Raw genomic sequence first — 143,453 nt, 5'->3', positions numbered from 1 at the left:
TCTGAACATTTGTGCTCCGTTCTATTCTCTTTATTAGTTGCTCCACATAATCCCATCAGTGTGCAGCATGTCTCTGCTGAGGGCTGTGGCCTTTGGAAGGGTCTTCATCCAGACCAGAAAATAGAAAGCAGCAGTGCACTTTAGAGGTCCTAAAACGAAAACACATTTCTGCTGCCTCGTATTATCACTCCTACGATTAAAGATAATCGCTACTTGTTTTATTAACAGTTTTTTGGTATACTGTATGACACGATACAAACCAGTCAATGTGAACAGACCAGACATATAGATGGGTTTTTATACCATTTGCTTCCATTGCCCGTACCTCTGTTTCTATAGAGCACCATGTCCCTCCACATGTTTTTGTTATCAAACTATAAATATTCCCTTTCAACTTTATATTGAAGTCTCGTGATCCGACAGCTATTGTCTCCCCAGCACTCATCCCTCATCCTCCCATCCATCCATCCCCTCATCCATCTACCCACCCCTTCCCTTCCATCCCACCCAGCTTTACACACCACTGGTTAAGATCACTGTGCCAGAGGGTCATAGCTTTATGAAGCCATTGGTGGGCAGGATCAGTACTTGGCGGGAGGAGGGCTTGTCTTGTGCCTTGGGGACACCTGGCCTTTTCTCTCGGGTCACTCAGTCATGGCCTGGCCCTGTCCCTCTTGCCAGAATCAGGATGCAGGATATTGGTTGTATCCCATTGATTTCCTGTTTCCTGAGTCTCCTCAGACCATGGAGTGTAAAATTGTAATATCCACCCAAGCTTTTGGTGTAGCTGGTCATCCAATGGATGAAAGCAGTGTGTCCAGCTTATAGTCACTTCCTGTGGGTGAATTTCAAAATATTTTCTTTGATTCCTCACGTTCTCTCTCGTTGCTTCCTCAAATCCTTGGAGGGAAGCATTGGTGATGTTCTCATCCAATGCTTTCCTCACTTCCCTCTCTCTTTCCTCGCTTCCCTCTCTCTTTCCTCAATTCACTCTCTCTTTCCTCACTTCCCTCTCTCTTTCCTCAATTCACTCTCTCTTTCCTCACTTCCCTCTCTCTTTCCTCAATTCACTCTCTCTTTCCTCAATGTCCTCTCTCTTTCCTCGCTTCCCTCTCTCTTTCCTCACTTCCCTCTCTCTTTCCTCGCTTCCCTCTCGCTTCCCTCTCTCTTTCCTCACTTCCCTCTCTCTTTCCTCACTTCCCTCTCTCTTTCCTCACTTCCCTCTCTCTTTCCTCACTTCCCTCTCTCTTTCCTCACTTCCCCTCTCTTTCCTCAATCCCCTCTCTTTCCTCAATTCCCTCTCTCTTTCCTCGCTTCCCTCTCTCTTTCCTCACTTCCCTCTCTCTTTCCTCGCTTCCCTCTCTCTTTCCTCAATTCCCTCTCTCTTTCCTCACGTCCCTCTCTCTTTCCTCACGTCCCTCTCTCTTTCCTCACGTCCCTCTCTCTTTCCTCACGTCCCCTCTCTTTCCTCAATACCCTCTCTCTTTCCTCACTTCCCTCTCTCTTTCCTCACTTCCCTCTCTCTTTCCTCACTTCCCTCTCTCTTTCCTCACTTCCCTATCTCTTTCCTCACTTCCCTCTCTCTTTCCTCGCTTCCCTCTCTCTTTCCTCGCTTCCCTCTCTCTTTCTTCAATTCTCTCTCTTTCCTCACATCCCTCTCTCTTTCCTCACTTCCCTCTCTCTTTCCTCACGTCCCTCTCTCTTTCCTCCCTTCCCTCTCTCTTTCCTCCCTTCCCTCGCTTCCCTCTGTCATTTTGAGACGGAGGCAAGGAGAGAGGAAGTAAGAATTCAAGGAAAATACTTTTGAGATTCACCCCCAGTTCATCCTGGTGGATCAGGGTAAGTGGCACCAGCAGTCTTCAGACGTCAGCACAGTGCACATATTGGGACATACATGCTACCTCAGACATCACACAAAGATGACATGCTAGATGTATGGTGTACATATTAGGACATACGCGTGTTCTTTCATCTGGAGGACCTCAGAGGAGGAGTGATGTTGTTCCAATGCTCGTCACTGTCTGGCATGGTGCTCTTTTGGTCACCTCTCTCTGACTGTCTCTCTGACTGTCTCTCTCTATCTCTCTCACACAAAACACTACAGTAAGACATCACTGCTGCAAGCCTGACAGACACACACACACACACACCGGCCTAAAAAAATGAGAAAGCGCTTGTTCAGTCAACAGCCCTCCTAGTCTGATACCATAAAATCCTCCATAAATCAAATTCAAAGGAGGCCTTTCTCTCTTCCCTCCTGTCTTCTCTCTCTACATCTCATGGTCTTTGTCTCAGTGTGTTGTTAGATGTGTTTTCCATCGTAGGGGGGAGCGATTGAAGTGGTCTCAGAACAAGCAGTACTTTTGTTTTATGTACAAAAAGGTAAGAGCACAGGCGGCTCTTTTGAAGGCCTTCGCAAATTTATCGTTGTTTTTCCAGGGGAGACGTTTTTTAAATTACAGCTCGTTGAGATTGGATCTGCTCTGTTGCTGTTCTTGGAGGGGGTTTACATTTTGAGTCTGGACATGAGTGGCTAAGCACTCGGAGAAGGAGAGAGTGTTAGAGCAGGATGGAGTACCTTGCATGCAACCTAATGTAAGGTCAAAACCTCACTTCAACTCTGTCTCTCTTTCTCTCTCTCTCTCTTCCACTCCACCCCCCCCTCTCTCTTCCTCTCCACCCCCCCTCTCTCTCTCAGAGAAAAGTAATTCACGTCAACAGTTCCAGAATAACAAGCCATAGTGTTGCCAGCCAGTCATGTTACACTCTGCTTTTTAAGTCTCAACACTTTAACGCTTAAAAGTTCAACACTTTTTTTAAACACTTTTAAGTGTTTTATGACATCAGCCGGCGTGTATTCACAGTTGCTGGTCCTCCTTATACAGGACAAGGCCAAGCAGCAGCTGTGTACTGTATGCTACAGGCAGTGTGCCTCCCAGGCCAGCTCCAGTTGTGATATCTCTGTGATGTGAGAGTGTTGCGCCCTGCTTTCTGAGCCACGTGTGTAATAACCACCTTCTTCTCCTCCAGGCCAACCTGTTTCCAGCAGCTCTGCTTTATTTCCACTCTGATGTCAAGACAGGTTGGTAAATCACCTCGCTCTATTCCCTCTTTGTTTTATTCGATTTCCTGCCAAGGAGGGAGACCAAAAGAGGCTTGAATTGCCTCTCCCTTCCTCCCTCCCCATGAGAAAGAAAGTTTGCCCTTAAATCGGCTACCCTGCTGCTCTTCCTATTGACCCTAGCTTGGGTTTCACTACTGCTCCTTTCCTCTGTTGCGTTGGCTTGATTTGAACGGGGCAGTATAACAGGTGCACTTTCATGTCTGGAGGTGAATGTTAGGAGCTTGTCAATCTGTCCCATCCTACACAGCTCAATTCAAAGTGTGTTTATTGATGTATTTTATGTTTGAAGAGAGATACTATAAAAGAGTACTTATTGTGTATTTTATGGGTTTTAGTTTATTTACCATGCATAAATGAAGGGTTTGGATGACCCTATATCTCCTACATAATATATAAATACTATATCCCTTTCTATATATTCTATAATCTATATCTCCTATAATCTATATCTTCTCTCATCTATATCTTCTATAAACTATATCTCCTATAATCTATATCTTCTATAAGCTATATCTCCTATAATCTATATCTTCTAGAATCTATATCTTCTATAATAGATATCTCCTATTATCGATATCTCCTATAATCAATATCTCCTATAATCAGTATTTCCTATAATCTGTATCTCCTATAATCTGTATCTCCTATAATCAATCTCCTATTTTCAATATCTCCTATATTCAATATCTCCTATAATCTATCTCCTATATTCAATATCTCCCATATTCAATATCTCCTATAATCTATCTCCTATATTCAATATCTCCCATATTCAATATCTCCTATAATCTTTCTCCTATATTCAATATCTCCTATAATCTATTTCCTATATTCAATATCTCCTATAATCTATCTCTTATAATCTATATGTCCTATAAATTACACCGAGTGTACAAACATTACAGAACACCTTCCTAATATTGAGTTGCACCCCCTTTCCCCTCAAAATAGCCTCAATTCATTGGGGCATGGACTCTACAAGGTGCCGAAAGCATTCCACAAGGATGCTGGCCCATGTTGACTCCACTGCTTCCCACAGTTGTGTGAAGGTGGCTGGATGTCCTTTGGGTGGTGGACAATTCTTGAAATACACAGGAAACTGTTGAGCGTGAAAAACCCAGCAGCTTTGCAGTTCTTGACCTGTGCGCCTGGCACCTACTACCATACCCCACTCAATGGCACTTAAATCTTTGGTCTTGCCCATTCACCCTCTCAGCGGCACACATACACAATCCATGTCTCAAGGCTTAAACATCCTTCTTTAACCCGTCTCTTCCCCTTCATCTACACTGATTGATGTGGATTTAACAAGTCACATCAATAAGGGATCATAGCTTTCACCTGGTCAGTCTATGTCATGGAAAGAGCAGGTGTTCCTAATGTTTTGAACACTCATTGTATCTCTCCTATAATCGGTATCGCCTATCTCCCAGTGATATACCATGATTATGCTCCCGAGTGGCTCAGCGGCCTAAGGCACTGCATCTCAGTGCAAGATGCGTCACTACAGTCCCTAGTTCGATTCGTCCGGGTTTGGCCGGGGTAGACCGTCATTGTAAATAAGAATTTGTTCTTAACTGACTTGCCTATTTAAATAAAGGTTAAATAATATATATTTGAATTATACTGTAGCAGTACAACTATGTGGTTAGGTTTTGGTAATCGTAATAGGCACACGGGTACATCACATCTGGCTGTTGTCATTCATGTGATGTGTTTCTGTTTCACCCAGCCTGGTACCTCAAATTGTGTCTGTCCAGGGTCTCTGTCCTACAGGCAAAAGAGGCCATCACTGGGTGGGTCAATGTTATGGGATTTTTATGAATAATGACTAAATTATGTATACATTTAACTTAGAACTATAACTAAACAGAATAATACTATGTTACTGTATGGATGTATGAATCTTATTATAATCATAATACTGAATATAATGTGTGTAGTTCTAGTCAAGAATTAGAACAAGGACTTTCTGTTCCTTGTTAGAAACGAATGGAGCTATCGTCAGACAGGCTGGAATGCTGTGTTCCTTACAGGACATTCTGTCTCTACCCAGGGAGGGGAGAGACCTTGGGGTTGTAGTAGATTGTTTAACAGGTGGCAGACAATGAGGGAAGGCTTGTGAACTATACTGCCATTGTATCTGAGAGGAGGAGAGACATTTATGACGAAATATGAGGTATATAAACTAGTGTACATGATATTTTGGGAGGAGCTCTCCGAAAATAAACGCTACTGATTAATTTTGAGACTGATCTCTGTCTATTTTATGCAAATAAGTATCTTACAAGTTCTTAGAAACGGACAGAGTGTTTTAATTGAATTGGTTAATGAACATATAGGAGTAAAATTCCTCTAACAGTCAATCAATCAATCAAACTGATTTATAAAGCCATGTTTACATCAGCAGTTGTCACAGCTTTTACAGTACATGTCATCCTGGGTCCCTCACACCATACACACACCTCTACCAATTGTCCTACGTCACCCCACTCCTTCACACCCTCCACTGGGTCTCAGTTGAAGCTCGCATCCAGTTCAAGACCCTGGTGCTTGCCTATGGAGCAGCAAGGGGAACCACCTCTCCCTACCTTCAGTCTATGGTCAAACCCTACACCCCAACCCGAGCACTTTGTTCTGCCACCTCTGGCCCTTCCACCCAATGCTTCATTTGAACAGGATCCGTCACCTCTCAGTTCTGGACTGTTTCGTTCTGGAACCCATTTGCCAGGATCCGGCACCTCTCGTGGCATGAACAATAATTGTCAGTTTGCAATTAAAAAATTATAATAAAAGCAATTTTCACTGTGAAAATCTGCCTGATATTCTAAGAATTGATAAGTGTTGGGCCGGCCCGGATTTACGGTTTGCGCAACATTGTAGCCTATAGACATAGACCAATGTGTGGCCATTGCTGTGGTGAGAGAGAGAAGTGCGCCTGTATCTCTCACAGAACTAGAATGAGATTCACCTTCTATGATCTCTCTCCCTCTCCCTGCTCTGATAGACATGAGCCTGCAACTCTCATCTCTCCAGTGTTGCACTTCGTCATTCATTTCCTTAAAGAATCATAGCCGCGGGAAAGGTGTCGCAGCACCCCTGATAAATTGAAATACATTTTCCAAAGTTACAGAATTACTGCTGTCTGTTCAGAAATAACTGCTACCATTCTGAATACTACACCAGGTGTAGGCCTATAAATTAGTTACAGAGGATAAATAGCTTAATAAAAAAATAAAAAAATGCCTGGCTGTGGATTGTGTGTAGCCCAATCGAAAGGCATGCCTACATTTGTGAACGCGCTGAAAATCTGTCAGTGAAAAGCATGCAGCCAAAACAGGCCTTTCGCAATATTTCAAATAGAATCAAGGAAAATGCAGTTTGGAAAGAAAATGGATCCTGATGATAAGAGAAGAACAATCTGTCTGTAGACTACTAAGTTATCAACTTCCAAATAGACCTGTTGAGAAACAGCTTTGTTTGACAAAGTAAAACAAGAGAGATAATCTTTTGGCATGAGCACATCCGCCATCCCCGGTGAGTGAGCTGCTGCATTATTGGGTGAGGAAGTGAAACGGAAAGCTTTTTTAAAACTATAATTTCCTCCACACACCCAGGACTAGGCTGTTGATGGATTCAAGACGAGGTCGTTTTTTATTGATCTCAGATTCTCAGTTCGTCAGTGTCAAAGTAGACTGACTGTCATTTAGATCATTTGTGAAGTATTAAAAAAGATTCTGCTTAAAGTCTCCAGTCATCTAAAATGATGTAGAATCACATGAAATGCATTTATAAAAAGGCAAACATTTTCCTGGACCCTAGACTACAGAAAAGGATCCCCATGTGTGCAACTTCTGCAAGTGCCTCTACTGCTCTATGCTCCTTAAGCAAAAGCAATGATAATTCATGCTATTAATTATTATAAAGGGGATTTTTTTAAATTCATGCGTTCTGGTAACTCAGAGCCCCCCAGGTCTCTCCCCTCTCCTGCTAACTTCTTGTTCAGGCACCTCCCAATTTACAAATGAAGCACTGCTTCCACCCCAACGAGGGGCTCAGCTCCCACTCATTCCAGTCAAAGCTCCTCTCTGTCCCCAATGGTGGAACAAACACCCTCCTGACAGAGCCCCTCTTCCAGATACATCTGAACATCTCTCTTTAAAGTGCAGCTTGGTTGAACCCCTAGCAACCAGTGGCCATGCAAAAGCTTTATAAAAGCATTCAAAACCCAATATTCAGCTGTGCATAGTGTTAAACGGGGCCAATTACAACCATTTCTTCTAGTGCTAGAGACTCCGGGCTGGGATGATACAGTGTTTCCCCTAGGTACAGATCTAGGATCAGCTTCCCCTCCCCTAATCCTAACCATTAGTGGGAGAAATGCAAAACTGACCCAAGGTCAGCGTTTAGGGGCAACTTCACCATTGCTCCCGAGTGGCGCAGCGGCCGTGATTGGGAGTCCTATAGGGCGGCACACAATTGGCCCAGCATCGTCCGGGTTTGGCCGGGGTAGGCCGTCATTGTAAATAAGAATTTGTTCTTAACTGACTTGCCTAGTCAAATAAAGGTTAAATAAAAATAAAGCAATACACATGGTGATACATACAGGGGATGATCGTGCAGTGTGTTCACGCATTAAAGGTAGACTCAGCGATATGACGTAGATGCAGAAAGTAAACAACATAGAGGGTCATTTTCTGCAACAACTGAGAGCGTTGAAGTGTGAGACTCAACTTCTCCACTGTTTTGGTGCCCTGGCTACCACACTGTGAACAGTGTGAGGCGAACCCGTGCACATGCGCAGATACTGTGTGTGACTGTGCTAGAGCGAAGTCTTGCGTCTCGCTCATCTCAATATCTGCAGTGCTGCTCGTGTCAACGTCATTTCGCTGAGACTACCGTTAATGCAAACATTCACAATATTAATTGCTCTCAGGCATCTGCAATGTTCACCCTGAAACCCTGAACCCTGATATAGAGCTGGCATGTTACTCTAGTCAGGCATCCTGATCTCAGAGCATTTCGTAGCATTATTATTATTAGTTTACTATGTGACGTCTAGTCTATGAGACCAGGCTGAGTCGGGGGGGAAACCTTGATTTGAAGAAATACTGTAAAAGCCTGAAAGCACGGCATGACATTTTCCAATACTGATAGACATCTGTCAGTCAGCTTCAAGCCTCTGAAACGAAAAGAGTGAGATATGACTGTTGTTTTGAACCATTCTTCTGGACACTGTAGCTTGTTAGGGTGAAAGTCTGACTTATCAGAAAGTCTGACTTCACTCAGATGCTCATGTCAAATGGTAAAATCTCCTAAATATAAAAAGGAGCCGGTGTCACGGCTGTCGAAAGGAGAGGACCGAGGTGCAGCTTGGTGAGCGTACATTTTCTTTATTAATCAAAAATGACGCCGAACAAAACAATAAACAATACCAAAAACAAACCGTGAAGCTCAAAGGCTATGTGCCCTAAACAAAGTCAACTTCCCACAAACACAGGTGGAAAAAAGAGCTACCTAAGTATGGTTCTCAATCAGAGACAATGATAGACAGCTGTCCCTGATTGAGAACCATACCCGGCCAAAACCTAGAAATAGAAAATCATAGAAACACAAAACATAGAATGCCCACCCCAACTCACGCCCTGACCAAACCAAAATAGAGACATAAAAAGGATCTCTAAGGTCAGGGCGTGACAGCCGGGTTGTTTTGCATATCCTTTTCTTTAAAGCACCGTGTCTGTGCTGACATGCAAATCGTCACCCAATGCTGAGACATTTGTTTCTGTCAGGATATGTTACGTATATGGGAAAGAACCTGACCACATCTACACAATACATCAAGTGAGGTCCTAACTTTTTTATCAGGCCTATATCTGCATGTCTGATAGTTTGGTTGTTCAGGAGGATCCGAAGGTGCAGATAGACATCCAGTCTGGAATGGGAAAACCAGGAACAAACATGTTGCGTAATCGCATCAGATGCTCAATTACATTCTGGGAGGAGAGGTTGAGAGAAACATACTTATGCAACTAGCAAAGTCCGGACCCACCTAAACGGAAACTAACAGCCACGGCTTATCCCCCCACCCCCTTCCAAAAACAACGTTCTGCTTGAAATCATTCTTTGAAAGCCCCTCCCCAACTTTAAGAACCACCTTCACCCAATCATGATTGGTCCAAATGAACCAGTGATGGAAAATGTTTCTCAGAACGTGTTCTCCCTACTGACCACTACCCTGGTCCTGGTGTCTCTGACAGGCGGAGTGCTCAGACTAGGGTTCATATTCACAAGACATCTCAGTGTAGGAGTGCTGATCTAGGATCAGTTTGGCCTTTTATATCATAATGAATAAGATCATAGATATCCAGCAGAAGAGGACTGGCCACCCCTCAGAGCCTGGTTCCTCTCTAGGTTTCTTCCTAGGTTCCTGCCTTTCTAGGGAGTCTTTCCTAGCCACTGTGCTTCCTCATCTGCATTGCTAGCTGTTTGGGGTTTTAGTCTGGGTTTCTGTATAGCACTTTGTGACATCGTCTAATGTAAAAAGGGCTTTATAAATACATTTGATTAAATTTAATTGATTACATAGACGCTCGTTCTGTTCCTTCTTTGAACACACGACACAGTGGGATTACTGCAATGCGTTTGTAGAACTCGCCACACAGGAAACGCTGAATGACACCACCACGACACAGTGGGATTACTGCAGTGTGTTTGTAGAACTCACCACACAGGAAACGCTGAATGACACCATCACAACACTGTGGCGTGACCTTTGACCCTAAACCCCTGCTCTCTGACCTCTCCTGCAATCTCACATTAGCCCTCCTTGTCCACATGAAAGCTGTCCTAATGACTCACCACCAGGGCTAATCTAGAGTTCCGGTGCCCCCCTTCACCTCTCCACCCCCTTCATCCCCCCGTCAGCTCTCCACTTCGCCACCCCATCACCTCTCCAACCCCTCATCTCTCCACACCCTTATCTCCCCCTCACCTCTCCACCCCCCTCATCTCCCCCTGACCTCTCACCCCTCACCTCCCCCTCATCTCTCCACACCCTTATCTCCCCCTCAGTTCCCCACCGCCCTCATCTCTCCACCTCTCCACCCCCCCATCTCTCCACCTCTCCCCCCTCATCTCTCCATCTCATCCCCCCTTACCTCTCCATCCCCTCGTCTCTCCACTCCCTCATCTCCCCCTCATCTCTCCACCCCTTCACCTCTCCATCCCCTCACCCCCCCTCATCTCTCCACCTCTCCAACCTCTCATCCCCCCTTTTCTCTCCACCCCCTCGTCCCCCCTCAATTCTCCATCTCTCCACCACTGTGGAGGAGACAGTAAAGAACAGATTCTGAACCTCTTGTGTTGTTGGACAGATCATTTCACTCAGGTTGGTTTGGCGCATTACGAATTCTGTTAATATACGTATCTTAGTCCAGCAGATTGGTGATAACTTTGTGAAGTGTATGATACAAAATGAATGAATTCTGTCTGTGGGCTTGTCTGCCTCATGTGAATTGGGCCGGACAACTTCTTACGATCTTGAAAAGTAACTGAAGAGTGAAAATTCTCAAATGTATTTACCTATTTAAAGTTGTGTTGAGCCCTAGTCTCTGTTGCCACTGCTAGCCAAAGATGACCATACTATCAGGTCTATGGAAGGCCTTTACACTGTAGCTGCACCATCCCACATTATTTGGACAGTAGATCCCTAATATGTTACCGTAGTAGTAGTCCTTAGACTAGTCCTTCCACTTACTGGTCCAGTGAACAGCAGCCACGCGCAGGGGGATAACCATGACACCTGTGGATGCCAATCCTCTCCGCAGCCTAACCAAAGGCCAAACATCACACTGTGTCCGCCCCGCTGGCAGCTAAAGACATTTCGGTCATTACTTGCTCCTTTCCAAATATCATCAAACGTTTCCCCTGCTCATTTTCCCAGCCCGCTGTAAGCCTGATAGACAGGTACGCTACCCAGAGGGCCCGTGCAGCACTATTTTTATTTCAGGCCCTTTGATCGTTCCTAAAAATAGGTTTGATCTGCTGACCTCTGGTCCCGCAGGGCCAATCAGCTCGTTTGGAGTACGACTTGATCCCCTCCACACCCCTTTTGACGTCATTTTAGACAAAGCAGCACTTTATTATTAGAGGGAGGCTTCCCGACATTAATTGAATGGTCTGCTCCCATTCAGTTTGTGCACTATGTGTGTTATGTAAGTGGATTTACTCTTGTTATCGTCTAACTGTACCCTGGCCATGCAGGCCACAGTACTGTGTGTGTGTGTGTGTGTGTGTGTGTGTAGTGTCTACGACAGAATCCATGGCTCCCAAAATAGCCCCAGTCCTCCACCTAATTGTACATCCCTCCTCCTTCTGCTCCCCTCTTTCCCTCCTCTGCTGCATGCCAAGGTCGCTGACCCCATCATCTACCTCACTGGTTCCGGAAGAGTCCTTTCCGCCCCCTGCGTCGTCCAAAACCCCAGCCAATTGGCAGGGCACAGCAGCAGCCCATCCCCGGCCCAGGCCTAACAGCAAAGCGCCAAAACCAGTTAGGAGTGATCCCAGGCCGGCCCAGCCCAAGTAGCTCAAACTGCCAGGTATGTTCTAATCAGAACCACCCAGCGGGCCCAGTGGCTCCCTAACGAAGCCTGGCCTCGGGATGAGGGCCCTTCAGAGAGGCTCCGTCCGGGGCCCCTGGAACCCCCCCACTGCGTTTCTGTCATGGCCGTGGAAACAGCAGGCAGAGCACACCGTCTGTGTATTTACATTCAGTGCACACACGCTAGGGTTAGGGTACACCCTCTCTCCTCAACACTAGGGTTAGGGTACACCCTCTCTCCTCAACACTAGTTGTTAGGGTACACCCTCTCTCCTCAACACTAGGGTTAGGGTACACCCTGTCTCCTCAACACTAGGGTTAGGGTACACCCTCTCTCCTCAACACAAGGGTTAGGGTACGCCCTCTCTCCTCAACACTAGGGTTAGGGTACACCCTCTCTCCTCAACACTAGGGTTAGGGTACACCCTCTCTCCTCAATACTAGGGTTAGGGTACACCCTCTCTCCTCAACACTAGGGTTAGGGTACACCCTCTCTCCTCAACGCTAGGGTTAGGGTACACCCTCTCTCCTCAACACTAGGGTTAGGGTACACCCTCTCTCCTCAACACTAAGGTTAGGGTACACCCTCTCTCCTCAACACTAGGGTTAGGGTACACCCTCTCTCCTCAACACTAGGGTTAGGGTACACCCTCTCTCCTCAACACTAGGGTTAGGGTACACCCTCTCTCCTCAACACTAAGGTTAGGGTACACCCTCTCTCCTCAACACTAGGGTTAGGGTACACCCTCTCTCCTCAACACTAGGGTTAGGGTACACCCTCTCTCCTCAACACTAGGGTTAGGGTACACCCTCTCTCCTCAACGCTAGGGTTAGGGTACACCCTCTCTCCTCAACGCTAGGGTTAGGGTACACCCTCTCTCCTCAACGCTAGGGTTAGGGTACACCCTCTCTCCTCAACACTAAGGTTAGGGTACACCCTCTCTCCTCAACACTAAGGTTAGGGTACACCCTCTATCCTCAACAGTAGGGTTAGGGTACACCCTCTCTCCTCAACACTAGGGTTAGGGTACACCCTCTCTCCTCAACACTAGGGTTAGGGTACACCCTCTCTCCTCAACACTAGGGTTAGGGTACACCCTCTCTCCTCAACACTAGGGTTAGGGTACACCCTCTCTCCTCGAGACATACACGCTAGGGCATGTTAGGGCCATACACAAACATACACACACACGTCCATGCGACTGTGTACAGTATGTATGAAGTGTACACATGTGTTTGTTATACAGTGTTGTTAATGTTTGTGAGTATATGTGTTTGTAAGTCTTCATGATTTGTGATTGACTGTTAGCATGTATTGCTAGTGTTTATGAAAATCCTACACAAAATCCTACACACTATGAAATGACCTATCAGATACTGACAATATTTTGAAATGGTAAAATACTCCATGTTTTATGTGCCTCCTGTGCTGTTCTCTTAAAGTGGTACTTGTATGTGGTACGTCCAGTGGTTTAGCTACAGTACTGCTACAGCAGGCCAAACAGTCTGAGAGAATCCTACTGGGTGTATCACTGTAGTTCAACCTTATAGTCTGGGCCTGAGAAGAAAATAGTTGGAGGGAAGACAGAATATTGGGAGGCTGAGTCATCGTGGGCTCAAACAGAACGATGGAAACCAGGGGGGGGGGTAAAAGCTGACATGATCCTGACCTATCCTCGTAGGGACAATAAAGATTGATGCTGAAGTCCAGACTCACTCCACCCTAAAAAAGCGACATCAGCCAAGGCCCAACTCAATCACCCACTGTCACCACCACTATAATCACCAACGAGACCTGTCGTTGATAATCTTAGATTTGTGCATGCTGGCATAGGGTGTTGCCATTATTCTCTCAGTGTGTTTTTATTTTTCTGTTGTTAACAGAAGATGAGTGTTATTATCAAATTGTGTGTGTGTGTCTGTGTCTGTGTGTGTGTGTGTGTGTGTGTGTGTGTGTGTGTGTGTGTGTGTGTGTGTGTGTGTGTGTGTGTGTGTGTGTGTGTGTGTGTGTGTGTGTTTCAAGCCATGGTTACAGTGAAGATTCTGTTTTGTTTGTTTCCTTTCAGGTAAGACGAGAGAAGACTAGCAGTCCAAGCATCAGAGCACATCAGGATGAATATGAAGGAGACCATCTTAACTCAGAACCAGAACATACAGCATCACACATCAGAAGAACTTTCCAAGTTTCTCATTACTGACCTCAAGCATTTTAACACAGTCAGAATGATATCAATCCTACCTTAATGATACAAAGGACAACATATTGTAGTGACCTAAACCCTTGTAATTTCTGACTCTGTTGAAACAATATCAGTCCTACCTTACTGAATGACATCAACCCTACCTTACTGAATGACATACACACTACCTTACTGAATGACATCAACAGTACCTTAATGAATGACATCAACAGTACCTTACTGAATGACATCAGCCCTTTCTTAATGAATGACATCAACCCTACCTTACTGAATGACATCAACAGTACCTTACTGAATGACATCAAACCTTCCTTAATGAATGACATCAACCCTACCTTACTGAATGACATCAACCCTTCCTTAATGAATGACACTGCATCTCAGTGCAAGAGGTGTCACTGCAGTACCTGACTTGAATTCAGGCTGCATCACATCCGACCATGATTGGGAGTCACATAAGGTGGTGCACAATTGGCCCAGCGTCGTCCGGGTTCGGCCGGGGTAGGCCGTCATTGTAAATAAGAATTTGTTCTTAACTAACTTGCCTAGTTAAATAAAGGTTAAATAAAATTATTTAAAAATACCTTAAATGACATCAACCCTACCTTAATGATACAAAGGACAACATATTGTAGCGACCTTAACCCAATGTCTAACAACCTCATCAAGAGGTTCGGATATCTTGGCGTGACAGCTAAGGTGTTGAGTTGACAGTTGCTGAACCTGGGTTTGTATCTTGGTCGGGCTACCCCCACATTTGCTATAATATTTATTTTATTATTATCATAGATATTGGATTTTGAGTACGTTATTCTGGAAAAAGCTTATTGAAATGGCTGTCTTTAAAGGCCTTTCTTGGGCCGGAGAAGAGGCCCTCAAACATAGCAGTCTGACGTTCTCTCACTTAATATATATCTCTCTCTCTGTCTCTTTCTCTTTCGCTACTTGTTTCTGTAGAGAACAGAGCTCGAGGAGAGGCCAGGCATGGCTACTGCTGCTTCCATAATGTCAGTACAGATCATGACGGCCACCGTCACACTAATAGCCACGAGCAGGGCCTCATCCCACGTGTGTCCAAGACCAGTCATCGGGATTGGAGACGGATCAGTGTGTGTCTCCTGGTAAAAGCCTCCTTGCTCCGGAGCTTCTCCAATGCGTCTGGAATGGGCTGTGTCTCAAATGGCACCACCTTAATCCCTACGTAGTGCACTACTTTTGACCAGGGCCCAGTAGTGCACTGTGGAGAAAAGGGTGCCATTTGGGATACAGACATGGGCTGTCGACACTCCCTAGCCTTTAAAGTACGATCTAGAAAACCTTAAACTCATTACTCTCTTCGACGATCCTCCCCAGTCTCGTCCTAACTGCTTTCATATGTTTAGTAACGCTGCCTTCAGATGCCATTAGTTCCACTAAGATGCAGAAGGAGAAAAGTGGTGGGGTAGCGCCACTACTTCACTACCATTACAGAGATCTTCCAAGAGCACTTCAGTGAAGATTTGCAATAGTACTCAGTATTGGAGGTTGACTACAGTTAATGTTTATGCATCTCAAATATCTCCGGACAGTAGGCACAATCATTATATCAAAGGGAACTGTAAGGTTAACTGTCTCTGTGGAATCATTTACATTTACATTTAAGTCATTTAGCAGACGCTCTTATCCAGAGCGACTTACAAATCATGTCTTCTCATATAATACACACATTGTGAATTGACATCTTTATGATTAGTTACAGTATCTTTGTGGCAATTGTAATGCAATACTTTGAAATGGTTCAGTTACTTACACATTAGGAAACTAAATCAATAGTTTTACATATGCAGTGCATTGGGAAAGTATTCAGATCCCTTGACTTTTCCCACATTTTGTTACGTTACAGCCTTATTCCGAGTCGCTATAGAGTTACTCCAAGCGTCTGCCGACGTAACTCCATCCGTTGTGAAGGCCGGACGTCGGAGCAGACGCTTCTACTAGCCCCGGCCCTGCTAACTTTGAACGCCGTGTCTCCCGCTTGCTAGCGTAGCAACGACTACCCAACGGCTTCCCTGTTTCATCTATTGCTGTTCAGTGGACCCTATGATCACTTGGCTACTTAGCTGATGCCTGCTGGACTGCTCATTAATCACGGTACTCCATTTTGTTTATGTTTTGTTTATCTGTTGGCCCCAGCCTCGAACTCAGGCCCTGTGTGTAGTTAACTGACCCTCTCTGCCCATTCATCGCCATTTTACCTGTTGTTGTCTTAGCTGATTAGCTGTTGTTGTCTTACCCGTTGTCTTAGCTAGCTCTCCCAATCAACACCTGTGATTGCCTTATGCCTCGCTTCATGTCTCTCTCAAATGTCAATATACCTTGTATACTGTTGTTTAAGATAGTTATCATTGTTTTAGTTTACTGCGGAGCCCCTAGTCCCACTCAACATGCCCCAGATACCTCCTTTGTCCCACCTCCCACACATGCTGTGACCTCACCCAGCATAACTAGTGCGTCCAAAGATGCAATCTCTCTTATCGTCACTCAATGCCTGGGCTTACCTCCACTGTACCCACACCCTACCATACCCCTGTCTGTACATTATGCCCTGAATCTATCCTACCACGCCCAGAAATCTACTCTTTATTCTCTGTCCCCAATGCACTAGATGACCAGTTTTGATAATCTTTAGCCGTACCCTCATCCTACTCCTCCTCTGTTCCTCGGGTGATGTGGAGGTTAACCCAGGCACTGCGTGTCCCCATGCACTCTCATTTGTTCTGTAACCAAAAAAGCCTTGGTTTCATGCATGTTAACATCAGAAGCCTCTTCCCTAAGATTGTTTTACTCACTGCTTTAGCACACTCCGCCAACCCTGATGTCCTTGCCGTGTCTGAATCCTGGCTTAGGAAGGCCACCAAAAATTCTGAGATTTCCATCCCCAACTACAACATTTTCCGTCAAGATAGAACTGCCAAAGGGGGAGGAGTTGCAATCTACTGCAGAGATAGCCTGCAAAGTTCTGTCATACTTTCCAGGTCTATGCCCAAACAGTTCGAGCTTCTAATTTAAAAAATGTATCTCTCCTGAAATAAGTCTCTCACTGTTGCGGTGACCCTAACCCTAACCCTAACCCTAGATCCCCCTCAGCTCCCAGCTGTGCCCTGGACACCATATGTGAATTGATAGATGGGGGGCTATCTTCAGAGTTCGTTCTGTTAGGGTGACCTAAACTGGGATATGCTTAACACCCCGGCAGTCCTACAATCTAAGCTAGATGCCCTCAATCTCACACAAATTATCAAGGCACCCACCAAGGCACCCACCAGGTACAACCCTAAATCCATAAACATGGGCACCCTCATAGATATTATCCTGACCAACTTGCCTTCCAAATACACCTTCGCTGTTTTCAATCAGGATCTCAGCGATCACTGCCTCATTGCCTGCATCTGCTATGGGTCCGCGGTCAAACGACCACCCCTCATCACTGTCAAACGCTCCCTAAAACACTTCTGCGAGCAGGCCTTTCTAATCGACCTGGCACGGGTATCCTGGAAGGATATTGACCTCATCCCGTCAGTCGAGGATGCCTGGTCGTTCTTTAAAAGTAATTTCCTTACCATCTTAAATAAGCATGCCCCTTTCAAAAAATGTAGAACTAAGAACAGATATAGCCCTTGGTTCACTCCAGACCTGACTTCCCTCGACCAGCACATAAACATCCTGCGGCGGACTGCACTAGCATCGAATAGTCACCGCGATATGCACCTTTTCAGGGAAGTTAGGAACCAATACACGCAGTCAGTCAGGAAAGCAAAGGCGAGCTTTTTCAAACAGAAATTTGCAACCTGTAGCTCTAACTCCAAAAAGTTTTGGGACACTGTAAAGTCCATGGAGAATAAGAGCACCTCCTCCCAGCTGCCCACTGCACTGAGGCTAGGAAACACTGTCACCACCAATAAATCCACGATAATCGAGAATATCAATAAGCATTTCTCTACGGCTGGCCATGCTTTCCTCCTGAACACCCCAACCAAGGCCAACAGCTCCGCACCCCCCGCAGCTACTTGCCCAAGCCTCCCCAGCTTTTCACCCAAATCCAGATAGCAGATGTTCTGAAAGAGCTACAAAACCTGGACCCGTACAAATCAGCTGGGCTAGACAATCTGGACCCTCTCTTTCTAAAATGATCTGCCGCCATTGTTACAACCACTATTACCAGTCTGTTTAACCTCTCTTTCGTATCGTCTGAGATCCCTAAAGATTGGAAAGCTGCCGCGGTCAGCTCCCTCTTCAAAGGGGGTGACACTCTAGACCCAAACTGTTACAGAACTATATCCATCCTGCCCTGCCTTTCTAAAGTCTTCGAAAGCCAAGTTAATAAACAGATCACTGACCATTTCAAATCCCACCGTACCTTCTCCGCTGTGCAATCCGGATTCCGAGCTGGTCACGGGTGCACCTCAGCCACGCTCAAGGTACTAAACGATATCATAACTGCCATCGATAAAAGACAGTACTGTGCAGCCGTCTTCATCAACCTGGCCAAGGCTTTCGACTCTGTCAATCACCGCATTCTTATCGGCAGACTCAACAGCCTTGGTTTCTAAAATGACTGCCTCGCCTGGTTCACCAGCTACTTCTCAGACAGAGTTCAATGTGTAAAATCGGAGGGCCTGTTGTCCAGACCTCTGGCAGTCTCTATGGGGGTACCACAGGGTTCAATTCTCGGGCCGACTCTTTTCTCTGTATATATCAACGATGTCGCTCTTGCTGTGGGTGATTCCCTGATCCACCTCTACGCAGACGACACCATTCTGTATACATCTGGCCCTTCTTCGGACACTGTGTTAAAAACTTCTTCGGGATAGGGGGCAGTATTCGGAAGTTCGGATGACTGAGGTGCCCAAAGTAAACTGCCTGTTACTCAGGCCCAGAAGCTAGGATATGCATATAATGGTAGTATTGGATAGAAACCACTCTGAAGTTTCTAAAACTGTTAAAATAATGTATGTGAGTATAACAGAACTGATATGGCAGGCAAAAACCCAAGGAGAATCCATCCGGAATCTTTTTATTTTTAGCTGTCTGCCCATTCAAATGCTTGTTTATGGGAAAATCAAAGGAATACCTCCCAGATTGCAGTTCCTAGGGCTTCCACTAGATGTCAACAGTCTTTAGAAAGAGTTTCAGGCTTGTTTTTTGAAAAATGAGCTAGAATTTGTCGTTTTTCTAGGTGGCTCTCATTTTGACTGTAGTCTTGTGGCGGGCCTGGATGAGGGCGCGCACTTCGTTATTTATCTCCAGTAATGAACATACTATTCTCCGTCTTAAATTGTATTGTTTATTTACATAATAGGGTACCTGAGGATTGATTAGAACGTTGTTTGACTTGTTTGGACAAAGTTTATTGGTAACTTTTGGTATTTATATGCATTTTGAATGAGGGGAACAAGTGGATTACTGAATCAAGCGCACTAACTTACTTTTTTGGGATATAAAGAAGGACTTTATCGAACAAAACGACCATTTGTTATGTAGCTGGGTCCATTGGGATTGCAAACAGAAGATCTTCAAAGGTAAGTGCTTTATTTTATCGCTATTTCTGACTTTTGTGACGCCTCTGCTTGTTTGGAAAATGTTTTTAATGCTTTTGTACGCGGGGCGCTGTCCTCAGATAATCGCATGGTGTGCTGTCACCGGAAAGCCTTTTTGAAATCTGACAAAGCGGCTGGATTAACAAGAAGTTAAGCTTTTAAACAATGTAAGACACTGGTAGTTTCATGAATGTTTAATATTACGAGTTTTGTATTTAAAAAATTTTGCGCTCTGCAATTTCACCGGATGTTGTCGAGATGGTGCGCTAGCGCCCTACCTATCCCAAAGAGGTTTTAACAAACATCCAAATGAGCTTCAATGCCATACAACACTCCTTCCGTGGCCTCCAACTGCTCTTAAACACTAGTGAAACTCAATGCATGCTCTTCAACCGACCGCTGACTGCACCCGCATCACTACTCTGGACGGTTCTGACTTAGAATATGTGGACAACTACAAATACCTAGGTGTCTGGCTAGACTGTATACTCTCCTTCCAGACTCATATTAAACATCTCCAATCCAAAATTAAATCTAGAATCGTCTTCCTATTTCGCAACAAAGCCTCCTTCACTCACGCCGCCAAACATACCCTCTAAAACTGACTATCCTACCGATCCTCGACTTCGGCGATGTCATTTACAAAATAGCCTCCAACACTCTACTCAGCAAACTGGATGCAGTCTATCACAGTGCCCTCCGTTTTGTCACCAAAACCCCATATACCACCCACCACTGCGACCTGTATGCTCTCGTCGGCTGGCCCTCGCTACATATTCGTTGCCAGACCCACTGGCTCCAGGTCATCTATAAGTCTTTGCTAGGTAAAGCTCCGCCTTATCTCAGCTCACTGATCATGATAACAACACCCACCCGTAGCATGCGCTCCAGCAGGTATATCTCACTGGTCATCCCCAAAGCCAACACCTCTTTGGCCGCCTTTCCTTCCAGTTCTCTGCTGCCAATGAATGGAACGAATTGCAAAAATCGCTGAAGCTGGAGACTTATATTTCCCTCACTAACTTTAAACATCAGCTATCTGAGCAGCTAACCGACCGATTTTTTCCTTTGACTAATGAATCAGGTACAAGGAAGGAGTGAAAACCAACAGACACCGCCTTCCATGGAATGAGTTGGACACCTGCACTTTAGGAGAATTGTCACCTATACCTACCAAAATGTGTGTGGCTGACCCTTTTCATAGTTTAGTTTAGTCTCTGCTGTGTGGTGCACTGCAGACATACGCTCAATAAACACATCACTTTTAGGTTGCTGAGTAAAAATGGTTCCATAAATGTGCAGTGCTGGACATGGGATTGTCTAGATCTAATTTTCTACCTAAAAAGGGCTGGGTCATGTTATGTTCTGTTAATTACTGATGCCCCCTTTAAGAATGGAGCACCCTTGGTCATGCACAGTGTTGTTCTATGTTATTCTGGTACTAACTTGTTTTAGTAAATGTGAAGCTCCAGTTCAACTCCTGGTATTCAGAGTCTTTCTTATTATATAACTAAGTAATAAGAGCTAAGACACTACAGGTCAAATGCCAGGTGTTGTATCCTTGAGCACCCAGCAGGGCTCGCTATGACTCAAATCCCCCCCACGTTACTTCCAGCTGTATATGTTAGCAGCAGTTGTAAGCCCAGTGAGTCATTCATCAGCTCCACAAATAAAGTGTGAGGTGCTGTACAGCTATGCTGACTCACAGTGAAACCATGCTGGCTAGGGCCTGTCCCAAATGGCACCCTATTCCCTACATGGTGCACTACTTTCGACCAGGGCCCAAGACCATGCCAGCTAGAAAGCTCTCTCAGGTTAGAATAACCCACAGTCATCAGGCTCTCTCAGGTTAGAATAACCCACAGTCATCAGGCTCTCTCAGGTTAGAATAACCCACAGTCATCAGGCTCTCAGGTTAGAATAACCCACAGTCATCAGGCTCTCTCAGGTTAGAATAACCCACAGTCATCAGGCTCTCAGGTTAGAATAACCCAGTCATCAGGCTCTCTCAGGTTAGAATAACCCACAGTCATCAGGCTCAGGTTAGAATAACCCACAGTCATCAGGCTCTCTCAGGGTAAAATAACCCAGTCCCCCCCCACATGCCTAATTTATTTACCATCACAATTACACCCTGCTCTTCCCCTGTGGGCCATGTTCCAATTCCTTCTGTTTTGCTTCTTTTCAAATGGAAGATCTATGCGTGTGGTCTCTGCAATGGTTTGGCTGACACACACACACAGAGACAAAAACACACACTCATGCACACACACTCCATTCAACTTTCCCCTGGCCTGTACCTCGAAGTCCCATTCCTCCCCTCCTAACTAAACATCGCAGGACAGCAGAAGGGAACTTCAAAGTGTCCGGAGGGGGTACTTCTTTTTTCCTGCCACTTGTCATCATCCAAGGGCCTGGCTGCTCCCCTTATTACTCTAATTGCTTCCAACTGCTCCAGGAGCCTTTGATGGGGGGGGGGGGGCAAAGCCAGCCAGAGAGAGAGCATGCTGCAAGCACCTGTTGTTGCAGAGCCAGACACAGGTGGGCTGTAGTGTGGCGGTGCTGTATAAAAGAGTGAGGACTGCACTACTGGGGTGTATTCATTTATGCAAAACTTTCTGGGGTGAAGGTTCCCAAAAACATAAAGATCATCTTTAGAGCTAAGATCATCTGAAGTCAATTAATAGGCAATGTACAAACAATGACCTTAATAATGCATAAGACAATCATATTTGTTCCACACAATGTCTATCTAAATGTTCTGTAATGTTTCTTAGTCCTGAACATGGCCCCTGGTTTCTGTTTCTATTGTATTAAATACATATAAACATATTCAGTGCCCTCTAATTACTAGGACACATTTTGTTGTTGTTTTGGCTTTGTACTCCAGCACTCAATTTGAAATGATACAATGACTATGAGGTTATAGTACAGACTGTCAGCTTTAATTTTAGGGTATTTTCCACATTAATGTGGACGATACCATGATTACAGATAGTCCTGAATAAATCATGAATATTGATGAGTGAGAAAGCTGCACAAATATCATAACCACCAAAAAATGCTAACCTGCCATTATTGTAACGGTGTCGTATTATTATTGTTAGCATTTCTTAGGGGTTATGATATTTGTGCATCTAACTTTCTCACCAATCATTATTCACAATTAATTCAGGACTATCCGTAATCATGGTATCCTCCACATTAATGTGGAAAATACCCTCAAATTAAATCTGACAGTCGGCACTTTGACCTCATCATTTCTCACGATTCATTCAGGACCATCCATAATCATGGTCGCATCCATATTAATGTAGAAGTGTTTAGAAACATATTCTACTCTTATCTACAATAAAAGTGAATCCAAGTTGACACAATACATTATTTACCATTCACTTCTATTGGGCAGAAAATGAATCTGAAACAACCAATACGAACAGCAAATGCATCCTACAAGTTTGTTGAGTCACAAGCTTGATGTAATCATTGCGTGCTAGGAATATAGGACAAAATACTAAACTTTTGACTACTTTAATACACAACTGAATTTGTCCCAATACTTTTGGTCCCCAACAAAGGGGGAACTATGTACAAAAAAAACATTAATTTCAAAGCGTTTCACCTGATATGAATTTAAAAACTCTCAAATGAAAGCGACCCGTCTGCACCTTAACATAGTCATTGTATCATTTCAAATCCAAAGTGCTGTCCCAATAAGGTCACTGTATATGTTTTATTGTCAAACACCAGATCCTCCCCCAGTACTGCTGGAGTACTAGATGTCAAGTCCTATCACACAACTGATTAGAATAAAGCACTTTTAGGTTTTCAATACATGTCTCCCCAAGAAAATAGGTGTCACAGACTGATGTCAAAAACATTTACAGCATGCAACAACTTTTATGAGTTAGCAATGGTTTCAAATAATTTCAAACAACAAACTGAGGCAAAATGTACAGAGTTCATTAGAGACCGTGTGCAATGTAACTCAAATAATTACAATATAATATCCTAAATGGGCTGCATGGAGGACTGGGGGAAGGGAGCACTGCCCCTACCTCTCTCCAACCAAGGTGCATGAATTAAGAAGTAGAGGAGATTCAACCACTCTTGGAGGACAATGGAAGTAAATAAAAGTGCTTCTTTACTTTTACAAACAAAACAGAAGCCTTTTTCTTTACTTCCATTGTCCCCCAAGAGTTGGTCAATCTCTCAAATTATGAATTGAGGACTGGATAGCTCTCTGGCTCCATCTTCTGGCCTGAAGTCATACTAGAAATCCAACAGCTGAGGAAGAAATGAAATATGTTATGACTGTTGATTCTTATACTGTCATTCCATTACAATAATAGGAGAGGATATTTCATAGAATACAGGGGTATATTTACACACCAGTTGAGGCAGGATCTTCTCAAAGTGTTCTATGTCCAATCTGTCACAGTCCTCTGCCTCAGCCTGTTTTATCGTTCTTTGTGCAGCTTCTGAGCAACAAAGAGTCAGGGTCTGTATTCCTAAAGCAACTCGGGGTAAAGACTGCTGATCTAGGCACAGTTTTGCATTCAGTATTTTAGATCATAATGAATACGATTATATGGATAGGGGGACAAATCTGATCCTAGATCAGTGATTGATTTCCATGTACATTACAGCCACAATCAATCGTTTGAACTTACCTTGAACAAACACATGTAGCATCTCTGCCATAAGGATGACAGCATCGGCACCGACTTGAGAAAAACAAAGAAACAAAGGTCAAATGGCGATGACTTAGCTAACAGCCTACAACTGTTGCTTCATTTGACTAAACATGATCAGGTCCAAATCTTTTCCAGGATAGCTACATTAAACAACTCGCCTTTCGTTTTCTCCTCCTTGAAGAAGCTTGACAGGAGTTTGCTTACCGTCTCCTAAAAAGAAAGAGAAAATCCATGATTCTGAATAACACTATGCTCGACAACAGTACGTTAGTTAATGTAGTGAATTGCTTCCAAAAACAACTGCCATTGTTGTCAAAAGTATCCAGTAGACTGATCATTTAGCTAGCTACCCCGCTGAATTTGCTCCATACAGTCCGCTCAGTCTAACTTGAAAATGAGGGTTGTGATCTTGCTTTAGTTACAAAATGAGGGTTGTGATCTTGCTTTAGTCGAAATGATGTGACTCACAACATAGAACAATTAATAGTATTTTGGCTACTTTCTCTTACATTTTTGAATGTGATTTCCGCGCTGCTTTCCGCCATTTTCAGTTCTGTCGATCAACGCTCTCTCAGCAGTGATTGGCTGCATCGAGTCCGTGATTCTTTACGTAAAACGCATCGCGCAACGCAAGAGGGAGTGAATCACTTCTATTCCAAAGCAAAAATAGTACCAAATAGAAAAGTAGAAAATAGTAAATGTCTTAAGAAAATGTGTGTGCTTGCTAGTTTAAAGTGCATTTACAGTTTTAACAGATGGAACTATCCAAGCAGAAGAGAAATCTCCTTCAACCAAACTCAATTCAATATCACGTTTGAAATACAATAAATAGCCTAGCCTATTTTTTAAATGTATTTATTTTTTAATAAATAGCCTATTAACTTTTCGACAAGTTAACAAATGACATGTTGGATTAACGTCTCCAACTCAACAACAATAAAAGTTAAAGAATGCTATTAAGCTAGTGGCTCAGATGGAACTATCCAAGCAGTAGACACATCTCCTTTATATGTTGATATGTGGTTGCCTTGTCAACCAAACACAATTCAATAATACTTTTGTAATACAGTAAAGAGCCTAAAGTTAAGGCTATCTTCCAAACTAATGTAACAATAAACCTTAAATGAGTAACACACCCATAGTTAATGTAACTATACATTTCTTCTTATGTAATCATATAAAGCGTGCAGGTTGATAGCGATAGGTTGTTGAAGGTTTGTGGAGATCTTCACAAATGTGAAAATAATCTGAAAATTTCAAATGGCATTTTGCACTTTTAATGTAATTTCAACTGCAATCCAGGTCATTTGGTTCTGCTATTAAATGAAGCACAGTGATAACACATGAATCTGTTGTATAAACAAAATATCATTGTTTTCCCATTTGAACTTTGCTGTGGTTTTAAATGGTTGAAAGCGCAGTGATAGATATTTGGGTGACAACTAAACCAAAAATCAGACATTGTTTTTCCATTGGAATTTTGTTGTGCTTTTAGATGGTTGTAAGCATAGTGATACAACATTGGAAATTCAACCAACTTTTAGCTGTCTTTTTGAGTGGGTAATCTCATTGATTAACGTCTCAACCCAATATTACCCAATTATCCACATTGAAAATATGTGGTGTGCCCAGTGGGATACAGAGGTGAGTGTATTTCAGTGTGTGTGTGTGTGTGTGTGTGTGTGTGTGTGTGTGTGTGTGTGTGTGTGTGTGTGTGTGTGTGTGTGTGTGTGTGTGTGTGTGTGTCACAGCAGCGGTTTTACCAGGTAGGTGTGACAGGGTTTGAATTTTATGTGTTTGCCCTCGACACCTCTTCTGACAGGTGAACCTTGTAGTGAAAGATCTTCATGTCCACCTTCAGAGACACAGAAAAGTCACAGGGTTAGAGGAGAGAGAAAGAGAAGATGAGAGAGGGAGAGTGAGCGAGAGAAAAGAGGTGAGGGATGGTTGAGTTTCATTTTACAGCCAGTAGGGGGTAAAACAGCTCTACTCCTGTAAAGTCCTAAGATTATCCACAAGACGGCTTTCCCAAGGAAAACCAGTCAGATAAACATGCTGTATTAGAGGTAGAGAATTACACTGGTCAAAGAGATCACAGCAATCACAGCCACCAATTATCATTCACCATCTAACCGCTCACTTCCTCAGGCAACAGTTCAGACCACCAGACTGAGGATTCATATTTTCCATACACAGAAAATTGCAAGTCTTTCCCAGGCATCCCAAGATTTCCGTTCATATGGGAAATGCTATTTAAAAGTATATAACACCAGATCAAAAAAAAGAGACATAAATCGGACATAATTATACCACTGTAAATTGAGAAATATACACAGGAATCTAATTGTTTCTGGTTGTATTTGTTGCAAATTCATCAACTCAAAGTTCTCTCAAAGTCCAAACTATTTTTTGTATGTAGCCTAGTTTTAATGTAGGCCCATGAACCACTGTTGGCCGACTGGTAAGATATTATGAGGTTATTATAGCCTAGTGCAAATGGCATTTATTAGCTAATAACCCGCTAATTGTGTTGACTGGTGAATATCCCATGCATGCTGCGCTAAACAACCAGACAAGCAAATGACTACTATAGTGGAGTTTCAGCACCATGGACAGAGGTCAATCAATTCCCGGCTAATCTGACTACAGTTAGATCTGTGCTCTCGCTTTTATTAGTAAATGTCTATTTCCTATTGTAGAGGAGAGTGGGGTAAGTCGAGCAACGTTTTTTACATTCAGCATCACCCCATCAAGGGAAACATAGTATTCTTTCTAACAAATATATTTGCATATATTTCAGGATCATGTGTATCCCTGGAAATAATCAGAATTCATGTAAATATTACAGTTTTGAAAACATAGCTTGTTGAAAAAAGTTATTGTGGAACAATATACACCTTACCCAGGGTAAATTAAGCTGCTGGACAGGGTAAATTAAGCTGCTTACTTGGTGTAAATCTGTTTTTAGGACACAATGTAAAAACAGAGAGCGGGAGCTCGTCTGAGCGGTTGGGTTCTGTTTGATGTCATATTGATATGTTAAACAAATGTGTACATTTAACATTTACATTTAAGTCATTTAGCAGACGCTCTTATCCAGAGCGACTTACAAATTGGTGCATTCACCTTATGATATCCAGTGGAACAACCACTTTACAATAGTGCATCTAACTCTTTTAAGGGGGGGGGGGGGCTGCTCTTTTAAGGGGGGGGGGGGGGGTTAGAAGGATTACTTTATCCTATCCTAGGTATTCCTTAAAGAGGTGGGGTTTCAGGTGTCTCCGGAAGGTGGTGATTGACTCCGCTGACCTGGCGTCGTGAGGGAGTTTGCTTCCACCATTGGGGTGCCAGAGCAGCGAACAGTTTTGACTGGGCTGAGCGGGAACTGTACTTCCTCAGAGGTAGGGAGGCGAGCAGGCCAGAGGTGGATGAACGCAGTGCCCTTGTTTGGGTGTAGGGCCTGATCAGAGCCTGAAGGTACGGAGGTGCCGTTCCCCTCACAGATCTGTAGGCAAGCACCATGGTCTTGTAGCGGATGCGAGCTTCAACTGGAAGCCAGTGGAGAGAGCGGAGGAGCGGGGTGACGTGAGAGAACTTGGGAAGGTTGAACACCAGACGGGCTGCGGCGTTCTGGATGAGTTGTAGGGGTTTAATGGCACAGGCAGGGAGCCCAGCCAACAGCGAGTTGCAGTAATCCAGACGGGAGATGACAAGTGCCTGGATAAGGACCTGCGCCGCTTCCTGTGTGAGGCAGGGTCGTACTCTGCGAATGTTGTAGAGCATGAACCTACAGGAACGGGTCACCGCCTTGATGTTAGTTGAGAACGACAGGGTGAAAGAGGTCAAAGCACAGGGTAGGGCAGTGTGAGCAGAACCAGCGGTGTCGTTTGACTTAGCAAACGAGGATCGGATGTCGTCGACCTTCTTTTCAAAATGGTTGACGAAGTCATCCGCAGAGAGGGAGGAGGGGGGGGGGGGGGAGGAGGATTCAGGAGGGAGGAGAAGGTGGCAAAGAGCTTCCTAGGGTTAGAGGCAGATGCTTGGAATTTAGAGTGGTAGAAAGTGGCTTTAGCAGCAGAGACAGAAGAGGAGAATGTAGAGAGGAGGGAGTGAAAGGATGCCAGGTCCGCAGGGAGGCGAGTTTTCCTCCAATAAGTCTATAACAGTTTACACGTTGTATTTCTCCTTCACCATTAGTATAAAACCTGAATCATTCAAGCTTCTCTCTTTTTAGCCTGGTTAAAGTGAAGGAGAACACAGCTAATATACAATAAACAAAACAAATGAAAAACAGGTTCATGTGCAGGTTAGTGATTCCCTCGAACCTGCACATGAACCTGTTTTTCATTTGTTTTGTTTATTGTATATTAGCTGTGTTCTCCTTCACTTTAACCAGGCTAAAAAGAGAGAAGCTTGAATGATTCAGGTTTTATACTAATGGTGGAGGAGAAATACAACGTGTAAACTGTTATAGACTTATTTATTTTGCCACTCAACCCAAACTTTAACAACCCGTATGTGTGTTAGGCAGAGCGCCCCATGCTCTTGTATAAACCTGGGGTGGCCTAGTGTGGCAGTTTGACTTATGCATTTGGTGTTCTTTCAAATGAGCTAACAGTGGCATTTTCTGATGCTTTCAAATCAAATCAAATCAAATTTATTTATATAGCCCTTCGTACATCAGCTGATTTCGCAAAGTGCTGTACAGAAACCCAGAAACCCAACGTGATTCAACGTGATTCTTCTTTGCTTTCACCACAAATGGGAAGAGAATAAAGACATCTCTGCATGAACCAGAGAGCGTACATCGCTCCAAAACATCTGTCTCTGCACAAGTACACACAGGTGTGAAGAATTACATGTTAAGCTGTATCAGCCCTTACCCAGAATCACCAACCCACATTTTTAATGATCATGGTCACAGTATGGATAAGGTCCACATGGTGCAAAATACATTGATCCTTAGTGGTTTTGGAACACTCAGCATTTCATTAAAACAAACAACTAGCAACATCTGAGAGCTAATATGCCCTTTTAACCAAAGCAGTAGAGCAGAGCTTCATATTTCACTACCTAACCAGTTTGTCCAGAACCCATAGCCTATGAAAACCCTATTAGTACCATGAGCATACCACTGTGCATCCCGCTGCTGGCTTGCCTATGAAGCCAAGCAGGGTCATTCCTGGTCAGTCCCTGGATGCTGCTGAAAGTGGTGTTGGAGGGCCAGTAGGGGGCACTCTTCCTTCTAGTCTTAAGATCAAAATCCCAATGCCCCAGGGGAAGTGATGGGGACATTTCCCTGCGTAGGATGCTGTCTTTCGGATGAGACGTTAACGTGTGACCTTACTCTCTGTCACTAAATATCCCATGGCACTTATCGTAAGAGTAGGAGTGTTAACTCTGGTGTCCTGGCTAAATCCGGGCGGCAGGTAGCCTAGCGGTTAAGAACGTTGGGCCATTAACTGAAAGGATGCTGGTTTGAATCCCTGAGCTGACTAGGTGATATCTGTTGATGTGCCCTTGAGCAAGGCACTTAACCCTATTTGCCTCTGTTCTGGATAAGAGCATCTGCTAACATGTACATTTCCATCATGGCACACATAACCTTCCCCTCATTTCTAATTGGCATGTATCACTCCTCACCTCTCCAGCTGTGGTGAGCGTTCTGGCACAAATGATTGTCATCATCTGGAAAGGCACTATATAAATGTTGGGCCCTATAAAATATGTATTTTTTTGTGCCTGATTCCGATTAGTCTTTTTCCAAATTCCGTTTCCTCCATTTCGTTTAAGGTTTCTTTTCCCCGCTTTTTTCCCTTCATTTTATCAAGAAAAAAACCCAACGATTTAATAGAAGACAACTAAATTGGACATGGTCCAAGCACACCAAGAGAGTTGTGAACAGGGCACGACAAAACCTATTCCCCCTCAGGAGACTGAAAAGATTTGGCATGGGTCCTGAGATCCTCAAATGGTTCCACAGCTGCACCATCGAGAGCATCCTGACTGGTTGCATTACTGCCTGGTATGGCAACTGCTCAGCCTCCCATAGGCGGAAATCCCAGGGGGGACGGGGGGGACACGACCCCCCCATCCTGGGAAAAATATGATTTGTCCCCCCCAATCTATCACTGTAAACATAACTATGTAATTTCAATAATATTAATAATACGCAATGAAAGCACTTCTGCTGATTATAGACACTTAATAGCGCGTTTTTAAGTTTCAAAAGATTGCGACCCCCCCGCCCTTTTCCTCACAATGGTTTGATCCACTGCCAGTTTTTTAGCTGGCAAGGTAAGAGAGGGTTCGTATTTACTGTCCGAAAGGCACTCAATGCACGTAATTAACGTGAGGTTAATCCAGTCAATCGCACCATAGCGATGTTTTATGTTGGCAGGATTCACACACACTATAGCTGAATTTGCAGAGCTAGCGCGCAAACTAAAGCAAACATTAACTATCAAGCTAGCTAGTACCTATTCCATTTATGTGGCGTCGTCAAAGATGGAATCTTTGCTATCGTCAGTTTATTCCAAGATCAGCATGCAGCTGTAGTGCTTCAAAGTCCCTGTGATAAGGTTAGCGATAAACTGAAGTCCAAACTGAACACTATATTTAATGGTCTCATTTCAAAAGCTAAATTGTCGCTAGTGAACTTTTTAAAATTTTATTTTACCTTTATTTAACCAGGTAGCAAAGATTATAGCAAACACCACAGAAACGGAATTTGTGCTCGCTAGTTTTACAAATTCAGCTATTGTTGGAAGCCAGCCAATATGAAACAAACTATATTAAAAGTACAAAAGGTTGCAGCATATGTTGTGTAAATGTGTGTGTGTGCTGCTAATCGAGCACTTCAGCAAAGGCAAGGCTGTGCTGGGCCTCACACTTGCCTCTGCTGTTCTTGGAGAGCTTGAATGTCTAAACATTTCACTGCAGAAGAAAACTCAGACCGTCTCTGGTATGCAGGCTGCAGTCGAGTGTGTGCGGTCATCTCTTAGGGGCAAGAGAAATGACGAAAGCTACCTTGCACTGTATGAGAAAGCAACAACATTGATTGACTCCATTGAATCCATTGAGTCACACTCAAGACAATTTGCTGGCAAAGCAGTGGATCACTATAGGGCAGAATTCATTTAAGTGTTGGATGGTGTAGAGGTTCAGTTTGGCGACCGTTTTGACCAGGACAGTCTAAACGTCCTGCACAAGTTGGAAAGAGCGCTTCTCACGGGGGAGTTGGATGAGTCTCTAGATCAGTACCCAGAGGTGAACATAGATTCTCTTTCAGTGCAGATCCCTCTCTTTCACAACAAATACCCCTGTAGCAGCAGTGGAGAGGCAGCAGAGGTCCCCAGGAGGCTTCCAGTGGAGGTGCAGGGGTTGGTTGACCAAGTTGAGGTGCTGATCAGAATTTTGTTTGTGGTGCCAGTGTCTTCATGTGAGGCTGAGAGGAGTTTCAATGCACTCCGCAGGTTAAAGACTTGGCTACGGGCTAGCATGGGCCAAGAGAGACTGAACTGCGTAGTTGTCTGTAATGTACATAAAGACAGGCTGGACAGTCTCAAGAGGGAAAATATCTGCCAGCAATTTGTTGGATCCATTGAAACCCGCAAACATATGTTCGGTTCTTTTGTTCAGTAGTGTGTATAGCAGTGGTTCTCAACCTTTTTGGGTACTGGAACCCCTGCATATTTTGAGGCAAGGCAGGCAGGCAAGGTTTTGAGTGGTCCTCAGGGACCTCCACTCTATATTATATGTAAACTTACTGGAAACCCAATTAGTCCATGGACCCCTGTTTGAGAACCCCTGGTGTAATTGGTATTTGTTCTTTTGTTTAGTAGTTTTCAGTTTTTAGTACATGACAGTACACTTACAAATTATTTATTTCCTGTTATTTTATTTAAAATTGCATACTTTGTGCGACATACTTGTCCATAGCTGCTGTTTGAAGAGTTGAGACACTGACTGAAGGATATTTTGTTTGATTTATTTGGGGTTTTCATTGAAGTAGTTATTTTGCTTTTAGAACTGTACTTATTTTAAGCTTTTTGTTATTGTAAAGCTATTGTAGTAGACTCAGGCCAGTGGCAGATATTTAATGACTATATAAATGTATCAGAGAAAGTCTAATTAAAAGGTCAATTCAATACGGAGACCAACTTTGTGATGGTTCTCAATGGAGATTCTTTTAGATGTGATCGCACCATGTTCATTGTATTTATGAAAACTACACCCATACAGTGTACAGTACCATTGTCACCTACTGGCCTTTCTTGATAATGCTGGTTGTAAGTACAAATACCTGCATACATACTGGACTGGTAAGGAGCACTGCTATAACTATTATTAGTAGTAGTATTATAATGATTTAAACATTTGAACAAGTTGGGAAAACCCTTCAGTTAACTACTGTACCTATCATTTATCCAGTAGTAGTGATTATGGTTCCTCAATATACATGTAACATATAACAACGTAGGCTATGTGTTACAGCACTACTTTTGATGTCCCCCTCAGGAATTGCTCTTGAGAAAATTTAATGTAATTGTCCCCTCCAAGGTTGATATCAGATTTTCGCCCCTGCAGCCTCCATCCACAAGGGTAGTGCGAATGGCCCAGTACATCACTGGGGCCAAGCTTCCTGCCATCCGGGACCTCTATACCAGATGGTGTCAGAGGAAGGCCCTAAAAATTGTCAAAGACTCCAGCCACTCTAGTCATAGACTGTTCTCTCTGCTACCGCACGGCAAGCTGTACCGGAGCGCCAAGTCTAGGTCCAAGAGGCTTCTAAACAGCTTCCACGCCCAAGCCATAAGACTCCTTAACATCTATTCAAATGGCTACCCAGACTATTTGCATTGTCACCCCCCCCCTTCTCTACACCACTGCTACTCTCTGTTGTCACCTATGCATAGTCACTTTAATAACTCTACCTACATTAACATACTACCTCAACTAACCGATGCCCCCGTACATTGACTCTGTATCAGTGCCCCCCTGTATATAGTCTCGCTTTTGTTATTTTACTGCTGCTCTTTAATTACTTGTTACTTATTCTTATCTGTATTTTTTTTGTAACTGCATTGTTGGTTAGGGGCTCATAAGTAAGAATTTCACTCAAAGGTCTACACCTGTTGAATTCGGCACATGTGACTAATACAATTTGATTTGATGTTCTAAGTCTAAATCAAAACAACATCAAGAGACCACTTTTGAGGTCTGGATTAATTTAGCAGATTTTTGATTTTGGGGTGTATTTACCCTTTAATTCCAGTGTGCACCTACAGTAGCAAGAGGCAGTTTAGAAGTGTTTTTGGAGTGCGCACGTCATGGCAGAGTTCGCAAAACAAATACCCACTGTATTGATTGGTAAGGTAAGCATAGGCTACTTTGTAGTTAACATCTAATTGAAAAGGTTTATGGGAAAGCCTTTCCATCTACCAGAAGACTTTTCATTAGAATCTTTGCTAACAGCTACACAAAGTGGCATGCTTGCCCACCACACATACAGACAAGGAATTCAAATCAAATCAAATGTTATTAGTCACATACACATGGTTAGCAGATGTTATTGCGAAATGCTTGTGCTTCTAGTTCCGACAGTGCAGCAATATCTGCAATAACAAGTAATCTAACATTTCCACAACAACTACCTTATGCACACAAATCTAAATAAAGGAATGGAATAAGAATATATAAATACATGATTGAGCAATGACAGAGCGGCATAGGCAAGATGCAATAGATGGTATAAAATACAGTATATACATATGAGATGAGTAATGCAAGATATGTAAACATTAAACTGCCATTATTAAAGTGACTAGTGATCCATTTATTAAAAGTGGCCAATGATATCAAGTCTGTAGGTAGGCAGCAGCCTCTCTGTGCTAGTGATGGCTGTTTAACAGTCTGATGGCCTTGAGAAATAGCTTCAGTCTCCCGGGCCCAGCTGTGTGTCCTTGATGATCTTTTTGGCAAGTCTGTGACATCAGGTGCTGTAGGTGGTGCCCTGGAGGGTAGGTAGTTTTCCCCCGGTGATGCGTTGTGCAGACCGCACCACCCTCTGGAGAGCTCTGCGGTTATGTGCGGTGCAGTTGCCGTACCAGGCGGTGATACAGCCAGACAGGATGCTCTCAACTGTGCATCTGTAAAAGTTTGTGAGGGTTTTAGGTGACAAGCCAAATTTCTTCAGCCTCCTGAGGTTGAAGAGGCGCTGTTGCGCCTTCTCACCTCACTGTCTGTGTGCATGAACCATTTCAGTTTGTCCGTGATGTGTACGCAGAGGAACTTTAAAAAACGTTACACCTTCTCCACTGCGGTCACGTCGACCCAGGGCCTCAAGCTTAATGATGGGCTTGGAGGGTACTATGGTGTTGAATGCTGAGCTTTAGTCAATGAACAGCATTCTTACATAGGTATTCCTCTTGTCCAGATTGGACAGGGCAGTGTGATGGCGAATGCAATTCTCATTGCCCTCTAGAAGTTTGCAGAAAATATGAATCACTGATGCATTGTGTTAATGTCTTATGACATGATAAACTTGGGCAAATGTATTAATTTTCAATAGGCTACATTTTGTTGATCCTTACTAAGTTATATACATTTTTGAACATTGTTAAAATCTGTTTTAATGTCTGGAATCCGTCAGCGTTTTCCATATCGCAGATTTACAGGGCCCTATAAATGCAATCAATCAATCATTACTACTACTGCTGTCACTATCATAAATACTTCTAGCAAACACACATTTTCTTTAGGAAATGTCCCTTTCTAGTAATATCTTCGGTTATCCTACTAAAAGTTAAACTTACTCGAATTACAAAACAGAATATGATGCAACATAGGCCTTATAATGTTCACAACATTGAAAACAATTGGCATTTCATTACAAATCAGTAAATCAAGGTACATAAGACATCTGAAAACAAATTGTTACAATCAAACCAAATCATAGAAGAAAAAAAAACTTATCTACATTTATTTTTCAACAAATAATCCATGTATCCCATCCAGTTTGGATTTCCTTTAAATAATGTAGATACAGTATCATCCGGCCTCTGATACATTCTCGAAGATGCTCAATTGATGAACAGACCCATGGACCGTCTGCAGATAGACCTGGCTGGGATGACCTCAACCTTCTGGGTCATCCATCTATATGAAAGATTAGATTTTAGCATGGTAAAAGAGTTGCAAAAACAGTGACTTCTGTTGGACTCTTGCATATGACTTTAGACTTGACTCAGTGTTTTAATAGTCAAGGGTTGAATCAAAGTATATATATTTTTTAACAAATTGACCTTTGACCTAGAAGAGTCTACGCAATGTTAACCTGCATGGATCATAACACACATCTGTTTATGAAGAGAGATACTTGAGATTTGACTCAGACTCGCCCTGTTGAGATTTAAGACTTGACTGGTGCTGAAAGACCTGTGACCCAGACAGTGACATATTGATAAGACTGGCTGCATGTGCTGGATAAAAGCAACCTACACACAACCGTGTCAACACAACACTCATTAAAACATGTTTTCAATGTGTAATCACAACAACAAAAAAGTCAGAGGATTAAAGGGAAAAAATACAAAATTCCTAACGTTGATGATTTTAAAAAATCCAATCAGTTTTCCACGTTGATTCAACATCATCATATTTACTTTTTTGGTTGATATGACATAGAAACATTGCTGATTCATTCAACAAGTCTTTGCCAAATGTTCTGTTTTGATTTACCTTCAGACTGACTACTCTCTTGACCTCCACTTCCATTCCTCCTATATAGTGAGGACCCGCCCAGTCTGCCGTATCTGCCTCCTCCTCAGAGGAAAACATCACGTATCCGAAAGCACTGGCACTCTTTGAGTCAGAGTCCTGTGGAGTCTTCTTGATCTGTTTTCAGAGGATGGACCATCACCATAACCAATAAAAACACCAATAATCCAAAAAAATACTTTGATTTAAAGGGGTCAATCTGTGATAGCTACATCCATTTATGGACTTTTAAATGACTGATATACAGCCATTGATTCTTGAAGAATATAACTTATAAATACCTGGTGAGATTAGTTCAACTGTCTTACTGTCTGTCCCATTAGAATGCAAAATATAAGCTAGTTTTACTCCACTGACTGAGCGTAAAAAAGGTGGAGGGGTGGATGCTATGTTTAAAACTACAGGTTGCCCCTTTAAAAAGGTATGGTTTAGGCCTTATCCACGTGAGGCTAATATTACAATAATTGATATAATGACTTATCAGCCTACCGTGCATGCTGTAATGCTGCCCCACTGTCGGAAGTAAGCTTGTAGGTATCCTTCATTTATGTTAGTGATCAGATCCTTAATAAAAAGGCCGTGATCCTGTCCAACAGATACAAAATAAAGCCAGTCATATTTTTATTTTAAAATGTAATCATAGTAAAGTAACTATATCGTGTGTCTGTAATAGGAATACTATGAAAATACACGACATCCATTCATAGGCTACTAAGAACTACAGATGTCAGACCTTAATTTGATAACCCTGTTGTTGCAGCAAATCAAAGACTTGATTTGGCATAACTAAAAAATTTCCATTAATTATAATCCACATTTCCTGTTGCTGCAGGATTATTTTCCTGCTGTGACAAACTGGTCAAATTAAGACCCTACACCTGTAAGTGTGTTTTAGGATGGTCAGAAAAATAAGTGTTGGTTTACCAGTTTACACTTTTTGGCCAAAGCAGCCATGTATTTTTTAGGGAGGGATATGTACACTCTCCTTTGAGGCTCCATTTTCTTCATAACTAGAGGGAAACAGAATAAATCAATATTTAATTTAACCCTGTGAAAAGCTGTAGTCTTTGGATATTTGCTTTAGACAAAAATCAAAATCGATCAGTGTAACTTCTTCTATGCTTTATAAAATATATTTAAAAAAATTATCATTGTCATAATTAACTTAACATGAAAATAACCTGTTAGAGTAAGATAAAACTAATGTTTCATTAGTAGACTTTATTTTCTGCAATAAAAAGCCCAAAATGTGATCTTTCACTAGAAGTATAATGATATATATTGTCTTACATACCAACAGAGGTCGTAGAGATGTACTTCCACCGGTTTGTTTGGTAGCCCTAAGAGCATTGCCTAGGAAAACCCATTCTAAAATAGAATTCAACAGGTGGATTTGGGGTGGGTACAAAGTTTCTCTTCCTGCTTCACAAGAAGATGTTGCAATCCTACTCTTGGCTTTCTACAAGTTCCATGTTACTCACCTTGCAGCATAGCTCACATATTACTGGATTGAATTCCACAGAAATGTCTTAGTAAAAGGGCATTGTTCCCCCTCCTCCTCATTGTGATATGTTGCCTCCTAGGAATGAATGTTAAGTAAACATCTAGGTAATGATGAGGGTCATCTTGGGGTCATGATAGGGGCTGCACCAAATGATTGATGTATTCTAATAATTGATTATGCTTATGTTGTATTAATAGAAGGGGAAGGGCTATAATACCCTCCACCACTACATTTATAGGGTCCTGGACCACAGATTAGCAATATATGCATTATAAGGTTTAATAATGTTCCACAGTTATTTTCTAGTCTCTGCTTCTTATAAGAAACGGTCTGAGAGATGTGAGTTATTGCAGTCAAAACAGGGTGTCTGTGAGAAAGCACCTCAAGGCTAAAAGAGATTCATAGACACAGACCCCTGCAGAGTAAATAGATAAGAGACAAGTCAGTCACACCACTGTAAGCCACACGGGAATGGAAAATTACTGCTGAGCCCTTAGAAAAGACAGGACTATTGTTTTCTCCTGCAAGTTTGTATAACTGCATATGCATGGGCTTGGTCTCATGAGTAGAAGGTGTTGACGTAGGCAGTTACATCACTAGGGGTTGACTGCAAGCATATTAAAGCAACTTTTACCTTTTATATTTTGCAGAACTTACTCTGAAACATGCGTGCTGTGTTTCCATTGTCAACTTCTGTCTGCAGTTGCATTAATACAGGTTTGATTGATTTACTTAAAGATGATATTTTCTGATTTCTGATTTCACCAATAAGCCAATGATTGACAAGGAACAAGGAACCTACCCCAACAGTAACATTAGGTGACAGTAATGTTAGGTGACACCAGAACTGGGATTACTCACCACGGACTGGAAGAAGCTTTTTCCTTTAACGAGTCCGACGAGAAAGATATACTGCTCTCCCGGGAACAGGCCCAGATCCACGTAATTTGCGTGAAGGACGGAGGAAAAGAGGACGCAGATCAAGCTGCCTTTTGAGATTCCGTAGGCGAGCAAGTCAACTCCCATTGCCATCAATTCTACTTGCAATCATTGGAAAATAAAATGGATGACCTACAATTATGATTATCCTACCAACGGGACATTAAGAACTGTAATATCCTATGTTTCACATAGTTGTGGCTGAACGACGACACGGACAATATAGAGCTGGAGGGATTTTCAATGCACCGGCAGAACAGAGAAGCTACGTCTGGTAAGATGAGGGGTGGGGGTGTGTCTTTTTGTCAATAACAGCTGGTGTGCGATGTCTAATATTAAAGAAGTCTCAAGGTATTGCTCGCCTGAGGTAGAGTACCTCATGATAAGCTGTAGACCAGACTATCTACCAAGTGAGTTCTCATCTATATTATTCGTAGCCGTCTATTTACCACCACAGACCGATGCTGGCACTAAGAGCGCACTCAACCAACTCTATAAGGCCATAAGCAAACAAGAAAATGCTCACCCAGAAGTGGCGCTCCTAGTGGCAGGCGACTTTAATGCAGGCAAACTTAAATCAGTTTTAACAAATTTTTACCAGTATGTCACATGTGCAACCAGAGGAAGAAAAAAATATATATATATATTTTTAACTCTGGAACACCTTTACTCCACACACAGAGATGCATACAAAGCTCTCCCCCGCCCTCCATTTGGCTAATTCGACCATAATTCTATCCTCCTGATTCCTGCTTACATGCAAAAACGAAAGCAGAAAGTACCAGTGACTCGCTCAATACGGAAGTGATCAGATGGAGCGAATGCTATGCTACAGGACTGTTTTGCAAGCAGACTGGAATATTTTCCAGGATTCATCCAATGGCATTGAGTATACCACCTCAGTCATGGGCTTCATCAATAAGTGCATCGCCGACGTCGTCCCCACAGAGACCATACGTACATATCCCAACCAGAAGCCATGGATTACAGGCAACATCCGCATCAAGCTAAAGGCTAGAGCTGCCGCTTTCAAGGAGCGGGACACTAATCCAGATGCCTATAAGAAATCCCGCTATGCCCTCAGACGAACCATCAAACAAGCAAAGCGTCAATACAGGATTAAGATTGAATCCTACTACACCGGCTCTGACAGGGCTTGAAAACTATTATGGACTACAAAGGGAAACCCAGACGCGAGCTGCCCAGTGACGCGAGCCTACCAGACGAGCTAAATGCCTTTTATGCTCGCTTCGAGGCAAGCAACACTGAAGCATGCACGAGAGCACCAGCTGTTCTGGATGACTGTGTGATAACGCTTTAGGTAGCCAATGTGAGCAAGACTTAAAAAAGGTCAACATTCACAAAGCGGCAGGGCCAGATGGATTACCAGGACGTGTACTCAAAGCATGTGCGGACCGACTGGCACGTGGCTTCACTAACATTTTCAACCTCTCCCTGACTAAGTCTGTAATACCTACATGTTTAACATCATAGTGATAGGGGGCAGCATTGGGAAGTTTGGATGAAAAGCGTGCCCAGAGTAAATTGCCTGTTACTCGGACCCAGAAGCTATGATATGCATATAATTAGTAGATGTGGATAGAAAACACTCTAAAGTTTCAAACACTGTTAAAATAATGTCTGTGAGTATAACATAACTCATATGGCAGGCAAAAACCTGAGAAAAATCAAACCAGGAAGTGGGAAATCTGAGGTTTGTAGTTTTTTTAAGTGATTGCCTATCCAATATCCTGTGTCTATGGGGTCAGATTTCACTTCCTAAGGCTTCCAGTAGATGTCAACAGTCTTTAGAAGTTGTTTCAGGCTTTTATTGTGAAAGGGGAGAGAATAAGAGCTGTTTCAACAAGTGGTCAGGCTGAAAGCCTTTAGTTTAGTCTTGCACGTGGCCGTGAGCGCGCCGCTCGTTCTCTTTCCTTTCTAATGACAACGGAATTGTCCGGTCGGAATATTATTGAAGATTTATGATAAAAACATTGTAAAGATTGATTATATATACATCGTTTGACATGTTTCTATGAACTTTAATGGAACTTTTTTGACTTTTCGTCTGGACTTTGTGCCCGTGCTTTGTGCATTTGGATTACTGGACTAAACGCGCGAACAAAAAGGAGGTATTTGGACATAAAGATGAACTTTATCGAACAAAACAAACATTTATTGTCTAACATGGAGACCTGGGAGTGCCATCAGATGAAGATCAAAGGTAAGTGATTCATTTTAACGCTCTTTCTGACTTTTGTGACATCTCTCCTTGGTTGGAAAATGGCTGTATGGTTTTCTGTGACTAGGCGCTGACCTAACATAATCGCATGGTGTGCTTTCGCCGTAAAGCCTTTTTGAAATCGGACACTGTGGCTGGATTAACAAGAAGTTTATTTTTTTAAATGGTGTATAATACTTGTATGTTTGAGGAATTTTAATTATGAGATTTCTGTTGTTTGAATTTGGCACCCTGCAATTTCACTGGCTGTTGGCGAGGTGGGACGCTAGCGTTCTGAACGATCCCAGAGAGGTTAGAGCAGACAGCCAAAGTCCCTGTGAAATGCTTACTTACAAGCCCTTAACCAACAGTGCAGTTCAAGAAGAGTTAAGAAAATATTTACAAAATAAACTAAAGGAAAAATAATAAAAAGTAACACAACAACATAACAGTAATGAGGCTATATACAGGGGGTACCGGTACTGAGTCATTGTGCGGGGGTACTGGTTAGAGGTAATTTGTACATGTAGGTAGGGGTGAAGTGACTATGCATAGATAATAAACAGAGAGTAGCAGCAGTGTACAAAACAAATGGAGGGGGGTGTCAATGTAATAATCCGGTGGCCAGGCCTACCCATGACTGTTCCCCTGCCCAGTCATGTGAAATTCAGATTAGGCAAAATGAATTTATTTCAGTTGAGTGATTTCCTTATATGAACTGTAACTCAGTAAAATTGTTGAATTTGTCGCATGTTGCATTTATATTTTTGTTGAAGCTTGAAAGCGGTGACAGGCAGCCCAGATACAATAAATATATTTTAATATATTTTAATATATTTTTCAGAAAAGGCAATTAGCCATTTATGGCCCACATTGGAAATACCATACTATTACAAAACACACCTACGATGGTCTTGAATACATATCAGTCTCAGTTACTTTACATTCCGATAGTCTTGAACACATATCAGTCTTAGTTACATTCTACAAGAAATGGCTCAATGTCCTTCACCACACACATCACTCCACTTTGAGTTCACTTTGACTCGTTGATAGCAGCCAAATATCCTTGATGTGATGGGAGTCCAAAATTCAACATGCAGCATCCAATGAATACTCCGGAATAATTGAATCTTCCATTAAAACATATTAAACCTGAAATGACATAAGGGAAACCGATGTAATATTTAACAGAAAACTCCACAAATAACCTGAATCTGTTCAGACTAACATATCAACCGGAATCTGTTCAGACTAACATATCAACCTGAATCTGTTCAGACTAACATATCAACCTGAATCTGTTCAGACTAACATATCAACCTGAATCTGTTCAGACTAACATATCAACCTGAATCTGTTCAGACTAACATATCAACCTGAATCTGTTCAGACTAACATATCAACCTGAATCTGTTTAGACTAACATATCAACCTGAATCTGTTCAGACTAACATATCAACCTGAATCTGTTCAGACTAACATATCAACCTGAATCTGTTCAGACTAACATATCAACCTGAATCTGTTCAGACTAACATATCAACCTGAATCTGTTTAGACTAACATATCAACCTGAATCTGTTTAGACTAACATATCAACCTGAATCTGTTTAGACTAACATATCAACCTGAATCTGTTTAGACTAACATATCAACCTGAATCTGTGTTTGCCGGACAAGACAGATCTGTCAGAAGACAACACCATGGTTTTGGTACAGACTAATCATAGCAGCAGCTCTTGGAGGTCATACAACAGGGTCATGTTCATTAGGTACCAAACAGAAGAAAGCACACAAACAGGGAGGGCCTACCTGGACTTCATTTTCTGTTGCTGAACATTTACATTTTCTGTTGCTGAACATTTTCCGTTGCGTACGCTAATGAACACGGCGCTGTCAGGGTCACTCACCTCACTGCCCTGTGGCTGAGGCCTGGAGGAAGGGGACAGTGGATACTGCCTCTTCTCATGGATGGCCTGCAGTCTAGTAATTAAGAACTTCTTGTCCTTCCCCTCCTGGTGATGAGAAAGAACAGATGAGTAACCATCAACACACAGATCACAGTACTCTTTGTAAGAATATTTAATGAAACAGAAGTTTTTTTGTCTATACATATACACACACACATTTTCTATTTGCTCCTGTAGCAGACTGATTATTTTCCTTTGGCCGTCTAAAATTTGGGTCTGAACGTAAATGACCATTCTGAAAAAAAAGAGAGGAAAGATGAACTGCCAGGTAGGTGAACGTAACACACTTAAAACATACACTGTACTGTTAGTGGCTTTGCATAATAGTGTCAGCCAAACGGCACATAACAAGAAATATCCAGAGCAGTCCAAAGAATGTCCTTGTTGGATGCTGACTCACAGAAAGACACCTGCCATCAGGAACAGGAAGAGGGGGTTCTCCACCAAGCAGCTGTGTACCCAGTTGAGCCAGGCCAGCTTGGGGTTGGTACTCTTCAGCTCCTGGGCCCACTGTTTGCCTGAGTGGAACATGAAGGGGAGGTTCCTGAAAGGACCACAGCCAGAGGAGGGCTTAATCCTATGGGGGGGGGAAGAAGGGGAGAGTGGAAGCAACATGTGGACCACAACATACTGCAGTGTCAACCTGAAGCGTACTGTTCTGGCTCAAATATATTTTCTGTTCATGTTGTCCTTCCCAGCACAATTCCAGAGATGCGTACTTTTGAAGGGATGTTGCATTTTAAAAGGTGACTTCCAGACATTTTTGAAAATGTTCAGTTCAGAAATTATATCCCTAATAGAACTATGGTAACTTACTCACATTTCAGCATAAAAAAATATGTTTGAGAAACATAGCAACATAGACTCAAAAGTGAAAAGGTGCATGTGTATAGGTTGATATATTTGGTATAGGTTGATATACAGTGGGGAGAACTAGTATTTGATACACTGCCGATTTTGCAGGTTTTCCTACTTACAAAGCATGTAGAGGTCTGTAATTTTTATCATAGGTACACTTCAACTGTGAGAGACGGAATCTAAAACAAAAATCCAGAAAATCACATTGTATGATTTTTAAGTAATTAATTTGCATTTTATTGCATGACATAAGTATTTGATACATCAGAAAAGCAGAACTTAATATTTGGTACAGAAACCTTTGTTTGCAATTACAGAGATCATATGTTTCCTGTAGTTCTTGACCAGGTTTGCACACACTGCAGCAGGGATTTTGGCCCACTCCTCCATACAGACCTTCTCCAGATCCTTCAGGTTTCGGGGCTGTCGCTGGGCAATACGGACTTTCAGCTCCCTTCAAATATTTTCTATTGGGTTCAGGTCTGGAGACTGGCTAGGCCACTCCAGGACCTTGAGATGCTTCTTAAGGAGCCACTCCTTAGTTGCCCTGGCTGTGTGTTTCGGGTCGTTGTCATGCTGGAAGACCCAGCCACGACCCATCTTCAATGCTCTTACTGAGGGAAGGAGGTTGTTGGCCAAGATCTCGCGATACATGGCCCCATCCATCCTCCCCTCAATACGGTGCAGTCGTCCTGTCCCCTTTGCAGAAAAGCATCCCCAAAGAATGATGTTTCCACCTCCATGCTTCACGGTTGGGATGGTGTTCTTGGGGTTGTACTCATCCTTCTTCTTCCTCCAAACACGGCGAGTGGAGTTTAGACCAAAAAGCTCTATTTTTGTCTCATCAGACCACATGACCTTCTCCCATTCCTCCTCTGGATCATCCAGATGGTCATTGGCAAACTTCAGACGGGCCTGGACATGCGCTGGCTTGAGCAGGGGGACCTTGCGTGCGCTGCAGGATTTTAATCCATGACGGAGTAGTGTGTTACTAATGGTTTTCTTTGAGACTGTGGTCCCAGCTCTCTTCAGGTCATTGACCAGGTCCTGCCGTGTAGTTCTGGGCTGATCCCTCACATTCCTCATGATCATTGATGCCCCACGAGGTGAGATCCTGCATGGAGCCCCAGACCGACGGTGATTGACCGTCACCTTGAACTTCTTCCATTTTCTAATAATTGCGCCAACAGTTGTTGCCTTCTTACCAAGCTGCTTGCCTATTGTCCTGTAGCCCATCCCAGCCTTGTGCAGGTCTACAATTTTATCTCTGATGTCCTTACACAGCTCTCTGGTCTTGGCCATGGAGAGGTTGGAGTCTGTTTGATTGAGTGTGTGGACAGGTGTCTTTTATACAGGTAACGAGTTCAAACAGGTGCAGTTAATACAGGTAATGAGTGGAGAACAGGAGGGCTTCTTAAAGAAAAACTAACAGGTCTGTGAGAGCCAGAATTCTTACTGGTTGGTAGGTGATCAAATACTTATGTCATGCAATAAAATGCTAATTAATTGCTTTAAAATCATACAATGTGATTTTCTGGATTTTTGTTTTAGATTCCGTCTCTCACAGTTGAAGTGTACCTATGATAAAAATTACAGACCTCTACATGCTTTGTAAGTAGGAAAACCTGCAAAATCGGCAGTGTATCAAATACTTGTTCTCCCCACTGTATTTGTGTGTGTGTGTGTGTGTCAGACACCGCTCGTGTGTGTGTGTGTGTGTGTGTGTGTGTGTGTGTGTGTGTGTGTGTGTGTGTGTGTGTGTGTGTGTTGGACAGACTCACGTCCATATAGTGTAGGTCACAGAAACGGTGGCCCCGAGGAAGGAGGGGAAACACAGCAGAGAGATGAAGAGGGTGCTCATCTGACTGGCTCTCCACGGCTTCCTGGATGCCTGGCAGTTCACCAGTAGACTGCTCTGAGGAGGGCGAACAGCGACAAAAGAAGAAAGACTAATGATTCTAACACCGCTGAGGTTTCCACTGAGTGCGATAGCTGGCAACAAAATGGCGGATCCTATTCATTTTCAATTGAAGGAAGTGGCTCGGGCCAAAGTGAACAAGGTGAGAGAAGACAGGCAAACAGAGCATGAACGGGTGGGAATTAAGTTGGGGACCTTAAGTTTCTGGACGGGACCTTTACTTACCTAATCGTTTGTCAACACTTTTTGGGCCTCTGGTTATGACAAGTGCAGAGTTTAGACATGACAGTTTGACCTCTTTTGAGGAGTGTACCACTGTCACTGAAATAGTCCCACTGGTTGAGCTCTGAGCTGGGGCCTACCTACCTTTTTCATATGGAACAGCAACAACAGCTTGAGGATCTGCACAGCTGGGAGTAAAGGAGTGAAGAGCACGCCTAGCCTGTGGGAAAAGATGACAGAGAAGGAGACATAAATACCACAGAAACCTCAATGACATTATCATCAAAAGAAAGAGAGACGACCCAGGGCTGACGGCACCTGCAGCATCTAACGTAGCATGACAAAAACAATTATGTCACAGAGATACGAGGTGAGACGACTCATGGCATGCGAACAGGCATTTTACCAGGTGAGGGTTTGCCCATAGATGAGCTCGAGTACGTTACGGGCGATATCAAACACGGGCTTCCTCCTTCTCCTCAGCACTCCTTGAGAAAACAGCCTATGGGGGGGAAACAGAGTGGAGTATCAGTACATTTTACAGGAATTCTAAACACAACATGTTCAGCAGGTCTGCCACGCACAACTTCTATAAAAAATGTAAACTTATTTACAATTTCCATTTCACAAATACACTTTGGCAGTTACAACTTGAACATACTATACAGAATGACTGCAAATATGACAAGAACAGAAATACAATAATTTACAAATATTACAAAAACCTGTATTGGTTACTGTTTAGCTGTCTGACTAATGAAGGTAATGGACTCTTGAACCATTCTTCAAAAGACTGTAGAGCACAGTCAACATTAAAACAGTCGTGTCAGTACATCTCACAGTGAATATGAAACAAACGCTCAAGCAGTTCTGGCACTCACAACTTCACTACCCACTTCCTCACAAATTACCCAGAGAGCAAGCACAGTGAAAATGAAAATAGAATACCAGTTACATCGCACATGAATTATCAACATAAACATCTCCAAAACATGCTCAGCTGGTCAGTCACTCAAATATTTCCAGATAGAATCTCCAAAGAGCAAGTAGAGCGAATATGAAAATAGTAGAATATACAGTACCAGTCAAAAGTTTAGACACACTCATTCTAAACCTACTCATTCAAGTTTTTTTCTTTATTTTTACTAATTTTCTACATTGTAGAATAATAGTGAAGCCATAACTATGAAATAACACATATGGAATCATACAGTAATCAAAAAAGTGTTTGAGATTCTTCAAAGCAGCCACCCTTTGCCTTGACAGCTTTGCACACTCTTGGTATTCTCTCAACCAGCTTCACCTGGAATGCCTTTCCAACAGTCTTGAAGGAGTTCCCACATATGCTGAGCACTTGTTGGCTGCTATTCCTTCACTCCGCGGTCCAACTCATCTCAAACCATGTCAATTGGGTTGAGGTCGGGTGATTGTGGAGGCCAGGTCATCTGATGCAGCACTCCATCATTCTCCTCCTTGGCCAAATAGCCTTTACACAGCCTAGAGGTGTGTTGGGTCATTGTCCCACTAAGCGTAAACCAGATGGGATAGCATATCTCTGCAGAATGCTGCGGTAGCAATGCTGTTTAAGTGTGCCTTGAATTCTAAATAAATCACTGACAGTGTGTCGTGGAAATTGCAAGATTGTGTTATAATGCTTGTATTGCATTATAATGGTTGTTTTATTCGACAGAATAGAGTGTTCTGTTAACTATTGTGTGTGTGTGTCTACTGAGGATGGGCCTCTATGAGATAACACTGACGGAGGAGATTTACGATGTCTTTGGGTGATAAAACCTAAAGAGCATTCCAGATAACATGAGTTAATGTTTCTGTTCTATACCGTACCAGGGAGAGACGGTTCCAGTTTGGAGTAGGAGGACCAGACACTGGTCTATACAATGAAAACTGTTGACACAGCAGTTGCTGTCTGCTATGTATTATAGATACCTTTCATACAAATCTTGACCTTGTGACCATTCTATGTATCTGTTGTTCGTCATGTAGGTTGAGAGGGGTGTATCTTTGCTATAAAAGATCTCAGTAGCCATTGTGTTGCACCATTTCTAATGAACCATTGAAAGTGACATCATTGAAAGTCATTGCTATTGCAAAGCTCTTATTATTAAAGATGTAGTTTAAGTATAACTTGTGTGTGAAGTTTGCCTCTCCTCATTTGGTAATACAGAAATTAACCACCACAAGTGTCACCAGCAAAGCACCCCCACACCTCCTCCTCCATGCTTCACGTTGGGAACCATACATGCGGAGATCATCCATTAACCTACTCTGCGTCTCACAAAAACACGGCGGTTGGGACCAAAAATCTCAACATTTGGACTCATCAGACCAAAAGACAGATTTCCACCGGTCTAACGTCCATTGCTCGTGTTTCTTGGCCCAAGTAAGTCTTCTTCGTATTGGTTTCCTTTAGTAGTGGATTCTTTGCAGCAATTCGACCATGAAGGCCTGATTCACTCAGTCTCCTCTGAACAGTTGATGTTGAGATGTGTCTGTTACTTGAACTCTCTGAAGCATTTATTTGGGCTGCAATTTCTGAGGCTGGTAACTCAAATGAACTTATCCTCTGCAGCAGAGGTAACTCTGGGTCTTCCTTTCCTGTGGCGGTCCTCATGAGAGCCAGTTTCATCATAGCGCTTGATGGTTTTTGCGACTGCACTTGAAGAAACTTTCAAAGTTCTTGAAATGTTCCGGGTTGACTGACCTTAATGTCTTAAAAAGTAATGATGGACTGTTGTTTCTCTTTGCTTATTTGAGCTGTTTTTGCAATAATATGGACTTGATCTTTTACCAAATAGGGCTATCTTCTGTATACATCCCCCTACCTTGTCACAACACAACTGATTGGCTCAAACGCATTAAGAAGAAAATAAATTACAGAAATTAACTTTTTAATTGAACTGCATTCCAGGTGACTACATAGAGAATGCCAAGAGTGTGCAAAGCTGTCATCAAGGCAAAGGGTGGCTACTTTGAAGAATATATTTAGATTTGTTAAAAAAACATTGGGTTACTACATGTTTCCATATGTGTTATTTCATAGTTTTGATGGCTTCACTCTTATTCTACAATGTAGAAAATAGTTTAAAAAATCAAGAAAAACGTGTCCAAAGTAGTAGGCGTGTCCAAACTTTTGACTGGTACTGTAGATTAACACAAACAAATCTCCACAACATGGGGTTACAGAGGGGAGTATCAGTACATCTTACAGGAATTATTACCACAAAACACTTCTTACTTCCAAATAAATTCTCCGAAGACTGTGTAGAGAACCGTGAATATGAAATCCACGAGCAGGAACCGATACAGCTCCTGACCAACAAAACTCTCCCAGCACTGTAGAAACAGACCAAGATACCAATGCCAAAAGTTACATTACGACAACTGTGGTGGGAACTCATTAACAGACTAATTGTCATCTGAAAGAGTCTATACTATCCCAAATATGGGAACTCATTTTGTGGGACAGCAAAATTGCTTTACTTGCAAGGCCTACATTAGGAGGTGGTGTGTGTGTGGAGGGGGGGTTCCAAAATAAGGGAGGGTTTTTCAACAAATCTTTTTTTTTGTAAGTGCTTTGGGGAGGGTTGTGTATTTTTTTATATTGGGCACAGGGGAGGGTAGAGTTTTTTAATATATATATATATATATATATATATATATATATATATATATATATATATACACTGTATTGGGCACAGGGGAGGGTAGGGAGTTTTTTTCCACAGGTTTACATTTGTCTTTTGCAGGTTTTATAATATAATTTCTTCCATCCTTGCCAAATGTCCTCATGCAAGCAGATGAGCCTCCCCTATATCAAGGAGTTTTGGTACTTCCCTTATGCACTAGGGTTTTCTGCGCTCTGTACACCATTCAGTGACACTAGTTGTAGTTGGATCATATGTCCATATCTGCAATAGGCAATCATACCACACATAAAAGCTGCATACATTTTCAATATGAATCCAGAAGAACAAAAAGGAATAGCTGATAGGCAGCAGAGAGGCCTGGTGCATCATTGAGCATGAAAGAACAGTGAAGCCATGAAACACACAGGTCAAAAAGCTCACCTCTTGATCTTGTTATTAAGGGACAATAGAATGATCCCACCTAGACCACAACACTACAATGCAATTAATAATTGCATTATTGTTTTCAAGTGAGCACAACATTCTACACTAGGCTGCAGTGAATATGTACAGTAACTCGATTAATGACGCAAAAGCCCTGTGATTTGAATGTTTCATTCCATTTGGATCAGTTGTGGGTCTACTCTGGACAGTTTAAAAGGTCTAGAAATGCACAGTAGTAGACTAGTCTGGCTGTATTTTGACTTCTGATCCTGAGATGTGTTATCTGTTGCAGATCATCAATTCTCCCAAGTCGTCCTGTTATAAAATATGGCCACATACAGTATTCTCCTGGCAGGCTCAGTTATTCAGGAAAGCTTCATGTGTGCTCTGACTCCTCTGCAATCCAAGCTACTATTCCTCACGCACCTACAGTGCATTCAGAAAGTCTTCAGACCCCTTCCCCTTTTCCACATTTTGTTACGTTACAGCCTTATTCTAAAATGGATTAAATCGTTTTTTCCCCCCTCATCAATCTACATCAAGAACCAATGCTTTAATGTAGCCTAAATATTTATAATTTTACTTTTAACATGCATTACCTTTTATATGTGGAATTAACACACCCAGTCAATGTTTTAATCTGATTAGGCTACTTCAAAACTCTCCTGTAGGTCTGCGCACATTTGTCCAAAATATCATTCCAGCATCGTCAAAATGGCTTGACATTAACCAGGTTTCCATCCAACCTTTTAATGCAAGTAAAGTACATGTTGGATAAAAAAAAATGTCACGACGTCATGGGAACGCATGCTGTTTATTAGGCTAAAGATGAAATAAGTTGTGATGAACTTGATGCTCCTTTTCAATAAATATCGAGGGTCTTATTCTGGTGACATGATGATCGATGATTGGCTGATGTTTGACAAATATAAATAATCTCATCATGTAGTAAGCTATACACCCACTGTATCTGCGAGCTGCTGGCTACAGTGCATGTGCCAGTACTAGAGTTGGTACATTCACTACAGCTACGCAGACTTTGTGACACAGCCATCAGTAGGCCTAGAGTTGAAAATGCCATGGAAACCCATTTCACTTTATTTATTATTCGGTACATGGGAATTTAACTGTAAAAGTAAATTTGATGGAAACAACTCTGATGGGAAAATGAGCATATAGTTTTGATGCAGATTACAGAATATTAACATGAAAATCTGATGCCAATTGGATGGAAACCTAGCTAGACACCATAAAGAGTCTGGCAAGTGCGCTAGTCCAGTGTCACTTTGATTATGCTGCACATCATGGTTCACCAGCAGTCCCAAACATCTAAAGAATAAGCTACAGACCAGCCAAAACAAGCTTGTAAGAATTGCACTTAAACTTCCCCCTCATACGGATGTCAAGCATTTTGTTGTCTCTCTAATGTGCCTGTATCGCTGTAATGTGTCTGTATCTATGTAAATGTATTTGTTAAAAATAGGGACCACAATGTAAAATAAGTCACCGACTTTATTGTGCAATACCGGTCACTTAAAAATCTTTGTACTGTGTGACACACACACACACACACACACTACCGTTCAAAGTTTGGGGCCATTTCAAAATGTCCTTGAAAGAAAACATTTTTTTTGTTTCTGTGTAGATATTATTAATGTTGTAAATTACTATTGTAGCTGGAAACGGCTGATTTTGTATGGAATATCTACATAGGCCCATTATCAGCAACCATCACTCCTGTGTTCCAATGGCACGTTGTGTTAGCTAATCCAAGTTTATAATTTTAAAAAGGCTAATTGATCATTAGAAAACCCTTTTGCAATTATGTTAGCACAGCTGAAAACTGTTGTGCTGATTAAAGAAGCAATAAAACTGGCCTTCTTTAGCCTGTTAGGGCTGCAAGCCCGATATCGGGACAAGTATGACAACATCCAGCTCAAAGTGCAGGGCGCGAAATTCAAAATCTATTTTTTTTTTATATTTAACTTTCACACATTAACAAGTCCAATACAGCATATGAAAGGTACAGATCTTGTGAATCAAGCCAACATGTCCGATTTTTAAAATGTTTTACAGGGAAGACAAAATATGTAAATCTATTAGCTAACCACGTCAGCAAAATACACCACTATTCTTACTCCATCAGTTTTTTACTACATCAGTAGTTATCACTAATTCGACCAAATGAAGAAATAAATAGCCACTAAACAAGAAAAAACTTCATAAGATGACAGTCTGATAACATATTTATGGTATAGCATATGTTTTTTTAGAAAAATGTGCATTTTTCAGGTATAAATCATAGTTTACATTTCAGCTACAATCAGAAATTGCACCGAAAGCAGCCATAATATTTACAGACACCAATCTCAACTACCTAATTACTCATCATAAAACATTTCAGAAAAATATATGTTGTATAGCAAAATGAAAGACAAAGATCTTGTGAATACAGCCAATATTTCCGATTTTTTAAGTGTTTTACAGCGAAAACACAATATATCGTTATATTAGCTTACTGCAAATAGCTAACACACAAGAGCATTGATTCCAAGTAGTCGGTAGCGATAGCACAGTTCGGCAGATATATGAAATAGCATCCCAAATTGGGTCCTTATCTTTGTTGATCATGCATCAGAATGTTCTCCAAGGGGTCCTTTGTTCAGAACTTTCTTTGTTTGGATCCAGAACGAACTATTTCCCTCTTGAATTAGCAAGCACACTGGCGGTGCGGCGCTAACCTCTCCATCTTGAACACATTCGTCCAACGCATCACATCTATAGTCCCGAATAAATTTCAATAATATAATTAAACTATATTGAAAAAACATGCTTTAGGATGATATTGTGACATGTATCAAATAAAATCGAAGCCGGAGGTCATATTCACCTATAACGACGGTTTTCCAGGAGGCTAGTCCAGGACCAAATTCGCGCCTTCGACCAAAAAAATTACGTCGGACCTTTCAGTCCAAGAGGTTGTATTCAACCCCTGAACGAGATATTCAAGTCATTTCTGCTCTCACTTCCGCATGACACCCAGGGGAAGGCGTGTGACGTGTTTCTACAGTCCTAAGTGCCATGCCCTTTTATAGACAGTCTCTTGAAGAGAGACATCACTTTTTGGAAATCTCACTTCCGGATAGAAAATGGGCTGTAAAAAGAGTTCTGTTTCACTTAGAGAAATAATTCAAACTGTTTTAGAAACTAGAGAGTGTTTTCTATCCAATAGTAATAATAATATGCATATTGTACGAGCAAGAATTGAGTACGAGGCCGTTTGAAATGGCCACCTCTTTCCAGGTTACTCACTGCTGATACTGTTAGCTAATCCAAGTTTATAATTTTAAAAAGGCTAATTGATCATTAGAAAACCCTTTTGCAATTATGTTAGCACAGCTGAAAACTGTTGTGCTGATTAAAGAAGCAATAAAACTGGCCTTCTTTAGACTAGTTGAGTATCTGGAGCATCAGCATTTGTGGGTTCGATTACAGGCTCAAAATGGCCAGAAACAAAGAACTTTTACTGAAACTCGTCAGTCTATTCTTGTTCTGAGAAATGAAGGCTATTCCATGTGAGAAATTGCCAAGAAACTGGAGATCTCGTACAACGCTGTGTACTACTCCCTTCACAGAACAGTGCAAACTGGCACTAACCAGAATAGAAAGAGTGGGAGGCCCCGGTGCACAATTGAGCAAGAGGACAAGTACATTAGAGTGTCTAGTTTGAGAAACAGACGCCTCACAAGTCCTCAACTGGCAGCTTAATTTTAAATAGTACCTGCAAAACAACAATCTCAACGTCAACAGTGAAGAGGCGACTCCGGGATGCTGGCCTTCTAGACAGTGTTACAAAGAAAAAGCCATATCTCAGACTGGCCAATAAAAAGAAAAGATTAAGATGGGCAAAAGAGCACAGACAATGGACAGAGGAACTCAGCCTAGAAGGCCAGCATCCCGGAGTCGTCTCTTCACTGTTGACGTGAGACTAGTGTTTTGTGGGTACTATTGAAGCTGCCAGTTGAGGACTTGTGACAAATATAAATAAAAAAAATCTATCAATCCAAACTGTGCAACGGCCATTTGACAAATGGAAAGAGACATCTGTTACAAAACACCAAAATGACAGTTTAATGACATTCGGAGATTGTCAACACAAGCGTTCAATAGTGGGTAGGCCTACAAGGTAGGGAGGGATGTATTTCCAGTTGGTCAAGATTGTCAGTCTATTTGTTGTGGTGTTGAAAACACAAACCATGATATTGAAATACATGAAGTTGGTATGCTTTGTTTATTGGTTGTGTGGTGCATTGGCACAGAAACCTGTTGGTGGAAAATGTGTCGCATATATTTGACATAGCTATACATATGGTATTAAAATGTTAAATCTGATTTCCCCCTAGCTGATCATTGTCTGCATCCGGCTCTGATGGTAGTGTAATGAAACAGACAGGGAGCTCCTCCGTGGTGGTCGGCCAACCCTCAACCTGCATGGCATCAATCGTGCCACAAAAGCATGCTGAAGTGGCAAAGTTGATATCCATGTTTATAAACACAGGGTTAATACAGTTATTGTTATTTGTGGTCGTAAACATTATTTTGAGTTAATTCTATGAGGGGGGAGGGTGTGCAATTTATTTTACAGTGAAAAGGGGAGGGTCATGCGGAAATAGTTAAGCTGAGGAGGGAGGTACATCTTTTGTATGACACCTTGAGTTGGACCAGCCCCCCTAGTAAATGTAGAACTGTCCCCTACTACTACTACTTTGCCATAAGTTCTTAGCTACTAATGTTTCCATGAAATGGGACCTTCATTTGAAGGTGACATGTTGTTTTATGACAGACAGCATGGTGACAAGTATCAGGTGTCTTACCTGCAGACCATGTTGCTGTGGTTCAGCTGCAATTTTCCCCAGCCAATGGTAACACAGTACTCCAAGAATGCTCACCTTCAGCAGTAAGTTCCTGTATAAAAACAGGATGTACAGTATCAAGTGTCTCAGAGTAAGAGTGCTGTTTAAGGTCAGTTTAGCCCAGCCATACTCAAATGGAGGACCGTGGTCCGGATCCGGACCCAGAACGGGGTCAATACACACAGCGGGTCCTGACTTTTTTGGGGGGGAACTTAGTCAGGCTTTCAACTTGCTGCTGTTGAGTTATAATAGAATGCACAATTTGGAAATGTGTAAGTGGATGGGCAGTTTTCTTCTTCTGTCATTCACTAACAGACCTACAGCTATTTACAGCTGACAAATGTTCCGTTGTTAAACTACTAGCCCATGTAAGATAGATACAGTGCATTCAGAAAGTATTCAGACCCCTTGACTTTACACATTTTGTTACAGCCTTATTCTAAAAATGGATTAAATAAATAAAACTCATCAACTTACACACAATACCCCATAATGACAAAGTGAAAACAGGTTCTTACGTAAGTAATTTCAATTCGAAATTGAGCTCAAGTGCTTCCTGTTTCCATTGATCATCCTTGAGATGTTTCTAAAACTTGATTGGAGTCCACCTGTGTTAAAGAGTCTATATAAGGTACCACAGTTGGCAGTGCATGTCAGAGCAAAAACCAAGCCATGAGGTCAAAGGAATTATCCGTAGAGCTCCGAGACAGGATTGTGACGAGGAACAGATCTGGGAAAGGGTACCAAAAAATGTCTGCAGCATTGAAGGTCCCCTAGAACACAGTGGCCTCCATCATTCTTAAAAGAAAGTTTGGAGTTCTTCTGTGGAGATGGGAAAACCTTCCAGAAGGACAACCATTGCTCCAGCACTCCACCAATCAGGCTTTTATGGTAGAGAGGCCAGACGGAAGCCATTCCTCAGTAAAAAGGCACATGACAGTCTGATTGGAGTCTGCCAAAAGGCTCTCAGACCATGAGAAACATCATTCTCTGGTCTGATGAAACCAAGAGTGAACTCTTTGGCCTGAATGCCAAGCGTCAAGTCTGGAGGAAACCAGGCACCATCCCTACGGTGAAGTATGGTGGTGGCAGCATCATGCTGTGGGAATGTTTTTCAGCGGCAGGAACTAGTCAGGATCAAGGGAAAGATGAACGGTACAAAATACAGAGAGATCCTTGATGAAAACCTCCTCCAGACCGCCCAGGACCTCAGACTGGGGTGAAAGTTCACTTTCCAACAGGACAACAACCCTAAGCACACAGCCAAGACAAAGCAGGAGTGGATTCGGACTTGAACCTGATCGAATATCTCTGGAGAGGACCTGAAAATAACTGCGAAGCAACGCTCCCCATCCAATCTGACAGAGCTTGAGAGGATCTGCAGAGAAGAAAGGGAGAAACTCCCCAGATACAGGTGTGCCAAGCTTGTAGCGTCATACCCAAGAAGAATCAAAGCTGTAATTACTGCCAAAGCTGCTTCAAGAAAGTACTGAGTAAAGGGTCTGATATTTCAGTTTATATTTTTTATACATTTCAAACAAATTCTAGATACCTGTTTTTGCTGAATCAATTTTAGAATAAGGCTGTAACGTAACAAATGTGTAAAAAGTCAAGGGGTCTGAATAGTTTCTGAATGCACTGTAGGTAAGTTAGCTACATGTAAGTTAGCTGACCAGCTACATGTCAGCTAGATAACTGGTTAGCCTAATTGACCTATCTAAATCTTGCAGTTATCGTGGCTGGATTACGTGCCCAGGCCCCCCATTGACTTTGTTGAGTCACTCAGGTATCATATGAACACACATTAGACATGTAGAATTGCAGGAAATTAGCTTTAAAGACAGCAACATTTTCTCTCTGCCAACAAGAGAGGTGTGAACAGTTTGGGGTCGCACTGTGAGGGGGTTTGTTACTACGTCAATAAATGACAATATCCATCCACTGGTTTAGCCTTTCAGATCACAAAAAATAAGATTATATTTACAGGCAGGAGCTGATCCTAGATCAGCACTTCTACTTTGAGAAGCTTGATACACGGCTCCAGACATTGTTAGAGAGGAAGGATCATTGGTTGAGTTTGTTAGGGCACGCTTTTTAAAAACGTACAGCAAAGTACAGCAAATATGAGCATTTCTTATTGGACAAGACCAGGTAGTCCCTCTGTTTCAGTTAATTTCCTTCCGTTTGATGCCTAATGAACATGACCCTGCTGTACTACTTTGGTCGATGGATGGAGAGCTTTATTACACATACACCCCCCCACTATTGGGCCTCTTAACCACTTTGATAGGAGCATCTAAAAATGTTTACTCTGAAGTTATGGTATCTGTAGTATAGTATACTTTTGTGAAGGGCCTCATCCCTTTGTTGGTTCATTGACAACACCCTCCCATTTGTACTTCTTGTTTACACATGGAGGAAGCTTACTAGCTCACTAACTGTTGTCCAAACCAGTTGTTAGACCTCCTTGCCTAAGCTGTTGATGGTTTCTTTGTTGCTATCCCTAGTTTTGCTTAGCCCTGTTTATCTTCCAATATCCAAGATATTCAACATGTATTTTATCAATTTCACCTACTGCGGTTGGAGAAAAACAACTTTCCCAGTTTTCCAATAGATTTGTACGTCTTCCACTTCTGTGTTTCATCACTAGGTGGAGACATTGACCATAGTAACCCACACCCTGAGTACCACCCTGTACGGTCCACCACTGTCTCTCATTAGCACCATCAGCTGGAGCAGGTTCTCCCTAACTGTCTTCCCCATGCCCTATATGAAAACTTGTCCATTCCCTTTGTGATTATTCTGAAGGCCGAAATGTCAATCTTTTAAACTTGCCTAATAAAACTAAGACTTTTGAATGGTGAGCCAGCGTTGGGCCTTTTCCTGTCCAATGATGTTTACACATTTTTAGGTTGCACCTCGACTCACGTTGGTTGAGCACCCTCTACTTCTTTCCAAATGGTATCTTATTTTATTTTATTTTTTAAATATGGTGAAAAGTAAACAAGACTCAATGGTTGTGTCTGTGTGAAACATCTTGTGATTGTGTTATGGGCTCATGTGCAGACCAGTTAACTTGACATCCGAAATAACCCCGCACTTAACTCAAGACGAAACTTCACAAGACATTCAGAATACCTCCCATTGGTTTACACTGTGCACCATGTACCGATACAGGCACTTGTTGGATTGGCTTTCTGTCCACGTAAGAGCCAACAAAATGTTCCCTGTGCTACTTGATTACATGGGAATGTCACTGGAGAAATATGCATACATTTGAACCTCCTTAGATCGTTTTCTGAACGTTTGTTGCTTGTCAGTCATGCTTTGAATTAAGAAGGGACATTACACTCGTCAGATGTCTGTAGTCTAATGTCCAGATTTGTCCACATTCCACACTAGCGGATGTGTAGAGCTAGCAGTATGCTTCAACCCCAAAATTGTTTTAAAATGTCATCTTTATTTAACTAGGTAAGTCAGTTAAGAACAAATTCTTATTTTCAATGACGGCCTACACCGGCCAAACCCGGACGACGCTGGGCCAATTGTGTACATTTTTCATTTTCACCTAAATTAGCTGTTTCTCCAGAAATCCCAGTTGGAAGATTCCCAGAATCAGGAGGGAATAAGCAGGAAATCCAGAATCCTTCAACCAGGATTTCTGGGAAAAATATTAGAACTCTGGAACTTACCAGAATGTACTAATATGTGTCAAACACTGAACATCTCTGAACGCAGTTCTAGTGGTATTTACCTGAAGATGGAAACATAGAGACGTACAATGGGCGAGTTGAAGTTCTCCATCCAAGACACGAGGTTGAAGAGACCAGGGAGGAGCAGGTTCCCACAGGACACAACCCCAGGCAGAGCCAGCAGACGAGCCTCATGCACCAAACTGACCTCCCCCTCTGCATTCTCAAGTCTCCTCTGGTCATATTGAAGGAAAAACATGAAACAAAGGACTGTCTTGTCAAGAAGAGAGAGTGTAACAAAATAGTAGGAGTGTTGCATAGGCCTACAGTAGAGACCAGGGGTGCTGGAGTTATCCTTTGGGCACAATGTTCAGAACATTGTTGCTATGAATATTAGTTGGGTGGGCAGTGGTCGCAGATCTTCTCAACTCCTATGGTCATTGTCAAACGTACAACCATAGGAGTTGGCTATACAGAACAAACAGATCTGGGACCTGGCTATAGAAACACTGCAGTGCAGACAGACATTAAGGTAAGAACAAGCAAGGCTCTATATCGCTGACTATAGTCTGGTCCTCCCAGATCTGTTTGTGTTATTTGGCATGACAAAGTCCATAGGAGTGGGCTATACACCACAGATCTGGGACCAGGCTTCTGACCTACTCCAACATTGAGAATGTTGCATTCCCTTCGAGTAGGCCCCGAGACATCTCCCTGTCTTGTTTTGCAGGCAACAACATGTCTTAAGCTGCTTTCTGATTTCACAATGTGATTTCCTCTGTTGACTCACCAAAGTATAATTCTTCAACAAAACAAAAAACGTTCCTGTCTGATTCTCAGAGATAAACTCTGAAAAAACCCTATCCCCCAAAAACTGTGGCAATACTTGAAAGTAAAGTGGCGATAGCCCTCTTCCAATATCCACCCACTAACTCACTACTTAGAAGGAAGTTATGTATTGCCAATATCCACCCACTAATGTTCTACTTAAAAGGAAGTTGTGTACAGTGTTGGGCAGGGTATTCTCTGTGGTATGCTAGTATGACAATTGGAAGGTAGCTAATGGGCTGGTGTGACAGCAGCAGTGGGTCAGTGACAGAGTAAGCTCTCTCTCTTTCCTTGGTAAAGGCTCATCTACCTTTGAGAGAGCAGCCACAAGAAACTCTGGCAGTAATACCCCTATTGTGCAAACCTGAACCGTACTGTGCTGGTCCGTATAGCCCGTTTTCTTTCCACATTGTCCTCTCCAGCACAGTTCCAGCAGCTATAGAGGATGCCTAACCAGGCCAGGCCAGTGCAGCTCATGCTTGGCTCGGCAGTGTGAACAGGGTGCAACAGTTTAGCTGTGGTTGGATTTGCATAGCGTTCTATGGTGTGATACGAGTCCCCCCCCCCTCCTCCCTACCACACACACACACACACTAACCAGGTGCATGTGCTTGGCAAAGCAGTGGATGCCGAGTGCACAGAAGAAGGTGCTCCCCAGAGAAATGCTCCATGCTAGCAGGTGCACCGCCATCCCAGACAGCCTGCCCTTCTCCTCCTCTCCGCCTTTCACCTCCGACAACAGCTCCTGGAAAGAACGAAGAGACAGTTTATTTATTTAACAAGGACAGTACACAATAACCAACAATACAGCTCATTTTCATCAGTAGCCAAACGGTGTTTATGAATGTAGAGTCAGTGAAACTCCAACACTGAAAAATAACTTTCCCAGTCAGTATTTTAATTTGCGTCATAATGCAGTTCCTTGTAGCTAACTTAGTCTTATTTGCACATGTTAAAATGGTTGCATATTCTTGTTAATTTTCTGTTGACACTGGGCAAGAATGTAGCTTTCTATAGACATGCTACACCCCAAACACCTAGACCTACATCCTGTGTGTATTTCAATACCAGCTAGAACAGTTATCTAGAGGACACTGTAGATATGCAGATCTACCAGAGGCAAATTGACAGACTGGGAGTGGTCTTCAGCCTCTGACTGTGAGCATAAAATATGAGCTTGATCAGGCCTCTATCCTATCTGTTCTATTTTGTTTGTTACAGTCTACGCAGGATTTTGCTCCTGCCCATCACTAACATGCCTGATTCAAACATGCCTGATTCAAATGATCAGCAAATGATCATGGCTCATCACACCGAAAACAAATGATCATGGCTCATCACACCTAAAACAAAAGATCATGGCTCATCACACCGAAAACAAAAGATCATGGCTCATCACACCTAAAACAAATGATCATGGCTCATCACACCTAAAACAAATGATCATGGCTCATCACACCTAAAACAAATGATCATGGCTCATCACACCTAAAACAAATGATCATGGCTCATCACACCTAAAACAAATGATCATGGCTCATCACACCTAAAACAAAAGATCATGGCTCATCACACCTAAAACAAAAGATCATGGCTCATCACACCTAAAACAAAAGATCATGGTTCATCACAACTAAAACAAATGATCATGGCTCATCACACCTAAAACAAAAGATCATGGCTCATCACACCTAAAACAAATGGTCAGTGAATCATGGACCACATTTGGCTGAATAAGGTGTATTAGTGATGGGCTCGTCAAAAACTTGCACACCTGTTGACGATAGTTCTCCAGCACTGGAGTTGGAAACCCCCGGGTCGTGTTCATTAGTCACAAAATGGAATAAACAGACTGAAACAGGGAGGGACTACCTGGATTTGTCCAATAAGAAATGCTTATTTGAGTTTTTGGGCTGGAATTGTATTTTTATTTTTTCATTGTGAGCCCTAATGAACATGATCCTGCACCGTACCTTGAGCTGGGTGGTGATGTTCTCCGACTGCAGCCTGACAGACATCTTCTTGCTGACTTTGAAATCCCAGGAGCAGAAGACCTTTATGGCCAAGTTTCCCTGAGACTTGAACACACGGAAACTCCTCCCAAAGGACTTGGACATGCTAAGACAAGTACAACGAAAACATTTTATTATTCCCATGAAAGACCAACAAAGAGAAAAACGTCACAGATCTGTCCTGCCAACTCTTATGGGCATTTTCATACCAACACGGACCATAGCAGTTGGCTATAGAGCACAAACAGATTTGGGACCAGGCTAACAAAGAGATTCCAAATGAATAGATCAGGGTCGTATTCACGTTATGATCAATGGCTGCGTTTACACAGGCAGCCCAATTCTGATATTTTGCCGGTAATTGGTCTTTTGACCAATCAGATCAGATCTTTCGACCAAATAATTGGGCAAAATATCAGAATTGGACTGCCTGTGTGAACGCAGCCTAAAAACGATAATCTGATCCTATATCAGCACTTCAAAAGGTTTGAGGCGGTTGTTCAACCTGTAAACGAGGACGATGCCGGTGATAAAGAATGTTATGCAGATGGTGAAGAAGTAGGCTAAGGGAATGTTGTAGGCCATCATGTGAGGGTCACTGGTGGTGCTGCAGCCAGTCCCGGCGGTGGCTTCATCAGGTCTACAACTGGTGTTGATGGTGGAGTTGGTGTAGTAGCCATAAAACATTACAGAGTTAGAGAGATAACCCTGAGAGGGAAGAGAGGTGGTGTGGTTTCAGAAACAGACTGACAACATTGATGTAGTGTTTTGATATAGAAGTGCTCTTGCAGGTGCTTTACATTTGTATGCGTGAGCATTGCGTTGTGACTTTGCTAGGTATGTCAGCAGCAGTTGTTTTATTGGCATAGGCTGGATTTACACTCCACTAGGTGTACTCTGTAGAGGCTCAACAGCCACTTTGTGCTTTCACCGCACACAGCAGAGATTTTGGGGCATGCCAGAAATTGTAACCTAACGCAATCGGTGACATTTTGCTCGGACGATCAGTGGAGTTTAAACTTTAGAGTGAATCACATTAAAGTCAAAACCTTGTGGATGAACATAAATCAACCAACCAATCATATCCCTCATTTTACCGTGCCGGTGAACAGCTCCAGGCCTGTGACTCTGTGGGAGCTGGGGGTGTGAAGGGGCGGGTGGATGGCCTGGGGGAGCACCAGGAACAGGCCGTTGATGAGGAAGAGGAAGACGTTGAAGAGCAGAAGAGTCCTGATGAAGAGAAAGTAGGAGAGCACACCAGTGCCGAAGCGGCCGCCCAGCCTCTTCAAAGCCACCTGCCACAACTGCAGGGAACTGACGATGAAGAGACATCCGAACAAGATGTGATACAAAGCCTGTGGACACAGGACGCAGAGTTACTTTCATGCCTAACATCTCTGTGCAGAGGTTAACGTCAGGCTTGGAGCACTTTCCTCACATTTTACATCTGAATGATAGCCATGAAATTGCCAACAGCATGTTTTATGCTAGTGATAGCTTGGTTATACTCACTCGCTTAAGGAGGCTACAGCAGGGAACCTGGCTGCTCAAGAGGGACCGTCCAACTTTGTCACTGAATACAAGTTTCCTAAAGAGAGATGTTGACTGTAAAAGGGGTCTTTGAAGATTCAGCAATGATGAGAGAGAAGGGTTTAAGTAGCTTTCATGTAATTAGTTTATTGTCAAATTTGACATTGGCATCATGTAAAGCAAATGGTGTCCTGGAACAATTAAGATAATCAATTACAAACAATGAAGAGAATATGGCACACACCTCAGTTTAGTCTTCTCAGCCAGACTAAGGGGCGTGGCACGCAGCATACGCACACGGTCACCGGCCGACAGACTCTGAAGATTGTTGACCAGCTCCTGTCTCTTGGTCTCTGTAATCCACACATAAAGTTAAAAGGATACCGTAAAACTTCAATTAAATAGCCCAGGCATTTATTTGCTTCAATCACTGAACACAACCGGCGAATATTAGAGACAGGCTTGTATTTGCCTGGCTATTAAGGGAGCATGCAACTGGCATGCTGACTGCAGGAATGTCTAACAGAGCTGTTGCCAGATAATTTAATGTTAATTTCTCTACCATAAACCACCTTATCAACATTGTTTTAGAGAATTTGTCAGTACATCCAACCGGCCTCAACCACAGATCACATGTAACCACAAAAGCCCAGGACCTCCACATCCGGCTTCTTCATCTGCGGGTGAAACTGGTCTCATCTGAGACCTGCCACACCGACAGCTGATGAAACTGTGGGTTTGCACAACCGAAGAATTTCTGCACAAACTGTCAGAAACAGTCTCAGGGAAGCTCATCTGTGTGCTCGTTGTCCTCACCAGGGTCTTGACCGGACTGCAGTTTGGCATCGTAACCGACTTCAGTGGACTAATGCTTACCTTCGATGGCCACTGGCATGTTGGAGAAGTGTGCTCTTCACAGATGAATCGCGGTTTCAACAATACCAGGCAGATGGCAGATGTGAGGGAAAGCGTTTTGTTGATTTCAACGTTGTGAACGGAGTGCCCTATGGTGGCGGTGGGGCTATGGTATGGGCAGACATAAGCTATGGACAACAAACACAATTGCATTTTATCGATGGCAATTTGAATGCACAGAGATATCGTGGCGGGATTCTGAGGCCCATTGTCGTGCCATTCATCCAAAGCCATCACCTCACGTTTCAGCATGATAATGCACAGCCCCATATCGCAAGGATCTGTACACAATTCCTGGAAGCTGTACATGTCCCAGTTCTTCTATGGCCTGCATACTCAGACATGTCACCCATTGAGCATGTTTGGGATGCTCTGGATTGACATGTACGACAGTGTGTTCCAGCTCCCGCCAACATCCAGCAACTTCGCACAGCCATTGAAGAGTGGGACAACATTCCACAGGCCACAATCAACAGCCTGATCAACTCTATGTGAAGGAGATGTGTCGTGCTGCATGATGCAAATGGTGGTCACACTAGATACTGACTGGTTTTCTGATCCACGCACTTACCTTTTTTTAAAGGTATAGGTGACCAACAAATCTGTGACTAACAAAAAAAAACATGTGTTTGATACCATTCCACTTATTCCGCTCCGCCAAAACCACAAGCCCGTCCTCCCCAATTAAGGTGCCACAAACCTACTGTGATTCCCAGTCATATGAAATCCATAGATTAGGGCCAAATGAAATGTATTTCAATTGACTGATTTCTTTATATGAACTGTTACTCAGAAAAATCTTTGAAATTGCTGCATGTTGCATTTATATTTTTGTTCAGTATAGCATTTTCTAACCAAACCTTGATATCTTTAACTTTTAACAGCGGAGTCGTTCTTGTTGGTACAGGCCATCTCAGCAGAGCACACAAAACAGACACTCACTCCCAGCGGAGGGACAGTCAGGGAATGTTCACTCTATTCAAAGGTTGAACAAGAGGAGCTCACCTCGTACAGCATTGGTAAAAAGATCTAAAACTGTCTGGTTTCAAATGCCATACCCATTGTCCTGTGTCTGTAGTGAGGATGGTAGAAGGCCCCTCAAAGCTGGTGAAAAACTATTGCCTTCAGGATTGGATGGTGAAGTGGATTTGGGGATGGCACTCACCTTCCTCACAGACATCCTCAGAGTCTGCCTCGATCCCATAGCCACGGATACTAGGTCTGGAGGAGAGGGAAACGTCTTGGGTCTGGCGGTGGTACCTGCGCAGCTGAGTAGAACGGATGTTGCACTGGGAGATTATTTCAAGACGACTCTGCTGCCCTGAGTGAGGAGAGACCATTTCCTGACGTTTAAAAGGAGGAAGATTACATTTACTACCTGGGTGTATTCACTAGGAACCAAACGGAAACAAACGGCCGAAACAGGGAGGGACTAACCTGAACTTGTCCAATAAGTATTCTGTTGCACAGCATACATGGTTCGCTACGGTGTGCACTAATGAATACACCCCAGCAGTTTATTCAAACGTCAACCACTTGTGAGGTCAGTGGCTTTTGCGTAGGCCATATTCTCCTCCAGTAGTTTTCTGAAACTTCTGACACAGTAAGACAAGAGACAGGAAACTCATCTAATGACTTATTAATGTACTTAGGCCCCCCATTTTGACCATCCAAATAGATGTAGATTTCAGAACCATTGTACGTATTTAAAATGTGTGTGGTGCGTTTACACTTATCCAGAGCGATTTACAGTAGTGAGTGAATACGTTTTCATACTGGTCCCCGGTAGGAATCGAACACACAACACTGGCGTTGCAAGTGCTATGCTCTACCAACTGAGCCACATGGGTAACAGGGCAGATACAAAAGGAACTGCAACATTTTTGTGCGCTCTCAAAATATCACCTATAGTCTCTTTATGAGTCACACAAAAGCCTTTGGCCTGGGTCTTCTTCATTAGAGCACAACGTGGCAAAACCGTTTGCAACATCAAACGAAAACAAGCATTTATTTGGAGAAATTCAGGTAGTACCTCACGGTTTCAAGCCGTTTTCTTCCCTTCTGTGTCTAATAAACACAACCCCGAAGGTTTCCCCTTAACAAACCAGCTTGTGACCGAAAGGATTGTCTCACCGACGCTGCGACTGGGCATGGAGGACAGGACCCTCAGGGTGGCGGCAGACCAGCGGGTCCTGACCAGAAGGTTGGTCTGCATGGATTCCTCACTCCTCTCATCTGCCTGCTCTCTGACATCACTCATATGGCTGGCCAACCTATCTATGGGGAACATATGATTGAATATGATTAATCAGATGATAAAATATATTCAGTAAGACACACTGCACTGGCCTTGGTCGTGTTCATTGGGGCATGCAATGGAGAAAAAAAATAAAAATAAAAAAAATAATTCAACTGCAAACATTTCTTATTGAACAAGTCCGAGTAGCCTCTCCTTGTTTCATTCAGTTTTGTTACATTTGGTGCCTAATGAACACGACCCTGGTGGTAGTCTGCTTGTGCTTTATCCAACTACTCTGTGTATTATGTGCTTTGTCATACATGTAGGCATGGCATCGATAAAGACAAGTTGGCTACAGCACAGTATGGGACCAGGCTAACACTGTTATGGACGTAGTGGTTATCAGAGGGAGTTAGAAGATTTCAGTCCTCACCTCAATGAGCATATCAGTTCACTGGAAAACATTCACTTGTAACAAACTGTCTACGTCCTAAAAGGCAACCGATTGCCCACATTGGGCCCTGGTCAAAAGTAGTGCACTTAGGGAATAGGGTGCCACTTGGGATACAGACACATATAGAAGTACCTCTGCCTTCCGTTGTAAGGACCTCCATTTCCAGGGTTTCAGGACTGCCACTCTCCAGACCTGTTCCCGTCACCCTAATGAGCTGGCACATAGAGTCCTGGGCCGTATCATCACCCCTAAGACTCCTGGTGAACGTTGATCAATGGAATAGAAGAGGGTTATACCAGACAGAGGGCTATGGTACACGTGCATGTATAAAAGGACGGCTGGACGAATGGACAGATACTTGTAAATGCGTAAACAAATGCGCACACACAGCAGTGTTATTCTAGTAGTTAGAGCGTTGGGCCAGTAACCGGAAGGTTGCTGGATCGAATCCCCGAGCTGACAAGGTAAAGATTTGTTGTTCTGCCCCTGAGCAAGACAGTTAACCCACTGTTCCCCCGCACCTCTCTGATTCAGAGGGGTTGGGTTAAATGCGGAAGACACATTTCAGTTGGACAACTGACTAGGTATCCACCTTTCCCTCATTCTTGGTTTTATCTACATATAAAACACATTCAATATGAATTATGCAACGATTGAGGAAAAAAATAGCCCGTGTTTGTCGGACAATGATTAATCGAACAAAAGGCTCCGATGTTCCCAAGGCAACTGGGGTCACTGGAACATATCCAAGAGAGAGAAACAGACCAGAGGACAAATAGCACTGCAGGCTTCAATAACTAAAACATCTGCAAAGACCATTAAAACTAGAGTACCCGTAACATGCAGGCTCACTGCAGAATACAGAATATATTCTGGGCCGCCACTGACACCATTCTGTATACATCTGGCCCTTCTTTGGACACTGTGCTAACAAACCTCCAAACGAGCTTCAACGCTATACAACACTCCTTCCGTGGCCTCCAACTGCTTTTAAATGCTAGTAATACTAAGTGCATGCTCTTCAACTGATCGCTGCCCGCACCCTCCCGCCTGACTAGCATCACTACCTTGGACGGTTCTGACCTAGAATATGTGGACAACTACAAATACCTAGGAGTCTGGTTAGACTGTAAACTGTCCTTCCACTCACATTAAGCATCTCCAATCCAAAATTAAATCTAGAATCTGCTTCCTATTTCGCAACAAAGCCTCCTTCACTCATGCTGCCAAACATACCCTCGTAAAACGGACTATCCTACCGATCCTTAACTTCGGCGATGTAATTTACAAAATAGCCCCCAACACTCTACTTAGTAAATTGGATGTAGTCTATCACAGTGCCAACCGTTTTGTCACCAAAGCCCCATACACTACCCACCACTGCGACCTGGCCCTCACTACATATCTGTCGCCAAACCCACTGGCTCCAGGTCATCTACAAGTCTCTGCTAGGTAAAGTCCCGCCTTATCTCAGCTTACTGGTCACCATAGCAACACCCACCCGTAGCACTCACTCCAGCAGGTATATTGCACTGGTCATCCCCAAAGCCAACACTTACTTTGGTCGCCTTTCCTTCCAGTTCTCTGCTGCCAATGACTGGAACGAATTGCAAAAATCTCTGAAACTGGAGTCTTATATCTCCCTCAGTAACTTTAAGCATCAGCTGTCAGATCAGCTTACCAATCACTGTACCTGTACACAGCCAGTCTGTAAGTAGCACACCCAACTACATCATCCCCATATTATTACTTATCCTCTTGCTCTTTTGCACCCCAGTATCTCTACTTGCACATCATCTGCACATCTATCACTCCAGTATTAATGCTAAATTGTAATTATTTTGCCTCTATGGCCTATTTATTGCCTACCTCCCTACTCTTCTACATTTGCACATAGATTTTTCTATTTTTCTTTTCTATTGTGTTATTGACTGTATGTTTGTTTATGTGTAACTCTGAGTTGTTGTTTTTGTCGCACTGCTTTGCTTTATCTTGGCCAGGTCGCAGTTGTAAAAGAGAACTTGTTCTCAACTTGCCTACCTGGTTAAATAAAAGGTGAAATAAAAATAAAATATATCGAAAATCATTTTTCTGTAAAAAAAAATTGTGTACACTTTAACTACTAAAACCACATATAACGTATGTAGAACAGATAATAGAGCTATATATTTTAAATAAGATTGTCTTTGAAAACTAACATTCACTAAACAAACACTAGACAGTCTGGGAGAATCTAACATTCACTAAACAAACACTAGACAGTCTGGGAGAATCTAACATTCACTAAACAAACACTAGACAGTCTGGGAGAATCTAACATTCACTAAACAAACACTAGACAGTCTGGGAGAATCTAACATTCACTAAACAAACACTAGACAGTCTGGGAGAATCTAACATTCACTAAACAAACACTAGACAGTCTGGGAGAATCTAACATTCACTAAACAAACACTAGACAGTCTGGGAGAATCTAACATTCACTAAACAAACACTAGACAGTCTGGGAGAATCTAACATTCACTAAACAAACACTAGACAGTCTGGGAGAATCTAACATTCACTAAACAAACACTAGACAGTCTGGGAGAATCTAACATTCACTAAACAAACACTAGACAGTCTGGGAGAATCTAACATTCACTAAACAAACACTAGACAGTCTGGGAGAATCTAACATTCACTAAACAAACACTAGACAGTCTGGGAGAATCTAACATTCACTAAACAAACACTAGACAGTCTGGGAGAATCTAACATTCCTAAATGTCACTCCAATAAAGAAGCACTTTTATCAACTTCCACTGTTCTCCAAAAGCTCTTAGCTTCAGTTTGCGCCTCAAATCAACCCTGGTTAGAGAGCGGCAGTGTTCCCTTCCCTTATAAACCATACAGTAGTGGGACAGCGATAAAGGAACTTTTGAATGGGATGTTTAGACCTTGACTAATCTCTCGTGAACAGACTGCATAAACATGAATGGTACCCTGGTCCAGCATCTGACCAAATGACGCAATATTGTTGTTCCGGGTAAACTGAAATTCAACCTTGACCTATTCCAAACTGATGATGTTCTATGCACCAACTATGTACAACCAGACAGAGAGAGCATTTGTGAATCTACAACTAACAACGAGGGACAACAAAGCACACACAATAATGCAGTATCTCCTTCAGAATATGCAACTGTGGACAGACATGGGCTACAAAACACAGCTCTACTTTAACATCCCGTCATTAACAGAGATGAGAGTAAAGAGCAACTTACTCTAATTCAAGCTCCATTATAGGGCTCAGATTGAAGTCCACACTGTATGCCATCCTCCTGGTCTTCACTCTGCGCGGCCACACCTGTCTGTCTGTATCATGGACTTACCTTTTTCCAATCACAGACAGAAGCATAGGGGAGCCCACCAAGAAGAGAGGATTGGTGGAACAGAGGTACTGTTGTGTTATATACTGTAGTTAGTGCATCGTCCCAGTCATGTCTTCCAGTTCCCAGGAGAGAGAACTATTAGGAGCTCTTAGTGGGTGGGTTTAGGGTTAGGAGTTAGGACTTCGTCTGACCAACTTACACTCTCAACTCATTATCTACCAAACCGAAAAATATACTGAAGAAAAGACTGACGGAAGAGTAGTTTCACAATCATAAGAAGACAATACAGGAAGCGGTCCCTCCCACAGACCACTAGTGTACTCCTTCCTCCCTCCCTCCTCCCAAAGACCCTTATCACAGGCAATGTGCCATGTTCACATGTTATCAGGAACTTCTTCAACAGGAATTGAGAGGAACTTGTGGAGGTTAAAGAAAATAAAAACAATCAAGGACTGACCATCCATGATATCAAAATTATTGTTGTAAGCATGCATTGTTTACATTTACTTCATTTACACACAGAGTAAAACAAGCTTTTGGGTTCTGACGGGTACTACAGTTGAGCTAAGCCCATGAGGCATTTAAGTTCTATTCTTCAAAAATGTATGTAGCAATCGCTTACTGCCCCTTTAAAGCTCCCTCTTGGATCTAGTTGAGTTAATTTTACTAAAGAAAAACAACAATACAGTATTTATATTTTTAATAACTAGTTTCTGGAATACCTTTAGGATTTTATATAAAGCTATTCAACAAAATGTATTAAATAAATTCATCCAGAGCTTCTAAGTGCTTGACAGCGGTGGAGGCTGGTGGGAGGAGCTATAGGATGACGGCTCATTGTAATGGCTGGAATGGAATCATTGAAACGGTATGAAACATACGGAAACCTCATGTTTGACTCCGTTCCAAGAATTCCATTCCAGCCATTACACAGAGCCCGAATTCCCATAGCTGTTCCCAACAGCCTCCACTGATTAACAGCTGAGAATTGATGCGATGTGTGTGTTCCATTTCCACAGGTTTCCAGATGGAAACACAATAGAACCAACAACACCAGTCAGTACACTAAACCTCTGAATCATTATTCGACTTAGCAAAGCTGCATATGTATTGTAACTGTAAAAAGTAACTTCAAATTGAATAGTTTGATGCATAAGACTTGCATTATCGATGTATGTTTTAACCCTCACCATTTTTGAAGACTTAATTTTTGAAGACTGCCATGCACAGCCCCAAACCACCAATCAAACGGAAGAGATTCTGCCTGTTTGTTCACACCTACGGCGCATGGAACTCTCAGCTCAGCAACTTTCAGCTCGAGCGGCTTTCTCTGGCGCAGACTCAACCAATGAAATACATTCTCCTCATTAGAGGTGTATTCATTATGCGAAAAGTTTCGAAAACGTTAATAAAATATTTCCAAATGAATGTCTAGTTAATTCTAAACAGTTTGAATACATTTTGTAAGTCAATGTAACATTCTAATTGCAATCCTGCATTACAGTGGTGCACAACTGAAATGCATTGGCACATCACTAAAGAATAAAATGAAGTGAATATATAATTCATAATAAACTGTCTGTCTTTCACAGCAGGAATCCCTTATGTGTGCTTCTGCTGTCCTCTAGTGGTAAACCTACATTATGAATGGAGTTTAGTGGAATATAATAGCAGTTGTTTGAGACGATATTAGTTAGAGAATCTAAAATATTGAAGTGAATAACAGTGATATGCAGACGTCACAACAACACCAATAAATGTTTTCTATTTGGTGGTCAATATGCAATGTTTTCATGTCCAAAGCACATTACACAGCCTGTGTCCCAATCAAAAGGCAGCATCCTTGCTGATTGGGAGGCCAGTGGAGGCTGCTGGGGGAAGAACGGACCATAATAATGGCTGGAACGGAGCAAATGGAATGGCATCAAACACATTGAAATCATCTGTTTGATACTATTCCACCAATTCTGCTCCAGTCATTACCACGAGCCTGTCCTCCCCAATTAAGGTGCCACCAACCTCCTGTGGATGCCACCATCATAGCCTATGGAAGGTGGTTGTTCCTAAGGGTATCATTGCAAATACTGCCTTAATGATGAGCTATAGCCTTGACAATAAAGATGAATTATATATTATACACTATAGCCAGAATTACTTTTTATCTTGCTCTCTTCCACACCACACTGTCAGCCAGTAGGCTACATAAGCCTATCTATTATTCTCAAAGCGTGTGAAAATGAATAGTTGATAACAAGTTAATAAAGATACAAGCCATTGTGTACACAATGGGGTGTGTGTAAAGGGACACAGACACATAGAGAGAGGATAGATGCTTATTTATTTTGTACAAACCCTTTGAAAATGTGTGATAATGTGACAATACTGAACACTACGGTCAAAAGGTCACTGTGAGAGTGGCAGTATGCCCATTTATTTGAAGCAATTATTAGTCCTATGAAGAAAAAAATCCTAGAGATGACGTGGTCATGGTCGGGGGCGGTTCTTTAACTTTTCGGGAAATGAGAGTGAAACAACACCAAAGACCTGCACCTTCACAAATGAGACCTGCGCATAGTCATTTTCTAGCTGAAGTTGGGAAATATTAATCGGCATAAAAAAAATATATATATAAAATGGAATCTGGTGCCTATGGGGCCTCGCTGGCCGGAGGTGCCTTCGATTTTATGAGCTTTATTAAACAACCTCAAACCATAGTCCGCATCTTGAGCTGGGTGAGTGATTTACTCTAGGTTGACAGACAGTGTGTTATTTTAGGAAACTTTTGAAGTAGCTAACGTTAGCTAGCTAGCAACCATAGCTAGCTGTCTGTTTAACTACAGTACACATCACAGTTGTATTGTCTTTTTATGGAAAAGCTTTGCGCATCAAGGCAAGAAGACAACATGAAAGAGTTGTTGACCTGTTTTCTAGTTTGTGATGTTGTTGCAGTTGTGGAAAAGTTGCGAATGACACTTGGCTAATGCTAGCTAATAGGCTATCCAGCTGTGTACTAGTAGGGAACTTTTCCTCGTGACCAGTTTAGCTGTGTCAACCAAACTAAGCGTTTTGCCAACTGTTGATGATGGTAGTTGTAAGCCTGCCAACGGCCAGCTTTTGAGCTACAGATGTTAGTAGCTTGCTGCTGTAACGTTAGCTCGCTGGCATGACGTGGAAGAGGTTTGTTTAGCTACTATCTGATTAACTGTCAGTCTGACAGATCCACCACACCACGGTCATCTCATCAACTTCCGTACCCCTGTAAAAGTTCTGCAAGGATAGCTGTGATGACAATTTGTTTGCATGCAACTATCTATATTATTATAAGATAGACAATATGTTTAGTTTAATGGGAAAAACATGTTCATTGATGTTGCATTACACTTCAATGTCAAGAAGAGATGGATCTTGGATGCACTGAGCTAGCTAACCAAAAGCTGAAGCTCTTATGGAAAAGTCCCATTGGATACCAATCGGAAATCATCATGGGATACAGGTCATGGGGCCCCAGTTTGGTTGTTTTCACTTAAAAACCCAATGGTGTGACCGCGGAGCAAGCTCAACGCAACTTGCAACTGCTCAGTTCACTTGCCCCAGGCAACCCAAAAAATTGACCCAGATAAAAGATACATTTATTTTTCATCTCTTTGTGTTTCACAATTTTCCTTCAATTCGCAAGTGGCTGATGTGTCTCACCGGAGAAAGCATCCGATCGAGTGAAACAGTGCTCTATCTCCTGTATGTGTAGCCTATCTATCTGATGCTGTCTGGTCAAAAGGAGCATGACATTGTTGCCGCCTGTAGCATTGAATGCAAGGGAAGCCAGCAAGCATTTGGCTTCCCTTGATAAAAATAAAATAATAGCCGATCAGCATTGAGCTAAACTAAACTGAGTGAGCCCACGCATTTTACCCACGCACTGCTATAGCTGTCCAAAGGGTTCCAATGGGAATTCCAATAGAATGCACATTTTGTGGTTGATAGAGTAGTGGGTGGGTGTGGGCTGTCCACATCCATTACAGGTCGGCTGTCCACATCCACTACAGGTCGGCTTCATAAGGCTGTCCACATCCACTACAGGTCGGCTTCATAAGGCTGTCCACATCCACTACAGGTCGGCTTCATAAGGCTGTCCACATCCACTACAGGTCGGCTTCATAAGGCTGTCCACATCCACTACAGGTCGGCTTCATAAGGCTGTCCACATCCACTACAGGTCGGCTTCATAAGGCTGTCCACATCCACTACAGGTCGGCTTCATAAGGCTGTCCACATCCACTACGGGTCGGCTTCATAAGGCTGTCCACATCCACTACGGGTCAACCCCTGAAATCATACCAAACACACACAATGGCTTGAAAGTGAAGCATTTCACTGTACTTGTGCATGTGACAATAAAACTTGAACACACTTTTTTTCCCCAGGACATACTGTATGTCCTCATGTGATTGGTTACAGGTTGTCTAACACTGTGCTACACCTAGTCTTGTATGATAACAGGCCTATGTGATAAGTCTTATATGATAACAGTCTTATATTATAAGTCTTATATGATAACAGTCTTATATGATAACAGTCTTATATGATAACAGGCCTATGTGACGGACCCCAGGGTGTTCTAACAGACAAGTTGTTGTCTCTTCAGCTCTTTTCCATAGTGGTGTTTGCCACCATCACTGGAGAAGGCTATGTCAACCCTCCACAGCATCAAGACACCAAATGCATGTTCAACGGGAATGACAGCGCATGCGGCTTCGGAGTGGGTATCGGAATTTTGGCCTTTCTCGCCTGCGTCATCTTCATCGTACTGGACGCCTACTTCCCTCAGATCAGCAACGCCAAAGAGAGGAAGAACATTGTCACTGGCGACTTGGTCTTCTCTGGTGAGGGGAAAACATTTTTTTGTGATACTTCCGATTATAAATCTGTAAGGCTGTAGTTTGGCACCCAGAACTGACACTTATGGTCAGATTTTTCAACGATAATCTTGGCAACACTTCCTATGAATAGCCTAGTTTCCTTACAATGCATTACAAGCAGGTTTATAATGCCTAATGCCATGCACAATTCACTATAGTTAACGACATAGGTACTAAAGGTGCACTGCTTATAAACATCTATAACTACACTCATAGTGTAGTTGCTCATATGTCGTTATGAGTGCACTTATAATGCATTATGAAGAGGGAATTTGGAGGAAATGTTACCATAAACTTGACTTTCCCTCTGTCTGTCAGGAGTGTGGACGTTGTTCTGGTTCATCTGCTTCTGTGTCCTGGCCAATCAGTGGTCTCACACCACCGACACAGCGGCCATCTCTGCCGATGCCGCCCGAGCCGTAGTGGCCTTCTCCTTCTTCTCCATTGTCACTTGGGTGAGTCAGTCTTTCTCTCTCTGTCTCTTTTTGTGTCTGTCTCTTTCTCTCAACTGGCATGTTACTATGTGAAACTGCTAGCTGCAGCTGGTCTTAGCGGTCGACAGTGAATTCTCACCCGCTAGTAATTAATGCTGATTGTTAGGGTTCTGACTCGCTACAGGCTGTCAGGCAAGAACAAGGCAGATGAGTCCTTATCCAGAGCTTTATTATCTCTTGGTCACCGCTACACACACACACACAACATAGAAGTTATCTTTGTGGTTCTATAAGGAAAGGAGAATACATGTACATATTAACAGTGATAATGCAGCTATATAATTGGAACTGTACATAGCTTAAATGCTGTAGCATAGCATTTCAGACACATATTCCCATATAACTACAGACGGGGAGAGGCTAATCACTGATGAGGCTGCCAGTCAGGATTCATGGCTCTGTCTCTTGTCCAGCTAGAGATCTTATAAATCAAGTGTGCCAGTGCACCAGGCATTCTAGAATCTTCTACTTATCTTACACACAACACTCTCTGGCAGTAATTGTAACATGCACATAATGCTCTACATCTGCATTGCTTGCTGTTTGGGGTTTTAGGCTGGGTTTCTGTATAAGCACTTTGTGACACGTGTTATGGGATTTTTAAAAACGTATTGACCAATATTTCCTCTCACAGGCTCTATTGACCTCATTTGCTTATACAAGATACCGCCAAGGAGTGAGTGACATTGACCAGGGCTACACAGACCCAGCCAATGACTACAGCACCCCTTACCCATCTACCTCCGCCTATCCCCCGTACCCCACCAGTGGGCCAGAGGGCTACCAGCAGTCCCCTTTCACCCCCCAAAACCAAGAGCAACCAGCACCATATCAGCCCCCGTCGTACTGAGGGACTGGACCATTGACCAGATTTGGGGGGGAGGATGTTTTTTGTTTTTTAAGTTGCCATTGGTGCCTGTAGCCTGGTCCCAGATCTGTTTGTGCTGTCTTGCCAACTCCTACAGTCATTGTCATGCCAAACACAAAAAGATCTGAGACCAGGCTATGGTGCTTCAGCTATGTGGACTGATCTCAGCACTCCACTGGTCCTCTCCTTTTACCTAACTGTTTGAGTCATAGCTGGTGTTGCGCTTACATAATGAAGGGTGTGTTGACATGATTTAAGTTGGTATTCATATTGTAGTTTAGATTTTGAATGGATATTTTGCTGCATTTTTATACATACAACTAGAGGGCCTGAGCTGAGCTTCAGGTAGAATCTATGGAAAACTGTTACTAGGGTAAAACCTAGAATGCCATGGAAAAATATGAGATTGAGTGCCATCACCACTTGAGGTAACTGCCATATGTTATGTTTCTGTTCTCTGTACTGTTTGTCTTGTAACATATGTAATGCAGTTATGTGGACACTGAAGTTCAGATCAAACCACTAAAACATATGTCGCTGGGAACATTGCTTTGTATTGCAACTAATGAGGCTATGCTATGCTATGGACACAAACTGTATTTTTCTATGCTGCCTAATCCAGTTATATGGTATAGTGCATATACAAATACCTTTTGATAATTTCAATGTATTTCAACGTTATAGCAAGCCCAGGATATCAGAACTTATTGCCATATATCTAGAAATCAAATGTATTGCTAAATTATTGACAAACGAAGACTGTTTTTGTTTTTCTCTGCAAACCCATACTTTTATTTGTCCCAATAATGGGTGCACTGTCTGAAAAATGCTACCCTTAACGACTACTGTATATCAGTGCTTTTAAAAACCACCACTGAACTCACTAAGAGCCTATTTCCCATGCCCAGTTTAAACCTACTCCTGGACTGAAACTCACGCTTAATGGAAAGTCTCCATTGCAAGTAGATTTTCGTCCTGGAATAGGTTTATTAATCTTGGTCTGGGAAACCAGCCGTACATTTTTGGGGGGTAAATTGGATAACACGTTATCTTTTTGTCATGTGAATGTCATTTCTAGTACATGCTCCCAGGTCATGTTAACCCTTTCGTTCAATTTTTTATTGTAGTTTCAAACGAGTCTGTAATATATTTGGTAAACGAGGGTGTGTGTTGTTTAGTATCAGGAAGGCCCTCTCCTCAACTTGTTTGTCTCCTACCTTCATCTATTCCGAACGTGCCTTGGAAAGGTTTTATTCAGTTCTGGAGTGTTCTTGTCCCCGACACACACCTTTTCAGACAAAACTCATATCAGAATTCTCATAGATGAGTTTAACAAAATACCATCTAGTAGGTAATATATACAGTATATTGAATTGTAATGGTATTCCATTGAAAGAAAATGAGTAGGCGGCCAGTACGTTGCAATAAACTTTAGTGAACTATTAACAGAATATATTTACACAATACATATGGGAGCAGTCAGCATACTACATTAGGACGCACAACTGCAACGTGTTTCGACTACTAGTCTTCCTCAGGCAGCGTTGTGATATTAAATTGAAAATTGTTTTGTAAATGACCTATGCCTTTTAATCCTCCTGGGCATGACAATGCCTTCCATACAGTACCAGACTAAGAACCTTCACCAAAAACAACATATGGTCCTGCCTTTGTTCTTGGTTTATCTTTGGTACAAGCTCATTTATTTACGTTCTCTCTGATGAACTGATCTCACCACTTATTATGCTCTCTGTCTTGGGTTTCAAGATTGCACTGAGAGACTTTACAGTCTGTTGCACAAAGTGCCTTATAAAAGCCTACTACACCACCGCCGAACCTTTGTCAAATAAAGGCTTTTCCTGTTTGGAGACTGTCCTTTTTTTTTTAAAGAAGGGTGTATTCCAAAGGCAAATATTTGAGCAGCCGCTAAGGAGGGAGAGTAAAGGAGCTGGTTAAAAGTAGATGAATACATTTTACAACTAGAACTAGTAAGGCTATTTGTGCTCTCTGGGAGTGCCCTGTGTGTCACCTCTAGTTATTATGTTTCACATTGGACGCGGAGCTTACTGAAAACTCAGACAAACTCAGACATTGTGCAACATAAACATCACATGACTCTTGTCAATTTTTCAATCTATGCCAATGCCAGGAACCTTTCACTACTAACAGTGTGTGGTATTTGAAGTCTAGCACCGTCACTGCTATCATGGACATGAGCTTGTTCGACATTACAGGCGACTAAATTACCGACTGACTGATCTACAAGAAACCTTGCATCATAAATAACTACTGATCAGTCAGTCACACTTTACCCTGATACATTATGGTTTTTGATCCTCTCGAACGCGGCCAATGATTTTAGATGTTCTGTTGCACCTGCATTGCAATGAAAGTCACATTGTGGCATATTAGTTACGTTTCAACGTTGCAGACAACTGAAACACTTTCATCCACAGTTTACGCTAGCAGCGCATAGTAATCCAGAATGCTTTTCAATTCGTAGGCTAGGTACATTTCGTTGCCTGGGCGGGACTTATTTTATACTGTCACTGAACAAGGAAGTAGCCCATGGTTTCCCTAATGATGCAAACGATGGAGACTAAACACTGTAGCCTAGATTTAAACGAAGCTGTGTTGTCGCCAATCAAACCATTATCGGACTGTTATTTGGCGCCATATCACTTGTAGTGAGTATCGTTCTAACATTATTTGTAACCGCTGCGCATCCATGAAGCTTCGTGTCGCCTTTATTTAATATTATCCGACAATTCCAGAGCATATCCTAGTTAAACGGGAGCACTCATATGTTGTCACATGTACATCCCCTTTTCATGTTCGAATTAGGCCTACTCACTAATCTGTCACTAGTGTGGTGATGGGGGCTCGAGTTGGCATGTTTTAAAATGCACTATATATACATAAAAGTATGTGGACACCTTCAAATTAGTGGATTCGGCTATTTCAGCCACACCCGCTGCTGACAGGTGTATAACATTGGCAGTTGATTGGTCTTACTGAAGAGCTCAGGGACTTTCAACGTGCACCGTCATAGGATGCAACCTTTCCAACAAGTCAGTTGTCAAATTTCTGCCCTGTTAGAGCGGCCCCTGTCAACTGTAAGTGCTGTTACTGTGAAGTGGAAACATCTAGGAGCACGGCTCAGCCGAAAGCACGTACCGTGTAAAAATAGTCTGTCCTGGTTGCAAAACTCCACACCAAGTTCCAAACTGCCTATGGAAGCAATGTCAGCACAATAACTGTTAGTCGGGAGCTTCATGGAATGGGATTCCATGGCCGAGCAGCCGCACACAAGCCTATGATCACCATGTGCAATGCCAAGTGTCAGCTGGAGTGGTGTTAAGCTCACCGCCATTAGACGCTTCGCCATCTGGCAGTCAGAAGGACAAATCTGAGTCAGGAGAACACTAACCCAACCCTAATTGAACACCTTTGGGATGAATTGGTACTCTGACTGCGAGCCAGGCCTAAGTGCCCGACCTCACTAATGCTCTTGTGGGTGAATGGAAGCAAGTCCCCGCAGCAATGTTCCAACATCTAGTGGAAAGCCTTCCCAGAAGAGTGGAGGCTGTTATAACAGCAAAGGGGTGACATACAGGCGCAATGCCAGTGGAAGTCTGCCAGTCTAACACTGCTCTAAAACCCATTATAAACCAACCACATGATCACACAGTACTGTAGGTAGAACCAGTATCTAGTCTTGTCATTTATAACTGCAGGAATGTAAAAGACAAGGTCATACATCAGTAGGAAGATAGACCTACTTTGAATAGTGAATGCTTGTATGTGAATATTGTCATTCAACACCATTTATCTACAGCAGAACATATTCAAAACAATTTAAATGCATAAACTATGGCAATCAAAAATAACTTGAAACAACTAGGATTAGATACCTATTAAGTGACCTTAACCTGTCACCTAGTAGTCTCTAGACAGATGGGATGCCTCCCACAATGTTGCTACCCGAGGTTAATCACCTAGCAACATTGTCAAGAGGTTCAGATCTCTTGGCCTAACAGCTAAATTATTGAGTAGCTGGACCCGAGTTTGAGACCCGGTCAGGGCTACCCCTGAATTTGCTACCAGCAGGTACCATCACATGGTATGCTCAGTTGAAAGGCAGAAAACAGTTAGTCTATGCTCATTCTGCAACCCCTGCCCAACAGCTGTCACAGTGAACCATTTATTGTCTTGACACACGTGTCCTTTAATGACATATAACCTTTGTAGCGCCAAAGTCCATTATATGGCTGTTGAAGACCGTTTCTGCAGATGTTGCCTTTCTTTGAAAATTTGCTAAGAGACAGTGGTTTACAATTAGAATCGATATCTGAATGTAACTAACTTTCTCCTTTGCTTTATCCTGACATGGGTGAAATTCTCAAATTCCTATTTATTTCAAGTAACTGTCCACTGAAAATCACTTTTAAAAGTTCATATTCTGTTACCTCATACCCAAATAATGTTGTTGACTCATCCTATACTTGTATTTGTGGCCAAAGCATAAATTGGAGAAGAAAAAAATAATATATATATACCCACCTCAAACAGATTGTTTCAGATATGCTGGCTATATCCTCATAGAGGATAATGTAGCTGGCCAATAAGCAGTCTACTCGTGTGAATATTTTTAATGACCAACATACACCCACACCATTCTGTTGTTGAGGTACGCCCACACCATTCAAAAACAGAAAATATGCTTTTTAACATACTTGGAAAAAGAATGGAAAAAACAATTTTACTCATACTGTAATTAATTATAGGTCAAATTTAATAGACATCTAGACACAATGAGCAATTACATTAAAGTGCATTGTAGTGCAGGGAAACATATCACAAAGTCTTTAAAATGACAAAGACCATTCAAATGGATGATCAGAGTGGGTGGATAACAAAGTAGACCTATTATAATGATGAAAACAAAACATGTTATAGTCCATGCATTTCAGACTTCCACCGTGGTTTTACCAGTCAACACTCCGCAGGTAACCTATTTGAATAATATAGCCTGCTCCCAGGTCTGTTTGTACTGTCTTGCTAACTGCTATTGTCATTGTCTTGGTAGCACGAACAGATCTAGGGCGAGGCTACTTGAATACACCGCCATCATGACATGCTGTAATTGCATTTCAGACACACCTTGGTGTGTTCTCGGGTCTAAAGTTGTCATAGTGATAGGAGATTGTCTTTATAGTAATGGCTGATACTAAATCAGTGAATTTTGAAACTTGACCTTTGTGCATGTGTGCTCTGCAAGCATAGGTAAAGTCAACAGATTGTGCTTCTAGTCTGGCCTCGTCCCATACTGTCTGTTCTGTAGCCTCTAGTCTGGCCTCGTCCCATACTGTTTGTTCTGTAGCCTCTAGTCTGGCCTCGTCCCATACTATCTGTTCTGTAGCCTCTAGTCTGGCCTCGTCCCATACTGTCTGTTCTGTAGCCTCTAGTCTGGGCTCATCCAATACTGTCTGTTCTGTAGCCTCTAGTCTGGCCTCGTCCCATACTGAATGTTCTGTAGCCTCTAGTCTGGCCTCGTCCCATACTGTCTGTTCTGTAGTCTGTAGCTTCGTTCCATACTGTATGTTCTATAGCCAACTCTTTAGCCTATCATTCGTTGTCATGTTGAAAAGTTGAACGATATAAACTTTTTCAGCAGAACATACAGTATGGAACGAGGCCAGACTACATGCCACAGAACATACAGTATGGAACAAGGCCAGGCCACAGAACATACAGTATGGAGCGAGGCCAGGCTACAGAACATACAGTATGGAGCGAGGCCAGGCTACAGAACATACAGTATGGAACGAGGCCAGGCTACAGAACATACAGTATGGAGCGAGGCCAGGCTACAGAACATACAGTATGGAACGAGGCCAGGCTACAGAACATACAGTATGGAACGAGGCCAGGCTACATGCCACAGAACATACAGTATGGAACGAGGCCAGGCTACAGAACATACAGTATGGAACGAGGCCAGGCTACAGAACATACAGTATGGAACGAGGCCAGACTGCATGCCACAGAACATACAGTATGGAACGAGGCCAGGCTACAGAACATACAGTATGGAACGAGGCCAGACTACATGCCACAGAACATACAGTATGGAACGAGGCCAGGCTACAGATGATACAGTATGGAACGAGGCCAGACTACATGCCACAGAACATACAGTATGGAGCGTGGCCAGGCTACAGAACATACTGTATGGAACGAGGCCAGACTAGAGGAACAATATGTTGACTTTACCTAGGCTTGCAGTCCACACATGCACAAATGTCAAGCAAGACAAGAGTGGTGAAGAGTAGTTGTGTCAATTACCTTGCTAGGTTTTCCCCTTTGGACTTGCGGTGGTTAATCAATACTAATCCCCCAAGTCTAGTTAAAGTTCACTACCGTTGTTGTTACCCTTAGTCACGGTTGCACAGCCAATCCCTTTCAGCTGATAAGTAAGGAGTTCACTGCTCAGCATTCAATTAACTCTAGGGCAACGGAAGAGTGTAGCTGGTCCATTGGTGCGGTTGTGGAATTGAGATGACAGTCGGACAGCATTCAGGAAGGAGGAGGAGAAGAAAGGGTAACTCCATACTACTATACTATCAGTGACAGCAGATCCTGCATGGACTCTGTGATTTGAGGAGTTTGTTGTGAGGTACTATATGGAGAAGAGGTAACTTGGTCCCAGATCAGTTTGTGCGTGCTTGCCTATACCTCACCTACTCCTATGTATGGCATGACAACGACCATAGGATTTGCTGTAGAGCCCGAACAGATCTGGGACCTGGCTAGAGGAGAGACATGTTGGAGATGTGTGTGATGTCTGTAGTGTCTAGTTGGGATTCCATCCATCACAGATAGTTTACCCTGTAATTGATACCGTGTGTTTGAGGACCTACATGCTCACACCTCAGGCACTTCTTAGTGTGGGTGCACAAACAACAATCTGTTTTCTGGTGATTTAGTTTCAACCAGCTGCTGTGTGCCTGTGTGTTAGACTAGCATGCCAGAGAGGGAAGTCTGAGCAGAGGGCCTCAGGGTGTCATAATGGACTTCTGTTTGGCTGGGGGCCCTGGCCACAGTCCTGGTATAAAAGAGTCTTTCAGCAGAAGAGGAGCTGCTGCTCCTGCTTTAGAGACATTATACCCTGGTCACAGGATGTGTCGCTCCTGGAACCGACTCAAAGCGAGGTCACAAAGATATTCTTGAGGGTGCACATGTTGGTGTATTTCTGAGAGCGCTTTTAAAATAATTATTTCATTTGATGCCGATGCTGCCTTTCACCCCGATTCACACTTGCAATTTTTTAGTTAACATTTAGGTTTGCCTGGTTACTCAAACTCCTTGCTCCGGGCAAATTCTACGCCCACAAAACATTTGTTTCTTCTCCGCAATGAATCTGGATCTGAGTACCTCCATGACGGTTTCTAGAATGGAAAAAAATTCAAACAGTTCTGGTTGGTCCCAGAAACCAATGAGTTGAGCCAGAGTCAGAATATTTGAAAATTCGGCATTGGCTTTGCTACTCTGATTGGTTAGAGATGATCCAATCACTGATTACTATGTTTTGTACAATACCCATCATTTTGACCTCACCACAAATTACTTCAACGATGGCGGTCTCAGACTGAAGTATGTATCAAACATAGAGAAGCGGAAGAATTCCGTTTGAATCATCAGCCAACATTTAGGCTACATTGAGTGTAGAATACATTTTTTCAGATGTATGGCGACAGATACTATCAAAAAAAGCCACGATAATGCTGTGGCAAACAGTTTCTTATTTAGATGTACTAAAACGTAGGCAGGATTGCATTGCCTTATTCTGTCAGCTGTTAGCCAATCAACATCACTCGTGAGAGAGATAGCCATCTGGTAAGCAGCACACATGAGATTTGCTACTGAGATCCAAATCAAATCAATCCAAATCAAATTGTATTGGTCACATACACGTGTTTAGCAGATGTTATTGCGGGTGTAGCGAAATGCTTGTCTTAATAAAGACTACTCTACCTGTTCACCACTTGTTAGCTTAGCCAAATCCTAAAAGTAGGCTAGTTTTTGAAAACCTTCATCTGACTGAGAGTGTAGTTTTGAGTGACAAAGGTTGTGGGGGTGGTTTCCGGCTGCCTACGTGCTATCTTTCCTGCTTTACCTGTTCGACACAAAATATTGTCCCATTTTATGTCACTGAATGTGCCACTCCCAGGCTCCACGTCGACACACTGCACACCTGTGGCCAGCTTCTATTGGTCTCACCTGCAGCTACCACTTCTTCCTCCTTCACAGCAGAACTGAGCTGTGGGATGCTCATTGCCTGTACATAGACATTCTCTTCAGGATCTGCAAGCTAGTGTTCTTTCAGTGGTCTGCTATATGGACAGAGGTGAGCCTTAAAGAAGAACATCCTTGTGAGCAGAGATTATATCATTATTTTCCGATTTTTACAGGCAAGCTGGATCTGAATGAAGCTGGTGTGTATTGTATACTGTTGTCTGGTGTGAAATCTCACACATTATTTATCTGAATGTTTATGTACTGATTTGATGTTTCACTGATGGCATTGATATTAGTCTCGTGAAAGACTTAACGCATGTTAAATCAAAACACCTAATCCGTGTGACATCTTCAAGGAGTTCTTCAGCGGTTGTGGGGTTGTTATAGTGCCGTCAGATTCCAGAGCTGCTGTATTTCTCTCAAAATTGCACTGAGATACACATGATGATTGAGAGTCATGAGACTTGTGAAATATTCTATAGGATTGAGGCCAAAGTAATAACAACAATACATGGTTATCTAACTACTGATGTGAGTGTGTTGAGTGAGTGGGTGAGAAGGAGGCGAGGAGAGGAATCAAGGAAATACAATTGAGATTCTACCTGTGTACTGTAGCTGAGGAGGGCAGCCTGTCCCTCAGAAATCAGATCTCTGACCCCTCCGTTCTCCTCTCCCTAACCTTTTCAGGTCCCTCCCCCATGCCTGTTTCTCCAGGCTACACCCAACTGGAGCAGAATGATCCGTCTATGAACCCCCTGCACATCTCAGTCGGAGGACTTCCCATGTTGGCCTCCATGACCAACACCCCAGACCCCCGATTCCGCCTCAATTTGAGGGCCATCGTAGCCCTGGCCCTGGCCCTGGCCCTGGTCCTCCTCTACATGCACCTGAACCCGGGCTCCTTCTCCGAGGTCCCCAGCTCCCGTAACTGGCAGTCTGGCCACACGGGGATGGAGGTGGACGTGGCGGCCGACCGCTACAATGACACTTACCCGCTCAGCACCCCCGAGCGGACGCCGCAGGGCACGCGCTACCGCATCGGGGTCATCGCCGACCTGGACACGGACTCGCGCAGCGACAAGAAGCTGACGTGGTTCAGCTACATGCGCCGGGGCCACCTGCTGGTGTCGGAGAGTGGCACCAAGGTGGCCGTGGAATGGGATGCGGAGAGGGTCCTGCTGGAGAGCCACCTGGCGGAGAAGGGCCGGGGCATGGAGCTGTCAGAGCTGGTGGTGTTCAACGGGAAGCTGTACAGCGTGGACGACCGAACGGGCGTGGTCTACCACATCGACGGCAGCAAGGCTGTGCCCTGGGTCATCCTACCCGACGGGGACGGCTCCGTCTCCAAAGGTCAGTGAGGCTGATGAGCCAAATTCAAGTGCAGAATCGACCCCCCCCCCCCATTCTTCCTAGGCACTCCTGTAGATCTGAAAGGATTGAATAGGTATAAGTTATATGGTAATTGCTTCATCTTGCCTTCTAATAGGGTAGATTGCATTTTCACCATATTGCTTACACCTATTTAATCCTCTCCGATCTCCATAAGTGAATATGGATTAGGGGTTAGGGGTCGATTTGGGATTGTGTGAGTGTCTCACTGTAGACCAGGCAGGCAGATTTGGAACTTCATCTGTTTATTTACTCTAAGGGGTCTGTTGAAGAACCTCATCTGGGGTAGACCACAACCATGGCAATGGAATTTGTTGGATCTCATTCTCATTTGTAAACACTTGAGTGAACAAAACATTAAGAACACCTTCCTAATATTGAATTGCACCTTCTTTTGCCCTCAGAACAGCCTTAATTCATCGGGGCATAGACTCTACAAGTTGTTGAAAGCGTTCCACAGGGATGTTGGCCCATGTTGACTCCAATGCTTCCCACAGTTGTCAAGTTGGCTGGATGTCCTTTGGGTGGTGGACCATTATTGATCCACACTGGAAACTGTTGAGCATGGTGGAAAAACCCAGCAGCGTTGCAGTTCTTGACTCAAACCTGTGGCAACTACAACCATACCCTGTTCAAAGGCACTTAAATATTTTGTCTTGCCCATTCATGGCACACATACACAGTCCATGTCTCAAGGCTTAAACATCCTTCTTTACCCTGTCTCCTCCCCTTCAGCTACACTGATTGAAGTAGATTTAACAAGTGACATCAGTAAGGGATCATAGACTGACCAGGTGAAAGCTATCTCATGGAACAAGCAGGTGTTCCTAATGTTTTGTTCACTCAGTGTATGTGTCCTTAATAAGCCAAGTGAGAGAGTATATTTCTCTTAAATACTGTTTAACTCTATAGTGCATTCAAAAGGTCTGTACAGTAGTTTAGTGAATCATAAAATCTTGATGTGTGTCCCAATGACCCTCTTTCCCTCTGTCAGGGTTCAAGGCTGAGTGGCTAGCGGTAAAGGACGAGCACTTGTACGTGGGTGGCCTGGGGAAAGAGTGGACAACCACCACGGGGGAGGTGGTCAACAACAACCCTGAGTGGGTGAAGGTGGTGGGCCATCGGGGGGACGTGCAGCACCAGAACTGGGTCCCCAAGTACAACCTCCTGAGGTCCGCAGTTGGGATCGAACCTCCAGGTGAGAGCTGCAGGGTTGCAAATGCTAACTATGCTAACGCTAACTGCAAAGGCTATGCTGACTGTGTTGGCCTACCATATACAGTTAGAGTTATCCCTGCAAACTATTAGCATTCTTTATGATATTCAGATTCTCATGACCTTCTCTCCCCAGGTTACCTGATCCACGAGTCGGCCGCGTGGAGCGACAGCCTGCAGCGCTGGTTCTTCCTCCCACGCCGCGCTAGCAAAGAGCGCTACGACGAGACGGCCGACGAGCGCCGCGCTGCCAACCTCGTCCTCAGCTGCTCGCCGGACTTCCAGGACGTCACTGTGAACCGGGTGGGCCCGCATAACCCCACTCACGGCTTCTCCTCCTTCAAGTTTGTCCCCAACACGGACGATCAGATCATCGTGGCTCTCAAGTCGGAGGAGGACGCTGGGAAAATCGCCTCGTACATAATGGCATTCACACTGGACGGCCAGATCCTGTTACCTGAAACCAAGATAGGAGACGTGAAGTATGAGGGTCTGGAGTTCATTTAGGAAAACAAGGACATATAGTAGCTATGTGGAACATAGTTGTTGACATTCCACGCACTCCAAAGTGAACTTGCTGCTTGTTAATTGACTGTGAAGACGACACGCAGACCAATCGATCAATCACGGATCAGAAGCCATTTTGGTGTGACCTGAGGTTGAGCAGGGACGTGTTCATTAGGCATCAAACGGAAGAAAACAGACTGAAACAGGGAGGGGCTACCTGTCATTTTTTTCGTTTTATGTTGCAAAACATTTAAAATAATAATTTTGTTGAATGCCCTAATGAACTCAACTCAAGGTTTCAGGGCCAAGACATTCTGTTCAGTTAATGGGAGCTGAGAGTAGCGTAGGCTACCTGAACAAAGTCCTCAAGTTGAGGATGTCCTCTTGATGGCCATCCTCTACCTAGGCCAACGGCTGTCTTCTAAAGTAATGTAGACTTTGTAAGAATGAATGTACAAATAATCAATTCATCTTAAACTGTGATTTCACTCATAAAATGCAGATACTGTACATCCAGGAAATAATGGATTTGTTGTTTTTTCCTGTATAACACAGTTTCGTCTTTTTACTACATGAAATCATATACTTCAGGACACTATACCCTACGTCAGGGATCATCAACTAGTTTCAGCGGTGGAATGTTTTTTTTTGTTTTTGAGCGGATGGTCGGCGGGCCGCAACATAATTACAAATCATTTGTAGACTGGAAATTGACCACAAGCCCAAACAGATATATTTGACTAAAACGTCATTATTTCAAACCTTGCTTACGTTTGTATACGATCACGTGTCTCTCTATTATGTGTGGGAATACTTGGGAACAGATTTCCCAAATTAAAATCACTTGGAGCTGATTTGCTGGTGTTTTTAGTCTTATGTCCAACAATGAAAATGCAAAAAATAAAAACCTGCCCTACGTGACTCCATTGACCTTTATGAAAATATGTTTTTTAAAGGAATATAGAACAAAAGCAGAATCTCACATCTTCCTGTTTTGTTTTACTGGTGTTTGTTGCGTAAAATCGATCTTGATACACCCTGAGTCTTTTATTGGGTGGGGTTGGAAAACATACAAAATCAAGAGATATTAACCTCAAAGAAGATGACTATTTGTCTGCATTACGTAACTATCACATCAACTTTTAGGTTGGGTACCATGAATATACCTTGTTATTGATTAGCACATGTGTGTTATTATCATGTCATATGGATGTGCGCGTACAAAGCATTTGTCATTTGTTCAATGCTGTTTATTCTGAAGATTGAACATAATACAAATGTATTAAATAATTTTACGTTTATGTTAGGATTTAGGGTTAGCCATTGTTTTTTCTTGTCAAAGGTTGATGAGGTTAGGCTTGAGGTTGAGGTTGAGGTTAGGCTAATCCTTGATCTCTCTTGGTTTAGTCAGTCTTATCTATTGGGGATCAAGCTAAAACAATGACAACAAGCTGTGCAACCAGCCCCCTGTGAGGTCACACTACATTTAGAGAATCCAGTTGCAGATGTGCAGTTTTGATTAGGTTTGTAAATACTTTCACCCCTGTGACTATAGCTGAGTTAAATAAAGGTTCAATAAAAATGTAATATATATATAAGCAGTGTCATTTTACAAGGGTTTTAAAAGAACCACGACGCGCGCAGCAACACACCAAGAGGTAAGATATTTAAGAATCTGAATGTCAAATGTCTCTGAAAATCCGAGCTGAACTATTGTCCTTAGTGCTGAATATAATATGTTTGCTATTATATTGGATGTACTTGATTGTCTGTTGTACACAAATGTACTTTATGTACAGAAAATGGATTTTGTTCAACATCAACAAAGTGTGCTGTGGTTTCTTATCAACACAATGTCTGGAGTGGGAAAAGCATGTTCACTAGATACAGTGATCCAGCATGGTCATTTTTGTGTAGAATACAATGTTGCTACTTTTTTACAAATACAACACATTTTAGTTGTAATTCATTTATTGCATCAGCTAAACCTATTCATGGTGGTTGTTATTGTTGGGGAAGATGGTATAACATATAGACATTAAAACTTTAGGCCAATGGTTTTACTCTTGGATGTGGGGAGATGGGCCTATATAGAAGACCCCTTTTGGCTCAAGAGCACCCCCAGAGGCAAAAGTTAATATGGTTAATATCATTAGGTAAAAACACGTCGGCTAGACTGTAAGACCCCTCTATTGCATATCTGTTTGTCAGTTTCCCAAGCTGGCTGGTGAAAATGCTGATGCCTTGAATCACTCCTCTGTGGCTGCTGTTGCTTCTCCATGTCCCTGGACTCTGCAACATGGAATCTATTCAGTGAGTTCCCTGTAGCCTGGTTTGTACTGTCTAGTCAACTCTTGTGTTCCTTGTCATGCCACATGCCATGGCCATACAGCACAAACAGATCTGGGACCAGGATAAGTTCAGTTGGCCAACGACACAATGAAATCTGATATTTCCATTTCTCTATTCATCACACTTAAGTAATGTTAATTTGTCAATTACATTGTTAGTAGGACAATGACATGATTTATATTTTTGGAGTAGACTTTCCTATGACCAGGCATCAGCCAATCATGTGGTGTACTCCTCAAGCTCAAGTTCCACTCCAGCCTCAGACTATGTCAACTCATTCACAACACCAAACCACAATAGTGTGATTTACCAGACCAAGGACACCAACCCCATCAGTTGGTCAGCAAGAGTCTTTAAGAACCAACGAGAATGTTCCAACTGTATTTCCTTCCCCACTGCCAGGCTCTCTCTCCAAAGCAGCCTCAGACAAAACCAGACCAACAGTGTTCGCTTCAGCAACCGACTGCTCCTAACATGCGAGGGCAGGTATGTCTTTCACGTCCAGGACTTCAAGAACGACATGGCCCAGATCCCTTCTAACATCAGTCTGGCCCTGTCCTACCCCTGTCCTGAAGGCCAGTATGAATTTCGCTTCGTGGTGAGACCAGAATACATCTGATAGCACTGCCTGGCACAGATGCAACAATGCTCCTAACACAATCCACAAATCTAATAATTTTGCCCTGCTGCCAATCAGTTGTTAATAAGAGTTTGAAATGACAGTACTGTAGTTTTGGAAATACAATATTTGATTGATTTGGTTACATATGCTGAAAGCATATCCAAATGTATCACTGTTCTTAGATTAAAATTATGCAAAAAACTATTAACATAAAATGTTTGCATGCACTTGAATAAATAAAAGGCGTTTGAACATACAGGGATGAGGATTATGCTTTTTCCATGTCTATTATTACTCCACTAGATGGGGTCATTCCTTCAATCATATTCCGTTGTAAATACTCCTTATGGAGGCTGAAAGAGGAATTGGGTACAAAAGTATGAGTTCCTCTTTGACCAAACTACTCTCTAACCCTATATGAGACCTTCAGGTTCTAGGAGCGCATAATTAGCACAGTACTGGATGCCTGGATACTCTAAAGGATTAGAACCATAGAAATACTGGAACAGACATTTACATTTAAGTCAACGACCCATGATGGGTGGCCCGGCGGCCATATTGAGTGTACCAGTCAGATTGCCGTGGTCTAAGGGGATTTATCCTATTTAGTAATTACATTTATTTTATTGTAACCTTGTGATCAGTCCAGGCTGACTGTGATTGCTGCTGGTCAAGCAAACATCTGTCAATATGACGTCAGTCATAGATGCTGTTCAGTGCTCCAGCAGGGTTGGTTAGCTCAGCATCACAGAGCAATGTATTTTTAACTGTCGTGGGAACAAAGTTCAATAGTATCTCTGTTTATTACAGAACCAATGAATAAGGGTGGAGGCTTGACCACTTGACCACTTGACAGCATTGGCATTATGTGTGGTCTGTGGAGAGAGCGAGACAGTAGCTCTTCATTGGCATTATGTGTGGTCTGTGGAGAGAGAGAGACAGTAGCTCTTCATTGGCATTATGTGTGGTCTGTGGAGAGAGCGAGACAGTAGCTCTTCATTGGCATTATGTGTGGTCTGTGGAGAGAGCGAGACAGTAGCTCTTCATTGGCATTATGTGTGGTCTGTGGAGAGAGAGAGACAGTAGCTCTTCATTGGCATTATGTGTGGTCTGTGGAGAGAGAGAGACAGTAGCTCTTCATTGGCATTATGTGTGGTCTGTGGAGAGAGAGAGACAGTAGCTCTTCATTGGCATTATGTGTGGTCTGTGGAGAGAGAGAGACAGTAGTTCTTCATTGGCATTATGTGTGGTCTGTGGAGAGAGAGAGACAGTAGCTCTTCATTGGCATTATGTGTGGTCTGTGGAGAGAGCGAGACAGTAGCTCTTCATTGGCATTATGTGTGGTCTGTGGAGAGAGCGAGACAGTAGCTCTTCATTGGCATTATGTGTGGTCTGTGGAGAGAGAGAGACAGTAGCTCTTCATTGGCATTATGTGTGGTCTGTGGAGAGAGAGAGACAGTAGCTCTTCATTGGTATTATGTGTGGTCTGTGGAGAGAGCGAGACAGTAGCTCTTCATTGGCATTATGTGTGGTCTGTGGAGAGAGAGAGACAGTAGCTCTTCATTGGTATTATGTGTGGTCTGTGGAGAGAGCGAGACAGTAGCTCTTCATTGGCATTATGTGTGGTCTGTGGAGAGAGAGAGACAGTAGCTCTTCATTGGTATTATGTGTGGTCTGTGGAGAGAGCGAGACAGTAGCTCTTCATTGGCATTATGTGTGGTCTGTGGAGAGAGAGAGACAGTAGCTCTTCATTGGCATTATGTGTGGTCTGTGGAGAGAGAGAGATAGTAGCTCTTCATTGGTATTATGTGTGGTCTGTGGAGAGAGAGAGACAGTAGCTCTTCATTGGCATTATGTGTGGTCTGTGGAGAGAGAGAGACAGTAGCTCTTCATTGGCATTATGTGTGGTCTGTGGAGAGAGAGAGACAGTAGCTCTCCTGTAACAATATTTTTATAATGGGGAATTTGTTTTGTTTTTATAGTCATTCATAAAAACACTTTTGGCTCTTTGTATACTTGGTAGTCATGAGGTCAAAAACGGACTCAAGAGACAGACAAGTTATGGCATGTGTGCATGTAAACAATAATATTCACATTTTCGGGTAAGTGACCATATTCTTAGGGCAACCAAAAAATATTGCTGATCTGGCCGAAGTGCTTTTCAGACCTTAAAGTCAATCTCTGAGTAGGGTATGACATAGTGATTGATCATCATTTTTTTTTCTCCTGCTCTAAAGTTACCCCATGTGATTTTTTAAAACTTAAAACAACAAAACTATGAGGAATTCCAGTAGGCGTAGCCTAAAACTGATCTTCTGGTTCATCCCTATTGGGGCTCCCGAGTGGCGCAGCGGTCTAAGCCACTCCATCTCAGTGCTAGAGGCATCACTACAGACCCTGGCTCGATTCCAGGCTGTATCACAACTGGCCATGATTAGGAGTCCCATAGGGCAGCGCACAATTGGCTCAGGGTTTGGACGGAGTAGGCCATCATTGTAAACAAGAATTTGTTCTTAACTGATTTGCCTAGTTAGATAAAGGTTAAATAAAAATAAAACATTTTTAAAAAGTTCCGCTTGCTCTGTGGTTGTCGCAATAGGCAGGGGATTTTTTAAAACCTGAAAACAACCAAATTGCTAAGAATTCCAGTAGGGGTGCTGCAGAATAGGTTTTTTAACCTGCTACACTGGAAGTGTAACTTTTAGTCAGGGCAAGCAGAGCTGAGACACTTTATCCTATTACTCTGGCTGAGATGCACTATATAGGGGTAACTTGCCTAGCCATGCTAGCTTCGCCCTTATGTGGGTGCTAACAAGCATGCTAAGTAGTGCTATGTATCAGCAGCCTTTGTCAGCCAATCCAGTAAGGGTTGGAAGCTCTGGTGAGCTTCGATTGGTTACTCACGTATCATATAACCGAAGATTTGCATAAAGTTCAGCTGTGCCCAACTTTAGCCCAGCTAAGTTCAGCTCCCGCAGCCATGCTTGCATTGCCCAATGGTCCCCTGGCCTTTTGGGGGCCCCAAGCGAGATTTGGTTGAGGGCCCCCCATCTCGCAGAAAAACAATTTAGTAGCCCCCCTCTTGACAGTGGAGAGAAACATTTTACTTTTAAAGTAATTTTTTTGCAGTTCTACACGTTTTGCCATGAGAAAACTTTGCAGTTATATTACAAATGTAATTGCAATTCCACAAATCTTGCCATGGGGCAGAGTGTTTTTGCAGTTTTACAGCAAATCTTCCGCAATTCAATTTGCCATTGAGTAGAGATAATTTTTGTTGCACTTTTAAAGCTACACATTTTGCCATGACTTATGCCTTGTTAATGATACTGGAGTGAGAATGACAAACAAAATCAATACACACACACACATGCTTATTTTTCTATCCTCGTGGGGACCTAAAATGTATTTCCATTCAAAATCCAATTTTCCCTAACCCTAACCCTTACTCTAAACCGAATCATTATACCTAACCCTAAACATAACCCTGATTCCAACCCTAAAGGTGCTATATACAACCTAAATAGGATAACCCTTTGAAGAACCCTTTTTGCTTCCAGGTTGAACCCTTTTGGGTTCATACATGGAACCCAAAAGGGTTCTCCTGAAACCAAAAAGGGTTCTGCTATGGGGACAGCCAAATAACCATTTTTACTAAGTGTAACCCCTGAACCTAAAATATAATTTTACTTTTTGAACTATCTTTGTAGGGACTTTTGGGGATTTCAGGTCCCTACGAGGACAGAAGAACAATTCCACACACACACACACACACACACACACACACACACACACACACACACACACACACACACACACACACACACACACACACACACACACACACACACACACACACACACACACACACACACACACACACACACACACACACACACACACACACACATACACACAGGAAAGGGACTGATTAAGGGTACAAGTAACTCTCATTACATTACATCATACTACGCATACTACACTGGATGATAATTGTCTTGTCAGATAATCATCTCCTACATAGACACATTACAGTCTGAGAATAGCTGACTCTAATGAGAGTAATAGGACTATTTAGAGAAAAGGAGAAGCAGAGGCCTGTTAGAGAGGCCTGGAACCGGATGTGGGCTGAGAGTCAGGCAGTGAGGAAAACGGCCTTCATACAGCTGTTTCCCGGACTACAGTCACAAGTTCAGAAATACCATTAGCAGTCAACACTCAGGGGGAGAAGTATGTCAAATTCAGTCCCTTAAAGGCCCAGTGCAGTCAAAAACTAATATTCCTGTGTTTAATATTTCCACACTATGAGGTTGGAATAATTATTGTAAAATTGTGAAAAATTATGATAATGCCCTTTTAATGTAATAGCTTTTTATAAAGGCTGCCTGAAATGTCAGTCTGTTTTGGTGGGTTGGCGTTTTGGCCTGCCTGGTCACCAGGCAGTAAATTAGTTAATAGACCAATTGTAACGTTAGGAGAATGATGGGTGTGCAGAGAGCAGAAGTTTCACGGGAAAAACGCTTTAATGTCCACAATAAACAGGAACAGGTACAAAAATGGGTGAAGCCAAAACACAGGCGCAAACACAACCCAAAGACCACTGTTACATAAACCGGACAGCGAAAACCCAAAATCAACAATACACCTCCTACTTACAATAACAACAAGCCCGCACAAACACAAACGGGCTAATCGAACTTAAATAGTACCCACCCCAAAAACCCAACAAGGAGCAGGTGAAACCAATTAGACAGACATAAACGAAAAGGAAAAAGGGGTCGGTGGCAGCTAGTAGACCGGTGACGACGACCGCCGAGCGCCGCCCGAACAGGAAGGGGAGCCACCTTCGGTGATATTCGTGACACCAATAAGAAATAGAGTTCCAAACCTCTCTGCCTATAGCACCTAGTTTTCAGTTTTTCCCTCCCAACTCAGACTACTCCCAGACAGTCATTGCAAATTCAAGCAAGAATTTTGCTTGAGAAATTGCTCTTTGCTAAGAAGCTATTTGTGTCTTTTTGACCATTTTAATTGAAAACAATCACAGTAAAACATGATTTTTGCTTGATCCAGCAATACGATGCGGAGGCTCCGTATGGAGGGTGTGACGCAATTGCGGAGCCTCCGGAGGCTTGCTGAGGCCAAATCAAGCTCCGTACGGCGATGCCATGCGCCTCCCAAATGATGTAACACTGCAGAGGGCTCTGCATAGCTGCACATTGACATGATTGGTTGACAGTAGGTGGGGGCGGTACGTCCAGTATAAACATAAACTCAGGTCCTTGACAACTCCCTTCACAACAGCTCTGCTCCGTGAAGCAAGAAGTATGAATGCCCTGACTGCTGTGGAGGCTCCATCGTTGTAAATGCTGTGTGGCCACTTCAGACGCCAGATTTGTACTTACTTGTTACCCAGAAATGATTTGATATTAAGATAAACACAGCTGCATTGAACCTTTACGCATAATAAACACTGAACAAATAGTTTCTATCTTGGTTTACATCATATCGCTCAACATCAGTGGACAGTCACCATGTGGATCTCTGTGTGTCTGATCAGCTCTTTCCTTCATATCACTGCAGGTGAGTCCTAACATGTAGACTATGTAATATGTATAGCAAAGAAAACCTCCTACCTACCCTGCATAAGTAAAAGTATCAGATAAATGTATTCAAACAACATCTGGCATGTGTTGAAAAACAGAAATTTAGCAGAATATCTTGCAGATGAAAAATACATACTGTACGCTTCAGCAAACAGTAAACACAGAAAATGTTGCTGGCTGATTGTTTTCAATACAGATTTAAATGGGTTTCTTGATTGTATGGTTTAATAACTATGTTTTTATAGCATCGATTTTAAACAATTAAAATGCTGATGAAATCCCAGACCTGTCCATGTTCCAAAGTCAACATGAGTGGATTACTGTTTAAAGTACGAGAAAAATGTAAAATGACGCAAAATAATCTTTTGATACAGTTACTACCATACAGATCTCACATTTGATGGTGTATTGTTAATGGAGCTCTGTAATCCTGCAATGACATTAAAAACATTATGGCTTATGTTGTTTTGTGTTTCAACAGGCTGCACTCTGTCAGTCACTAACTATGGTGAGATCACTGTCTACTCAGGCCAGTCTGTTCTCCTGCCCTGCTCCTGTAGTAACACCCAGGCTAAACCTCCCAGCTTCACATGGACTAAACTCAGAGATCAACAGACACCTGAGATAATACTAACCCAGAGTGATCTCTACAGAGGCAGAGTGGAGCTGTTTAATAACACCTCTCCTGGGAACCTCTCAGTCCTCCTCTCACACGTCACTGAGGACGATGATGGGTGGTACAGGTGTGGAATCATCCATGGAAAATACAGAGACATCAAACTCACTGTTAAAGGTAAGAGATGCAGCTAATATCAAGCTTACATCGCTGTATATATAGAAGGTAAAACAGGAAACTGAAAATGCAAAAATGGATACAACATTAATGATATGGTTCGGTGTGTATGGTAGTAGTTGTAGAGATCTACCATTTTCTGTAATTACAAAAATAAGTGTCCAATAATACATTGCTTTGTGTTTCAACAGGCTGCACTCTGTCAGACCCTCAATCAAGGGTGGTCAATGGATCCCCAGGCCAGTCTGTTCTCCTGCCCTGCTCCTGTAGTAACACCCAGGCTAAACCTCCCAGCTTCACATGGACTAAACACAGAGGTCAACAGACACCTGAGATAATACTAACCCAGAGTGATCTCTACAGAGGCAGAGTGGAGATGTTTAATAACACCTCTCCTGGGAACCTCTCAGTCCTCCTCTCACACGTCACTGAGGACGATCAGGGGTGGTACAGGTGTGGAATCAGTGAGACTCAAATGACAGACATCGAAATTGATATTCAAAGTAAGACAGACAATTCTGATTAATCACTTCAATCTTTTTGAACACTATTATTGATATTATCTCATCTGTAAATATTGTAACAGCATACTGTAGATATTGTAACAGCATACTGTAAATATTGTAACAGCATACTGTAGATATGTTACAGCATACTGTAAATATTGTTACAGCATACTGTAGATATTGTAACAGCACACTGTAAATATTGTAACAGCATACTGTAGATATGTTACAGCATACTGTAGATATTGTTACAGCATACTGTAGATATGTTACAGCATACTGTAGATATTGTAACAGCATACTGTAGATATTGTAACAGCATACTGTAGATATTGTTACAGCATACTGTAGATATGTTACAGCATACTGTAGATATTGTTACAGCATACTGTAGATATGTTACAGCATACTGTAGATATTGTAACAGCATACTGTAGATATTGTAACAGCATACTGTAGATATTGTAACAGCATACTGTAAATATTGTAACAGCATACTGTAGATATTGTAACAGCATACTGTAAATATTGTAACAGCATACTGTAAATATTGTAACAGCATACTGTAGATATTGTAACAGCATACTGTAAATATTGTAACAGCACACTGTAAATATTGTAACAGCATACTGCAGATATGTTACAGCATACTGTAGATATTGTAACAGCATACTGTAAATATTGTAACAGCGTGCTGTAGATATTGTAACAGCATACTGTAGATATTGTAACATCATACTGCAGATATTGTAACAGCATACTGTAAATATTGTAACAGCATACTGTAAATATTGTAACAGCATACTGTAGATATTGTAACAGCATACTGTAGATATTGTAACAACATACTGTCGATAATGTAACAGCATACTGTAAATATTGTAACAGCATACTGTAAATATTGTAACAGCATACTGTAGATATTGTAACAGCATACTGTAAATATTGTAACAGCATACTGTAGATATTGTAACAGCATACTGTAAATATTGTAACAGCATACTGTAAATATTGTAACAGCGTGCTGTAGATATTGTAACAGCATACTGTAGATATTGTAACATCATACTGCAGATATTGTAACAGCATACTGTAGATATTGTAACAGCATACTGTAAATATTGTAACAACATACTGGAGATATTGAAACAACATACTGTAAATATTGTAACAACATACTGTAAATATTGTAACAGCATACTGCAGATATTGTAACAACATACTGCAGATATTGAAACAGCATACTATAAATATTGTAACAGCATACTGTAAATATTGTAACAACATACTGCAGATAGTAACAACATACTGTAAATATTGTAACAACATACTGCAGATATTGAAACATCATACTGCAGATATTGTAACAGCATACTGTAAATATTGTAACAACATACTGCAGATATTGTAACAACATACTGCAGATATTGTAACAGCATACTATATATATTGTAACAACATACTGTAAATATTGTAACAATATACTGCAGATATTGTAACAACATACTGCAGATATTGTAACAGCATACTGTAAATATTGTAACAGCATACTGTAAATATTGTAACAGCATACTGTAAATATTGTAACAACATACTTTAGACATTGTAACAACATACTGTAAAACGAGGGCCCTTCCAGGCCAACAGCACTGCAGTACGTAGATTACCTGACCTGACAGACTGAGTTGAGTGAAATTGAGAACACATTTCACCAAATGTTCTACTCATTAGATTTAAGTACATAATATAGCTTTGTAATGTGCCTTTGCTCTGGCTAATGTTCCTCTTGTCTGTCAGGGAAATACCAACCCCTCACAACCACTACCACCAAACGCCCACCATTAACTCAACCAAATGGACTAGACAGCACAAAATTCCAAATACCAAAAACGTCACCTAAAGGTCAGTGAATGTTTGTTATGAAATTGTTCTCCATAAAAATTATATTTAAATTAAATCATTTAAATGTATGTTTCTGTTTATATAACCCGGTACATTTACAGAACTTTGAACAAAAATCACTATTCAGGCTGACCCCATAATCTCTTGTATTGGACTGTACTGGAAGAGTTCTCTTTTGCACACAGCCAAGCTATCTGTTACACTGTAGACTGACAGAACACTGTCATGTCCTTTAGGGGCAGACACGGTGGGGACTTCAGGAGAAGATCCATCTGCTTCCCCTCAACAATACAATCCAATCCAATACATCTTACTGGCTGTTCTACCAGTCATACTGATCATCGCTGGAGTGGCTTTGTACATATACAAGAGAAACAAAGGTACAGTATGTATTCCATAATTGCAACCACTCAGAAAAGCAATGACTTCAGTGGAATGTGGAAATGATTTGTTTTGTGTATTAAACTGTGTTTTTAATCCCCAGGAAAGAAAAACACAGGGGAGAAAAGCAGTGGGAGCAAAACAGAAGGAAAGAAAAAGGTAAATAAATCATTTAGAAGCTCTATCACATTGAGAGTGATGGGAAAGGAAGACAGATAGAACAATCAATCAATCAATCAAATGTATTTATAAAGCCCTTCTTACATCAGCTGATGTCACAAAGTGCTGTACAGAAACCCAGCCTAAAACCCCAAACAGCAAGCAATGCAGGTGTAGAAGCATGGTGGCTAGGAAAAACACCCTAGAAAGGCCAGAACCTAGGAAGAAACCTAGAGAGGAACCAGGCTATGAGGGGTGGCCAGTCCTCTTCTGGCTGTGCCGGGTGGAGATTATAACAGAACATGGCCAAGATGTCCAAATTTTCATAGATGACCAGCAGGGTCAAATAATAATAATCACAGTGGTTGTCGAGGGTGCAACAGGTCAGCACCTCAGGAGTAAATGTCAGTTGGCTTTTCATAGCCGATCATTCAGAGTATCTCTACCGCTCCTGCTGTCTCTAGAGCGTTGAAAACAGCAGGTGTGGGACAGGTAGCACGTCCGGTGAATAGGTCAGGGTTCCATAGCCGCAGGCAGAACAGGTGAAACTGGAGCAGCAGCATGGCCAGGTGGACTGGGGACAGCAAGGAGTCATCAGGCCAGGTAGTCCTGAGGCATGGTCGTAGGGCTCAGGTCCTCCGAGAGAGAGAAAGAAAGAAAGAAAGAAAGAAAGAGAGAGAGAGAGAAAGAAAGAAAGAAAGAAAGAGAAAGAAAGAAAGAGAGAGAGAATTAGGAAGAACATACTTAAATTCACACAGGACACCGGATAAGACAGGTGAAATACTCCAGAAATAACAGACTGACCCTAGCCCCCCGACACATAAACTACTGCAGCATAAATACTGGAGGCTGAGACAGGAGGGGTCAGGAGACACTGTGGCCCCATCCGACAATACCCCCGGACAGGGCCAAACAGGCAGGATATAACCCCACCCACTTTGCCAAACCACAGCCCCCACACCACTAGAGGGATATCTTCAACCACCAACTTACCATCCTGAGACAAGGCCGAGTATAGCCCACAAAGATCTCCTCCACGACACAACCCAAGGGGGGGCGCCAACCCAGACAGGAAGATCATGTCAGTGACTCAACCCACTCAAGTGACGCACCCCTCCTAGGGACGGCATGGAAGAGCACCAGTAAGCCAGTGACTCAGCCCCTGTAATAGGGTTAGAGGCAGAGAATCCCAGTGGAGAGAGGGGAACTGGCCAGGCAGAGACAGCAAGGGCGGTTCGCTGCTCCAGTGCCTTTCCGTTCACCTTCACACTCCTGGGCCAGACTACACTCATACACTCATAGGACCTACTGAAGAGATGAGTCTTCAATAAAGACTTAAAAGTTGAGACCGAGTCTGCGTCTCTCACATGGGAAGGCAGACCATTCCATAAAAATGGAGCTCTATAGGAGAAAGCCCTGCCTCCAGCTATTTGCTTAAAATTTTGGGGACAGTCAGGAGGCCTGCGTCTTGTGATCGTAGCGTATGTGTAGGTATGTACGGCAGGACCAAATCGGAAAGATAGGTAGGAGCAAGCCCATATAATGCGTTGTAGGTTAGCAGTAAAACCTTGAAATCAGCCCTTGCCTTAACAGGAAGCCAGTGTAGAGAGGCTAGCACTGGAGTAATATGATCAATTTTTGGGTTCTAGTCAAGATTCTAGCAGCCGTGTTTAGCACTAACTGAAGTTTATTTAGTGTTTTATCCGGGTAGCCGGAAAGCTGAGCATTGCAGTAGTCTAACCTAGAAGTGACAAAAGCATGGATACATTTTTCTGCATCAAGTTTCTGATTTTTGCAATGTTACGTAGATGGAATAAAGCTGTCCTTGAAACAGTCTTGATATATTCGTCAAAAGAGAGATCAGGGTCCAGAGTAACGCCAAGGTCCTTCACAGTTTAATTTGAGACAACTGTACAACCATCAAGATTAATTGTCAGATTCAACAGAAGATCTATTTGTTTCTTGGGACCTAGAACAAGCATCTCTGTTTTGTTCGAGTTTAAAAGTAGAACATTTGCATCTAACCACTTTCTTATGTCTGAAACACAGGCTTCCAGGGAGGGCAATTGTGGGGCTTCACCATGTTTCATTGAAATGTACAGCTGTGTGTCATCCGCGTAGCAGTGAAAGTTAACATTATGTTTCCGAATGACATCCCCAAGAGGTAAAATATATAGTGAAAAGGATAGTGGTCCTAAAACGGAACCTTGAGGAACACCGAAATTTATAGCTGATTTGTCAAAGGACAAACCATCCACAGAGACAAACTAATATCTTTCGGACAGATAAAATCTAAACCAGGCCAGAACTTGTCCGTGTAGACCAATTTGGGTTTCCAATCCCTCCAAAAGAATCTGGTGATCGATGGTATCAAAAGCAGCTTTTTCAAGAGAGGCTTTATTACTGGTACTTTTCAAATCCCACTTATCATTGTGGTATTATACGGTTAATGGGACAAGGTTAGTGTAGGTGTGTAATTTTCTGTCTCCTAGGATGATTCCTCTGCAATGTGTTCCTCGATTGCAGACAGAAACACAGGTTTAGGCGACAAGACAACAATACCGCTCAGTGCACCAGTAAGAGACAGTGTGTTTGTGTGTGTCTTAAAGACTGTTACTGGATCAAGTCATGTCAAATTCAGTGGCCAAATTAGGGTCTCAAGAAAGATAACGTCTCAATCATTGTGCTATTTCTGTGCTGTGGACGTCACTGTTTTATGTGTCTCAAACAGGAGGCTGCTGAGAGGAGGACGGCTCATAATAACGGCTTGAATGGAGTTAATGGAATGGCATCAAACACATAGAAAACGGGTACAATACCATTCCATTGATTCCGTTCCAGCCATTACTATGAGCCCATCCTCCCCAATTAAGGTGCCACCAGCCGCCTGTGGTGTCTCATTGTATCTCTCCTCTCTAGGATGATCCCTCTGTAATGTATGATACGGTTCAAGAACCCAGAAACAACAACCAAGAGGAGACAACAACACCCCTCAGTGCTCCAGTAAGAGAAGTAGTGTGTGTGTGTGTGTGTGTGTGTGTGTGTGTGTGTGTGTGTGTGTGTGTGTGTGTGTGTGTGTGTGTGTGTGTGTGTGTGTGTGTGTGTGTGTGTGTGTGTGTGTGTGTGTGTGTGAGCATGAGAGCATGAGAGAGAGAGAGTGTGTGTTTGTTAGTATAAACATGATCTATAGTGTAAATGAGTGTGAATCTGTGCATCCCTAGATGTCAGCAGCAGTGCTTGTGTCTCGTATTGTCCCTCTCTACAGGAGGACACCTCAGTCACATACTCCACCATCGTCCACATGAAAGGAAAAGGGAACGCAGCAGTGAGTCTGGAGAGCGGTGGAGAAACAGAGTACTCCACTATCAAGACAGGCAGGTTCTTCTAGAGCCACTGTACAATAGGCCTACAGCCATCTCACAGCCTTTTCCTGCAGAGAGATCTCATATTGGGCCCAGTATCAAGAGGTTTGATCTGGCACACATGACTATAAATATATTTAACTCTCTACTAAGACATGTTTAGTGGTTATCACAGTAAATCAGATGTTAACCTACAACCAAAATAATAAAGTCCCCGAGATACAGGCAAGATGATGGTGAGGCAATAAGATACCATTTAGTTTTTGTGTAGCTGAGACCAAAGCACCTTATATGGCTTAAAGTTCAGCTAGTTCTCTTTTTATATCGTTGTTGTGCATTTATTTTTAAACATGTGAACTTTTTGAAATAGAGACAGATGATTTCAGACATGTTTGAGAAAAAGGAAAATGTGGTTTGATGTGTCAAAGCAAAAAAACACAGATTTCACAATCAGTTTTGCAAGAGGTTGCTTGGGTGGCTATTATTAAAACGGATATCATCCATCTTAATGTTGTAAGGGGTGCGTGACTGGCTGCAGGGAAGTCAGGCGCAGGAGAGCAGAACTGGGTAAAAACCGGAGCAGTTTAATATGAAACAAAAACAACGGCACCCAGAACAACAAAATATGGGTACAAAATAACCCGTCGCGAACCAGTCAGAGTGCACAAACACTTTACAATAAACAATTTCACACACATACATGGGGGGAACAGAGGGTTATATACACGACAAGTAATGAGGGAAAGTAAACCAGGTGTGTGGGAAAACAAGACAAAACAAATGGAAAATGAAAGGTGGATCGGCGATGGCTAGAAGACCGGTGACGTCGACCGCCGAACGCCGCCCGAACAAGGAGAGGATCCGACTTTGGCGGAAGTCGTGACAAATGTATATACTGCACTTCTTATTTTTCTGCCAAGAAGCTGGTACACGCTGAGCATTTCATCATTCTCGAAGTTGACCAAAAAAAATGTAAAGGATACAAATGTTTTTAATGTCAGAATTTGTCACAGGCAACAATCTTTGTGAAAACAACCTCTACCTAATGTCAGAATTTGTCACAGACAACAATCCTTGTGAAAACAACCTTAAACTTTTGTCAAAACCTGTTAGTTAGCTACAGTACTTCCTGTTTCGTGTAATGTACAAATCACACACTGTGGTCTTCCTGAACAGGGAAAGCAGTCTAACAATGTCATCAACTGAAGCATACACTTTGAAGTGCACAACTAACAGGAAATTACATGTTTTATTTAGTGTGTCATTTTCTTTGTCATTTGACAAAGTCTGATTCTCCAATCATGACTGTAAATACACTGAACAGAAATATATACGCAACATCTAAAGTGTTGGTCCTACAGTATCTTTCATGAGCTGAAATAAAAGATCACAGAAATGTTCCATACGCACAAAAATCTTATTTCTCTCCCAGGCCCACCCATGGCTGTGCCCCTGCCCAGTCATGTGAAATCCATAGATTAGGGCCTAATTTATTTAATTCAATTGACTGATTTCCTTATATGAACTGTAACTCAGTAAAATCTTTGAAATTGTTGCATGTTGCGTTTATATTTTTGCTCAACGTACATATGAGGACACCGAGATACGGACCTCTGTAATTGTATCTAAGTTGACAAATAAATTAATAACGCAAACGTATATTTTGTACACAATAAAGAAAATAAATGATGGGTCAACATCTAAATATTGCTTTCAGCGTTGATCAAAACTCACTAGAGAAGTAGGCAAAACTAGAAACGTCGCTTGGCTGCTGATAGTGTGTTTGCAAGGTGCCGGACAAAAAGGCAATTTTAAAAACATTCTGTGACTCCTGCCATGTCTACAGACATCCACAAACAAACATGCAGCGCTGGAAAAAGTACTCATTTGTCATACTTGAGTAAAAGTAAAGATACCTTAATAGAAAATGACTCAAGTAAAAGTGAAAGTCACCCAGTAAAATACTACTTGAGTAAAACTCAAAGTATAAGGTTTTAAATATACTTAAGTATTAAAAGTAAATGTAATTGCTAATATATACTTAGTAATCAAAGTAAAAGTATAAATAACTTCAAATTCCTTATATTAAGAAAACAAGAAGGCATAATTGTATTACCTTATGGATAGCCAGGGGCACACTCCAACACTCAGACATAATTTACAAACAAAGCATGTGTGTTTAGTGAGTCCACCAGATCAGACGCAGTAGAGATGACCAGGGATGTTCTCTTGATAAGTGCGTGAATTGGACCATTTTCAGGTCCTGCTAAGCATTCAAAATGTAAGAAGTAGTTTTGGGTATCAGGATAAATGTATGGAGTAAAAAGTACAGTATTTTCTTTAGGAATGTAGTGAAGTAAAATATGTCCAAAATATCAATAGTAAAGTAAAGTACAGACACCCCAAAAACCGACTTAAGTAGTATTTTAAAGTATTTTTACTTAGGTACTTTACACCACTGCAAAAACGACTCTCGGAGAGTGAGTGCACAACTGGTAAATAATCACTTATAGATATGTCAGTCAGGTGGCTAGCTCTATTACAGTAACGTTGGGCTCTGGTTATTACTTAGCCAACCAGAGGGATGAAGTAAGAAGCTAACATTAAAACAGAGCCTTCCTCAGCAGGAGAAACTATTGGCTACTAAATTCTCACAATAACTTTGCTTTACAGTGAGTAGGACAGACAGTGATGTGGTGCGATGAGCGGTTTGGCGGAGGCAGGCTGCAATGCATGCAGGAGGGAGCAGGAGACAGAGAGAGAGAGAGAGAGAGAGAGAGAGAGAGAGAGAGAGGAAGCAAGCAAGCAGAGAGAGAGGTTAGTACAGTGGTACAGAGAGAGAGGTTAGTACAGTGGTCCCAAACTTGGGGTCCCCAGAGACAATCTGTACTAATCTTTAAAACAAGTTAGGATTTATTTAAATTTGTTACACTATGTTTCAATATGAACATCTGTACATGGCCTATCTTCCCTATAGGCCTACATTAAAACACAATCAAAAGGCAAACAATACATTTAAAAAAATGTAATATGTTTATGTCTGTGGTTGTTTGTCTTATCCATGACCCACCTTTTTTCCCCACTACTGATATTAATACAGAATCATGGATTGTAATAACTAATGTGAATGTGATAATACGATCATCTGTGTGCTCCGCTGATGTCTGTTTGTGCAGAGCTGAATTAATGCCTAGGAATAATAATGTGAATGTTATGTCATTTGAGAAAAGAGATACTGTGCATTCAAAAAGTACTCAGACCCCTTGACTTTTTCCACATTTTGTTACGTTACAGCCTAAAATTGATTAAATTAATAAAAATCCTCATCAATCTACACACAATACCCCATAATGACAAAGCAAAAACAGTTTTTTGCACATTTTTGCACATTTATCAAAAATAAAACACAGAAATACCTTATTTACATAAGTATTCAGACCCTTTGCTATACGACTTTGAGCTCAGGTGCATCCTGTTTCCATTGATCATCCCTGAGATATTTCCAGAACTTGATTGGAGTCCACCTGAGGTATATTCAATTGATTGGAAATGATTTAGAAAGGCACACACCTGTCTATATAAGGTCCCACAGTTCCACAAGGTCTGACAGTGCATGTCAGAACAAAAACCAAGCCATGAGGTCAAAGGAATTGGCCGTAGAACTCCGAGACAGGATTGTGTCGAGGCACAGATCTGGGGAAGGGTACCAAAACATGTCTGCATCATTGAAGTGTCCCAAGTACACAGTGGCCTCCATCCTTCTTGAATGGAAGAAGTTTGCAACCATCAAGACTCTTCCTAGAGCTGGCCGCCTGGCCAAACTGAGAAATTGGGGGAGGAGGGCCTTGGTCAGGGAGGTGATCAAGAACCGGATGGTCACTCTGACAGAGCTCCAGAGTTCCTCTAGATGGGAGAACGTTCCAGAAAGACAACCATCTCTGCAGCACTCCACCAATCAGGCCTTTATGGTAGAGTGGCCAGATGGAAGCCACTCCTCAGTAAAAGGCACATGACAGCCTGCTTGGAGTTTGCCAAAAGGCACCAAAAGCCATGAGAAATAATATTCTCTGGTCTGATGAAACCAAGATTGAAACCTTTGGCCTGAACGCCAAGCGTCACGTCTGGAGGAAACCTGGCACCATATCTAACTAAAATACCTCATACCTCTGCACATTGTTCTGGTACTAGTACCACTGTATATAGCTTAATTTTTGTATATTTTATTCCTTTTGTGTTACCATTTGAATCATATTTTTTTCACTCTGCATTGTTGGGAAGGGGTCGTGAGCAAGAAATTCATGGTAAAGTCAACACCCGTTGTCACGACTTCCGCCGAAGTCGGTCCCTCTCCTTGTTCGGGCGGCGGTCGGCGGTCGACGTCACCGGCTTTCTAGCCATCGCCGATCCACTTTTAATTTTCCATTTGTTTTGTCTTTGTTTTCTACACACCTGGTTTCTATTCCCCAGTTACATGTTCATTATTTAACCCTCTGTTTCCCCCATGTTTGTGTGCGTGTTTGTATATAATGTTCAGGTCGTTACGTGTTGGCTGGTATTGTTTGCCGGGTTCGTTATTACGCCCGTTATTTACGAGTGACCGTTTTTTTCACGCACCTTTATTATTTGTTTTATACTGGTGCTGTTCGTGGAATAAATGACCTTGAACACTCATCTCTGCTCTCCTGCGCCTGATTCCATGCACCAGTTACCCACAGCCTGACACCTGTTGTATTCAGAGCATGTGACGAATAACATTTGATTTGATTTTAAATTAATAGGAGTGTTTCACTCTTGCAAAAGTATTTAGTATTTTTAGTACTTAGCAGCTCCTCTTACTGGGTTCCAAACAGGAATAAAACATTCACATCACAAAAAATCAACAGCCTACGTCATAAATAAAACAATTACATCACAACAAAACAACAGCCTACATCATAAATAAAACAATTACATCACAACAGAACAGAACAACAGCCTACATCATAAATAAAACAATTACATCACAACAAAACAACCTACATCATAAATAAAACAATTACATCACAGCAAAACAACAGCCTACATCATAAATAAAACAATATATCATACAAGACATTATTACATCATTACTCTAATATTACACATTTACAATATAAAATGTACAATACTACATGTAGTGGATTCCTTTCCTCTTTACCATAGCCACTGCCCAAGCCTGAAGCGGGTTTGTTTCGTACGCATACAGTCCACACTCAAGGTTTCCAAACAGGCCAAACATTCAATGAGATCCAGGGATATGGTGCAACAAAAAAGTTTATTCTTCTTATATCTAACAAGGAAATGATTCTCCAATCAACTTAAAGCATAGATTACTAGATATGGAAAATACATAATATGACCTGTTTGTATGTCTGTCTGTCTGGTCAAAAAACTATACCGCTCCCGCGTCTAGCAAGGACTCCCTCCCCCGAAGGCCCAACTTCCTGCCTTTATCCTAACACACTTACCACAGTACAATGAATGGACAAGAGGGGGGGCCAAAAACTAAGTTACACTAACAACAAATGAATATATCTCAATCAGGTAAATATAAATCATAAAGGTACGTACCTAATATTTCATCATATACATTAATATATTGTAATGACCTGACTAGATCATAAAGGAACAATTGTCCAGACAGACACTGGTAAGTACAACACTACCCACTAATAGCCTAACACATAACACACCGCTGTCTGTGCGGGTCGCTACAATATTTACACAAATGTACATGGAGCTCTGTATGTTCTGTCTTTTATACAAATATGTCCAATTCGGCTCTAACACTACATTACTACAATTTACAACGTGTGCGTGTGTGTCCTCACACTCCGGGTGGTGCCGTGAGGTGTTGTTTAATCTGCTTTTTTAATCTGATTTTACTGCTTGCTTGAGTTACTTGATGTGAAATAGAGTTCCATGTAGCCATGGCTCTATGTAGTACTGTGCATTTCCCATAGTCTGTTCTAGCTATGGGGACTGTGAAGAGACCTCTGGTGGCATGTTTTGTGGGGTATGCATGGATGTCTGAGCTCTGTGCTCGTAATTTAAACAGACAGCTCGGTATATTTAACACAATACCCCTCACAAATACAAGCAGTGATGAAGTCAATCTCTCCTCCACTTTAGCCAGGGGAGATTGACATGCATATTATTAATCCTACCTCTCCATGTACTTTTAAGGGCCAGCTGTGCTGCTCTGTTCCGGGCCAGTTGCCAATGTCCCTCTTTGTGGCACTTGACCATATGACTGGGCAGTAGTCCAGGTGTGACAAAACTAGGGCCTTTAGAACATGTTTTATTGATAGTGATGTCAAGAAACCAGAGCAGCGCTTTATTACAGACAGACCTCTGGTGTATAACAGTTGTATAAAACAGTCTAGCATATGTCATCACTATTTATTGATTTTATATATTTTGGATTAAAGAAGGCTCTTCAGTAATGGTACGGGGCTGGAGACACGCACTATCAATGTTTGTCTATGGAGATTGCATGGCTGTGTGCTCGATTTTATACACCTGTTAGCAACGAGTGTGGCTGAAATAGCCCAATCCACAAATTTGAAGGGGTGTCCCCATACTTTTGTATATATAGTGTAGTTGTACCAGGGACTTTAAGGGTTACCCCATTGCCTGGGTCAAGTGAGGGTCTAAAGTTGCCGCAGGTGATTGGAGAAAAAAACTGTGAGGAATTCCAGTAGGCGTAGCCTAAAGCTGATCTTTCTGGTTCATCCCTATTGTTTAAGTGAACGACAGACAATTTATGGCATTTGTGGAAGCTGGGCAAGTGGAGCCTGCTCTGTGGTTGTCCCAATAGGCAGGGGAATTTTTAAAACTGAAAACAACCAAACTGCAAAGAATTCAAGTAGGGGTGCTGCAAAATACGTACATCTGTTCACCTGCTACACTGGAGGCATAACTTTTGGTCAGGCTGAGCAGAGCTTGAGCAACTTTACCCTACTGCTCTGACTGGCTGAGATACTATTATAGCGGTAACTCACCTAGCCACGCTAGGTGGCTTCGCCCTGATGTTGGTGCTAACAAGCTAGCAAGCATGCTATGTTGTATTACACATCAACAGCCATTGTCAGCCATTCAAATCAAATCAAATGTTATTGGTCACATACACATGGTTAGCAGATGTTATTGCAAGTGTAGTGAAATGCTTGTGCTTCTAGTTCCGACAGTGCAGTAATATCTAACAAGTAATCTAACAATTCCAGAATAACTACCTAATACACACAAATCTAAGTAAAGGAATGGAATAAGAATATATACATATAAATATATGGATGAGCGATGACTGAGCGGCATAGACAAGAAGCAATAGATGGTATAGAAATACAGTATATACAGTACATATGAGATGAGTAATGCAAGATATGTAAACATTATTAAAGTGGCTAGTGATCTATTTATTAAAGTGGCCAATGATTTCAAGTCTGTGTGTAGGCAGCAGCCTCTCTGTGTTAGTGACGCCTGTTTAACAGTCTGATGGCCTTGAGAGAGAAGATATTTTTCAGTCTCTCAGCGCCAGCTTTGACGCACATGTACTGACCTCGCCAATCCAGTAGGGGTTGGAAGCTATGGTGCGCTTCAATTGGTTACGCGCACTGCGATATTACCTACGATTTGCACAAAGTTCAGCTTTGCCCCCCACCAAAAAAAAAACGTGTTTTCATATACACCTTCATATACACCTATACACCTCAGTTTTAAAGGGTCAGCCATAGTAGTACAGCGCCCCTGGAGCAAATTAGAGTTAAGTACCTTGCGCAAAGGCACACAGAAAATGTTTTCACCTTGTCTTCGAACCAGCAACCTTTCAGTTACTGGCCAAACTCTCTAACCTCTAGGCTACCCAGCTCCATAGCCCCATGCTCGCATTACCCACCAGTACCCGCCCACTTCGCTTCTCACCGTTTTCCTTCCATTGAAAATGAATAGGAAGCTGTTGTTTCACCTCAGGATGCCGACTCTAGTGTATACGCCCTGTCAGATATGAGCTGCATGTCAAAATCTGACAAAGTATGAGCATAGGAGCGTCTCATACTCTGTAACAGTTAGGCCTACGTGTCCGATGTTAGGCCTACGTGCAATGCTTGCAGTTAACATTAGCCAGTCACTGATTCCTTCCAAACCACTCATTGTTGAATTTGCGATTTCCAACTTGTTGTGTAATGCTTATGTCCAATGGACGATGAGCACCAATATGTTTAATCTATAATTTCTCTTCATTATTTCTCTTCAAATGACAAGGATTAAAAAGGATTTGCCAGTGGATGTTCGACTTGATTCATGATGATGACTGCTAGCTTAGATTTTGAAAGTAAGATGTTGACATGATCAGTCCAATCAAAGCTACTGTACATATAACGTGATTTGACGTCATTTTATCTGTGACCAATGACCTTGAGCCTTCTTGTATGGACACTTCTAAGGTAACTCCATGGTAGCACCCAAGGGGCTAGAATTTTCTAGCTCTCCCCTTAGACTTGGTGGTGACGTAGTATCCCAATTAGTGACAGAACACTGAGCCAATCACGGCGCAACGTTCTGAATTTTCTGCTGGCTTGCCCCTCCACCATAGAAAGCGCTGAGCTATGCTGAAACACCTGCATTTTGGAGCTGCCTTATCAAGAAAACTAAAAAGAGACCATGTTTGTATGCGGCTTTATTAACTCAATGATATATCTTTTTTTACATTGTTTGCAAACTGATATGTGACACGTGTTAATGCCAAAATAACATGCAAAACAGGCCCACTGTGTGTCACATCCACAGCACATTTGGGCCTTCCACAAAGCCAGTAACTATAACGATAACTATAATGATAAACTATAAGCTACATAACTATAAAACGTTGGTGAGCATCCACACTAGAGGAAAGTATTGTTCTACTGTCAATCAACTGACCAATGCATCCTGCTGCACGCTGCCAATTAATAAGGTGGTAAAACAAGACCGTTAAGGTCTCTAACCCACAGATCCTGGTTCAGACATTCATGAGGTCTCTAACCCACAGATCCTGGTTCAGATCATTCATGAGGTCTCTAACACACAGATCCTGGTTCAGACATTCATGAGGTCTCTAACCCACAGATCCTGGTTCAGATCATTCATGAGGTCTCTAACCCACAGATCCTGGTTCAGATCATTCATGAGGTCTCTAACCCACAGATCCTGGTTCAGATCATTCATAAGGTCTCTAACCCACAGAACCTGGTTCAGACATTCATGAGGTCTCTAACCCACAGATCCTGGTTCAGATCATTCATGAGGTCTCTAACACACAGATCCTGGTTCAGACATTCATGAGGTCTCTAACCCACAGATCCTGGTTCAGACATTCATGAGGTCTCTAACCCACAGATCCTGGTTCAGACATTCATGAGGTCTCTAACACACAGATCATTCATGAGGTCTCTAACACACAGATACAGGTTCAGATCATTCATGAGGTCTCTAACACACAGATACTGGTTCAGACCATTCATGAGGTCTCTAACACACAGATCATTCATGAGGTCTCTAACACACAGATCCTGGTTCAGATCATTCATGAGGTCTCTAACACACAGATCCTCGTTCAGACATTCATGAGGTCTCTAACACACAGATCCTGGTTCAGATCATTCATGAGGTCTCGAACACACAGATCCTCGTTCAGATCATTCATGAGGTCTCTAACGCACAGATCCTGGTTCAGATCATTCATGAGGTCTCTAACACACAGATCCTGGTTCAGATCATTCATGAGGTCTCTAACACACAGATACAGGTTCAGATCATTCATGAGGTCTCTAACACACAGATCCTGGTTCAGACATTCATGAGGTCTCTAACCCACAGATCCTGGTTCAGATCATTCATGAGGTCTCTAACACACAGATCCTGGTTCAGATCATTCATGAGGTCTCTAACCCACAGATCCTGGTTCAGATCATTCATGAGGTCTCTAACCCACAGATCCTGGTTCAGACATTCATGAGGTCTCTAACACACAGATCATTCATGAGGTCTCTAACACACAGATACAGGTTCAGATCATTCATGAGGTCTCTAACACACAGATACTGGTTCAGACCATTCATGAGGTCTCTAACACACAGATCATTCATGAGGTCTCTAACACACAGATCCTGGTTCAGATCATTCATGAGGTCTCTAACACACAGATCCTCGTTCAGACATTCATGAGGTCTCTAACACACAGATCCTGGTTCAGATCATTCATGAGGTCTCGAACACACAGATCCTCGTTCAGATCATTCATGAGGTCTCTAACGCACAGATCCTGGTTCAGATCATTCATGAGGTCTCTAACACACAGATCCTGGTTCAGATCATTCATGAGGTCTCTAACACACAGATACAGGTTCAGATCATTCATGAGGTCTCTAACACACAGATCCTGGTTCAGACATTCATGAGGTCTCTAACCCACAGATCCTGGTTCAGACATTCATGAGGTCTCTAACACACAGATCCTGGTTCAGATCATTCATGAGGTCTCTAACCCACAGATCCTGGTTCAGATCATTCATGAGGTCTCTAACCCACAGATCCTGGTTCAGACATTCATGAGGTCTCTAACACACAGATCATTCATGAGGTCTCTAACACACAGATACAGGTTCAGATCATTCATGAGGTCTCTAACACACAGATACTGGTTCAGACCATTCATGAGGTCTCTAACACACAGATCATTCATGAGGTCTCTAACACACAGATCCTGGTTCAGATCATTCATGAGGTCTCTAACACACAGATCCTCGTTCAGACATTCATGAGGTCTCTAACACACAGATCCTGGTTCAGATCATTCATGAGGTCTCGAACACACAGATCCTCGTTCAGATCATTCATGAGGTCTCTAACGCACAGATCCTGGTTCAGATCATTCATGAGGTCTCTAACACACAGATCCTGGTTCAGATCATTCATGAGGTCTCTAACACACAGATACAGGTTCAGATCATTCATGAGGTCTCTAACACACAGATCCTGGTTCAGATCATTCATGAGGTCTCTAACACACAGATCCTGGTTCAGATCATTCATGAGGTCTCTAACACACTGTCACGTTCCTGACCTGTTTTTCTCTTATTTTTGTATGTGTTTAGTTGGTCAGGGCGTGAGTTGGGGTGGGCATTCTATGTTATGTGTTTCTATGTTGGTTAATGGGTTGCCTGATATGGTTCTCAATTAGAGGCAGGTGTTTTACGTCTCCTCTGATTGAGAACCATATTAAGGTAGGATGTTCTCACTGTTTGTTTGTGGGTGATTGTCTTCCGTGTCTGTGTTTGTCGCGCCACACGGGACTGTTTCGGTTTGTGTAGTCTATTCCTGTTCTGCGTGTTTATGTATGTTTTCCAGTACAGGTCTGTCTACGTCGTTTTGTTGTTTTGTATATTCTCAAGTGTTTTTCGTGTTCGTCTTTTCGTTTAAATAAATTAATTATGACTGCATACCTCGATGCGTATTGGTCCGATCCCTGCTTCTCCTCTTCAGACGAAGAGGAGGAGAACAACCATTACACACACAGATACAGGTTCAGATCATTCATGAGGTCTCTAACAAACAGATCCTGGTTCAGATCATTCATGAGGTCTCTAACACACAGATACAGGTTCAGATCATTCATGAGGTCTCTAACACACAGATCCTGGTTCAGATCATTCATGAGGTCTCTAACACACAGATCCTGGTTCAGATCATTCATGAGGTCTCTAACAAACAGATACTGGTTCAGATCATTCATGAGGTCTCTAACGCACAGATCCTGGTTCAGACATTCATGAGGTCTCTAACATACAGATCCTCATTCAGATCATTCATGAGGTCTCTAACACACAGATACTGGTTCAGATCATTCATGAGGTCTCTAACACACAGATACTGGTTCAGACCATTCATGAGGTCTCTAACACACAGATCATTCATGAGGTCTCTAACACAGATCCTGGTTCAGATCATTCATGAGGTCTCTAACACACAGATCCTCGTTCAGACATTCATGAGGTCTCTAACACACAGATCCTCGTTCAGATCATTCATGAGGTCTCTAACACACAGATCCTCGTTCAGATCATTCATGAGGTCTCTAACGCACAGATCCTGGTTCAGATCATTCATGAGGTCTCTAACACACAGATCCTGGTTCAGATCATTCATGAGGTCTCTAACACACAGATCCTGGTTCAGATCATTCATGAGGTCTCTAACACACAGATCCTGGTTCAGATCATTCATGAGGTCTCTAACACACAGATCCTGGTTCAGATCATTCATGAGGTCTCTAACTGTTTCTGACCATTCAGTGTTTTCAGGGTGTGTCCTGTGTCATAGTGACAACTGCAAATAATACTTCAATGTACATGTAGTCCCTGTCCCCAGGAGAAGTGTGAAGAATTAATGTTACTGTGTGAATTCCATTGTCATGTTTGGATTGTTTCAAGATTTCACTGTTCATCTCTGAGCTAAGGTCAACTCAATAATGTAATGCTAGGACATTAGCTCCTTGTCCCGTAGCCTCTTAATGATTGCATAATGGTAAACCTACACACGGGCATCTTATTCCGAGTGGTGATGCAAGGCTTGCAACCTTGGCAATACCCACTGGTTACGATTATGGGCCCATAGTGTTCACATGATAATGGAGTCAGATGGTAAATCATAGTAGGGTCATAGACCCCTACACTAATTCTGTCATCCTCAGACATATTTAAAACTTTTTCACTATGATTTGGTAGTGACACATTGCTTTGGGTGGTAAGGAATTCAGGTAAACATTTCAAATATGCAGTAAGTGTTTAAATAATATGCTGTATATACCTACCTGACCTACATTGGAAGACGTGTGCTGAAAGTTTGGGGGAAAAATAGGACACAAATTACATATGTTTTTCAACCCCCAATGTAGAATGACCCACATAATGTTAATCTGTATTTACCAGTTACAGGTGCCTTAACAGTCTAGCCTATGTCATCACTATTTGTTGATTTGATTGTTGGATTAAAGAAGGCATCATAGGCAATGGTGTAAAGTAACTACGTAAAAAACATGTTGAAGTAGCCTACTACTTTAGTATATTTATACTTTTGCTCAAGTAGTATTTTACTGGTTTACTTTCCCTTTTACTTGAGTCATTTTACTCAATGACAACTGGGTAAACTACTTTTTCCACCTCTGGGCCTTGGTAGCCTTGCCAACCGAAGTTATATAATATGAACCAAAGTTGATCACATTCACATTTTCTCTTAACACAAATACATTGGTTCAGGCTATAAATACATAATGTTACCACCACTTTGTTTCCCCTGGCCAGATGGGACAGGGTCCATAGAGGCCTACAGTTGATCAGACTGATACTGCAGGTCAGATCACTAATGTTTAGGTGTAGGCTGCTACAACATTTCTCTAAAGAGTTTTGCCTGTGTCTGATGGGAGTAAGTTATTTTCCTGTCCCATGCACGACCTGTGATTTGGTGGTGTGGCATTTTCGTTCCTCCTGGTAACCAGGTGAAATTTCGGAAACCTAGTTGTAGCAGAGATTTAATAACTTAATAACTTAATAATTTAATAACCTGAACTGTCGTAGGGGTAAACGGTAGCCTTTAACGCAATATTTTTTTCTTCTATAGAGTGGACAGTAAAATAATTTGTTTCTAAAATGACTTGGTCCGTAAGTAGTTGTTTCATTACTCTGGTCGTTCTGTTCCTCTGGCGGGTCGATGAAATCGCAGAAGCTTGCACTTGCATGATTGTACATCCTCAACGTGCTTTTTGCAATGCAGACGTCGGTAAGACATTTCTGACTTGTGTAGTTTCTCTTCACATGTTGGTAGGCTGCCTACTACACCGTGTCAATGCGCATCATGCAACAATGTTATGAATTCTGTCGTAATTATTTTCAGGACATGATCATTAGGCCTATATTTACATCTTCTCGCAAGTATTTACATTAAGTCGGTAACAATATGGGCTACACCTGGGGTGTATTCATTACGGAAACGTTTGCCACTTAAGAACCAAGTGAAACGGTGAGGGACCGACCTGATTTTTTATAACAAACTCTCGTTTGCGTTTTCTGTCTGGTTCAAACGGTTCTGTTGCAAATCGTTTTGTAAAAGATTCTGCTTGACGATTACACGGGGGGATGACACCACTCTGACCCCTGAGGACTGGAGTTTCCCATCCTTGCTCTAGGCCTAAAGATGACTGACTTGTCAAACGAAATGTTCAACATGACATTATCCAACGCCTCACATTATTTATTTTTTACAGAACTTGTCAGAATAAGTTACGCCTACATGGCAAATGGGACTACGCTACATTTCTAGGCTATTATGTCACACTTCTGTAAACTGTACTCACCAATTCAGGGTTTGGCTCTGTTTATCTCGCAGATAGGTTGGTTAACGGTTGTTAATTCTATAAATTAGATTTTATCTATATTATTTTGACATGTGCTGATAGCGGTGTTACCAGCAATTTATCAACTACGTGAGTAAAGGCACCTCGTATAAAATAGGTTAGGGACTGTAGAACATCAATACCGGAATTGTGATTTTGAAGTGTATTGTCACCTTTCATTCTACTTCAACCACTGATGCAGTGTGGTAAGACAGGGTGGTTGAGGGTGTTAGACAGCACTACATCATGAGCAGCTACTTGACCTTTTAGAGAAATGTACCTTGACCCAATAACTGTTAGTGAAGAGGTGTGATGACATGCAACATGCTTCCCTGAGGACAGTTCCTGTTGAGTTTATGGAAAACTGAAGTGAAGAGACTATTTGTGGTATATTCTCTAAAATGATTGAGGGACAGAATGTGTAACACTTGACATGAGAGTAAATAGTTTGAATGATGTCTTTGAGGGAGCAAGCTCTGTTGGTAGAGCATGGTGCTGAAGCCTGTGACATCTTGGGTCTGTAATGGATTCTATGTTCTCTCAGATCCCTTAACACCCTGAAACCATCAGTCTGGCTGACCAGTATACTGAATGGAGTTAAACCATGTCTCCCTCTGTTTCTCTTCTAGTGATCAGGGCAAAGGTGGTTGGTGTGAAAGCTGTGTCTGGTAACACCAACTATGACATCCAACAGATCAAGGTATGATCAGCCTTTTTATTAAGTGGTTGTTCCTTCCTGCACTGAAACATTGAAGCCCCCTGAACCCCAGTCTGACTGCTGGTCCCAGTTTGGACCCAACCCTTAAATGTTTGAAGATCTGGATAGGTTTAAGCAGTGTAATTGTGGAGCTTCCACCATTTAAAATAAAGGGCTTATTTATAGAAATGGGTCATGCCTTTACCACTGAGCAAGAGGCATGTTTCAGTCAACGCTCCTACCAGTCCTAGACAATGGTGACATCTATATGAATTCAGATGCCACTTCATTAAAGCAGTTAGATGCAGTTTATCATAGTGCACTGCTCTTTATTATGGGCGACAGGTCTAGTACTCAACACTACGTTCTCAACTAGGAAGTTGGTTGGCCCTGTTTGATGTCACGTAGGTTGACGCATTGCAATGTTTTAATTTATTAATCCCTTTACAAAACCTCACTGTAACGAACAGCATTACTTACCTTTAGACATGAGTTACCACACCCGGTCTAAGGGATGAGTAACTTTGGAAAATTCCTTCGGTCTGTACTCCGTTAGGTAAATACTTTTTTTTTTTTTGCATTATATTTGTGGAACAAAGTTGTTAATCTGTCTGGGTAATTCAAAGTGTTGAGGACCTTATTACTGATGTGTTTATGACTGCTTGTATTTTGATGTGTAATTCAGGGCTCCTCTGTAAAAGAGACCAGTGAGGTTAAGCTGTCCGTGCCATATAGAACAAACTATATGTAGATGTTTGACGGACCCTTTCTCTCCTTGTGATTGGCTAGATGTTCAAAGGTCCTAACCAGGATATCCACGTCATCTTCACTGGAGGCCCGTGTCGCGCGGTTCTGGAAACCAACAAGGAGTATCTCTTCACAGGTGTGGTCCTCACTAGGTTACCCAAGGTCTATTGCCAGCACTGGTTAGAAATGCTTACAGCCTCATGGCCTATTATTGACTTCATCTTGTATAAGAGAACAAGTGCTTTAGAAATGACATTCTCTACACTTTATAATAACTAATGCATCACTTATTTATGAATAGCTCCGGGCTGCATCGGTACATTTTCCTGTTTCAGTTGCAGTTTCCCCCAGGGACAGATCTAGGCTCATTTCCCACAATCCTAACCAAATGTGGAAAGAAACTGATCCAAGTACATTGTCTAAGGCCAGCTTTACCCTACACCCCATTTTCCCTACAGCATATTGATGACTCCGTCTCCTTTGTCTGCAGGCAGGCTGAATACTGATGGAACAGTGCATGTAATAATGTGTGACTTCATTCATTCCTGGGAGGCTTTGAGTGACACGCAAATGAGGAGCTTGACTCTGCGCTACCAGAGCGGCTGCGATTGCACGGTGTGTTAATATTACTGTGTTTTGTTGTATATTTACACGGCACACTTTTGTAACACTCTGGTCACCATTGGCAAATGCAAGAGCTACATTATTTGGGTAATGATCAGTCAGTCATCTTGGTCTTTGTCTCCCTACTCCGATCCACAGATCATCCGCTGCACTTCCCTTCCCTGTCCGATCAGCACCTCAGATGAGTGCCTGTGGATGGACAATGGCCAAAGCAGACCCTGGGACAACATTGCTTGTATCAAGGGGGGTGATGGGTCCTGTGCCTGGTACAAGGGGATGGCACCGCCCAAGTAGTTTCTGGATATTGATGACCCCTAAACTCTACAGGCCATCTACTCACAGAAAAAAAAGCTACAAACCCAAATAATTATGATTTAACGAATCTAGGAAGTCGTTTCTAACAATTACAAGACTTATATTGACTGTTGTCAGAGGACAGGTTGCAGGAAATGGTGTATGTGAAAGAGGGCAACAATCTTATGAAAATGTCACTTGTTGTAAAAGTACAATAAAAATGAACTACAAATATAGCGTTTCAAGTACTAATTTCTTGTGCCATTAATTTGCTTGTTTTTCAACTGGAACCAAAGGCGGCATTGAACATTGTCCTGGATTAGTTTGTCTAAACCAGGGCTTCAGCTTTGTTGTCATTGACTAAATTAAACTCATTGTTTCTTCCTTTATAAGATTTTATTCAGTTGGATGAATATTCAGCTGTTTTAGTGTCAGAACTAGCAAAAACTGACACGCCTGACTTGCTAACTGGTGGTACAATGCATTCGGGAAGTATTCCGATCCCCTTCTGCCACATGTTAAGTTACAGCCTTATTCTAAAATTGATTAAATACAAGTTTATCTTCAGTCTACACACAATGGCAAAGCCAAAAAAAGGTTTAGCTTTTATTTGCCAATTTAACTAAAATCCCTTATTTATATAGGTATTCTGATCTTTTGCTATGAGAATCAAAATTGAGCTTGGGTGCATCCTGTCTTGGCTCATTCTTGATGTTTCTACAACTTCATTGGAGTCCATCTACGGTAAATTCAATTGATCGGAAATGATTTGGAAAGGCACCCCTAAGGTCCCACAGTTGACTGCGCAAAAAAACAAGCCATGAGGTCGACGGAATTGTCCAAGCTCAAAGGATTGTTGAGGCACAGATGTGGGGAAGGATCCCCAAAAAATGTCTGCAGCCTCGATGGTCCCCAAGAACACAACCTCCCTCACTGGAAGAAGTCTGTAACCACCAAGATTTTTCAGCGCTGGCCACCCAGCCAAAAAGCGCATTTGGGGGAGAAGGGCCTTGGTCAGGGAGGTGACCAAGAACCCGATGGTCGCTCCAGAGTTCCTCTGTGGAGAAGGACAACCATCTCTGCAGCACTCCACCAATCAGTCCTTCATGGTAGTGGCCAGACAGAATCCACTCAGTAAAAGGCAGATTACAGCCTGATGGAAGTGTACCTAAAGGCACCTGAAATCAAGATTTACTCGCCTAAATGCCAAGTGTCACATCTGGAGGAAACCTGGCACCATACCTACAATGTGGGATGTTTTTCAGCGGCAGGGAATGGGAGACTAGTCGGAAACGAAGGAAAGATAAACTGAGCAAAGTACAGAGATCCTTGATGAAAGCCCAAGTCTGAGGTCCTGAGCAGGTTAAGGTTCACCTTCCAACAGGACAATGACCCTAAGCATACAGCCAAGACAACGCAGGACTTCGGGACAAGTCTCAATGTCATTGAGTGGCCCAGCCAGAGCCCGGAGTTGAACCTGATCTAACATCTCTGGAGAAACCTGAAAATAGCTGTGCAGCGACGCTCCCCATTCAACCTGACAGAGCTTGAGAGGATCTGCAGATTGAGGAAGGAGTAAGGCTGTAACGTAACGTGGAAAAAGCCTGAACTTGCTGAATGCAGTGTACATGTGCCGCGTTCAACCAGTTATCAAGTCAGAAGTTTCCTAATTCTGAATAGCATGTGAACGTGGCCCTAGACAGTACTCTGATCATGTATATATTATTTAGGGTTAGGAAACTGTCAGCTGGAATAAATAGTGTTGAGGTCCTTTACGCACAAAATATTGGGAAATAAAAATACTGAAATTTTACATTTAATTAATTAAATATTGGAAGATGACGTGTACAATAGGTAAATGACAAAGTTGTTTGGATAAGGGAATTGTAAATATAAATGACAAATGTTTAAGATCTATTTTACCTTAAGATTGCTCAAGACCAATTTGAAGCCAGTAATAAGGCAGCAAACCGAAGCATATCACCTTCTCCAAAGTGAAGTTTATGAAATGTTGGCCTTTTAATTAAAACTGCTACGGGATCATTGTCCCTCCCGCGGGACGGTTTAGCTAACGTAGGCCAATGCGATTAGCATGAGGTTATAAGTAACAAGAACATTTCCCAGGACATAGACATATCTGATATTGGCAGAAAAATGACATTATTGTTAATCTAACTGCACTGTCCAATTTCCAGTAGCTATTACAGTGAAAGATTACCATGGTATCGTTTGAAGAGAGTGAACAGTTATGAACTTGATAAGTTATTAACTTCACTGCGCTACGGATCCCTTTTATGGGATCACTTTCCTAAACAACCGCTAGAATTGCAGGGCGCCAAATGCATAAATATAACTAAAAATATTTATAATCATGCAATCACAAGTGAAATATACCAAAACACAGCTTAGCTTGTTGTTAATCCACCTATCGTGTCAGATTTTGAAAATATGATTTACAGCGAAAGAAATGTAAGCTTGTGTGAGTGTATCAATCAATGCTAGAACAGTTAGCCTTATATTAGCTTGGTCACGAAAATCAGAAAATCAATAAAATTAATCGCTTACCTTTGATAATCTTCGGATGTTTGCACTCACGAGACTCCCAGTTACACAACAAATGTTCTTTTTGTTCGATAAATATTACTTTTATCACAAAAAAACGCCATTTGGGTTGCGCATATTGTTCAGAAAACCAAAGCCTTGTTCCGTTCGACAAATTCCAAAAAGTATCTGTACTGGTCGTAGAAACATGTCAAATGTTTTTTATAATCAATCCTCAGGTTGTTTTTAACAAACATAATCGATAATATTTCAACCGGACCATAACCTATTCTTTAAGAGAGAAAAGGAAAATGGGAAGCCCCTATCTCGCGCAGGAACTATTCAGAGGACACCTGACCTCTTTTGAAACATCTCGCTCATTTTTCAAAATAAAAGCCTGAAACTATGTCTAAAGCCTGGTCACAGCCTGAGGAAGCCATTGGAAAAGGAATCTGGTTGATACCCCTTTAAATGGAGGATAGACGGACCAGGAAACAGATTTTTTAAACAAAATATCACTTCCAGGTTAGATTTTCTCAGGTTTTCGCCTGCAGAATAATTATTGTTATACAGACAATATTTTGACAGTTTTGGAAACTTGAGTGTTTTATCCTAATCTGTAAATTATATGCATATTCTACTATCTGGGCCAGAGGAAATGTCCGTTTACATTTTTGTGGGGGAAAAGCTGAACTTTGTTACAATCAGGAGAAAACAAATTGCCTCACCACTCTGGGACTTGTGACACCTCTGACCAATCAGATTCTGGGATATCACAGGTTGTGCATGGCGCACGGAAAGTCTAGAAAGCAGAGTGCTGCTATTATTTTAACGGGAAAGAACTCACTCCAGATACATTTCTGTAAGGAGTTTATGCTTGTGTAACAGCCTAGAATGGGGTTTAAAACCGACAGCTGCATATACTAACACGGCATATCCTACACATATAGCATAACCTTGCAATACAATCTTAACAAATAAAGCTGGCCAAAATGTATACAATGTTCTCTGCAATTAGATAAGTTTCATTTCTAAACCAGATGAGTTCTCAAATGTCAGCAGCTGCCCAAGACGTTGGTGAGTACTCATAGTGGTGAGTACTCATAGTGGTGAGTACATAGTGGTGAGTACTCATAGTGGTGAGTACTCATAGTGGATGCACAATGTCTGGGTGGTTTCATACTTAACTACACCATGCTTAGAGATAAATGTCTGATTTGTTCCCCCATCTACCAAGTACTGCCCTTTTAGAAGGCTTTCAAAACGATCCCTGGTCTTTGAAGGTCTGCTAAATGACTGAAATGTATGGACTAGTCATCCCACTAAAGAACATTACTTAGGAATGAGTCCAAGTTGTTTAATGGTCAACGTCATTATAGGTAAAGCCCTGGTTTAGACCCAACTACTAAAGGGACACATGTTGAATGTTGCAGATAGAAATGCCATTAGAGCCGACATGATTCCTTTCAGAGAAGACAGTTTGTTCTAGACATGAAGAACATACCATCTGAACTACTTACATTTCACCCTGCTTGATGCTTCAGGAAAACTGATCAATTTACATATAACCATATCAGACAACACAGAGCACCATTTGGGGTTTTGATAACAGCTTTGGTTCCAGTTAAAAAAACAAATTAATGTCAGAAGAAATTAACACAGTGCTATGTGTGATTTGTTTATTTTACAAGAAGTGACCAGTAAGATGTGTTGGTTCATTTAAATCTACACATTTGCAGCTTTGTCATCTAGACTCACTGAGCGGATGGCTTGTAGAGTACAGGAGTCTTCAATATCTATGAACTACTGCCAAGCACAAGACCCATTACTCTTGATACAGGCAAGGTTTTGGCCATTGTTAGTCCCCCAGTCCATCCACAGGCATGCATCTGTGGTGCTGATTGGACAGGGGAGGGAATTGCAGTGGATGATCTGTGGAGCAGAGAGACCAAGATCACTGATCATTATCCCAATACTCTAGCTCATTTATTTAGCCAATGTGACCAGAGTAATATACTCCCTTTTAGAAAATGTGCTGTGGAAATATTGGTGTACAGTAATATGACTATAATTCCCATCACACACCTTGCAATCGCAGCCACTTTTGTAGAGGCGAGTCAAGCCGTTCTTTTGTGCAGCACTCACGTCCTCCCAGGGCGGATTATAGCCACACAGTGTTACATGCATCCTTCCAGTCTCCAGCTTGCCTACAGACAGAGGAGATAGTGAGTCAATGTACCATGGGGGAAACATGGTGTAGGGTACTGTTGCCCCTAGATGCTGATCTTGGCTCAGTTCAGCATTTGTTCCACTAATGGTTAGGATACATCTCTGGGTATAACGTCACCCTGGAGTGTGAAGACATACTGATGCAGCCCAGAACAGAGATTTCTCATCATAAGTGTACATACTAGTAATAAGTAATGCATTAGTTGTACACATTTCCAGTGCCTATAGACAGTCTAATTCCCTTGAACTTACCACATCGTTTCCAAGTTACGCAATACCACTGAACAGAAATATAAAAATGGAAACTCAGCAAAAAATAAATATCCTCACTGTCAACTGTTTATTTTCAGCAAACTTAACATGTTTAAATATTTGTATGAACATAAGATTCTACAACTGAGACAAACTGAACAAGTTCCACAGATATGGGACTAACATAAATGGAATAATGTGTCCCTGAACAAATGGGGGGGTGGGGGTGATCATTTCCCACTACCTCCATAGGCAGAAATGTAACCCATTGAGCATATTTGAGATGCACTGGTTCGAAGTGTTCCAGTTCCAGCCATATCCAGCACCTTCGAGCGGGACAACATGCCACAAGCTACAGCCTAAACTATGCGTAGGTGATGTGTTGCGCTGCATGAGGCAAATGTTGGTTACACCAGAAACTTGTTCTGATCCACGGCCATAGATTTGTTTTAAGGTACAGTATCTCCGACCAACAGATTCAAATCTGTATTCCCAGTCATGTGAAATCCATAGATTAGGGCCTAATGAATATATTTCAATTTACTGAAATGCTTATACGAATATTATATGTAAAAATTTTAGAAGCTGTGGCATTGATATTTTTGTTCAGGAGATTAATAAAAACCTGAGACTCTAAACATGTAACATGTTGTGCTATATGATGCTCACAAGCTAATCAAGAGTCATTAGAAGGTAAGGGGTTCTTCTAAAGAGAAGATAATACTTTATTTATGAATGCTGTAATTAGCCTAGTGGTTAGAGCGTTGGACTAGTAACCAAAAGGCTGCAAGATCGAATCCCCGAGCTGACAAGGTAAAATTCTGCCGTTCTGCCCCTGAACAAGGCAGTTAACCCACTGTTCCTAGACCGTCATTGAAAATAAGAATTTGTTCTAAACTGACTTGCCCAGTTACATAAAGGTAATTTAAAAAATGTAAAGTATTATCAAGTATTTGCTTTAGCAGACCTCATGTTAACATTTGTCAATGAAACTCAATGCCAAAGTCTACGCCAAATTGTTTACTTGTAGCCCAGGTTATCCTGAAAATAGAAGTGGTAAAACACTGAGGCTAAATCTAAGGGCTGGACATGCAGATAAATGGAAAGCTGATTTGTGGGTGAGTCTCAGGACTGATGGGGTTAGGTTAACCAGTGCTGGCAATAGAACGTGGGTGACGTATTGAGAAAAGCACCTGTGAAGAGATACTCCTTGTTGATTTCCAGAGTCACACCGCATGCGGCTGGGGAGGATGCAGTGTAGATGGCGTGGATAACCTGGTTAGGACATTTGAACATCTAGCCAATCACAAGGAGAGAAAGGATCTGTCAAACATCTACACATAGTTTAGAACCTCACCAAATACAGCTCTCAGCCACTGTCAGTCTACACCCTTTGATATTCACAGATCTGTAAGGTGCAAGCAGTCATTTATTCCAGTTACCACACCCAGCCTCAAGGACGGCTAGCTCATGTCTAAAGATTAGTAACCATGTAAGGCACAGTGGGAGTTTTAGTAGAAGGGCTGTATGAATTAAACACAGCAATGTAGCAACCTGTGACATCAGAGGGCCAACTATCTGGTAGAATGTAGTGATGGCTTTAATGAAGTGGCAGCTGAGTTCATATAGAGTATGTCACCATAGACTTGGACCAACAGGAACGTCAACTGATAACTACATTAATACTTTAGGGAGAAGCATTATATAGAAGTAGACTCTTTCATATGGTGGAAGCTCCACAACTGCACAGCTTAAACCTATCCATATACTTAAGATCTGGAGCCAATTGGGACCATCTGTCAGACTGGGGTTCAGGGGCTTCAATGTTCAGTGCAGGAAGGAACAACCACTTAATAAAAATGCTGATCATACCTTGATCTGTTGGATGTCATACTTGATCTCGTTAGACAAAGCTTTCTTGCCAACCACCTTCGCCCTGATCACTAGAAGAGGGAGAAAAGGTTAAACATTGAAATCTATTCCGGTATACAGGTCTGTCACACTGATGGTTTAAGGGTGATATGGATCAGAGAACAGTGTAGAATGCTTTACAGACCCAAAATTTTACAGTCTTCTCAGAATGTTTGTGCATAAGTTAAGACTCAGTGTAACATTCTGGCTAGGTTTACACCAAAACAGATGTCTAGTCCATTTCCCTCCTGGTCCTACATTCCTAGCGCTGGTCTTCTGCTTTTAATTTGACACACCTGGTTTAAGCATGCCCTCTGTAGATGATTGGTTCAGGTAGGAAGATGCAGCAGAGTGTCTGGTACAGTAGTTGCTGCTATACGATTATGCCATAGAACAGAACCTCAAGTCATTGGCACATGGACTCGAAAAGGCGTCGAAAGCATTCCATAGTTATGCCGGCCCATGTTGACTCCAATGCTTCCCACAGTTGTGTCAAGTTGGCTGGATGTCCTTTGGGTGGTGGGCCATTCTTGATACACAGGAAACTGTTGTGAAAAACCCAGCAGCGTTGCAGTTCTTCACACAAACCTGTGCGCCTGGCACCTACTACCATGCCCCATTTAACGGCACTTCAATCTTTGGTCTTACCCATTCACCCTCTGAATGGCACACATACACAAGCCATGTCTCAGGGCTTAAACAGCCTTCTTTAACCTGTCTACTCCCCTTCAACTACTCTGATTGGAGTGGATTGAACAAGTGACATCAATAAGGGATCATAGTTAACTCCTAGCCAGTCCATGTCATGGAAAGAGCAGGTGTCCTTAATGTTTTGTAAACAGACCTCAATGTGTAGGCACACTATGCCTAAAGCAAAGCAGGGCTCTCAACCCTGTTCCTGGAGAGCTGCCGTCCTATAGGTTTCGCTCCAATCCTAATCTAGCGCACCTGATTCTAATAATTAGCTGCTTGATAAACTGACTCAGGTTCGTTACAAACGGGTTTGATTTAACATTTACAGGAGCATAGCTCTCCCGGAACAGGGTTGAGAGCCCATCTTACTGTCGCCTACTTAATTCTGTAAATAAGTGTGAGAATATGTAAACAGGCTTAATGAGCATGTCCTAATTATTTATACTACGACCACAGACAATACATAAAATGTTTCCATGCTGCGTATTGATAGCTTCAACATGTGAAGAAAAGCTGAAAAGTGAAATGTTGCCAAATTCGCCTTACCTATATCTGCATCGCAAAAAGCCTGTTGGGGATGCGGAGGGGAGCATTTGCAAGCCTCTGCGATGTCTTCGACCCGCCAAAGGAACAGAACGAGCAGAGTAATGAAACTGCTTACATACCGCGTCATTTGGAAACGAATTATGGTTACCCAAATATCACAAAAGGATCCGACTAATGAAAGTGTGAGGCGTAAATTACAATAAAACGTATTTCCCTTCGAGACTGTTCCCAGGACGACGTATAACTCTCGGAAATACTTTCCCCTCAACGTAGACATCCGCTATTTATTGCAGGCTGTGAGCTCCTCCCCCAGTCAGAACCCAGCCTATGGTAGGCTGAGCATTCTATTACTCCAGAACAGCAACCATTCATTAAAAAAATCCTCTAACCAATGGCTCAACCACAGGCTCAACATGCCCGGCTGCCATAAATTGGGGATGAAACTGAAATATCAGTTTTAGTTTTTGGGGGGCTCCCGAGTGGTGCAGCGATCTAAGGCCCTGCATCTCAGTGCTAGGGGCGTCACTACAGACCCTGGTTTGATTCCAGGCTGTATCACAATCTGGCCGCGATTGGGAGTACCATAGGGCGGCGCACAATTGGCCCAGCGTCCGGGTTTGGAAGGGTATGCCGTCATTGTAAATAATAACATGGTCTAAGCCTACTGGAATTCCTTCAAGTTTTGTTGCTTTCAGTAAAAAAAATAAAAACACCTGGTGGAATTTTATAGCAGGCTCAACTTGCCCAACTGCTCAGTTCACTTGCCCCTGTCATCCCATAAATGAGATGAAAATGGCAGATTGTTGTTGATAAGCGCCTAAATTGGCTGTACAGTAACACGCTATACATGACATAAGAGCTCAGGTTCTCCGCTTCACAGCACTGGTAGGGGTTTTGACTGACAGCCGTTATAAACTTGAGCACCACAAGAGACAAGAAGATAACACCTTCCCTCCCGCTAATTTGGATACTTTTGCACATTTGTTGTTGTCTGAGTGAGGGAAATGCGTTAAATTGAGAGGAGTCGATGTGTTATAAAATATGTGATATTAAGGATTATAATAAATACCATTTTGATGTCATACAAGCAAACCACTCACATTTCTGTATTTGAAAATTAATGTAATTTACAGTATCAATGTTTATGATCTCTATTTTTTATCCACAGTTACAAGGATGACATACGTTATAGCCTGGGTTGTCCTGAACAGAATGAGCCTATCTGCATCATATTGTGAAGAAAAATTGCCACGGAACATACATTTGAATGCTCCAAAGACACAATTCTATTGCACACCAAAGTTATAATCTGTTTGTCTGAAGTGCCTTTTGAAAGCCTCCCAGCTAGCACATTTGGTTGTTGGAATGTGGGAATGGGTTTTTGGTTTCCCATTGGTTCTGGGAACAAAGCCATCAGCTTCCTGACTGGTAAAACGTATTGTTTTTTAAACATCCTGAGAGCTGAAATGTGAACTTCACCTGTTCCGGGAACATTTATTTTTAGGTTGCAGGGAGGTTCTGAGAACGTTTTACTATGGTTCCCTGAAAGTTTTCCTGGGAAGTTTTATTAATGTTCTGATAACAGAAATGATAGGTTATTTGAAGATAATTCAATAACATTCTGAGAACATGTTTCAAATAAGACTTTTAATAATACTGCTAGCTTAGTTTGGGTTGACTGTTTTCAACTCTAAGCACAGATAGGACACATGGAAATTAATTTGCTTAGGCATTCATTTTTTGTTGTGGAATCTTCTGTTCTCTATCCATAGAATTAGTCCACTGCGCCACCGGGTTGGAGCTAGCATGCTAAGTCATACAAAGCTGTTAATATGAGTCTATTCAAACACACCCATTTCAAAGGAAACAAGCACTCATTAAGATCAGGTGTGGACAATTAGTGGGTGCAGCCAACAAACCTGAGTTCAGTAGTAAAAATGTGCTTAACAAGTCACATAATAAGTTGCATGGACTCACTTTGTGCGCAATAATAGTGTTTAACATGATTGTTGAATGACTACCTCATCGCTGTACCCCTCACATGCAATAATCTGTAAGGTCCCACAGTCAAACAGTGAATTTCAAAGACAGATTCAACCACAAAGACCAGTGAGGTATTCCAATGCATTACAAAGAAGGGCACCTATTGGTAGATGGGGGAAAAAGCAGACAGATATCCCTTTTAGCATGGTGAAGTTATTAAATACACTTTGGGTGGTGTATCAATACACCCAGTCACTACAAAAATGCATGCGTCTTTCCTAACTCAGAGAGGAAGAAAACCGCTCAGGGATTTCACCATGAGGCCAGTGGTGACTTTAAAACAGCAACAGAGTTTAATGGCTGTGATAAGAGAAAACTGACGATGGGTCAACATTGTAGTTACGCCACAATACTAACCTAATTGACAGAGTGAAAAGAAGGAAGCCTGTACAGAATTAAAATATTCCAAAACATGCATGCTGTTTGCAATAAAGAACTAAAGTAATTCTGCTAAAAATGTGACAAAGCAATTCACTTTTTGTTCTGAATACAAAGTGTTATGTTTGGGGCAAATCCAATACAACACATTACTGAGTACCACTCTACATATTTTCAAGCATAATGGTGGTTGCATCATGTTATGGGTATGCTTGTCATCGTTAAGGACTGAGGAGTTTTCGGGATTAAAAAAATTAACCAAATTTAGCTAAACACAGGCTTTCCACCAGACACAGGGAGATACATTTTATTTTCAGCAGGACAATAGCCTAAAATTCAAGGCCAAATCAACACTGGATTTTCCGAGTTACAGCTTTGACTTAAATCTGCAAGAAAATCATTGACAAAACTTGAAAATGGTCTAGCAATGATCAGCAACAAATTTGACAGAGCTTTAAGCGTTTTGAAAAGAATAATAGGTAAATGATGTACAATCCAGGTGGGGAAAGCTCTTAGAGACTTACTCAGAGATACTCACAGCTGTAATCGCTGCCAAAGTTGCTTCTACAAAGTATTGACTCAGGGGTGTGAATACTTATGTAAATGAGATATTTCTGTATTTCATTTTCAATTCATTTTCAATTATTTCTAAAAAAGTGTTTTCACTATGGGGTACTGTGTGTAGATGGGTGAAGAAAACACATAAATGTAATACATTTTGAATTAAGACTGTAACACAACAAAATGTGGGAAAAAATCAAGTGGTATGAATACACAGGGATGGAATTGAATGATTTTGGACACAGGCCATTTCTCTCCATGAGCCTACATGATGCAACACTGCATAAAGCAAGCTTGGTCCTGTTAGTTGTATTGTCTCATCACAGTTGTCTCTGTGTCTGTGTAAGGTAAACTCCCCTGTTATTCCAGTTTTAAAATATAATTCATGTGAGAAAGGTTGCTGCAGTTTGACAGGGTTTTCATCCTCCCTATAGGGCCAGGAGTTTTTCCAGGAGTTTAAATCTACGTGACCTGATTAGAAAAACTCCCCATAGCCCATATAAAACCATTCTGCAACTGATTCATCACTATGTCATACCCTACACAGAGAGATTGACTTTAAGGTCTGAAAGGCACTTTCCCATTGGCCAAATCAGCAGTATTTTATGGTTGCTTACCCAATAGTTGTTTACACGCAAAAATGCCATAACTTGTCACTTCGCCCCCACTTACATGTACAGATTACCTCAACTAGCCTGTATCCCTGCCCACGGACTCGGTACCGGTGCACCCTGTATATAGCCTCGTTATTCTTATTGTGTTACTTTTTATTATAACTTTTTATTTTAGTCTACTTGGTAAATATTTTCATTTTTTTTAACTGCACTGTTGGTTAATGGCTTGTAAGTAAGCATTTCACGGTAAAGTCTACACTTGTTTTATTCGGCACATGTGGCAAATAAAGTTTGATTTGATTTGATTTTGTCATTCCCTTAATAAATTAAACAATAGGGAGGAAGCAGAAAAATCTGTTTTTCTGGCCTGCTACATCGGACAATTAATCCAAACTGTTGCAGAGCGTGATTTCAAGATTTCAACGTGCACCTCACGTCTGACAGGGCGTATACACTAGAGACAGCATCACATGGTGAAACAACAGCTTCCCATTCATTTTCAATTAAAGTAAAGCGGTGAGAAGCACAGTGTCCAGGGGCCATTGGGAGATGCAAGCATGGGAGAGGGAGCTTAACAGGGCGGGACTAAAGTTGGGCAAAGCTGATCATCAAGCAAATTACTCAGCTGGAGTAACAGGATAAATGTGTCTCAGCTCTGCTCGCCCTGACTAAAAGTTACACTTCCAGTGTAGCAGGTAAAAAATATGTATTTTGTGAATTTTACAGTTTGGTTGTATTTAGTTTAGAAAATCCTCTGCCTAATGGGACAACCACAGAGCAGGTTCAACTTGCCCGGCTGCCATAAATGTCATAAACTGTCCGTCTCACTTAAATAATGGGGATATACCAGAAATATCTGTTTTAGACTACGCCTACTGGAATTCTTGTTGCTTTCAGTAAAAAAAAATAACTTGGGGTAACTTTAGAGCAGGAGAAAAAAAACACTCTGGGACCAGTGGTGCCACCTGTTTGACCAATCAGATTCACAGAAATCACAGGTCACGCGGGTCGGGGGTGGCACAAGTGTTGTAGCAGCCTACACCTTAAAAACGTTTGAATCAATGACCACGCCCCACGGAAATCTAATTGGCATAATACAAAAATCTCAATCAAAATCTGTCTGTTCAAGCTAGAGATATCAGTTTTTTTGCATGGTGTGGTGGAAATTCAACATCAGGGACACCTGATGTCAATATTAAATGAATCACTCTTTATTATGATGTCTGGAGAGGTTCACAAACTCAGTCCAAGCTTGATGAAAACTCTGCCAAGGGTGTTCCCTTTCAGTCCTTGTATACTGCTACACAAACAAGTCATACAAGCATCATTTACATGATTCATTATTAACATTGGTTCCTGCATGTGACTGAGTGATACCTCACAAGGCTTCTTCTCTCAAAGCTGAGACCTTGAAACTGAGATACTCCTTTTGGTTCCCAGAGCAATGTTCTGGGCGTACTGCCAATTGGTCTGAGGAGGAGGTCCCAGTCAACTTCACGAACCAAGGCAGAGTGAGAGGAGATGCTGTGTACAATTCAAGGCTATCTCTGCAGACAATAAAATGTTCCCTCACACTCCCTCCTTTTATCACTTCCGTGGTTACGATTGTAATATTTTAAGGTAAGCATTCAATTATGGCTTAAACTATCAAATGAGGTTCTATCAAAATACTTCTATTAAAGTAAGCTAAATCAACACATAAAACCAGATTGTTTATCCTTTCAAACCCTTCATTCTAGTAAGTCAATCAGTTACACACATTCTTCCTTACACAATTTAATTTATGGAATACTATCATCATAATAAAGCTCAAATCTACAGGCAAGGTTATACTTCTATCAACAGGAGTGAATCTATTAAAAAACACACACACATACACAAGGGATCCGTAGACTCAGAGGTAAATACATCTGTCAATGTTTAATCATTGTTTCCATAGCTCTTACCACAATTAGGTTGCATTGACATTTGTCCTGTATTAGCTGTCCCTGGGACATCAAATAGTCCGAATATAAAACCTGTTGTTTAACAAATCCACTGGGGCCTTCAAAAAGTTGGTGCTGACTTATCAGCTCAATATTCGGTACTTAAAAATGTACTTGGATCTACTTCAATTTGGATCTACTTCAACTTGGATCTACTTCAATTTGGATCTACTTCAACTTGGATCTACTTCAATTTGGATCTACTTCAGTTATTCAAACTATCGAAATGAGTAAAAATAATTTGAAAGGGTCAAAAACATATCTTATTAAATGATTCATACCTCTGCCCCAAATGCTTCCACTGTGTCCCTTACACCCTGAGTTCCGTGAGTACCACTCACTTTCATTGGAGGCTTATCTACTGGTCCACAGGAGGCTTATCTTTAACCCAAACACCAGATGGCAGCCTTTCATTTAATATCAGTCCCAAGGCTCAATCCTTCTGTTCATCATGTGGCCTTGTACTGAAAACTTAGACCCTTCAAATTACTAAGATATTGCAATAATAGAGTGCAACCTGAAAGCCACTAATGACACATACTGTCAACACTCATGAAATTGGACATCAACTGATAGACCACTGATAGACCCCCCCCCCCCCCCCCCCCCAAAAAAAAATACATTCGGGCTGTCTCTCGGGCTTCCGTCGTGGCCACGAACCCCGGTGTTGTCATTGTTGTTCCCTCGCTGCCTCCGCCTGCTTCCATGGAAGGCTTCTGTCTCCTGCCATAATCTCGTCCCACGTCCAGGATGTCCTCCACTCCTGGCTTTCCTCCTGGGCACGCTGCTTGGTCCGTTGTTGTTGGGATCTTCTGTAGCGATCGTTATAAGGAGAGGACCAAGATGCAGCGTGGTATGTTTCCATCCTTTTTATTTGGAAGAGAAACTCAAAGGAAAAAACAATAAAGCGAAAAAAACTAAATGTGAAGCTCAAAGTAGTGCTCTCAGTCAACTATATCTAGACAAGATCCCACAAAGCACAATGAGGAAATGGCTGCCTAAATATGACCCACAATCAGAGACAACGATAAACAGCTACCTCTGATTGGGAACCATAACAGGCCAACATAGATAATTAGACACTTAGATAACCCACCTTGTCACTTTCACGCCCCAACCAACATAGAGAATAAACAGCTCTCTATGGTCAGGGCGTGACAATTGACTTACTGAAATTCAGTAGACGTGTCCCTCAGAGGTTTGCCGGATCAGGTATCTTCCCCCGGGCACCTCACAGTAAAAGTCTGGTCTGGGCGGGTCCAGGTCATCTTTGGTCAGACAGGAATTTCCCTCACACTTTCACACAGAATGCGCCACCAGTGTTCCCTCACAGACCTTCACTGACGCCAAGATTGTGGAGGAAATTGAAGGGACACCTGAAGTCAATTTTAAATGAATCACTCTTTATTATCACAGCCGGAGAGGTACACAAACTCAATCCAAGCTTGATGAAAACTAAGGCATTCCCTTTCAGTCCTTATATAATGCTACACAAACATGTCATATAAGCATGATTGACATTATTCATTATCTCTTATTAACATTGGTTCCTGCATACCTCACGATGATTCTTCTCTCAAAGCTCGGACCTTGAAACCAAGATGCTCCTTTTAGTTCTCGCATGCTTATAGGGAAGGGCACTCGACATGTACGGCACTGAAACAAATTAATGATGATTGGCTGAAATAAATTGATAAGAAGAAGATTGTGGGAGCTGTTTTGGTTGACCAGTGCAGCTTATTACATTATCAATCAGTCTGGTGTTATAAAAAACATGTGTGTTATGTCTTTGCATTATCTGCCATATCGTGGATTGAGAGTTACCTATCTAATAGAACACAGGCTGTTCTTTAATGGATGCCTCTCTAACATAAACCAGGTAGAACTAAACCTCATCTAAAACCCTAAACCTCATCTATAACCCGGAACCTCATCTAAACCCTGAACCTCATCTAAAACCCTAAACCTCATCTAAAACCCTGAACCTCATCTAAAACCCTAAACCTCATCTAAAACCCTAAACCTGATCTAAAACCCTAAACCTTATCTAAAACACTAAACCTCATCTAAAACCCTGAACCTCATCTAAAATCCTAAACCTCATCTAAAACCCTGAATCTGATCTAAAACTCTGAACCTCATCTAAAACCCTAAACCTCATCTAAAACCCTAAACCTCATCTAAAACCCTAAACCTCATCTAAAACCCTAAACCTCATCTAAAACCCTAAACCTCATCTTCTTGTCATGAATAATGTGGCAATTGAGCAAGTTGAGGAGTCTAAACTGCTTGGTGTAACCATAGATTGAAATCTGAAATGGTCAAAACATATTGATGCAACAGTAGCTAGATGGGGAGAGGTCTGACCTTGATAAAGGGGGGCTCTGCTTTCTTGATATCACATCAACAAAACAAGTCCTACAGGCCCTAGTTTTATCACACCTGGACTACTGCCCAGTGATATGCTCAAGTATCACAAAGAAGGACATAGGCAAATTACAGTTGGCCCAGAACAGAGCAGTGTGGCTGGCCCTTAAATGTACACAGAGGGCTAATATCAATAACGTGCTTGTCAATCTCTCCTGGTTCAAAGTAGAGGAGAGATTGACTGCATCACAACTTGTCTTTGTGAGAGGTATTGACGTGCTGTGAGGACACACATGCACACACACACTCTCTCTCTCACACACACACTAAGATTGTAGTATTGTACATTTTATATTGTAAATGTGTAATATTAGAGTAATAACGTAGTCATTTATTGTATGATGTATTGGTTTATTTATGATGTAGGGTGTTGTTTTGTTGTGATGTAATTGTTTTGTTCCTGTTTGGACCCCAGGAAGAGGAGCTGCTAAATACTCTAAATACTAAATACTTTTGCCGAGCGTGAGACACTCCTATTCATTTCAAGTCAAATCAAATGTTATTCGTCACATGAGCTGAATACAACGGGGATCAATTTTACCGTGAAATGCTTGCTTACGAGCCCTTCCCAACAAAACAGAGTAAAACTATTTTAATGAAAATAGTAACACAAAAGGAATAAAATACACAAGAATGGAGCTATATACAGGGGTACTAGTACCAGATCAATGTGCAGAGGTACGAGGTATTTATGTACATACATAAAGACAGGGTAATGTGACTAGGCATCAGGACAGATAATAATAATAGTCAAATAAAGAGCAGAGTAGCAGCAGCATATGATGAGTGTAAAAGTGTGTGTGTGTAGTGTATGTCAATATGTGTGGGTTTTGTGTGAGAGTGTACGTTCAGTGTGCGTGTACAGTATGTACTGTGTATTTACTGTAGAGTCGTGTGGGTGTGCATATAGTAATTGTAAGATAGGGTCAATGCATGTAGTCCGAGTCACCAATTAATTTACTATTTAGTAGTCTTATGCCTATGAAGCAGTTTTATGCCTTGGGGGTAGAAGCTGTCTCAGAGCCTGTTGGTCCAAGAGCTGATGCAGGGACTTTAAGGCTTACAGGGTTAGAGTTGACCCAAGTGTTTTTTTCTACAGAAAACCACACAATTGTAAGGAATTCCAGTAGGCATAGCCTAAAACTGATCTTTCTGGTTTATACCCATTTTTAAGTGAACGATGGACAATTTATGGCATTTATGGCAGCTAGGCAAGTTTAGCCTGCTCTGTTGTTGTCCCATTAGGCAGGGAATTTTTAACAGAAAACAACCAAACTGCAAAGAATTCCAGTAGGGGCGTCACAAAATACGTTTTTTTTTAAAAGCCTGCTACACTGGAAGTGTAACTTTTAGTCAGGGCAAGCAGAGCTGAGACACATTTATCCTATTACTTCGGCCGAGATACACTATTTAGCGGTAACTAACCAGCCTAACCACACCAGCTTCGCCCTCATGTGGGTGATAACAAACTAGCAAGCATGCTAGGTAGTGCTACACATTGTCAGAAAAATAGATTTTTCAGCTTCTTTCCTGTTGTTTAATTAAGAGACCGACAAGTTGTGGCATTTCTGTGTGTAAACAACAACTTTCCCTTTTTCAGGCAAGTTACCAAAATCCACAGTTAACCAAGAAAGACTGCAGGCTTGGTCGATGGGAAAGTCCCTTTCAGACCTTATCAATCTCTGTGTAGGGTATGACAGTGATTAATCAGTTGCAAAACGGTTTTATATGGGCCATAATGAGAACAGAGTCTGTCTAATCAGGTCACCTATGACATTTATTTAAAAAACTAGATAAGGACATTTACTGAAGTAAATGTGGTTTGCTTGTTAGTCTAGAAGTATTTATTGTGAAGTAGTCGTAGTAGTATTGGTAGTGATGGCAGTAGTAATGGTAGTAATATCGTTTTTTAATAGGCAACGTGTTCTTTATAGTGAGCTATTTTGGGGTGGTTCATACTTTTAAACAAGATTGCATGGGTTTTTTCTTAATGCAACTCTGTGCAGTCAACGGCGATATCTGTTTCAGCTATAACACGTTTCTCTAACACGGTTCCACCTCAGACACCGCCAAAACAACTGCTATGTGGATGTTGGCTGAAGAGGATCTGATTGAATAGAGCCCTAAGTCTCTAAGAGCTTTGCACACCTGGTTTGGGCAATATTTGCCCAATATTCTTTTCAGAAATCTTCAAGCTCTGTCAAAGTGTTGGGGATCATGGCTCGACAGCAATTTTCAAGGACATTTCAGTCAAAACTAACGTGACCAGCCAGGAACTTTGTAGATTATTGTATTTCTGAAAGGTGCATTCCTCTCCCAGTGTCTGGTGTAAGCAGACTGAAGCAGGTTTTCCTTTAGGATTTTGCCTGTGCTTAGCTCCATCCTGTATCTATTTATCCTGAAAAACTCCCCAGTCTTTGCCAAGGTCAAGGATACACATACCATGATGCAGCCACCCCATGCTTGAAAATAAGGAGGCAGTTACTCAGTGATATGTTGTTGGATTTGTCCCAAACACAATGCTTTGCATTTAAACCAAAAAGTCTATTCATTCAAGATGTTTTTTGCAGTATTACTTTAGTGCCTTGTTGCATACAAGATGCATGTTTTGGAATAATTTTATTTTCACTGTCATTTAGGTCATTATTGTAGAGTCACTACGATGTTGATCCATCCTCAGTTTTCTCCCATCACAGCCATTGAAGTCCGTAGCCATTTTAAAATCCCCAAATGGACTCGTGGTGACACCCCTGAGTAGTTTCCTTCCTGTCCTGCAGCTCAGTTCAGAAAGACGACTATCTTTTATGTCTGGGTGGTGTTATACATAATTCACAGCATAATTGTTCACTTTGTTTCCCATCTACCAATCACTGCCCTTCTTTATAAGCCTTTCAAAAAGCTCCCTGGTCTTTGAGGAACAGAGGAAGGGTAGTCACTCAAAAATCATGTAAACCACTATTTCAGTCCATGTCATTTATGTGATTTATTAAGCCAAATGCTTTTTCCTTAACCTAATTTAGGCTTGCCTAAAAGGCGGTTAATATTGTACAACTATTTTTTGTTCATTTGTCTGCATTTTTTGGGGATCCCAATTTTCTTTATATCTATTTCAATCCCGCTAACAAAATGTGAAAAAAATCCAAGGGGTGGTGAATACCCACTGTAAACATTACACTCAACAGGTTGATGTTTGTCACGAGTCTTGTCCTTATAACAATTCATTAAGGAAAATTTGCTTTTTTGTCTTAATTTAAGGTTAGCAGTATGGTGAAAGTGAAGTTTAAAATCAGGTTTTATGCCTGTGTCCATCTGCAATGTGGACTCCAGTACAAGATTGATGAGAAACGCTAACCTGCACTGTGAACCAAATCAACCAGGTTTACCATCTACGTTGCAGAGAAATTGAATATTTTTGTCCGTAGTAAGATAAGCAGATAAGCCATTCAATTGAATAAAGCAGTTATAGTGAATTCAACCCAGTGTGGCACTTTTACCACTCCTGTGCTAATAAAATAATAATCAAACTGGCTAAATATGGCAATTGTATAACAACCAGTTTAAGACATCGTCAGTTTCCTAATTTGATTAGCACAGGAACATAGCATTGTGCATAAGAATGAACAGAATACATTTCGATGTTTGGGCTCTTGGAGGGTTGGAACCCCCTCTGCTGCCTATGCATCTCAATACTCTACACTGGGTATGGTAGTAGGGGCCAGGCGCACCGGTTTGTGTCAAGAACTGCAACACTCCTGGGTTTTTAATGCTCAACAGTTTCCCGTGTGCATCAAGAATGGTCCACCTCCCAAAAGACACCCAGCCAACTTGACACAACTGTGGGAAGCATTGGAGTCAACATGGGCCAGCATCCCTGTGGAACGCTTTTGACACCTTGGAGAGTCCAAGCCCACATGAATTGAGGCTGTTCTGAGGGGAGAAAAAGGGGGGTGCAAATCAAATTTAGGCAGGCGTTCCTAATGTTTGGTATACTCAGTATATATATATATATATATATGGTGTCAATTGTTGCAGTTGTGACCGTTTCGGTTTGGACAATTTTGACTTAACATATAGCTGGCTATCTTTCATTTGGACAGATGTACAGTACCAGTCAAAAGTTGACACACCTACTAATTCCAGGGTCTTTATTTATACATTGTAGAATAATAGTGAAGACATCAAAACTATGAAATAGAACATATGGAATCATGTAGAAACCAAAAAAAGCATTAAACAAATATATTTTATATTTGAGATCCTTCAAAGTAGCCACCCTTTGCACACTCTTGGCATTCTCTCAACCAGCTTCATGAGGTAGTCACCTGGAATGTATTTCAATTAACAGGTGTGCCTAAAAAGTTAGTTTGTGGAATTTCTTTCCATCTTAATGTGTTTGAGCCAATCAGGTGTGTTGTGACAAGGTAGGGGTGGTATACAGAAGATATATCTATTTGGTTAAAGACCAAGGCCATATTATTTCAAGAACAGCTCAAATAAGAGAAACAATAGTCCATTACTTTTAGACATGGTCAGTCAATCCAGAACAGTATTTTTATTTCACCAATATAGTCTAAACCAGTTTACTTTTAAAAACTTTCCAAACCTTACATATACAATTGAGTATTTGCATATTACCAATTGGTGCTGAAAAGGAGACGAATATGCATGTATTGGGGCTCCCGAGTGGCGCAGCGGTCTGAAGGCACTGCATCTGTGCTAGAGGCAGCACTACAGACCCTGGTTCGATTCCAGGCTGATTCACAACCGTCCGTGATTGGGTGGCGCACAATTGGCCCAGCATTGTCCGGGTTAGGCAGTCATTGTAATTAAGAATGTGTTCTTAACTGGCTCACCTAGTTAAATACATTACATAGCTTTCAAAAATATTCTGAACGGTTATCCATGTAGTCTACCCACTCGGCACAGATGTCAGTTCAACGTCTAGATATCAAATAAAGGATTTAGGTAAAAGATTTAACTTCTCAAATCCAAAATTAATTTTACTTTGATGCAACAAGTGTTAAATGAAAACATTGCCCAGTGGATAGTGAGTCCGAGAAATTGTTCAATATTAAGTACAAATTTAAAGTGACGACTTAAGATAAATGTTCTGAAAACTCAGACAATCTTTTGGTCAGCAAGTATGAGTGTTCTCAGCAATTTCATTAAAATGCATTCAACGTGCAGAAGGGAACCACACCTGCATATCTTTGTCAAGGAAGACTATGTATATAACATTCATTCTACAATATTGTGCCCAGCTGAACATGCCCCAGGCTTTAGGATGGTATTTCAGGAAAAATGTTCTAGTCAGAAACACAACACTGAGATCACACTTGATTTTCAATAACACCTTTGGTTCCAGTTTAAAAACAGATGAATGGCACAAGAAATGAATACTTGGAGCGCTATATTTGAGGAGTAGTTTATTTTTATTGCAGAGTTTAGGGGTCGTCAATATCCAGGAACTACTTCTTGGATGGAGCCATCCTGTACCAGGCACAGGACCAATCACGCATCTTGAGACAGGCAGAGTACTTGGCCTGGGGTCCGTTTTGGCCATCGGCCAACAACCAGTCTGTCCAAAGGCACTCATCTGGGGCACTGACGGGACAGGGGAGGGAAGAGCAGCGGATGATCTGTAGATCAGAGCAGGGAGAGAGAAAGATCCAGATCACTGACTGATCATTATCCATATACTTTAGCCAATGTGACAAAGTAAACATTTAACAAAAGTGGTGTAAAGTAACTTGACTATAATTCCTGTCACACACCGTGCAATCGCAGCCGCTTTGGTAGCGTTTAGTCAAGCTCTTCTTTTGTGTGCCATTCAAGTCCTCCCAAAACTGAATAAAGTCACACATGACTAAATGCATTCTGCCATCAGTACTCAGCCTGCCTGAAGACAGAGAAGACAGTGAGTCAACAACCTGTGGGGTAAAAGTTAACCCCAGATGCTGATCTTGGATCCATTTCCTCTTTTCCACCCCCCCCCCCCACAAAAGGTTAAGATTAGAAATGGGGGAGGGGGAAACAGATCCTAGATCTGTCCCTGGGGGAAACTTTACCCTGAAGCAGGAAGACATACCGATGCAGCCTGGAACACTAGAATTTATCATCATAAATAAGCGATGCATTAGTTGTAAACATTTATAAGCATTAAATATTTAAATTCATAACATTAGGTATTATAAAGTTTAACTTGAAGAGCCAGGCTGTATCACATCCGGACGTGATTGGGAGTCAGTTGGCCCAGCGTCGTCAGGGTTTGGCCGTCATTGCAAACAAGAATTTGTTTAACTGACTTACCAAGTTAAATAAAGGTTACATTTATTTTTAAAGTATTTATTCTAAAGCACTTGATTTCTTGTACAAGATGAAGTCAATAGTTTAGAACAGGCCATGATGCTGCAAGCACAGGTTGAGCAGTGTAACCGGCGCTAGCAATGAACTTGGGTAACGTAGTGAGAACCGCACCCGTGAAGAGATACTCCTTGTTGATTTCCAGGGTCACACCACATGGCGCTGAAGTGAAGACGGCGTGGATAACCCGGTCAGGACCTTTGAACATCTAGCCAATCACAAGGAGAGAACAAAGGATCTGTCAAACATCTACAAACAGTTTTGAACCGAACCAACTGCAGCTCTCAGGCAGTCGTTCCTAATTCCCTCCCTATACCCCATCCCCTCAGCCTGATGTTAGCAGATAAAAAATATTTATTAAACTAACCTTACTTTTTATCAGGGTGTCATACGGAGACCAAGGTATTTTTTAGATCCCCGAATTACAGAAACACACAAACTGTAAGCAGCACAGTCAAATTATTCTGAGTCGCCCTAGAGGCCACTAAACATCACATTTAGAATATTTTGAAGATCGTGCCGCAAAAATATTTCAGGCAGATTCATTCCAGAGTTAAACATCCCTGATCTGAGACAGGCTGTAACTATAATGTCTAAAGGTCAGTAATAATGTTAGGTACAGTGAGAGTTTTAGTAAAAGGGCTTTATAAATAAAAATCTGGCAATTTATCCACCAATGTGACAAAAGAGCCAGCCAACTTCCTGGTAGAGAATACAGTGATGAGTACCAAACCCCCATCACCAGTAATAATGTTAACTTCCTGGTAGAGAATACAGTGATGAGTACCAAACCCCCATCACCAGTAATAAAGTGCATTATAATGAACTGCATTTAAAAGCTTTGATGAAATGGCAGCTGCAGTCATAGATGATGTCACCATAGTCTAGGACTGGTAGGAACGTCAACTGAATAATGTGCTTTCCAGCAAGAGGCATGAGCCATTTCTACAGAAGTTCCTTTTCATATGGTGGAAGCTCCACAACTACACTGTTTAAGCCAACACAGATCTGCAAACACTGAAGGGCTGGAGCACAGGGGAAAGGAGAGAACTGGGACCATATGTCAGA

The 143,453-nt window shown here is 42.1% G+C and overlaps 9 protein-coding genes across 22 annotated transcripts in view; 4 read left to right on the top strand and 5 right to left on the bottom strand.

Annotated features, from left to right (window-relative positions):
- Positions 1-23,020: 23,020 nt before the first annotated feature.
- Positions 23,021-24,840, bottom strand: cenpx (centromere protein X). Of its 2 annotated transcripts, none has more exons than XM_071394307.1 (5): positions 24,710-24,840; positions 24,359-24,410; positions 24,177-24,230; positions 23,896-24,014; positions 23,021-23,790 (listed from the first exon to the last, which is right to left on the bottom strand). In XM_071394307.1, the coding sequence occupies exons 1-5, from the start codon at positions 24,743-24,745 to the stop codon at positions 23,776-23,778; spliced, it is 276 nt and encodes a 91-aa protein (XP_071250408.1). In that variant the 5' UTR covers positions 24,746-24,840; the 3' UTR covers positions 23,021-23,775. The 2 variants fall into 2 exon arrangements, with proteins under 2 accessions (XP_071250408.1, XP_071250416.1); XM_071394315.1 differs by having other exon boundaries at positions 23,896-23,984.
- Positions 24,841-34,816: 9,976 nt separating this feature from the next.
- LOC139571425 (heterogeneous nuclear ribonucleoprotein A1-like 3) lies at positions 34,817-37,742 on the bottom strand. 2 transcript variants are annotated; one of them, XM_071394284.1, is made up of 5 exons: positions 37,276-37,742; positions 36,906-36,991; positions 36,471-36,566; positions 35,943-36,098; positions 34,817-35,360 (listed from the first exon to the last, which is right to left on the bottom strand). In XM_071394284.1, the coding sequence occupies exons 2-5, from the start codon at positions 36,987-36,989 to the stop codon at positions 35,340-35,342; spliced, it is 357 nt and encodes a 118-aa protein (XP_071250385.1). In that variant the 5' UTR covers positions 36,990-36,991; positions 37,276-37,742; the 3' UTR covers positions 34,817-35,339. The 2 variants fall into 2 exon arrangements, with proteins under 2 accessions (XP_071250385.1, XP_071250394.1); XM_071394293.1 differs by lacking the exon at positions 37,276-37,742 and having other exon boundaries at positions 36,906-37,212.
- Positions 37,743-41,396: 3,654 nt separating this feature from the next.
- Positions 41,397-71,052, bottom strand: LOC139571499 (transmembrane channel-like protein 6). 5 transcript variants are annotated; one of them, XR_011674312.1, is made up of 20 exons: positions 69,557-69,755; positions 66,423-66,547; positions 65,731-65,874; positions 64,763-64,918; positions 62,927-63,035; positions 62,665-62,740; positions 62,250-62,507; positions 61,658-61,860; positions 61,114-61,258; positions 59,739-59,885; positions 58,375-58,547; positions 54,582-54,672; positions 48,873-48,970; positions 46,023-46,118; positions 45,761-45,836; positions 45,258-45,391; positions 43,019-43,136; positions 42,775-42,853; positions 42,559-42,663; positions 41,397-41,800 (listed from the first exon to the last, which is right to left on the bottom strand). XR_011674312.1 is itself a non-coding variant. In XM_071394462.1 (20 exons), exons 2-20 carry the CDS (start codon positions 66,511-66,513, stop codon positions 41,795-41,797), a joined length of 2,364 nt encoding a protein of 787 aa, XP_071250563.1. In that variant the 5' UTR covers positions 66,514-66,547; positions 70,855-71,052; the 3' UTR covers positions 41,397-41,794. The 5 variants fall into 5 exon arrangements, 4 of the variants coding, with proteins under 4 accessions (XP_071250563.1, XP_071250541.1, XP_071250533.1 ...); XM_071394462.1 differs by lacking the exon at positions 69,557-69,755 and adding an exon at positions 70,855-71,052 and having other exon boundaries at positions 43,019-43,195; XM_071394440.1 differs by having other exon boundaries at positions 43,019-43,195; positions 69,557-69,889.
- Positions 71,053-72,125: 1,073 nt separating this feature from the next.
- On the top strand, positions 72,126-77,810 carry syngr2a (synaptogyrin 2a). Its single transcript, XM_071394271.1, has 4 exons — positions 72,126-72,396; positions 74,307-74,544; positions 74,899-75,035; positions 75,709-77,810. Exons 1-4 carry the CDS (start codon positions 72,298-72,300, stop codon positions 75,922-75,924), a joined length of 690 nt encoding a protein of 229 aa, XP_071250372.1. The 5' UTR covers positions 72,126-72,297; the 3' UTR covers positions 75,925-77,810.
- A 670-nt stretch (positions 77,811-78,480) lies between these two features.
- On the top strand, positions 78,481-88,275 carry cant1a (calcium activated nucleotidase 1a). 5 transcript variants are annotated; one of them, XM_071394235.1, is made up of 5 exons: positions 78,491-78,629; positions 84,259-84,352; positions 84,931-85,593; positions 86,627-86,830; positions 86,984-88,275. In XM_071394235.1, exons 2-5 carry the CDS (start codon positions 84,343-84,345, stop codon positions 87,352-87,354), a joined length of 1,248 nt encoding a protein of 415 aa, XP_071250336.1. In that variant the 5' UTR covers positions 78,491-78,629; positions 84,259-84,342; the 3' UTR covers positions 87,355-88,275. The 5 variants fall into 5 exon arrangements, with proteins under 5 accessions (XP_071250346.1, XP_071250336.1, XP_071250327.1 ...); XM_071394245.1 differs by lacking the exon at positions 84,259-84,352 and having other exon boundaries at positions 78,481-78,629; XM_071394226.1 differs by lacking the exons at positions 78,491-78,629; positions 84,259-84,352 and adding an exon at positions 82,216-82,546.
- A 7,344-nt stretch (positions 88,276-95,619) lies between these two features.
- Positions 95,620-103,619, top strand: LOC139571374 (cell surface A33 antigen-like). Of its 4 annotated transcripts, XM_071394188.1 has the most exons (9): positions 95,632-95,911; positions 96,416-96,727; positions 96,919-97,230; positions 99,031-99,135; positions 99,372-99,515; positions 99,620-99,675; positions 102,168-102,251; positions 102,595-102,678; positions 102,941-103,619. In XM_071394188.1, the coding sequence occupies exons 1-9, from the start codon at positions 95,863-95,865 to the stop codon at positions 103,061-103,063; spliced, it is 1,269 nt and encodes a 422-aa protein (XP_071250289.1). In that variant the 5' UTR covers positions 95,632-95,862; the 3' UTR covers positions 103,064-103,619. The 4 variants fall into 4 exon arrangements, with proteins under 4 accessions (XP_071250312.1, XP_071250304.1, XP_071250289.1 ...); XM_071394203.1 differs by lacking the exon at positions 99,031-99,135 and having other exon boundaries at positions 95,626-95,911; XM_071394197.1 differs by lacking the exon at positions 102,168-102,251.
- Positions 103,620-116,637: 13,018 nt separating this feature from the next.
- Positions 116,638-120,076, top strand: LOC139571604 (metalloproteinase inhibitor 2-like). The gene is made up of 5 exons (XM_071394625.1): positions 116,638-116,867; positions 118,110-118,180; positions 118,967-119,060; positions 119,415-119,539; positions 119,687-120,076. The coding sequence occupies exons 1-5, from the start codon at positions 116,738-116,740 to the stop codon at positions 119,840-119,842; spliced, it is 576 nt and encodes a 191-aa protein (XP_071250726.1). The 5' UTR covers positions 116,638-116,737; the 3' UTR covers positions 119,843-120,076.
- Positions 120,077-124,048: 3,972 nt separating this feature from the next.
- On the bottom strand, positions 124,049-128,357 carry LOC139571599 (metalloproteinase inhibitor 2-like). The gene is made up of 5 exons (XM_071394609.1): positions 128,015-128,357; positions 126,737-126,807; positions 126,058-126,160; positions 124,469-124,590; positions 124,049-124,315 (listed from the first exon to the last, which is right to left on the bottom strand). Exons 1-5 carry the CDS (start codon positions 128,289-128,291, stop codon positions 124,187-124,189), a joined length of 702 nt encoding a protein of 233 aa, XP_071250710.1. The 5' UTR covers positions 128,292-128,357; the 3' UTR covers positions 124,049-124,186.
- A 13,074-nt stretch (positions 128,358-141,431) lies between these two features.
- Positions 141,432-143,453, bottom strand: part of LOC139571584 (metalloproteinase inhibitor 2-like) — a 5,371-nt gene continuing 3,349 nt past the window's right edge. Inside the window, exons 3-5 of the mRNA XM_071394585.1 lie at positions 142,500-142,593; positions 141,797-141,921; positions 141,432-141,661 (exon numbers count right to left, since the gene is read on the bottom strand). Coding sequence (XP_071250686.1) covers positions 141,491-141,661; positions 141,797-141,921; positions 142,500-142,593 — 390 coding nt within the window. The 3' untranslated portion in view covers positions 141,432-141,490. The remainder of the gene's footprint in view (positions 141,662-141,796; positions 141,922-142,499; positions 142,594-143,453) is intronic.

Source organism: Salvelinus alpinus, chromosome 1, assembly GCF_045679555.1.
Source record: "Salvelinus alpinus chromosome 1, SLU_Salpinus.1, whole genome shotgun sequence".
Taxonomy (NCBI): domain Eukaryota; kingdom Metazoa; phylum Chordata; class Actinopteri; order Salmoniformes; family Salmonidae; genus Salvelinus; species Salvelinus alpinus.
This window is presented reverse-complemented; position numbering and strand designations above follow the sequence as displayed.

Bases quoted from the DNA above. Each gene is read 5' to 3' on its own strand.
- LOC139571599 (XM_071394609.1), bottom strand. From the start codon at position 128,291: ATGTCTACGTTGAGGGGAAAGTATTTCCGAGAGTTATACGTCGTCCTG. The intron at 126,808-128,014 runs GTAAGGCGAATT...TCCCTCTTCTAG, and splicing joins TTTTTGCGATGCAGATATAG to TGATCAGGGCGAAGGTGGTT. The intron at 124,591-126,057 runs GTGCTTTTCTCA...CTCTGTCTGTAG, and splicing joins CAAGGAGTATCTCTTCACAG to GCAAGCTGGAGACTGGAAGG.
- cenpx (XM_071394307.1), bottom strand. From the start codon at position 24,745: ATGGCGGAAAGCAGCGCGGAAATCACATTCAAAAAT. The intron at 24,231-24,358 runs GCGAGTTGTTTA...GTTTTTCTCAAG, and splicing joins CAAGGAGGAGAAAACGAAAG to TCGGTGCCGATGCTGTCATC. The intron at 24,015-24,176 runs GTAAGTTCAAAC...GAGTTGCTTTAG, and splicing joins GCTACATGTGTTTGTTCAAG to GAATACAGACCCTGACTCTT.
- cant1a (XM_071394226.1), top strand. From the start codon at position 82,504: ATGACAGTCGGACAGCATTCAGGAAGGAGGAGGAGAAGAAAGG. The intron at 82,547-84,930 runs GTAACTCCATAC...TAACCTTTTCAG, and splicing joins AAGGAGGAGGAGAAGAAAGG to GTCCCTCCCCCATGCCTGTT. The intron at 86,831-86,983 runs GTGAGAGCTGCA...TTCTCTCCCCAG, and splicing joins AGTTGGGATCGAACCTCCAG to GTTACCTGATCCACGAGTCG.
- LOC139571425 (XM_071394284.1), bottom strand. From the start codon at position 36,989: ATGAAGAAAATGGAGCCTCAAAGGAGAGTGTACATATCCCTCCCTAAA. The intron at 36,567-36,905 runs GTAAACCAACAC...TCTGTTGGACAG, and splicing joins TGGCCAAAAAGTGTAAACTG to GATCACGGCCTTTTTATTAA. The intron at 36,099-36,470 runs GTAGGCTGATAA...CTCTGAAAACAG, and splicing joins GCAGCATTACAGCATGCACG to ATCAAGAAGACTCCACAGGA.
- LOC139571374 (XM_071394188.1), top strand. From the start codon at position 95,863: ATGTGGATCTCTGTGTGTCTGATCAGCTCTTTCCTTCATATCACTGCA. The intron at 96,728-96,918 runs GTAAGAGATGCA...GTGTTTCAACAG, and splicing joins CATCAAACTCACTGTTAAAG to GCTGCACTCTGTCAGACCCT. The intron at 102,679-102,940 runs GTAAGAGAAGTA...CCCTCTCTACAG, and splicing joins CAACACCCCTCAGTGCTCCA to GAGGACACCTCAGTCACATA.
- LOC139571499 (XM_071394440.1), bottom strand. From the start codon at position 69,609: ATGGCATACAGTGTGGACTTCAATCTGAGCCCTATAATGGAGCTTGAA. The intron at 65,875-66,422 runs GTACTTCTATAT...TGTTCCCCATAG, and splicing joins CCTTACAACGGAAGGCAGAG to ATAGGTTGGCCAGCCATATG. The intron at 62,508-62,664 runs GTGAGTATAACC...CTGTGTCCACAG, and splicing joins GCTGTAGCCTCCTTAAGCGA to GCTTTGTATCACATCTTGTT.
- LOC139571604 (XM_071394625.1), top strand. From the start codon at position 116,738: ATGACTTGGTCCGTAAGTAGTTGTTTCATTACTCTGGTCGTTCTGTTC. The intron at 116,868-118,109 runs GTAAGACATTTC...TTTCTCTTCTAG, and splicing joins TTTTTGCAATGCAGACGTCG to TGATCAGGGCAAAGGTGGTT. The intron at 118,181-118,966 runs GTATGATCAGCC...GTGATTGGCTAG, and splicing joins ATGACATCCAACAGATCAAG to ATGTTCAAAGGTCCTAACCA.
- syngr2a (XM_071394271.1), top strand. From the start codon at position 72,298: ATGGAATCTGGTGCCTATGGGGCCTCGCTGGCCGGAGGTGCCTTCGAT. The intron at 74,545-74,898 runs GTGAGGGGAAAA...TCTGTCTGTCAG, and splicing joins TGGCGACTTGGTCTTCTCTG to GAGTGTGGACGTTGTTCTGG. The intron at 75,036-75,708 runs GTGAGTCAGTCT...TTCCTCTCACAG, and splicing joins TCTTCTCCATTGTCACTTGG to GCTCTATTGACCTCATTTGC.